This window comes from Rhinolophus ferrumequinum, chromosome 5 (genome assembly GCF_004115265.2).
Source record: "Rhinolophus ferrumequinum isolate MPI-CBG mRhiFer1 chromosome 5, mRhiFer1_v1.p, whole genome shotgun sequence".
Lineage (NCBI taxonomy): Eukaryota > Metazoa > Chordata > Mammalia > Chiroptera > Rhinolophidae > Rhinolophus > Rhinolophus ferrumequinum.
Genome location: NC_046288.1, coordinates 80,143,092 through 80,287,270, shown reverse-complemented (window position 1 = coordinate 80,287,270; position 144,179 = coordinate 80,143,092). Strand labels below are relative to the sequence as shown.

General features: G+C 44.7%; 2 protein-coding genes and 1 long non-coding RNA gene across 3 annotated transcripts; 1 reads left to right on the top strand and 2 right to left on the bottom strand.

The window, feature by feature from the left end:
* Positions 1 to 22,887: 22,887 nt before the first annotated feature.
* NKX3-2 (NK3 homeobox 2) lies at positions 22,888 to 28,239 on the bottom strand. The gene is made up of 2 exons (XM_033105414.1): positions 26,856 to 28,239; positions 22,888 to 25,410 (listed from the first exon to the last, which is right to left on the bottom strand). Exons 1-2 carry the CDS (start codon positions 27,319 to 27,321, stop codon positions 24,872 to 24,874), a joined length of 1,005 nt encoding a protein of 334 aa, XP_032961305.1. The 5' UTR covers positions 27,322 to 28,239; the 3' UTR covers positions 22,888 to 24,871.
* A 3,744-nt stretch (positions 28,240 to 31,983) lies between these two features.
* On the top strand, positions 31,984 to 36,728 carry LOC117022430 (uncharacterized). Its single transcript, XR_004423051.1, has 3 exons — positions 31,984 to 32,280; positions 32,853 to 32,926; positions 35,432 to 36,728. It is a non-coding gene; the product is annotated as an uncharacterized LOC117022430 (long non-coding RNA).
* Positions 36,729 to 41,440: 4,712 nt separating this feature from the next.
* On the bottom strand, positions 41,441 to 92,896 carry BOD1L1 (biorientation of chromosomes in cell division 1 like 1). The gene is made up of 26 exons (XM_033105421.1): positions 92,547 to 92,896; positions 86,923 to 87,047; positions 82,859 to 83,049; positions 81,738 to 82,352; positions 81,001 to 81,150; positions 78,766 to 78,932; positions 77,565 to 77,676; positions 76,750 to 76,888; positions 75,653 to 75,725; positions 67,846 to 73,825; positions 65,877 to 65,941; positions 64,432 to 64,516; positions 60,479 to 60,522; positions 58,927 to 58,987; positions 56,900 to 56,970; positions 56,200 to 56,272; positions 54,655 to 54,734; positions 52,962 to 53,046; positions 52,550 to 52,623; positions 51,449 to 51,524; positions 51,330 to 51,364; positions 50,284 to 50,329; positions 48,599 to 48,648; positions 48,415 to 48,499; positions 47,845 to 47,998; positions 41,441 to 42,724 (listed from the first exon to the last, which is right to left on the bottom strand). Exons 1-26 carry the CDS (start codon positions 92,778 to 92,780, stop codon positions 42,607 to 42,609), a joined length of 8,988 nt encoding a protein of 2,995 aa, XP_032961312.1. The 5' UTR covers positions 92,781 to 92,896; the 3' UTR covers positions 41,441 to 42,606.
* Between the last annotated feature and the right edge of the window lie 51,283 nt (positions 92,897 to 144,179).

Genomic DNA, 144,179 nt, shown 5'->3' with positions numbered 1-144,179 from the left:
ATATAAGTGAGGTCATACAGTATTTGTTTTTCTCTGTCTGACTTATTTCACTTGGCATAATGCCTTCAAGGTCCATCCATGTTGTCACAAATGATTGGATTTCCTCAGTTTTTATGGCTGAATACTATTCCATTGTGTGGAGTGGAGAGAAATTAGAAGGTGTTTGAAGGTATAAACTTCCAGTTATAAGATACATATATGTGATATATATATATCACAAATTCTTTATCCATTAATCCAACGGACACTTAGGTTGTTTCTAATATTTGTATTTTTATCTCTTTAACTTCTTTATTTCCTTTTAAATCTCTCTCTCTCTCTCTCTCTCTCTCTCTCTCTCTCTCTCTCTCTCTCTCTCTCTCTCTCTCTTTTTCCCCTAGGGTTGTAAGAGAAACATTTTGTGAACTGTGATACAAAGGTGATGGAAAATGCAGGCCTGTTAAGTGACATAACACATCCATTCTTGAATCCTGCAAAGGATATTATGCAAGCAAATGCACGCAGTGAAACCTGAAAAAAGGTTCCAGTTTTAAAACGCTGAATGCTTGAGAGCTCTGCTTTTACCTGCTGTGATTTAAAAGGCTAGAGGCCTCATTTTGAGCCACTAAAATTCAAAGTGACAGAAACCTACAAATTTTTATTGCTGTGCATTTAATAAAATTTACATTTACAAGCTGTCAGTTTGAAATGTGGAATAACTGGTACTTTCGCATTCAGACGAGCAGATTTTGGTTGTATTGGGGGTTCATTACTACCTACTTACACGTTCCTTAAATACTCAGAATAATCCTTCAATCCATGACTTTTGATATCTCTTAATTCAGCACTGCACAAAAACGCCATTGAGTTTGCAGTAAGGTCAACAAAAGGAATTTATTGTGCTCCCATAAAGCAAGGCGTAATTAAGAGCCCCCTTTCTGCTTGTTTTAATGTGCTAATACGAGAACATTAGAACCAAGGAACAGCCAATTGCTAGGTGTCTGCAGCAGCTGCCTAGGTTTTTGGTAATTTACTTACTCAATTATGTCGACTCTCTTAAATCCACAACACTGGTGGGTGGTAAGGTAGAGGGATAATAAAAAAACATAGAGTAGGAAACGCCTTTAATGCATGTTTTATGTGCATCTTGGGTAACATTTTCTTGTTTGTTTGCTTTTGAGAACAAGAATTAAAGATTGTAACTTTAGGAAACTCAGCACAGGAATAACCATGCATGGGTTTAAAACACCTCTAAAAATTATGAGATGTCTAATAATCCTATGATTATGTGGTCTGTTCTGAAAAAGAATATTAAACCAAATGTTTGACTCAGTATTACAAAAACAGATTATCTAATGGCTTCCAAGGGGGAAATATGAGAAGAACCGTTCATAAAGTTCCTTAATAGTAATAAATTATACACACTTCCTTATTCTCCACGTAAACGGAAAGACAAAGAGAAACTCTGAGACAGAGGATGTATTCTCAGAACTTAAGGGCCACACTTTAATAAAATCTCTTCAAATTGTTTGCTATCAACATGAACCCGACATTCTTTGCAAATGAGCACTAGAAAAATGCTCATTTCATTTGTAAAATACGTAATTTTTCTTCATATTCAAAGAAACTTTGAATGCCAACCTCAAAGTCTTAAATTTTAGGATGCACTTGTTTTGTATGCAAGTCAAAATACAAACTGGGGGGAAAGGCCCAAAGTGAAAAATGCATCCTTATTTACCATTTGCCATTATTCAAATAGGAAAAATTAAACTATTAAACAAAACACAAATTATTGACTTAACCCCGAAAATTTAAATTACCTCATTTCAAACTTCATTTAAATTATCTCTATAATTGTGACATTCATATAAAAGGGCACACAGTAAAACATTAATACAAGTTGAGACTTGGAGAAGAAAGAGGTTAAGTAATTTTCTTCAAATGTCAAAATTAATGTACGATTCATCATCCATTTTCTTTTCAATTTCAGTCCCACAAGTGTCTTTGATAAATCAAATAATCTCCATTTTGCAGCTCAAAATTTGCAAAATAATTTACAAACATCAACCTACTAGTTTTGATTACAAATTCAATATCCTTAAACTTTCCGTCTTGGAACTTTCTATCATCTCTTAGACTAAGTGACATAATTAAAAATAATAGAGAACAAAAAATACCCTACTTGGTATAATTACCTTTTAGTCATTGTGTTTGCAATCATTTTTAACTTTTGTCCCAAAGAGAAATTTTTTTCATTTTGGTTTCAAGGGAATTGAAGGTATAAAATATTATATTATACCCAATTAAGTTCTATGCAATGTTATGTTCAGTAATACAGGTCCCTTTCTAAGTTTTCAAAAGCAATTTATGCCTCATTTTTCTTTTTAGTTGCCAGAAGTGAATTAAATAGTTTGGAAGGGATCCTATGAAATTTTCTTTTTGAAATGAAAAGTGAAACCTGCAAATGGCTGAAAGTCTGCAAAATGACAGAAGAACCGTAAAAGTCACCTTTTCTTCTTTTTATTTTCTTAATAATGAAGTCACTGAGCTGGAGGGAACCTACTGAGCTTTCACTGCAAAGATTCTGAACTAGCCTCTCTATCTGAATTCTATACGTCCGTGACATTCAACTTGAGCTGTTTGACTCCGTGTTAGTAAGTGTATTCTGCAAGAGTATACCTTGCTCAGAAAATGCAGACAAAAAATAATATCTTTAACAGAGTAAAATAATTTCATCTCTCCAAAAACTGGCAACGTAATAACTTTATGGTAAACATAGTAGTGACATATCTAAGATAACATGTGCCAATGACTCATCTATTACAGTTTAGAATTTAAAAAGAGGATATTTTGCCCTCTTTCATCTGCTCAGAACAAGCTCAGGCTAAACATGGACACTTCCATGCTCACCCTTTCCCAAACACTTAGCTTGGATGTCTGTTTAAATGCTACGCTTATTGGTGTAATATATGCATTGAATACATCAGGACTACATTAATTGACTGCTTGCCTTCGAGATAACCAAACTCTAAGTAACTAAAATAACACCAATATTAATATAATTGTATTTACTAAGCTTTCGCTACACCCTCCTGCCTGACATTAAGTATTGGAATTACAAGTCAGCCAGGCCTGAACAGCAATCTTCAAGAAAATTGCTTTAAATTGGCCTTCATTAGTGCTCACAGCGCTGAAAAACAACTCCAAGTGCATGCCTTATGGAAGGTAAGCCAGTAGCAATAGCTGTCTATTAAAAAGGCAGCCCGTTAACCTGCTCCACATTCTATAAGTACTATTAAATCAAGAATCTTCAACCACGGAATAATCCTGTGATTTCAAAATATTGGGACTATTAGGACCAAATTTAAAATTCTACCTTTCAATGGCATGAACATTATTAATTCCAGTTTACTTTTTTTCAACTTTAGAGAATTGGAGACTGTAACTGAACATTTTAATTTCCTTTAAACAACGCTGTTCCTGGGATATAGATATATATATATATATATATATATAAATCAGTACCACACCGTAACAAAGAATATAGAAACTAAAACTGTCATTGGAAACTCAAACTTATTTAGATGCCAACACCTAGAAGAAAATATATTTCAAAGTGAGGAAAAAAATCCTTCTGTTTCATAGCTTTGCTTTGAAGAGCATGCTTTCTTGACATATGCATAGTAAAAGGGAGTTTAATTTCCTTGGTCAACTATCCTTTCTGAAAATTCTGCATTGGCAGACTTGGAAATGGAAGGAATTTTTCCCGGGGATTAATTCCCAGCTCTTCTTAACACTCAAAATGCTGAATACCCTCAGTACACAAGCCAGGGAATTTGCCCCTTGGAGTTATACTTTTTAGCAAACAAATGTTAAAGAAAAATATTTTCAACTGGAAAAGGCCACATGAAATCTATCAGACGGATGGAATTATCTGATATGAAATTGACGTAATATTAACTCACCCAATTGAGCTCCCTCCAGTTTACAGTTTGAACCAGTACCAGCATTTCATCCTTTATATTGGCATTTCCATTTCTGAACCTCACCACTGGTTTTGTTCCAAAATACAACATTTCAAAACAGAACAGTAAAGTAAAACATTTTAGGCCTACCAAGTAAGACCACCTTCTTGAAAGCCAGGTAATTTTTCTCAAAGTCTAAGTTCATAGCCAATTCTTCCATTTCAATCTGAACCATGTAATTTAGTAAACATTTTTTTTTTAAAATACAAGGTTCTGTGAATTCACGTCTGTTCAGTGAAACAAGGCTATTCATGTCAACAGAGGGTGCAGCTTAGAGTAGTGGATCTTACAGTCAATTGATCCTAGTCCCACTCCACTATTCACTATCTATATGACTGCAAGGAAGTGACTTATACTCTCGAAGTTTCCATCTTAGTGGAGATAACATCAAAGATTTTCATAAGGAGCAAGTGAAATCATGTTGGTACGAGATCCACCCTGGCACCTCAATAAGGGTAGCTGATATATCCATGTTTGATTTGACCATTTTTAAAAATTAAATGAAATAGTTTTAGACCAAAATGATCAGTCACATCTTTTAAAATATTTAGTTCAGATTTCAATTGATCCATCATAGACTGCCTATACCCACCACATAAAATGTGAAAACCTGGGTCATTCATAAAACAACCCCCCCCCCAAAAAAAAAGAAAAGCCAGATTTTTTCCTCCAAAATATCTGGATATCTGTTCCTGCAAGGGACCTAAAGTGACAAATGGCATTTTCCTTTTTCTTCAAAGTCCTTTCTTAAAAATAATTGTGGTATTCTCCTTCTTATGCCATTTGGTTTACATGCAAATACCGTAAGAAGGAGAATGTATTTTAAACATTTCTAGATTTACCTTGAAGCTGACTTTAACTTTTCTTTTCATAGTCCACTGTCAAGTGGAATGCTCAAGCCTTGTTCTTTACTCTAATTCCAGATTCAAACAAGCTAATTTTTTGCTAGATTATTAATCTAAAAAACAAAAACAAAAACAAAAACCTAAGGAAAAAATATATATGGAAGGTAGGGGTAGTTACAGGGTTTTTTCCCACTTCTCTTGAATACATAAGCAGTTTTTTTTCAATATAGATAATATAAATTAATTCTCTTATATTGCAACACCCATCAAGACCCAGGATTATTTATTTCTATGCCAATCTACCTATTTTTTACTGAGACACCCATTTCTAGGGATCTAATTATCCTATTAAAATTATTTTCAATTTTATGATTAAGAATAAAGGAGTACAGAAATTCAACATAAAAGGCTCATTGTGTGGGTGAGAGTGATTTCAAACTCATTTGCACTAAGGAAGAGAACTGGGTACTCTGTTAAGGAAGCAGGGAAGCTTTAATTTAGGTTTCATATTTGTAAGACAAAGTTGGGAAGACAGCCCAGGCAATCCAACAGCAAAATAAAATACCTCCAATGTAATGCTAGCCTTGCCATGTGGTCTCTGAAAAGACGACTGGTTGAAGAAAAGCAAGAGGAGTCAAGAGCTTCCTTCTATCCCGGGGCCAGGCCCACTGTGGGACGCAGTTAATGTTAGGCATATATGACAACCCAGATTTGGCCAGGTTACACTTAACTGTGCCATTTTCTGCTTGCCTCCCTCCGTCTATGGAGGTGGGGACTCTAGAAGTCAATGGGAGTTCAGGGCATGTGAGCATTTGTATAGCAAGCCCATACAGCCCAACTAGGCCCATAAAAGCCAGGAAATGAACAAGTTCAAGTTCTCATAGTGTGTTAATGTGCCCACAAATGTACCTACTTTATACATTTAACAGCTCATGTAGTAATGAAAAATGCCATGTAGAACATATAGCTGCATGTGCAGGGTGGGGTAATTAATATGGCTATATGTGCTGCTTAATTGTTTCATTCCCTGTATTTTTGGTTAATGTAAAACTCTGCAAACTTTTATATAAATAGTTTATATTTTATATGGAATTCCACATTAAAAAAAAAACCAAGTAGGAATGACGAATAAGGGAAAATTCCAACGGTATTCTTATTGAATTTCATTAGCTCAGCTCGACATCCCACCTTTTCTTTTCCTATAAACTGCCAATATATTGACACAAAACTTTCAGTCCTAACACAGTCACTCAGCAAGCCCATAGCTGGCTTAGTAAAAGAAAAGGGAGAGTTCCAAATCTGTCGGAATTAACATTTTACGTTTTCAGTCATTTCTCAGCCAAGCCATCTTTGTAAAACAGCCAGATATCAAGTTTGACATTTGGAAGTCCAAACATGCCTGAATTGTCAGTTTGAAAACTGGGGAAGTCTGGGATAAAGAGCTGAATTTTAAAGTTTTCACTATTACTAGTGAGGTCTGGGTTTGGGTTGTTTTTCTAGGAGAACCCAAAGGCCACTGAAGATGTTTTTCCATCAATTTTTCATACGCATTTAAGCTAATGCGAAAAAAAAAAGGTGGAAAGATGGGAGGACATGGTTTTCTTTGGGGGAAGGAAATGAGAAGTCACCGCAAATAATTCACCTAGATAGGTAAAAGCGAGCAAACACTGTTTGCTTGTGGATCCCTGACAACTTCATTGCCTTCTACCGGACGGAGGGACCAAGCCTCTAGCTCCCTCGCTCCCTTTCAGATCAGCAGGAAAAGGGCTTTGACATGGGACCTGGGGAAGAGCCCGTTCCAGGTGTGGATTCAGCTCGGCACTCGCCAGCGGCCTCCGCAGGTGGCTCTTCTTGGCAACGAGGCAGGGCGCGAACTCGCCTGCTTGGGAAGCCTGACTTGACCCCTCCGGGGCTGGCAGGAAGCGACGCCCCAGTTCTCCGCAGGAGAATGCGGCCTCTGCGAGTCGGCTGCAACGCCGCCCAGTTTGCTCCTATGCTTCAGGGCAAACCTCTTCAAGACCCGAGTTCGGAAAACTAATTCGACCCCCCACACTCTCCAGCTGCGGGACCGCCTCCCACCCACCCACACTCCCACTCCTAAGCTGGCAGAGGCCTCGTCGCCAGATTGGGTGTCTGCAAAAACGCTCGCCAAAGCGCTGGGAGCCCCAGCAAAGCCGCGGCGCGTGGCCGCTCTCTCCCCTGCGGGGACCTGGGGGCTCCAGGGCTGCTTGGGGCCCCGCACCCCGCACGGCGTGCAGCCGGAGACTCGACGGCGCGAAAGCTACTCGGAGGCCAAAAGGACCGGGGAATCAGGGCCCGAGGCGGCGCGCTGATGCTGCAGACTTCATCGGGGGACAGCCTCCCTGGAGGAAGTGGCTTACAGGCAGCCTTCTGGTCCCAGGCCTGACTCTCCACTGCCAAACTGTCTCCTCCCTAAGGGCAGGTCGTTGGCGGTCCCCGGATCCCCAGTGCCCCTCGCACAGTGGCTCCCAGGACAGACTGATCTAGACTCCACCACTCTCGCCTACCCGCCCCGCAGCTCTCAGCTTCTCCCTGTGAGGTCCCTGCACCACGTGCACCAGGACCACCTGAGGGGCAGAACGCGGATCCTGGGCCTCACCCTCACCCAGTGAAACCAAGCATACTCCCCACTTAATGTTAACGCGAGCTGAACTGGGAGACTTGCTGGGCCCTGACACCGACCAAAGCTTTTTCGTTTTGGAAGCGCCTTCGCCGCTCTTTAGCTTCACAACGCGGGAGACATGATCAGCTTATCTTACAGGAGAAGGACCTGAAGCACAAAGAGGGCTGGGGGTGCCCAAAGCCCCGTGCCTAAGCAGCCCTGCTTGCTTGGCTCGGGCTCTCCCCAAACAAGCGAAACGTCTCGCAGGGGGCAGCACTGCTAAGATTTGGGAGATTTTCCGCTCCAAGCCCCGCATACTTGAACCCACTCCCTCTCTACCTGCCCGCGAGCGCGCGCGCGCGCGCGCGCGCGCGCGCGTATACACACACACACACACACACACACACAGACACACACACACACACCCCTTGGTTGCTGGGGTTCCCGGGGCGGGGAGGGAGGGTGCAATGTAGAGGGCAAAAGCGGGTTACAGCCAGTTTCACCTTCGGCCTCTTCTGCCCGCAGGAAAGTAGGAGGGGAAGTAGAAGGGAGCACTGCCTGGCTGGTGCTTGAGCGTCTGGGCCAGTTGACCTCCGCAAGAACCTGGGCTGTACCCCGCAACCCAATTCCACCCAAAACATGCCTGTGGCCCCTTCCTTATTCTATCCCATCCGTGCGGGGCCTCCACCCACAGGCCGGGTCCGCTCCATTCCTGGCCAGCCTACGCCCCTCTCCCACTCACGCCACCTGCACCGGGTCCTCCAGCCACCACCCGGGACCGGAGTCCCAGCCTGATCCTTTCTGTCCACCGCGCTGGGGGGGAGGGGCGATGCCGACGCATCGGATACCTGCTGCCGCGGGGTACCACACCCCTGACTCGCGCACCTCCGCCTCCCGCACCCTGGATGGGCCCCTTGTTGAGGGTGGGGAGAGGGGGACGGAGTCAGTGGTGAGTAATGGGGTGGCCTCGCGACTGGAGCGCTCCGGAAATAAAACTAAGTCAGCGTCCTCTGTGCGCCACACAGCCCTAATTCATTGATCCTCATGCTCTGCTTGGGACCAAAGGACCCGGGTGCTGAAAGCGCGGTGTATCAGGCTAGTGGCCCTGTGCCACCGCGATAACCATCCCCGAGTCCACCTGGGTCGCAGGGGAGAAGACACAAGCCTCGGTCCCCTTCCCGGCTGGGATTGGCGCAGCAATTCTGTCCACTCTACATTGGTAACACCAGGATAACAGCACCTTCCTCTTTCCACAAATATTGAGCGAAACCTACCGGATGTCAGGCACCGTTCTGGGCCCCGGGGACACAGCAGGAAGCTGCACAGAGTCGGCGTGGTTAGGGACATGAGCTGTCAAGGTTCAAATCCAGGTTACATCGTTTGATAAACTGTAGGGTCTCAGAGAAATTCAGTTTTTGTACCCCAGTCCTCTTAACTGTAAAATGGGGATAATAACGATACGCCCCTTGTAAAACGGATGTGACAAATAATCCAATGGGCATAGCTTGTCATAGTAGCTGTCCTTCATGGAAAACTCATCAGAGCGCGAGCTGTCACTCTCATTACCCTGCCTCAGAGTGCAGCGCGATGTCCACCAGTCTTGCCAACAACTTTGCCATACGGATCAGAGGGGAGGGATGCAGACGTGGGGGACGCAGGGAGGACCCCGCGGGCTGGGTGCTCGGGTGGAGGCCAACCCTTGGCCCCCTGCCAACAGGAGCGGAGAGCCGAAAGCACAGAGCTCCCTCTCGCTCTCCCAGGCCTCGGGTCCTGGCTACTCACTGAGCCCATCCGGCAGCTCGCCACGCCCACGGTGCGCACCAGGTGCAGCAGAACTAACCGCGTGCGCAGACGCAGAGCGGCTGGATGCGGCCGCCGCACGGGTCTCCGCAGCCTTCCCGCACGCAGGCGCTGGGCACTGTGGAGCCGCGCAGCAAGCGCCCGGACTCCAGCCGCACCTCTTGAGAAGTGAACCCCCAGCCCAGCCTCATATCTGAGGGAAATTCCCGTAGAAAAGGTCTCTCGGCCTCAGGATCTTTCTGTCCTCTTTCCGTCAAATGGGCAGAAGTTGCACCACAGGCCTTTCAAAGGCTCTTCTGGGAAGGCTTACAAACACCCTGTGGGCCTGCTTGTGAATATGTTCCAGAAGGTCCTGCTTAGGCCCTTTTATTTCAGGCATTTATGATCTGACTTAGTAATAGGGACTCCCATTTTTCCAGTACTGTGTGCTAGGCACATTGCCAAGCATTTTATACGCTCTAATTCTAAATCTACAAAATAGGTGCGGTGGACCTTTTAGTGCCCCGCGGGTACACCGTGAGTGGTTCACAAGACGTCATAACCAGGACTTCTGATCAGTACTGTCTTCCCGAGAGGAGCCCCAGATAAATTCTGTTCTTCCACTGGCATTTTATGAAAGACTAAGTAGCCAGTGCCCCACTCAATCCAGACTGTCTGCCCCACCCACAGACCTGTGGAATTACAGTAGGGACAACAGCATGGCTTGTTGCCCTGTATGCGTGGGTTGGGCAGGCAGCAAAGGGCAGCGAAATCACCATGGCCTGCAGCCTCTCTTCCAGTGGACCACAAGAACACATCCAACTCAAGAGACTGTTTCTTCTGCCAGGACAACTTTCAGACAAACTTCCAGCTGCACCCCCTCCCCCCCATCCCAGAGCCCTTCCTGTGAGGAAACCCTGGAGTCCCTGCTGCTAAGTGGAAATTGTTGTCCTCCTTGGAGAGGTGGCAGCTGGCTCAAACCCAACTGTGAGTGATCATGTCAGTCTTGAACTCAGTCAGATCCTTCCCAAAAGGCCTTGTCCCTGAGCAATCACCCCGTTACCAGAGTATGTACCAATTTTATCATCTTCCTCTATCCTGGCAGTGTCTGTAAGGGCAGTTCATACTCTAAGAGGAAATAAAAGCTAAAAATATTGAACACTTACTGAGTGCTAGGCACTGAAATAAATGCTTTACATCTATCTTTTTAAAATCATTTACACAGGAAGAAACCGAGGCACAAACAGATTAAGTATCTATTGGTTTAAGGTCACCTGGCTTGCAAGTAGCAGAGCTGAAACTGACAACCAGGCGCCTGACTGGAGAGGCCACCCTCCAAACTGCCGTTCTGGGCAACACTTAAAAGCATCTCTTTGCAGAGCTCCGTCAGTCTGTGGCAGCCTCTATATTTTAAATCCAGGCAAAGACTGAGATTCCTTCCCAAGTGAGCCATGGGGTCTGTGAAAATAACTACCATTGTATTGATTGCTTATATGCCAGGCTCCAGTAATTGAGCACTTGTTATATGCTAGGGACGCTTTTAAGCCATTTACAATTTTCAACGTATTTAACGCCCAGCAAAACTCTGTGAGGTAGGTTCTATCGCCAACCCCAGTTTTCAGATGAGCGAACTGAGGCTTAATGCCACCCAACCAGTAAAAGGCAGAACTGGCTTTGACTCCCAGGCAGTCTGGCTATAAATGATTCTATACTGGATGGCAACTAGAAGACCCTTTGCTCAGAGGTCTCTGTGCCAATATCTGCCACCTCTTTTCCTCCCAATTTACTTATAGGGGTGTCCTGTCGGATGGAGTTTCTTTGCTGACCTAAAGCTTCAAGAAAAGAGGAGGGCCACTACCCCCAAGCGTGGCTCCAGTCTCCAAATCGGTAAAACATGTTCAGTCAGCATAACTCTTGTAGATTTGAGACTTGAGATCGTGCTCGGATCCTGAGTGACACGAAGGCCAAAAGGACACTTCAAAGCCTCTGTTCACACCCTTATAGGTATGGATGGGTCAACTACAGCCCACAGCTCTCTGCAAACTCTGCTGGTTCCAAAGGCCTTTCACAAATATCCTCCCATCTGCACCTTCCATTGAGGAAGGTGGTGGAGGGAATCCGTTATTCTTTGACTTAATAAGCAACCAAAACATAGAATCGTGGCTGACATGACCTAGTTAGGCTTAGGAGCCCGCCAAGAGCATGGGCCAAACATAATTGTCTTCAGCTGCCCTCCCTGGAAGCCTCCAACTTACTTGTGTCTGAAAAGTGGATTCCCAAATTTTTTTTTAATCAACAAAGCCTACTTGGGGGGTAGGGTGAGGTAGGTACGGACAGAGAAGCCAGCTGCTTTAGCATTTACGCTAGTTGGTGCACCTTGGCCGTATCCCTAGAGACGGGAAACAACAACAGAGGCTGTGGCAGTGACTGAGTTGGTCCCCAGCAGACCTTGGGTGGGTAGAAAAGGCTCCCGAGGTGGTGAGATCGGCACAGGACGGTGGGGCAGAGGCCACATGGGAGGTGCCGTGCAAAGCCCGGCAGACACGCAAGTGTCAGGGGATGGGCGTTGTGGGGCGGAGACCCTCGCCTGGCTTTCAGATCTTGGTGTGTGGTTTCTCTTCCAGATCTCAGTGTCCCGAGTGGGTGCCTGATCTCATTCACTCTACTAGGTCATCACTGTGGCTGCTCAAGAAGGAGCGCACTTAGACCCGAGCTGCGTCTGCAAACGCGGGTGCGCGTCTCAGAGCAGACTTCGCAGCAAGCGCCTGGGGCTGGTCCAGGACCACCTCCAAGCGCTTATGTCACCCACGCTCAGGGCTCCACATAACGTCTAGGGACTCACCCGCATCCTCTAGGGAAGATTGTGGCTTTCTTGCCTGATTGGGGTGCGTTCTTTAGCACCCGCAGCGCCACAACCGGAGTAGCACAGGGGATTCAAGGGATTGCCTGAGATGTAGTCCAAGCGAAGGTGCCTGCTTTCCAGTGCCTGGACCGGAGGCCTCTGCCAATCGCAACTATTTTCAGAGGGGGGCCTTTTCACCACCACCCCCTCTTACAGAGGATGAATCTGAAGTTCTGTGAGCGATTCCTAAGTCAGGGTTAGTGAATTCTGAGCAGCCACTCCTCCTGCCCGTGGACCTTCGTGCTTCCCAGAACAAAATGCGTCAGGCAATATTAGGACCTTCACAACTATGATGCCGGATTGTCGGATTGTGGCTGTGAACCCCCTGGTGGAGGGGTTATATCTCTTCACTTCTCTATCCCCAGAGCCTTGCCCAGACCCGTGTCTGAAGTGTGTGGTGGGGTGTGTGCAGAGGAAGTGACTCTTGAAGCAAGCTGGAGAATGTTAGCCAATAGTCAGGTTGGCTGGGTCCCCCCACCAAAAGTGGGTAAGATCTGGGACATGGACACAAGAGTGTTGGTTTTCTCTTTCTGCCTACTAGCCTCACACTTCACACCTAGAGTGAGGATAATAATCCACACCCAGCTGGTGTGAATGCTGAGCGGAGAGGTCAAGGTGAATTGCATCACTTTAGAAAGCTGTTACATTCACCGGTTCCGGGCCAGACTCTCGTCTGTACCAGCACTGTGATTCGGGGCAAATGACTTCACCTCTCTGTGCTTCAGCTTCTTCCTCTGCACTTAGTTAGCCCATGCATCTTGTCAATGTCCTAGAAAGCTTTGCTTCGTTGATGGTTTTGAAGTTTGCAGATAAAGGAACAAGCCAGATCTGCCTTTCCTGGGATGAGGAACACAATAGCCTCACTGCTGGGAACTCCAGGAATAGTTCTGAGAAAAGCTTACCCTCCAATTACCAGCTGTGAATCTCAGACAAGCTGCACTCCCCTCTGCCCTCTGTGGCCCCATCTGTAAAATGGGTCCCTGAAAATGCATCAGTCTCTGAGGCCCATTGCAAGCTCTGATTTTCATCTGAGGAGCCAGCCAAGTCAGGTCCATCCCTAGGGCCCTTCCTGGGTGGGAGCACCACGCGGCAGGATCACTTTGCCACTGCCTGCCTGCTGGGAGGGAGGATCGCAGGGCCCAGAGTTCCCGCTGCCACATATGGTCTGTGGATTTAGGTGTCAAAAACCGGAGAATTAGAAATGGTAATTTTCCGTCATTATGGCTGAAACGCGATCTGTCACAACAACTGGAACATGTCTCCGCGCTAGCGAAAATAATGTTCGTGATTAGGGATCATTACGCACGTCAAGCCGAGTCCATTAAGTTGTAGGGAGAAATTAGCCTTGACGGGCGGAATCAAACTACAAATATACAGGCCTCGCCTTCAGGAGGCCTAGCAGTGGCCCCAGGGAGGAGGTGGGCCAGAGCTCAGTGTTTTCTTAATACCAAACTGCCCAGAGAATCAATACCCCCTTCCTCACCCTCCCTGGGGTTCCTCTTCCTTTCCCCACCGCCAGACCCCACCCTAGGAGTGGGAGTGAGGCACGGAGGTGTCCCTGGCAGAAGCTGGAAGCTTTGAAGTCCTACAAGCCCAGGGCAATTTCCCTGCTCACCACTTGCAAGCTGTGTGACCCTGCCCTAGTCACTTGACCCTCCTGAACTTTGCTCCCTCATCTGTAAAGGCGAGATAATCCTATCCACTTCATGGGTTTCTCCTGAGAATTAAACGAGATCAAATATGGTCAGCACAGAGCACTAGAGGCTCTTGGAGCCTGTGAGACCCCTTTTCCCTTCTTGGAGCTCCCATCTCTACACTGAGGACCCAGGTGATGGGGTCTGCAGTACGTGTTTGGGGGTGGGGGGAGAGGAGGAAAGTGGGGTTCAATGGCCATAGCTGAGACACTCTTGCCAATCGCACCCTGAGAAAGGAAGCCAGAATCTCTGAAAATTGGGGAGAGGTGACCTCAGAGCAATGTGTGTGCCTTAGCTAGAATCTGTAGCCCTGCCCAATCACTCTAGGTAGGAAAAGGGCCAGGAAGCCCTCCAACCTGCTTCCCAGGGCTTGCCCCAGCCACCAGCCCACAAGACCCACGATGCCACCAGAAACTACACCATCAGTCACCAAGGACAGGTAAATGGTAAATGGAGTCGGATTAAGAAACCTTCCTTTACTGGCTGTTGCCTCAGTGCCCCCTAAAGAGGAAAAGGCAATTTTCTATCCCTTGATGGCTCCCCGGGAGGGCATTTGGGGGAAATTCTTCCCCTTCTGCAGAAAGGAAAGAAGGGGAAAGACAGAGGGTGAGAGTCTGGGAAGGCTGGTTCCTGCGCAGCCTTCTCCCCTTATCACCTCCTGAGAGCTTGCTGGGTGCCAAGCACCAACTCCAAAGGGCTCTGTCTCCATCATCTTTTATCTCCCAGCAAACCTACACCTCCATTCGTCCGCTGGGGAAACTGAGGGCTAGAGGTTGGGGAACTCACCCAAGAACCACGAAGCAAGGAAGAAGCAGAATTGGTAGCCAAGCCTGGCGGTCTCCAAAGCCTTAACATCTTGCTGCCATTTGGACCTGCACAGAGAAGGCCAACCAACCCTCCAGTATCTGATTCCTTTAGTCCTTCTCTGCTGGCACGAAAATTCCGCCTCTCGGAGAGGCTGTGAAAATGAAGTGAGCTTAGGAACGTAAACCAATTAGCTGGGTGCCTGACAGCTTACTCTCTCCGGCCTCATTTTTCTCCCATGTAAATGGGATCTCATCGCGGCGGCTCTGCGGTGGGGAACCCAACGGAAATGTGGCCAGCGTTGAGTAGTTTGGAGCCAGACAGTCTAGTTCGAACCCCAGCTCCGCCAGCAATAGCCAGCAGCATAGGGTCGATCCCCAAAGTGGGGTAATAGTAACTGAGCTGCCGGGAGGAATGAATGAAATGATTCAGGTGGAGCACGTAAGGAAACAGATTAAACGCTAAATTTGGCATTGGTTGCTAGGGTGGTGGTTGGTCCGCTCCTACCGAGAGGGTTGCCTGGAGGGAAAACAAGAAGTTGCCCCCGCCTCCCCGCCCCTTCCGGAAGCTTCTCCTTGTTTCTAGCAGCACCCAGCGCTAGTGATCGGGAACGAGGGTGCCTGCATCCTGGGGTTGCGCCTCTTAAATGCTCCTGCAGGCCTCCCTGAGATGGAGAGGTTGTTTAAAAGGGAGGCTGGCCAAGAGCAGCCGGCACTCAGAAACGTGGGCCTGGTCTTCGCCCCCACGCACACGCGGAGAGTAGGGAAGACTCGGAAAGGGACTGAAACGAAGGGACACAACGACATGAAGGCAGCCGGGAGATAAAGACCCTCTGATGGAGTCAAAGAGGCAGCAACATGGTCCTAGCGATCAGCACTCACTGAAAGCCTCTTACAAGCATGTGACGTCCCAGTGTCCTTCCATGACTGCCCCCACAAATAATACCCCGCACTCGGCCCCGTGCTAGCCTGCAGCCTGCTTTATTTTCCCTTTGGCACATTCATCCCTGTCTCCCACTAGACAATAAACTCCAGCAAGGCAGGGCATTTCTCCTCTTATCCCTGGCACAGAATAGGAGCCTAGTCAAGATTGTTGAATATTTGAACAAATAAATGAACGAACCAGGAAAGAAAAAAGGAAAGAGAGAAGGTCAGAAGGCCGTTCTACAACAAAGATTTTTCTCTTAAAAAAAAAAAAAACAAACTCCTAGGTTTACCATTCTTCTCCCAGCTCTCTTGAGGTCCTCCCCTGGTGAACACCTGTGAAGGGAAGGTCTTCTTGTGTACAGTGTGTCACTGGGGCTGTCTTCCCAAGTGTGTCCTAGGGTTGCATTCTCCTCAAAACTGGCCAGAAGGCAGGATACCAGCCTCCCACAAACAGGAGGACCAATGTGGTGGAGAATGCCTCACCTCAGAGAGCATTGTGTGGAGAACAGTTATTGTAAACCTAATAAATGATAGGCATTTTAGAAAAGAATTATTTAAAATAAACCTTAAAAGTCTACATATTGAATTTATTGTAAAGCACCAACTGCTGTTGCAAAGGATGCACAGAACCTGTTCCCTGGGAGGTTTCCAGTGGGGGTTGACTGTTTTCACTATTTCGGTTGTTTTTAGCATCGCTCAACACTCCCTGTCCATCCCTTACCATCCCCATAGATAATTTATTTTAAATAGTTAAGTGCTTTTGTTTAACTTTGCAAAACTTGTTATTAGTCAGCCTAGGAGCACTGCATAGTACCTACTGCTCAGAACTCGAGGTCCTTGGACTGTCCTATTTTTGCTGGGGTGCGGGGAGGATTATATTTTCAGCAGAGCAGCTCCAGCTAGGTCTTCAAGCGAATGGCCTGGAACCAAATCCGCGCTCTGTTCCCATGGGGTTTTTCTGAAGGAAGCTCTTACTGTCTGCCTGAAGAATCAAAGACGCTGGCATGGACACCTGGGTTCAGCTCTCCCAGCCGAGCATTCCTGAAGGAACCACCAGCGTCTACCGCTCCTGTGGCCTCTCGTGGAGCCAGAACTAACTGCTGTGAGATTCAACCGAAGTGGCCTGAAGAATCCATTCTTGAAATATAAAATGCTGCACAGTAGTAATCTGTTCTCCAAAAAACATTTGAGGGCTTACCCTGTGCCAGGACCTGAGCCGGGAATCCAGAGAGTTAGGGAGGCATAGAAAGCAGCTAACTCACTAGCAGCACTGCCTTTGCCTGTGATTCCAGCCCTGCACTGGGGCATGAGCCCAGGCTCACCCCAAGTCTCTGGGGCAGGTTGCTCTGCCCAGGGCAGCTGAGGCCCGGCCCACTAAAGGCAGTCCCGCCACTGGACACCTGCCAATACCTCTCCAAGGGTGTACCCGCTCCCCTCACTCCCGTCTCTGCACTCTGCTGGCCAGCTGGCTTTCTCGGGTCTGCCCAGTTTTGCAACTGGACCATTCTCCACACCCCCACCCCAACCCTCACCCCCACACAGGAATAAATCCAAAACAAAATGTTTTTTCAGCTCTCAGCTAGTCGGGTATTATATGCATTTTAATACAATCAAATATGAGATGATGAGATTGCTGGAGTTTGCCTGCAGCTAAACCAGCTGCTCAGGCACCAGAAAGAATCCTAAACCTGATGCAGGAAAATTGGACCCTAAACATGCCCAGCTCTCCCGCTCAGGCTTTCCCCCAGGACCCGCATGCAGTTGACTAGCCAGGAGAATGAGAACTTGGCGAGGTTGGGGAGAGCTCCGCTGGCTCTCCTGTCCTCTGCTAGCTTTACACCCGCCTATGGCCACACACTCAGGGCGGTAGAAGGAGGGTGCGGAGGGGATAGATGGCACAAAGCTGAAGGACCGTGGTCGGTATTCATGAGTCCTTCCAGTAGAATTGAAGGTCAAAGTGCAACAGGCTGTGCGCTAGGCACTGGGCCACCGCGGGGCCTGTCTTCCCAGAGGTCCCGAGGCCAACCAGTGCCAGAACAGGATCCTTATCAGCGCACCAAGTGACAAGGCCCAGGACTGTGGGCCAGACCCAGGAGGGAGTTTCCACTGAAACTCAGGGGAGACGCTTGACTCAGAGAAGGCCTGAGACCTGTAAGTCTTGAAGAAAGCCACTGAGGGCTTAGCCAGGTGAGGTCTTCCCTTCAGCCAGCTTTTTCTCTCACTTCCCCTGTGTCCTCGCGGGTCTCCTCTTTCTCACCACCTTGTAGGTGTGTCTCTAGCATACTTTTCCACGATCCAGAGGGGCCAAGAATGCACCGCTCAACTTCCCCCAAAAAGAGAAGGAGGGACAGCATCCTGGGTCTCCTTGGGGAGGAGGGATTCCCGGAAGTCACCTGCAAGGCCCAAGCCCAGATGCGGGCCCACGCTGGAGGAATAAGCACGACACCTGTGCAGGGAGGAATGTTCATTCCATTGACGTCCTTTGCAAAGACACAAGCAAACGTGGTAAAGCAGAACAAGCCCTCAGACCTGCGAGTCCTTCGAAACTGTGGGGACAATTCGGGGCCATATCTACGGTCACCCGAAGTCTTCGGCGACCTCTGACCCCACGCAGCCCTGTATCCTCCGATGGCCGCAGTCTCACAGACGGTGCGGACTAGGAGGTCCTGAGTAGATACTGTGGGCGCCACTCGGCCGTCCCTTCCCCTTCCCGTACCGAGGGCGGCAGTATCCGCACGCGTGGGTGTGCCTGTCGGGGCGTAAAAATCCCCGCCTCCCAGCTCTGTGGCCGCGCCACCGAGGGAGGCCTTGGCGCGCACAAGGGGAGCTATTCAAAAATGTTAATAAGCTTATTAAAATAAGCAGCTTTACTAGCTCTTGTTTTACAGCTTGCTGCCCACCCTTGCTTTCTGGTGGGCCACGGGAGAAAGCACTTGTAGCATTAGGAGTTTTTTTGTTTTTTTCTTAACACGTTTTCCATCCAAGGACAGGGGACTTTCCGGAGCCTCGCGAGGCCACAGACGCGGATTAGTCTCAGGTCTCCTCCCTCCCAAACGCGGTGGGTGGGGAGAAGTCGCCAAGGAAAAGCTGGACTTTCCAAGACAGCTGACCACCCAGAGAATACAGGAGAACCCAGAGATAATGACCTTGGGGAGGCCTGCGGGGTGACAACTTAGGGGACCCAAACCCTTTTAAAAGTAAAAACACCCCCTCACCAAGTAAAACCTGCTCACGAAGGGCATGACTCACTATTTAAAGTAGAAGGGCTTTGTCCTTCATCTCCACTCCAAGCCAGAGGTGGTGTGAATTCCAGACTTTATCCAGGAGCCTTAAGGAGCTGTCTCATAACTTTTTTAAAAATAAAGATGCAGAGAAGTTAATTGCCTAAGATTCATCAAATCAGTGGCAGAGTTTCCTGCACCTGGGGACTCCAGGCCCGAGGCAGAATCACTCTATGGATCTCTAAGGCCATTGAACTCGACCACTTACCACCCTCAGGTGTGTAGGATGGAGAGAGACGCTCTCACCTCGTGCATCCCATGTTTCCAGGGCCGCGACTTCCCTAAGCTCTGGGGCGCAGGCCCAAGCCGTAGGGAGCGCTGCTCGGCCTGGAGGCCTGAAGGTGGCGACCGGGAGGGCCCGGGCGGGGGATAAGGAGGACCCGCGGAGAAGCCCCCAGGCCTACACAGCCCGTGTGCTGAATGCTCACGCCAGAAGCTAAAATTGCAAGTGCAGAAACAGTGGAGTGATGCAGGCTCTCGCTGGAGACCTTGCGGCGGGTGGTGGAACACGTGCTCTTGATTCCGCAGGTGCACTAACTACACTCATGGCTCTGGAGCCGCACCTGGAACTGTGGGCGGGGGCACTGAGGGAGAAAACCTGGGTGCTTGTGGGAGGGAGAGTGGGTGAGAGCGCGGGCCTTAGGCCCGGGGAGCATGTCATTCCCGCACACTCACGAAAGCATGGAAGAAATGTTTGAGCCTTGGAGGGAGCTTACCTCGCCAGAGGCTGCAGGGAAGGTGACGCCTCCCCTCCTGGAGCAACGAGTATTCCCTTTGAACTTTGAACAAGGAGAACACAGAGGTGCTCTTCGCTTGCGCGGATGGGTTCAGAAGCGAGGCTCCTATCTTTTCCTGCCCGCCTTAGAGCAAAAAGCTGCCCTGGGCGGGGTGCGAGGTTGCAAGGCCATTTGCCCAGTTCTCACATTCTGGAATTGCCCCGCTCCAACTCTCCCAAAATGGATTTTTGACGTTTTCTTCATAGGAGGCACAACCTCATCTACACCCAACAGGTTTGAAAGTTCATCATTCAACATAACCCCCACCCCGGACCACCCTGGCTTGCAAGGCCCTGGGAATCAGTCTTTTATAAATGCTTTAATGATTTGAATAACCAATTTCTGTCGAATAAATTCTATGCGTGACTACAGAAAAATGTTAATTTATTACATGATGTAATCATTTACAATATAACACACTTTTTTTTTTGCAACCCTGCTTTGGCATTTCTTCATTTTTAAAAACATATTTTTCAGGCGAATCAATCGAAAACTGGCCGGAGGCCCAGGGTCTGTACACCTGAGGACCTGTCGCTAAGTACACCATAGGGCACCTGCAAACCTCTACGGGAGGCAGGAGTTTGAGGAAGATTGTTTCAGATCAGAGGACTCAGCGCTGCTCAGAAGCTCATCATCATCATCATCATCATCATCATGGCAACAACACTAGTAAGACCATTAGGTTTGTACAGTGCTTACTGGTTTTCAGAGCACACCCACACGTTTGTGATCCAGCCGCTAAATCTGGAAGAGGCCAGTTCTGAAGGATCATCCACCCTGTCCCCTCAAATTCTAGGCTGCTGTGCTCTGAACGACCTTGACTCGGCCTCTTCCCGGCCTTGGACTTCCAGCCAGTCACATCACCTCTTTGAACTTCAGTTTCCCCATCTCTAAAGTGGAGGTCTAGTGCCCTGGGCTAAGGTGGCCTTAGCGCACTGGTGCGGGCCAGGATTCAGGAAGCCCCAAACGAATAGAGTTAGCTATCGTTATTATTGCTGATGTTACTGTGGTGGTCATTATGTATTCTTTGGCTGTTCCTCCGGGCCTCCCTCGGATTAGGACCTCTGCTCCTGCTTCCTTCTTGGTTCTGGGCGCGGCTTTCACCAGCCAGCGGCGGCGGTGTCCTGGTGTCCGCAGTAGCCACAGGCCACCAGCGATGCAACTACCGGCCCCTAACCGCCCTCAGCGCTTTCCGACCGCCAAAGCTCTGTCAAACATTTGCTGCGTCCCGCAGTCCCCACGCAGCTCGGTGTGTTTCCCAATTAAGACTGTTAGCAGGGTGAGGTTGGTGGCCTTCAAGATTGAAGACCGGCGGCGCCTCCGTGGCGGCTTGGGCCTTAACGCGGCTCGGCCTCGCTTCCCTCCTCGTCCTAGCGGCCCAGAAGCTCCTCCTCCAGTTTTCGGATTTCGCAAAATGTCTAATTCTCTCCGCCGCTCAGGCTTTGTTGGCTGCAACTTTCCCCCAGGCAGGAGCCGTTGTGTAAAGCTTCAGGTGAACTCTAAGGACTTGTGGGAGGTCGGATTCTACCTTTTCCTGGCGAACACCGACGGAATGCAGGTGGAGTGTTGGGCTGGCAGGAACCAACTTCGGCGGCCAGTTGGAGAGTTAAGAGTCATAGGACCCCCGCCCCGCGGGACATCTGCAGGCCGTGGATGAGGTTCTGCCTTGGTGGGATGCTTGGTGGACACCGCCACGCCAGTTCCCCGCTCCCCAAAACGCCACCTCCATCCCACGCGACCTGACTACCACTGAACTGCCTGTCAGACGCTGGGGATATCGCATTTAAGCCCTCTTAGGCCTTCCCAAATGAAGTGATTCGCCGTTACCCTCTCCCCCTATGCTAGCGCAGCCCGAAAGCCTTTTTTTTTTTTTTTTTTCAGAAATGGAACCCATCCCCAAAATCCCCCTGTCGGACCAGCTCTTCCGCGATAGTCTCGGGGGTTCGCGAGCCCCTCAAATCTAGTTGTTGAGAATGAGGCGCACCTTGGGATCTCCAAGGCCAGTTGGGGGGGGCGGGTTGAGTTTTACACACACACACACACACACACACACACACACACACACCAGCGACATTTGGCCACCGATGGATCCCAAATTTGCTGCCCAGAGCAAGATTCGTGAACTGAGCCTGGACCCTTGGGACTGATTTAAGTGCGGGTCACAGCGTGTTATGCTCCCTTTCCCAGTCATTCCTCCCGCCTTAGTGTACCCATCTCCGCGTGTGAGTCGGACCCAACCATCCCTAAGGCCCGCTCTGAGATTTCGCTAAGGGCCGAAAGTGGCTGAGAAAGATGAAACGTTCAGAAGCCCACTGGGCTCAGGTTGCAGCTGCTCCATGCGACCTGACCCCGAAGTCTGAGAGGGCTCAGCGTAGCCTCGGGTGTAAGGATCCCCTGGGGCAGGGTGGGAGTGGAGAAGGAAAAGGAAATGAAAAATGTTATACCACCCACTTCCAACAGGAGGCCGCGTCTGCGGCGCTGGGCGGAGGTAAAAACACCCGTTTTGGGTCGCGTAACGCAGTGGGAAATCCTCCGAGGCCGCTGGATCCCGGGGCTACCTCCGGCTGCGGCACTCAGCTCTCAGGGCGCTCGCGCCAACGCCAGCCACGGGGCAGCTCAGAGTGAAACTGCAACAATCCGGGTCAGACTGCATTCGTTTGAGTCATTTTTTCCGGGCGTCTGGAGCCAGCCCAGCAGAACTGGCCCAGGCAGGGAGCCGGAGAGGGGGCGCCGCCAGGCCTACTGGGAAGAACCTCCCCAGGTCTCTGGACTCCAAATCTACAAGGATGGAGAACAAACTGCCCTCTTAGAGCGCAGACACAACCACCTACCATTTTCAGAAAGGGAAAAAGTCGCCCCTCCCGCAAAAAAACATCAGTAGTGGAGACCTCTGGAGAGAAGGGCGAAGATTCTAGCATTATCGGAAATGTTCTAACTTTCTACAAAAAAAAAAATGCATTCATGAGTATGAAATTAAAATGGAATTTTTAAACATGTCAAAAAGAAACAAAATGATTGCAGCAACCATTTGGAAGGCAGTGGACTTGGGTACCAGGATGTGTATATCCCGAGGGCCTTTGCCATTCCCTTAGCGTTTCGTTGTTTCCGGAAGGGGGACTTGTTTCATAAAGCGCTTATGGAGACTCGGATGTACCAAGGCCAGGGGTCGCGAGGCTGGGAGAGGTCGCGGGGCAGGGAGGAGGGTGAGTCGGCCTTTACGCTCCCGGTGAAATTGAAAGTAGCTGGGGGCCTGGGTTCTGCGTTTCCCAGCTCGGGCGGTGCACTGGGGGCCTCAGCGCCTGCAATGTGGCGTTTACCCTTCCTTTTTCTCCCGGTCCCAGCCGGCGTGAACCGAGTGTAGCGGAGAGCGTTTCACTCGGGTGTCTTGGCATTCTGGGAAATCTCGGAACAGCGGCGGGGCGTGTTCATCTGTAAAATGGGGTAATAACTAACCCTCGCCATGACCATCCTCTGCTCTCACCTTGGGCATCTGTGTGGATCAAATGACGCCAAGTCAAAGAGGAGTGAGAGCGCCATTTGCACCGGGCAGGAGTCAAGGCGCAGGTAACCCTCCCTGGGAAACACCTTGTTCTCGCCTCCTTCTCCCCTAAATCGTTTAAGAATTTCAGCGAGAGTTTTTGCTATCCTATACTCATAACGAAATTTAAAACGGAATACCTCGGAGAAACGCTCGGAAAATCGAAAGCATAGAGGAGGCGGGAGGTGGAGGGGTCAGCAGGTTAGGGTGAGGGAGTTGTCTGCGGGTTCAACTATGGACGCTTCCTAGGCTCTGAAACCAATGCCCACGAGAAAAACGGGAATCCAAGATATTCGCGCCTGATTTAGTGGGATTCATCTGTGGCTCCCGCAAAGGCCCCGAATGGCGATTCCCTGAGCTGCGCAGGTTTACACGCTTCCTACAGGGTGGGCTCCTCCCGGGAGGGGCGAGGCGTCCTGGGTTCAGGATTGAAAAGAGGCTGGGAAAATAAGCCCCCGATTTTTCCATGTTATTGGTTTCCCCAAAGCCGGACGGAGGGAGAGAGGCTCAGAGAAAAAGAAGGCGTCCAGGAGGGCATGTTAAACTAAAAGTTTATAAATTAAAAGGAGGGGAAAATACAGCGAATAGAGCTTCCAAACTTCACAAATCTTTTTAAAGTTAATACTCTAGTTGAGTGCACAGTGCCCTTAAGGAGGCGAAAAGCTGCGAGGTTGACATGAGGTTGACAGGATCACCTGTCTTAGGGGCAAGGACAGGGATGGAAGAGTCCTGGGTCAGGACGCAGGAGTCGCGGACAGTGGACAGAAGAGACGAAGGGCCGGCGGCCGAACTGCGGAGGACACCACGGAAAGGGTGGTCAGGCATATTCACATTGAATACAAAAATAACCGTCATTTGAATACAAACAACTGAAAAGTGCTACAAGTTTTAACCTCCTTTAAAAAATAAAAAGAAATAAAGGAAAATTTCTGCGGCGGGCTGCCGGGTTTGCTCTCTCCTGGTTGGGGGGCTCCCAGGGGCTCCCCAGTTGGTTGCCGTCCTGGACCTCAGAAAGGAAAGATGCGCGTGCGAAGGGGGGAGGGGTGCCCTGCACTCAGAGGCTCCTTTCCTTACATTCAGCACCTAGTAGGGCACCCCCACCCGAGCTCTGACAGCAGGGAGGGGTGGGACAGAGGGCCCAAAAACCAAACCCTTCACGGTTCAAATCAATCCCTGGCCTGGGGACTTTGGTCTGCCAGGGTTTCACACCCCTTTGTTACAAATGCAATTTCCCAAAATAATAGATATGTAGATACACATAGATTGGTAGCATGGATACCATGAACTAGTGTGGCCTAGCGCACGAAGCTCCCAGCAGGCCTGAAATTCTGGGGATTCAGGCTATGTGGTCTCCAGGAGTTCTCTCCACTCCGGGGAAACGCCATCCCCAGGCAGACACAATCCAAATCCAACGTTGTGGTGATAATAAATAATGGCTAAAGGCTTCCAGGCAGGTGAGGGGCGGCAGAGCCCCTAGGCCATAGAATGCCTCTGTTCAAATTAGAAAAAGGCGCCCCCTCCGGGCAGACTCAGTCCCGCAGCCAGGGCTCACGTCCTGGACCGCAGAGCCAGGGCTGGATTTCATCCTCCACTTGCTCCCTCGGCGGGGCGCCCCAGTACCGGACACAACCCGCACAGCCATCGGCGGCCGTCTGGAGCTGGGGCGCGGGGATCATTCGCTGCCTTGCCCCAGGCCTGCTCACTGGGTGCCCGCGGCGGCCGCGCAAGTGGAGAGTGCCCAGCCAGGGAGGCAGTAGTAAGGGTAATAGTAGGAGGGTTGCAGTGGAAGCAGTGAGGGAGGCCGCAGCACCTCGCCGGGCAGGTACTGTCTCTGGTCGTCGCGCACCAGCACCTTCACCGCCACTTTCTTGGCTGCGGGCGCGGAAGCCAGCAGGTCGGCGGCCATCTGCCGGCGCTTGGTTTTGTAGCGACGGTTCTGGAACCAGATCTTCACCTGCGTCTCGGTGAGCTTCAGCGACGCGGCCAGGTCGGCGCGCTCTGGCCCAGACAGGTAACGCTGGTGGTTGAAACGGCGCTCCAGCTCGAAGACCTGGGCGTGGGAGAAGGCCGCCCGCGAGCGCTTCTTGCGTGGCTTAGGCGCCACCGGCTCCTCCTCCTCTTCCTCCGCGCCGCCCGCCGGCCCGACGCCGCCGACGCTGCCGGCCCGGCTGCACAGTGCCGGCACGCGTGCGCCTGCTGGGCCAACGCCGTCGTCCTCCGCCCTCGGGCTGCGGTCTCCTGCGGACCCCAGTGGGAACAGAAACAAGAGAAGGTCAGCGCCGCAGAAGAGTGAGGTCAGGCTCAACTGCGGGCGTGGGGTTGGGGAAAGGAAATATCCTTGATCCCACCCGAGCAGAGGGGAGGGCCTAGAAGCCGGGGTTCCTGGAGACGAGTCTCAGAACCCTGTCCCACTCGTTTCCCGCATCTAGACTTGCCGGGTGCGGCCAACGGACTCAGCCAATGTTTCAGTTGCTCTCTCTGGGCCTCAGGCTCCCCTCAGTAACGGGGGGCCTGATTATCCTCGAAAGCCTTCTCAGCTCTCAGAGCTGAGCACTGGGGTTCTAGATGCATTTCGGTCTCCTTGGGTTCACTCGCCTCCCCACACTCATGCTCACTCAGACGGTACTTGCAGCATCCATGCGTCCGCTGCACGTAAAGGGAAGGTGCGGGGACGGATCCTGGACACAGAGGTATTCTGAGTCTTCTGCCTCCAACCACCCACCCCGGAATTGCTGCGAGGGCTGTGGCAATAGGCTGCGCCGAGGCCTTGGGTGGGCTTCTCTCTCTCTTCGCAAGGAAGTGAAACGAGGGACGAGAAGGGGGTGTCCCTGCCTCGAGTCCTTGGACCCTAATCTGACGCCAGCTCCTCGGCCTCTTCCCTGCTTTCCCCGCAGCACCCAGCAGAGTGGTCCAGTACGCTGGCCTCTGGCAGACACCCTTTGCCTGGGACCAGAATGAGGCCTACAGCAGTGCCCAACAGACCCAGGCAGGCACGGGGACTTTCTGACCAAATGACTTGCCAGCCCATAGCTAAGGAGGTCCCTCGCCCCTCTGGTCTGGAACGACCTAAATCCGTTCCTCTCCTTCAGCTGTCTGTTGGATTTCCCTCCAGCCCGTGGGTCCTCAACCCAGCAACAGCTTTCCAGGCCCAGGGGTCTGGGAAAGCAAAACAAACCTTTCTCCCAAAGCCGGGGCTCCGCAGATTCGCGGCTTCCGGCCCACTTGGAGGTGTCCCTCGCTACTAGTCCTTGAGCTGCGGGGCCGGGCCTTAGGTCATCCAGCCGGGAGCATCCCTGCTCTCTGGGCCAGGGCCAGGGAACTGGCTACCCAAGGTCTCTGGGCCCTTCCCCCTTAACTGCTTTGGGGATTTAGAAACAGACACGGCCGAAGGCATTGGCGATGAACTCAAATTCATGGTGCAGTGGTTCTCTCCCAGCCCCGCCTGGAGGACGTCTCAGGCCTCGCTCCAGGAAGCAGCGCTCGGAGGACTTTCTCGGTCTTCACTCAGGCTCAGTTACCGGAGGGTTACAGCAGCCCGCGCCAGCGCGCAGCGCTTCGGGTCTGGACCAGCCCCCCGGCCCCAGGGCGCAGGGTGCTCACAGCAGTCCCACCCCACTCGGCGAGGTTGCCCTCCTTGCCCAGCCCCTCAGCCCGGCCCCCTTCCCAGTGAAGCCTCAGCGAACCTGAGACGCTGGCGGACATCTCGCTGTCGCTCCGGCCTGCGGCTTCCTCCTCCAGGTCCTTGGCCGCGGGCAGCTCGCAGACCGGCTGGCCGTGGCCCAGGGTCCCCCCCGCACGGCTGGCCCCGCTGGCCCGCGGCGCGTCAGCGCAGCGCCGCCCGCCCTCGTTCTCCTCGCTCAGCACCGAGTCCGAATCCCAGCCGCCCGGGCTTTCCGCGGTCCGCCCGGCAGCCGTTCTGGTCCCAGCAGGCGACGCCAGCAGAGAGTCCTCGGCGCCCCCCAGCGCGCCCGCGTCTGTCTCCCCAAAGAGCCGCCAGCAGCAGACAGCGGGCGCCGCAGCCACTGCTACCGCTGTGCCCCCGGGTACCGGGCGCCCCTCCAGCGCGGGCAGCCCGCCGCGCTCCTCTTTCTTGTTGAGGATCGCCTGGATGGAGAAGGGCGTCAAGGTGTTGGTGCCGCGCACAGCCATCTGCGCCGCGGGCCGGAGCGGCCCGCCGGGCGGGCGGCTGGGGCGCGGGGCAGCTCGGAGCTGGACGGAGCGCGCGGGCCGCCGCAGCGTGATTGAGCCCCGCGCGTGAGGGTCCTGCAGCCCACTCCTGTGCGTCCAGTAGCCCCCGCCCCGCTCTGGCCCGGGATCAGCGCCGACCCTCACCCCCACTTCCGAGGCCCTTCCCGCCCGGAGACCCCCTCCCTCCCAATCCAGCGCCAGACGCTCTCGTTTCGCAGCTCAGCTGGATTATCTCATCGCCTCGCGCCCTGAGGGGCGGGCCGGGGTCTGCCCTCTCTGAGGACGTGGGGGGAGGACCGGCGGGGGCCCCTCCGCGTCCGCAGTCCCCTCTTAAGCGCCTCCGAGGCGCACGACCGGAGTCACTTTTTCTTTACGCCTCTCTTCCCCGCCTGCAAGATTTCGCTCCTGGCTAGTCTTCTCCCTTCCCTGCTGGGCCGGCTCTTCCGGAGCCCACCCCAGCTGCGGCGGCGGCGGCGGCGGCGGCGGCGACCGCTGGATTCCGAGAGGCGCGGGGCACCTTTTTACCCCCTGCCCTGGTTTTATCTGTTTCTTCTCTCTTTCCTTCCCCAGCGTTCCACCGTACCCCCCCTCCCTCTCGGGTGTCATTCCTCACCGCTGAGTGACAGCCTCAGGCCACGCCCCTTCACTGGGCCGTCCCGGGCCCTCCCGGCTGCCCATTGGCTGGCTCCTGCTGGGCGACGTTAACTTTAACAGACAAAACTGGGCACGTTGCGCGGAGAAAGTCAGGGTCTGACTTAACCCCTTTTCTCCCAAGCCTGGTCCTCGAAGCATCCTCCAGAGAAAAGAAGACCCACGCACAAAGACGCACTGCCGGAGAAACCACGGTTCTTAACCTCGGTGGATGTATCCACCTATTCCAGCGATTTTATGGAAAACCACACTTGAGCCACATTCGGGGGGTGGGGGGGTGGGGGAGCGGAATCCAAGATAACACAGTTCTATAAATCGCGCGTGTAATTTCTGTTTTCTAGGAAGGTTCATACATACGAAAAACAAAATGCTTCTTCTCCGCCCCTTAGAGTTTCGCGACTTCTTCACTGCTAATTCTCTTCACTAAAATAATCAGTTAATAAAAATCAGTTTAGATATTTCTTTCCTCGCCGTATTTTGATTCGACTTCTGTACAGGAATTAAAAAGATGATACAGTTAGAACTAAAGTCAGGCAAGAAATTGGAAAGCATCTTTGGGAGAGTTTCTGGAAATTGCGTGATCATTCCCTGGGCTGTCAATACTGAATTTAATTGGAGTTAGTTAAATTTTACACCAGAAGGAAAAAAGAAACCTTTCAGTTTGTTCTTTAAATATTGTTATTTGTGAGTTAAATAAAATTAAAAGATATATGTTTGTTTGAAGAATATCTAGGAATCACCATAGTAATGATCTTGAACTGACATTAAATGCTCTTTAAAAAATAAGTAATGCATTATTTTCTGTAAAAGAAGGAACCAAGCTAAGAAACAAATATTGTGGGTATATAAAAACACTTGTGACTTATTTATGTTGTTTATTTTTAAATAAAAGATTTGCTCCAGTAACATACTTTACTGTCTTCCATAAATTTTACCCAAGGTTTAACTTAACACCAAATACACAACGTGAGCCATTAAATAAGTTTAAAGAACTGTGATTTTAATTTAGTAAATTGTGGGGATTGGTGTTTTTGGTGTCACTGTGTCACTAAAATAAGTAACATTTCCCCTTGTTGCTTTCTTTTTGGTGGTGCTTGTTCTGCACCGCAGGATGGAATACACCCACTATTCACAGTTTTCAGGCTGTGGGGGGGAGGGGGGACTTTGCAGCATCTCTACTTTCCAGAATTTCAGCCACGTTATGCGTTTTGCATCCCAACTACACTACAGTGCAGATTCTGTAGTGTATTTGGGGGAGAAAACTCACACTTGAAGAGGTCATTGCCCTTTATAGCTCTTTATGATGACATCAGTTTTGCGGGAAAGGTGTTTAAATTTGGTGTCCGCATCTGGCAAGTGTAAGGAATGAACGGGACGCTCGCTCTTCAGGCCAGGAGGGGAACAGAACAAAATGCTTACAAGGTTTCAAAGGAAAGCGTGTCCTTTCCTTCCTCTCCCTGACCTTTAGTCTCTAAATCACCCCTCCCCCACCACTCTAAGCAATTTGTTATTCTCTGGGGTTAAGTCCAGGAGGAGGTTGACATAGGTCGCCCAGAAGGTGAGAGACGGGCAGGTGTGAACTGTGTGTCTCAGACAGCTATCCCTTCGTGGGGTTAGGGCTTGGTGTGGACAAATAATAGAGAGTCCGGACACACAGGCAGGCAGAGATGTTTGGGGGTTGAATAAGTATTAGAGTTAAATTTTGGTTCTATCCAAAGATTTACCTGAAAAAGAATAACTACCACTTAGTTGCCCCCCATTTTTAATGAACCCCAAATCAGAGTAGGGTGTACCCCTTGCCACAGGCTTGGACAGAGGTTTTCAAAGCATGAGGAACGATGAGGTTCGGTGATTTTTGAGTTGTCCGCTTTTTGTGTGCCGGGAGTGGAATAGCGTGGCCGCATTCGGAGTCTGCAGGAGGCGCACCGGCTGGGAGGCTCGTGTCATCTCGGAAACTGCAGGCGGGGGCAGTCGGTCTTAAAGTCTGGTGCATGGCTGCGGGCAGGGTCGGGAGCTGGGTGTTGGCGGAGCGTCAACACACGGGTCTGGAGCTACAACTAGAAGCTGCTCCTAATAAGGGGTTGGGTGGGGATGAAAAGGCTTTGGGGGCCAGTGAGCGGTGCACAGAGATTTCCTCCGGTACTTGCAGAGTCAAGGCCGGGAGGGCGTGTGTGTGACGAGGGCTCAGGTCAGCTCGTATCGCAGGGCCGAAGATCGGCGGGGACAGGGACGTCCGAGCGAGGATCCCGCTTCCAGCCCACGGAGGGCTATTTGCTCCGGCGTGGCCGTGAGTTCCTGGAACCCGCGGCTGCCGGACCACGTCTGGAGTTCGGTCGGCGCCGCGCTCCGGCCTGGGCTGGCCCTGGGAATCGGTGGAGCCCGGGAGCCAGGGCGGCCGGGCAGCCTTCGAGGAGTCGATCGGTGCCTTCCTTCCCTGCCCTTCGCCGTGTTCTTTCCTAATTTTCTCCCCCTCCTCTCTGCCTTTCTCCCTGCCATCTCCTCTCCCTTCTCAGCAGTTTGGTTCCTGCGCGCCCCCTACGTGCCCCCAGAACAACCTGGGTCCCAGGCGCTGCTGGACCGTGAGTCTTCCGCGGGCCGCTGGCGTAGCGTGGGATGGGGGTGGGAAAGCCCAGGGGGCGGGGAGGGGGAAACCCCGGCTCTCGGGAGCGCGCCACAAGCTGCTGCGCACGCGCTCCCGGGGATCCGAGTCCGCCCCGAGTTTCCCGTGAGGCCGCCGCACTAAGCGCCCCTGCCGCCCTCCACCTGCGACCTGGGCCATTCTAGGTCTTCCGGGGAGGAGACTTCCCTCTGTACCCAGGGCGGCCCAAGGGCACGCCAGGGGCTGCTCTGTAATGTAGGAGGCCACTTGGGACTCACCTCAAACGCCGATGACCTTAACCGAAGTTACCTGCCTTCTCTGGGCCACGGTTTGAGTCCTTTAAAACGAGAGCGTGTACCTGATGCCCTTCGAGGCTGCTGCTGAACTGCGCGAACTGGGCGCTCGCGCAGGCTCTCCGGAGCCAGGTCCAGGCAGAGGTCGCAGGTAGGACTGACCTTCTGACCCCATCCGCAGGCCCCCCAGGACGCTCCAAGCGATATGCCACTTTCCCGCCAGCAGACACCACCAGCTCCTGACTTCCTAAGTTGTCCATTTTCAGACGCCACCAGGTTTTTCACGCACGTGGTCCAGAGTATATCAGACTACAGAGAAAAGCATTATTATGAGCCAAAGTAATTTTATATTTAAACAAATGTTCATCGATAATGTGTCAGGGGCCGCAGCCTATTGTTTAATGTACACAACCCTGAGGGTATGGTGAGTAGACAACATTCCCATTTTACAGATGAGGGAGCTGAGATTCATGGAGTTTCAATGACTTGACCATCAGTAAGTGGCTAAATCAGGATTCAAATCTGACTTTGTCTAATGCCAATCCAGTTGGGTTTTCTACTCTTATCGTTTTTTTTCACAAACCCTCACGTTTATTCTCATTAAATGTTCCCCTTCTTCTTCCTTACCCTTTTAAATGTACTCATTCATCAGAAAGGGAGCTCTAAACTTAAGAAAATCAAAGAAGGAATTCAGTCAGGCAAATCTAACGATTTTTTTCTGTTTCGTGCATTTCAAAATAAAGGACATTAAGGCCTGCTGATCTGAACCTAACGCTTGTTATGTAGAAAGAAACACCATTATTATCATAAACACCAAACTTAAATCGGGTGTAGAGGGAGGCAGCCAGGTGATGGAAGTTTCGTTAAGTTCAGAAATATGGGGCCGCGGGCTTTGCTTGAGGCTCTGCAATGCAGCGATACAACCTCACGAAAGACACTTTCCCTTCGGAGTTTAATTTTCTTACCTGTGAGAAGCCAGGGTTGGAGATCACCTCTCAGGATTAAAAAGAAAGGTACGGTTTGGCGAACCCGCCTGGGTACAGTGGAGGACGAGCGCCACCTAGTGGGCACTCCTGCAGGATGTGTGGCGTACCGATCTGGTGAAGTACTAAAAAGAAAACGTTGGTTTCACGAAACGGAATGTTTTTTTTTTTTTTTTCCTCTCTTAGTTTTTTTTGTTTCCATAGTTTCACGTTGTGGAGGTGTTCCAGTTTAAAAATTCCTGCAGACACAGTCCGCACCCCCATTGAAGCCTCATCTCACCCTCGTGCAAGATTGGGACCTCGCAGGCACGAGGCGGTTGCAGTGGGGAGAGCCCAGAGACCTCCTGGCCTAACACCTCCTTGATTCCTCTATGCTGGCCTAACGGACTGCCTTGTGAGTACTGGACTCAGGCTCCCTCTGGATGGTAGCTTAGGGCACATGCAGTCTGTGTGCTTTATTGGAGCCAAAGGAAGATTTTTCAGTTTCTTCAGAAACTAATTTCTTCATGAGACTAATTGGGGTATTTCACCCTAAACATCAGGAAGTTCAGGCAATGCAAACAAGCCTTTCTTGTCCCTCGGGTTTTATTTTCTCACTTGGGTTGTCAATTAGACAGCGGATGATGGTGTGTGTGTGTGTGTGTGTGTGTGTGTGTAGGAGATTAAGAAGGAGGACAAGGTTTGAATGGATATTATGTGTAGTTGTTTGAATTGAGTTTAGGATGCTTTAAATGCAAAGAAAGGCTTCTGAATTTGTTACCTTTCTGAGTGTAACTATCCTGGGAGCTTTCAAGGTGTTATGCATGGCAGGTTCTCCTTGCAAAAATTTCCAACTAATTTCTCTTTCTGTAGTTTCCTTCTTTCATTCATTTAATATTCAACAAATATTTCCTGAGTGCCTACTATGTCTCAGGTGCTATTCTAAGCTCTGGGGTTCAAGTCCCCCTAAGGCGCTACTCTCCATAGGGCAGCAATCCAGTGGACGCATACCATCAAGAAACAAACAGTTAAATACAGCAATGGAGAAAACATCAGATGACGTAAGTGCCATGAAGAAAATTAAAATGGAGTGGTGCGACAGGGGTGCTTTGGGGCTGTTTTAGGTGGAGTGAAATTTCAAGCAGAAAGAGATACAGAGGAAGAGATTTTCAGACAGAGGGAGAAATTAGTGCAAAGAGCACATGGTGGGAACAACTATAGTGTGTTCAAAGACCCAACAGGATGGTCCTGTGGCTGGAGCACGGTGGGTACGGGGCAGTGTGGCAAGAGCTGGGGTCCAAGAGGTAAGCAGAGGCCGGACGGTGCAGGACTTCATCAGCTACAGTAAGGAGTGTGGACTTTGTTCTAAGTTTGATGAGGAGCTACAGGAAGATATGAAGCCAAGAGTTAACTGAATATGATTTACATCTGAAAAAAGATTACTTTGGCTGTAGTGCAACAAAAAAAATTGTGGGAGTGGCAAAAGGAGAATCAGGGAGACCTGCTAGAAACTTATGAGTCCAAGCCGGAGATAATGGTGGTTTCTGTTAGGTGAAGCTGGAGATGTAGGGGATGGCCAGGGGTGGCATCAATTTTGGTAATGTTCTTTTAAAAAAAAATCATTAAAAAAAACCTGTGGTAAAATATACAGAACATAAAATTTACCCCATTTACCAAGTGTACAGTTTAGTGGCATTAAGTACAATCACATTGTGCAGCCATCACAACCATCCATCTCCAGGACTACTTCTTACAAAACTGAAACTCATGAAACTGTGCCCATAAAACAACAGCAACACTTGCAGGAGTATGAGCCTGAGTATTAGGGATACTAGTTGGAAGGAGAAATGGCCCCTGTGCCTAGAATGAGCCTGGAACAGGACAGACTGTTAGCAAATATTTATTAATGGATGGTCGCATTTTATCCTCATACAACCCTCTGAGATCAGTGGGACAGGTACCCAAATTCCTATTGACAGAGGAGGAACCCGAGATGTAGAGAGGCCAAATGATTTATTCAAGGTCACGCAGAGCGCATGCTTGCTCAAAGCCTGGTCTGTAAAATGTGCAGCTCACCATCATCCTCAGGTACACGGCTCTTCCCTTAGCCTTTTAGCACAAATAACATATTTCAGTTTCTTTTGTGGTTGTTAAATCATCTTGGAGATGTTTATTTCCATTATGGGATATTTTGGACTGGGTTTTGAAAGCGAAAGGGCCAGAAGGTTGTGCTTTCAGAGAAAGAGGCTTAGGATAGGGGGAGAAAGCTCACTGGAGAGATTTATGTCCAGGAATTACAGCGAACTGTCATTATGTCTGAGTAAGTGTGGCTAGAAACAGGAAGGTGGAAAACAGGATATCGTGGTCGCACACGGGCTTAATGGAATGTCAAGTGAACAGATGGGACCGAGCTGTCCTGGGAACTGTCAAAGGAAGAAGGTTGAGGAGGCTTCGGAGAATTCTCTACACAAATGCAGGTGAGTTGGAGCCGGCACATGTACTTCCTGTGGATTCAAAAAGTGTTCTTAGTGAAGTGTCAAAAGGAAGAGCAAAGACACCTTCTGTCCAAGTCGTTTCTCTAGAATCAATCCCTATTCGGGTTGGAAGGAAGTGGAGATCCTGAGGGGCGGATCCCCCCAGACGGATTTCACTGAAAGGTTGCGTTGGCTTTTTAATTTTTAAGAATCGGAAGTGACCAATTATATCCATTTAAACCCCCAGAATGTTTACTGGAGAAGGACTCTTTTTGAAAGACCAGAGGTCTTTCAAAATGACAGGGATGAAATTAACAACAGTATTTGAGGGTAAACAGAGACACGTGAGCCCAAAATAGGAAAAGGCAAGTTCTTGTTGAATAGTTCCTTTTGGTTGGAAAAAATGTGAGTTTGACTATTTCAAGTAAGAGGCGCTGAAGACTGACAAATTGGTTTCCGCAAATAAAAATAACTGTGAGCTTTGGTGATAAACTCATTTTGAAAAGATGACATTAAAAAAAAAAAAAAAAAAAAACATGGACCAGATTCTGCTAGTGGTCATAGAGAACACACTTATAAAAGCTAACGGAGAGGCTGGTCCTGCAGGAGATGTAAACTGAGGCAATGAGGACGCATGATTTCTGCAGAGGATTTGAATGTATGTGGAGTTTCCACTTTAGAAAGTACAGCATCTTAGGTATTTGTCAAGCTCTACTGCAGCAAAACACCCCGACGCTAAATTAATTACACTCCCGAATAGTATATTCAAAGTGAATTGCTGAGTTGACTAGGGAATAAGGGAAACCCTCAACCAGTTGTTCTTATAGAGAAATTTAAGTGCGTACAGAAGGTGGGATGGACGGGAGTGGGCAAAAGGGTGGCTTGCGTTGATCATTAAGCTATCTATTGTCTCTTCACTCCAAACCATCCATCTCTATTCTGCTCTGTGGTGCTGGATCAGGGCTCTGCAACTCAATTTCTCCTTAGCCAGCTGGCCTTCCAAGTTCTGTCAAGTAGAGGTACTGAAAAGAAACTAGAAGGCTAACGTTTGAGAAGGGACTTGCTTTTTCTTCTTTGGTCCCTCTTTTTTAGTATCCTCCCAGCAATGGTTCTTCACCCCAGCAAGTGGCAGCTGATTGCAGTCAAAATTGGTGCCAGGTTCCCCACTGTCCGAGGACACGCCAAATGGGCAGCACACCTTCCAGAGGTCTGAGTCCCAGCTCTGCAGGGCTTCTCCAGTCGCCTCCTGTCCTCGATCTTTTCTTCTTGGTCCCCAAGCCCAGCGGTGGTGATGGTGCTGTCTGAAAATACTCTGTGTTGGCTCAGTGTCCTCCTGTTGCTTTTTAGTCCTTTAATAGCTGTCGAAGCCAATTCCCGACATTCGATTATGTGTTAAAATAACTGATGTGGGTCCTAATAGTTGCCTAGATGGTGACTAAATGAAGGTCTAGAATCATTTCCTATAATGTAGTAGGAAGAAGATGGTTTGCATCAGGCCTCCAATCCAATACTCAGGATGCCTCTGGCAAGAAATAAAGTGACCTGGAGGTGAACATTCTTGTACCTTTGCCTCCAGACAAACAGCTAATGGTGTTGGCTGGAGGAAGAGTTGGTACTCATGGAAGGCCTTTAGGTCTCTCCAGGATTACTATGCACCTCGTCTCTCCAGGATTGCTATGGCAACCACACAACACATGAAAAAACAAGAAAGAGAAAACAAAGAAACAACACCTTGGAATGTATCGATTAATGGGGCAGGGCTCCCTGGAAAACATCACACAAGCTGTGTAACCACCTGAGTAGCGGTCCATGACTGACCTGGCTTCTGTCTCTGTGTGGAACTGCAGGTATTTTTAAAACTTAGTGTGTCATTCTGGGCATATGTGTGTCCTGATGAGAAAGAGCCAGGCAGTAGGTTGGCTGTTCCTCTGTGTGTCACTGTGCCCAGCAACTACTTGTATCCTTGAAATGATTAGCAAAGCTTGATGCAGGGTATGATCTGTCGTTCATGTGAACCTTTGTTATTGAGAGATCATCTCTCAGAATGCCCTCAGTGCGTCCTCAGAATATGGGGGCAGACAAGCAAGAGGAAGACGTGGGACACAGGTCTTAAGGGATCCAAAAGGTGAGAGACATGAAGGGCACCCTCAAGACAGTGGATAAGGGAGACCCCGGGCTGCGATGGCAGCCCATCCAGGCTGCAGCAAGAAACCGATAGGTGGAGAGCTGTTTTCAGCAAGAAGCCTTCTGGCCTTGGATCGTCTTTTAAAATCTAGTGGTGCCTAGATTTTAAATCTAGTGGAGAGTTCTGCCTAGATTCTTTTGTAGACTTGGCTTGCCTGGGTAATGTGCTCATAGAGCTCTTGCTTTCCTCTCATTGCCTTAAGCACAAAAGACAAAACATCAAAGCTTTTAGGAGAAGATCTATTTGATCTTGAGCCAAGACACATGAGCTAACCACAAAATGAAATGTATACTCAGTTGCATTAAAATGAAAAACTGTTCACCGAAAAGTACCATAATGGAAGTGAAAAGATAAACCACACGTTCCACATGTGTGTGTGTGTGTGTGTACAGGGGAGCGGGGGATTGCGACACACATACACACAAGGTTATTATCCTGAATATGTCAAGATATATACTTACATCTTTCCATCAAAAACATAAAGAACTCCTCCGCTAGTCAATACGAAAAACACAAAGAACCAACTGGAAAAATGGACAAAAGACAGGCATTTCACAGACGAGGAAACAGGAATGGAAAATAAACCCATGAAAAGATGTTCAACCCCCCTTGTAACTAATGCAAATGAAGACCACCTGAGACATTTTCCACTTATGAGATAGGCAAAAATTAAGACGTTTTATACTACAAAATGTCAAGGAAGAGAAGTGCACTGCTGGTAGGATACAATGGGGTACGAGCATTTGGGAAACAATTTGGCAAATGAGCTTTGGCAAGAGCAGCTGTAACCTGGAGCAGAAAGCTGGCTGTGTCTTGGTGTCAGGATGGGGCTGTGTTAACCACCGAGCCTTCCAAGGGGCTGGGTGGCCTGGTCCTCTGGTCCACAGGCTAGTGGTCTCCTCAGGCAGCAATCAGCCTTGTCCTTCCACTTCCCTCGATGTGTCTACAAATACCATTTTCTATATGTATGACGATATTAGTAAGTTTGGGAAGGTCTGCCCACAAAATATTCATAGAAGCATTATTTAACCTGGAAGCAACCCAAAGACCAGTAATAGGCAAATAAATATCTTAGTAAATTGTGATAGAGGCTTTCAATGGAATACTATACAGCAGTGAAAATGAACTGGAACTACATACATTACCTGACGAATTTCACAGCACAGTATAAAAGCAAGTCAAATGAACTTTAAAACATAATTCCATTTATATAAAGTGCAGAAACACTCAAAACTTAAAATATTGTTTAGGGATGTATCATTTACATATGCAGTAAGATGATAAACCTTTATTTAGAATGGTTGTAACCTTGGGGGCATGCTGGAAGCTTCCAAGGCATTGTGGGTAAATAGAATCTTTAAAAACAATTCTTTATATCACAATTATCTATGAACATTATATTTATATATACATTATATACACATATATATCTTTGTCCTTTTGATTTTAAGCAATATTTCATAAATTTTTATTTTTTCAAAAAGTATGAGAGGGCAGGTATGTGAAATCTCATTTTGTAAAAAAAAAAAAGTCTGTCTACATATTTCATGAATTCAAAGGCACACTTTTTCCCCAATTTTAACATCTCTGAAATTAAGAAGTATCTTAAAATTGCTACGGAACAAGTGGCAGTTATGCCATAGTTGTCATGTGTGAACTTGTTCATCATTATTCATAATCTTGTCACTTTTACTGAGTTATGTGCACCATGACTCCATGCACTTCCATTTTAAACACCATTTAAGATGTCTTTTTAAAGATTGCATTATGATTTGACATCAAAACAGGGTTACTGTGTACTCAGGAAGTCACAGAAACCCAGCAGCAAGGAATACATTTTATATCAGTGAGGCAAATAGTCTGGGAGAAATACCTGTGATTTTATCTTTTTTTTGCAAAGCAATAACCAAGTGCTTTCTGAGACCTAAGGAAGAGAGCTAGATATATTCCCGAGTAGATGATGCTGCTGCGTTTTCTCCTGAGGATTATGTACTCGACGCACAGTCACACAGCTACAGGAGGGAGGGATCCCCAAGTCTCTTGGAATTGAGGAAAGATATTTCAAAGCTTAACAAGTGGATATAACGAATTATTTCCTTCCTGTCATAGTGTTATTTTTTTCTTTCTTAGCAGTATATAAAGAAATGATGATACATTTTATCGTCAGTAACTGTGCTCTGTGATTTTTACATATGTGTAAGGAGAAGAAAATCCTGTGGAATTGTGCATCAAAGAGATGATATATCTGATTTGTGGGGTTACAAGTCACTTCCCACCCTTTGCTTACTGTTACCTTCGATTTTTCTACAATCAAGACATTACTTGTATGACAAAAATATCATTACTTAGAAAAATTGAGATTTTGTAACGTTTGTTAAAAAAAAAAAAAGCATACTGCTAAGAGAATATTGAGGGAAATTGTCACCCCTCCCGGCCACAGGTGACATGGATCCTGCCATTGTAGGCGCTGGCAAGGCCACTCCTGTGAACCTCAGGGCCAAGGACGGAAAACCCTAATGAGACTCAGGGACCATGGTTCCAGCCCTAGCCATGCTAACACGTGGGTGTCCTTGAGCTTACATATAAGCTCTCTGAGCTCCAGTTCTTCCAACTGTAAAATGGGGAGTCTGATATGCCTTCCCAGGGCTGCTAGCAAACTGAGTGAAGGGTTTTCGAAGTTTTGTGCGACATCAATTTCTATGGCTGTTCATTTTTTAAGTGTGTGTGTGTGTGTGTGTGTGTGTGTGTGTGTGTGTGTGTTGGGGGAGGAAGCAGGCATTTTAAGGTTTGATAACTTGGAAAAGTCTGGGTTAAACAAAGTTAACCAGATTTCTTGGAAATTTATGTGTTCTAACGTTTCCAATAAATCTCCAAGAAGGGATGCAGTGCGAGGAGCACCTCTGGGAGCTCGTGTTTCTGTGACGCAGAGCTGTAAGTTATTCTCTGCGTGGGTTGCCTCCAGGAAGCGTCTGAAAGGTTGACTTGGCAGCACCCATCATTGCCTGCAGTCCTCCCTGCACCTCAGCTTCCAAGATTCTCTCTTCCCTAGGTTCTGACCTTGCTTGAAACCCCATTTTGTACTTTAAAAAAGCACAAACTCCAAACCCTTCCTCTTGTCTGCCAGGAGTTAGTCCTTCGCGAGTCTTCCCTCAGGAAGGTAGTTTTCCGTCCGCTGCTGTGTCCTGGAACTGGACACCAGTCTCAGTGCAGCTCAGCTATTTGCTTCACGTTGTCACCCTCTGTCTCTCTCGAGACGGGTCCATCCTTGCATTCCTGGTACTGGGCATGCCCAGGAGGCCCAACCACTGAGTACTTGCCCAGAGTAGCAGTTCGGTGGAAAATGCTGCTGTACAACTCTTTTTCTTACCCTGACAAAAGTGTCTCGGTCAGTGTATTATGAAAAACTTCTAGATCTCGATTTAATCACACAGATAGCTAAGCGACAATTTTAGGAAATGTACTCCTGCACATAGGATCATCAATAAATAAAAACAAAAATCAAAGTGAAGCAAATAAACAAAAGAGGAAAGCAACACTTTCCAGTCTTTCTTTTGAGCTTGAATCACGCCCCACCCTACTCAGTCACTAGGTTGATGGGTTGCGGACATGCTTGGGGAAAACCTTCACTGTACTATGGTCCCAAGGTCAGTAACCAGGCAGTGGAGGTAGAAATACAAATTCTCCCTCCCCTGGGAGTTAGCAGAAAGAACCCTGGCCTGGCGGTTTGAAGACAATTCAGTCCCGTTTGTCACCAACTCACCATGGGATCTCACAGGGAAGAGTGCCACCTGATGGTCATACCTGGGGTGGGTAAGGTGAGTCAGTTAGGTTCTAGCCTTTCAGGAGGGTAGCTGGTGGGTCACGTGGCATACCCGAGGAGAGGCCTGAAGTGGTAGGAAAAGGGCTGTGTGGGTTACCCGACACGCCACTCGACACAGGGACGAGCCCCGTCAGTGTCTTGTCTTAAATGATCGCAGCCTCGTCTCTGCTCTGGATGGAAAAACAGATGTGCTGTGCCGTTCGGGTTGGTCATGAACGGAGAAGTGAAGCGGTGGCAGGAGTCCCTGAGCTGTGGCCTACCAGTTTCTCAGCAGGTCTGTGGAGGAAGCTACTGGCATTTGGGGGTATTTCTAGTGCTAGAAATGGAGTCGGGGACTGTCCTGTGCATTGTAGGATGTTTAGCATTCCCGACCTCCTCCCTCCTAACACGAGTACCAAATCATCGTGACCAAGAACTGCTCTCATGGGCTTCCAGTGTGCCCCCGAGGGTCTTTCCTCTCCACCAGGTTTCAGACTCACTGAAGCTTTCTCACCAGAAATTCCATATGCAGTTTCAATATTTAGCTCCAACTTTATGAGAGGGATTTCCTCACAAGCCAACTACTTAGTCCTATGATGTGACGCCCAGGGCAGGCATTCCTGAGCTGAGGGAGTCACAGTGGTCCACACTGACAATCCATTTGCAGGTAGGCACTTCAGGTGACCAACACAAACTAAGTGCCAAGATCGGTAGGGAATTTGGAGCCTGGGAACCCAGTCTTGACTAACTTGAAGACAAATCCCTTTAGGTTTTGGAGCTTTGGTTAAACTCATCCACATAAATGAAAAGGAGGCGTTCTCGTGTTCCTCGTCCTCAAGGTCAGGTCCCTTCCAGATCCCAAGGTAGAATCTGACGGCCGATTCTACCCACAGAGATGCCATCAATGACTCATATATGCATGTAAAAATGGAACAATGTATCGAAGACCAATTATTTAAAGCGAAGAAATGGTTTTCACAGGGAGAAATTTTAAAGTTCAGAAAAAAAAACTCTTACCACGAAGTTTTGGGAAACATTTTATAATTTATATATAAAACCTCAGTAAGAAACCATGTAAAATGACAGAAATATCCACTTTACATTGAATCCCTCCCGCCCCCCAAATATTCACACACTGAATGTAAATTTTAATTACAAAACAAGAATATGAATAAAACATTTTAAAATAATCTCAATTATTTGGCAACTCATCACATCATTGCTAGAGACAAATTTGATCTTAAGAAAAGTTTAACCTTATGAAAAACTTAAGTTGGACAGTTTGCTCACATGGGAGTTAAAAGATGTTTAAAAAAGAATCTAGCAGTAAAGCCAGTTTCTATCCTGAAATAATTATGTATAAAACAACATAAAATCCTGAAGCATGACAGGAGTGAACTAATCGACAATGCATTTCTCTTCACCGAGAAGACGACATGGGAAGGATATGGGTGTAGCCTCGGAACAGCCGCGGGGAGGAACGAACACAAGGGCTTCTTGCTGCCGGGGACAGGCTTTTAAGCTGACCTGAACCAGAATCTCTTAGGCCAGTGAGGCTGGCAGTAAAGCCACAGATGCCAGTATCATCTAAAAACAAGTTACATTCTTAAAAGAGTCACAACGGTGAACAGAAAAGCAATGGAGACCCTTGAACTAAACTACGTTACTCGAATACATGCAAGAAGATTCTGTATTTCCTGCCACTTCATATTCAGATAGTTACAGGGCAGGCAGAGTCCTAAAACATTTCTACTAATGACTGCATAGCATTTAAAACCTTTTTATTAAAAAGAAAATAATAAAATAAAATAAACAGATATATAGTAAAGTTCACAGATAAGTTTTCTCTGTAAAATAAATAAAGTGTTCATTGATTAGCATCATACACAGAGTAAAATACAACCTATTTTTACATGTTTATATACTGTACACAGGTGACCAGCAGGCAGCCTGGTGTCTCAGGGGCCGGGAGGGTTTGCATTAGTGATGCGTCACATCGGGAAATCCCAATTTTGAATGTTAAAATATACAACTACTTTGAGTTCAGATACAAAGTAAACTTATTTTCATTTATCTGAAATAAATGTACATAGTATCTTCTATGAACAATAGTTTATAAAGCTGTTTAAAACATAACAAGAAAAAGCTTGCACCTAGGAACTTAGAGCACATGCATGTCCTTTCCCTGGTTAAAAAAAAAGCCTACGGCCCGAGGCTCGAGGCGCGAGGACTGGCTCGGCCCCGCTCCCCACTGCCCCCACCAGCCGGGGCAGCGCAGCACGATTATCGCTTTGTCTTCTTCACTGGGGCTTCCTCCACTCTCTGCTGGCCTCGCGTGCGTGCCCCAGGGGGGCTGGCCTCTCTCTTGCGCTTGGTGGAAGGGGAGAGTTGGGCCTTTGATCTGCAATAAACAAGTCAAGGCAGTGGCGAGAGTTAAAAGGAGCTGCTTCAAATAATTGGGGAGTTTTTTTTTAAAAAAAGGGAAGATTTTTGAACTTGAGAGCCAAGGAGAGAAAGCCCCGGAAACGCTGATACAGGAAAAGGAGCCTGCAGAAGAGCTCGTGCTAAGAGGTCACTTGCTGACCCCTCACAGCCACACAGGGCACTGGAGGCCCAGGCGCGGGCCTGTGCGCTGGTCCAGCTCTGCTTGGCACACTCGAGGTGTTGCCCTTGGTCAAACCAACTTGCTTCTCTGGGACCCAGCTCTTCTATCCGTAAAATAATCCACAGCCAGTCCCACGCACACTGTCCCAAGTGGAAACAACTGGAAGAACACAGTAGGATTGCAGCCTATGTCTGAGCATGTGTACCATCGTGCTGCACAGTGCGGGGTCACAGATGACAGCCGGCACTGTAAGAACAGGCACAGGGATTTGGGAAGAGTTCTCTGGACACTTTCCCTGCCAGCGGCCTCCAACCCACCACAAGAATCGTTTGTTCTCCAATCCGCCACGAGAACTACTTGTTGGAAACCTCAATTAATCATGTCACTGTTCCATTTACCTGTATCTACACCTATCTGTACAGCTGTGGTTACGTCTGTATCTCTTGGCTCTCTGATGCTTTCAGGACAAAGTCACCCAGAGCATCACACACACAGTCCTTGATTGTTTACCCTTGACTGTCACACCACCCTGGCTACAGTCCTGCCGGAGTGTCCCCATCCCCAGACACACGACGTTCTTTTACATTCTCATGCTCCGGCATGTGACTTTTGTTTTTTGGAATCACCCCACACCTCCCATCTGGTAAACCTCATTTTAAGCCTCAGTTCAAAAGCAACTGCTTTTGGGAAGCCCTGTCACTTTGCAAGAGCAAGTGGCGCTGGGAAGTCCCCGGCCCTTTTATCTTCACCACAGCACTTACCATGTAACTTCTGGGTTTTTTTCAAACTGCAGTTTACAGCCTTTATTTTACAACAACGTATTAATAGAACACAATAGAAAATACCCCTGGTGTTACATCTATTAAGTCATAAAACTTTTGTTTCAGTTACAACAGCAGTACTACGAAATATATACTTATTGTGGATTGCTGTCAAAAAAGTTTGCAAGTCACACACACATGCCTCCCCTCAGACCGCTGCTGAGTTTTCTTCGTTCCCCATCTGCAGTGCCCAGTACCAAGCCCGGCACGTCTGCCAGCAGATGTCATGTCAGTGATGAAAGGACCTGGAACACGAAAACTGCACGAGATGGAGAAATTGGACTTCACCAACAGGAAGACATATTTTCCTTATTGTTCCCTTGACAGCAGAGGTAAACAAACTCAAACGGAGTCAAATATTGTTGCACATGACGTGGTTTCAGCACGTTACCTACTCGTGCCGGGAGAATGGACCATTATAAACAGTGTCCAGGAGAAGCCATCAGCCACTAAACAACACCTGCCTACTGAACAGACGTGTCCAGAGCCGCTCCATGCCACAGAGCAGAGAACAGGAGCATGGAGTCGGCACGCTTCTTTCTCGCTGCGTGACCCTGGTGGGTCACCCAGGGCCTTTCCTTCCACCCAGAGTGTGGTCTGTGACCAGCGGTACTGGCAGCACCTGGGAGCTTGTTAGAGACGCAGGCTCCCCGTGACTGGTCTGCACGTTCAATACTGAGAAGTAATGGAACCGAGTCTTCTCCTCACGTATAAAACAAGGGTAAGTATGACTCCTCCTTTAATGAGGACTAACGGGAGGATCTATGTGCGAGCTGCCCCGCATTTCGGATCACTTCCCTTATAACATGGAGAAGAGAATGCAGACATCCAAGTCTGCTGTGCAGACCAGATGTGATACGAGATGTCAAACAGTTTGTATACTGCGGAGAGTCTTGTATTTTTTGATGCTGTCATGCAATGGACAGCGAGTAAGAGAAGTCTGATCACAAGGACAAAGCTGACAGCTCCGAGGGCGAAACAAAGCTAAGATACCGGAAGCAACGGCACATACCACTGTCAACTGCACCGGAAGGCAGCAGGAAGGAGACAGGAGGATGGGTGAAGCAGGTGGGAGGTGTCCTAAAGAGGGGGGTGTGAAGGACGGAAGGCCCTGGCTTACGGGGGGCTGGCGGTGAGGGCACTGAAGGAAGAAGTAGCACAGGAAGGGCAGGGGGCAGGGGGCAGGACTCAGGACAACCTGGGAGGCCGTCAGGTGAGCAGACTGCAGCGTGCAGAGCTGGCGAATGCCTCTGCCACAAGTAGCTGCCCTCCTGTCACCTCATCGCCCCTCCGACGCTCTGGATAAAATGGAAACGATTCTGGGCTGTCGCCTGCCTGACTGTGTGCTGTGCTGATTTAACTGAGCGTTCGGATCTGTGACCACTGAGGAGGAGACACGCCTCGCCTTGGGTCCTGGTGGCCAGGAGTCGGCGCGTAAGGCTCACAGGGGCCGAGGACAAGCCTGTGCAGGAGGCCGTGGGGGGAGGCCAGATGGCGGGGCAACCGAGACCCCCTGCACCCTTCCTATTCCTTTTTGAGTAGGTTTCCATCTGGGAAACTCGTGATCCCCAAAGACAGGTATCTGGCAAGACAAAATCTTCAAGGAACTTAGGAAGAAAGTTTTACTGTACGAAAAATAGTCTCTGGGGTTAAAAATGACTTGAAGTGTAAGCAGGGACTTACCTTCCTAATGGGGGAGATTTACTAACTTTTTCGCTGGTAGGTAACTTCTCTTTTGCTAATTTTTGGCGATTTCTAGAAGAAACTGTGTCTGGGCTGCCAAGTTTGGATGCTGCACGTGCAGATGGCTCGCTATGGTGCTTTCTGAAACAGATTACAGAAACACTGGGCAGTGGCAGCACTGAACACTCGGGCCCTGGCACGCTTAGCAAGGACGGGGGTCCTCGGGGTGAGTCCGAGAACGGGGAGCAAAGGCAGGAGAAGGGCTGGTCTTCTGGACTTTGCTGACATGCAGATCTCCACGTCATCTGAGACTAAGTCTGCTTGACTTGTACTGTGCAAGACCGTGTCCAGCGATTCAGAGACAGATGACTCGGATACACAGAAAATACACTGGCTGACAAGAGAAAGCTCCCCAACGTGCTCGCCGGAACAAGGGGCCAGGATTCAAGAAAGTACAATCCACAAAGCTAAACGTGAAGGCCCGTAACCAGGTGTAAATGGTCAACTGCACAAGCAAACACCGCATGGGGGAGGTCTGACTCAGCAGCGGAAACGCTAAGCACAAAGACTTGCTGAGTGGGAGCAGTCCACGCTGAGGGGACTCCCGATGGCTCGGCGCGACTCGGTGCGCTGAAGCCGAGTCTAGCACACGAGGGGGGCAGCCCCTCCACAGCCACTCGTCAGCCCGCACCTGGTGTAGAACGTTGCTTCTCAAAGAGGAGACAGACCCGCGGAGGAGGACGGGGATGAGGGAGGCTCAGAACAAGAAGAGAGGCCGGCTGCCTTCCAGAGTTTCAGGGGCAGGGAGCGGGAGGGCCAGCTTCCAGCGAACGCAAGGAAGACTGTGCCAGGAGGGGGCTCTCCTGCCAGGAGGCACGTGCAGGAGCAGGAAGACCTTTTCGGAGCAGCTGCGGGCCAAGGCGCTGGGGGGTCAGCAGTACCGGCCTGCCGAGACCCCACCAACCCCGAGAATCTGAGATTATGAAGATGCCAGGGACCTGGAACCAATCCCGCAATGCCAAGGAATCAGAACTAAAGAGATAAGAACCCATCTGTAAATCCAAAGGTTTAACGTCACTAAGGAAGGGTTCTGAAGAATGCATTTTCAAAGGCAAACCTGAGAGCTCCTTTAAGCCACTCACTTGACTTGACGATGCTTAGAAGGCCTGTGGAACTTTCTCTGAGGCGGGCGATCTTCCCACGACTATTTACGAGGAGGTGGTGGTGCAGGTGGGGTGTTCTGTACCCGAATGCTGGGATTCTGCGCTCCAGCACCCCCACCCTCTCCTGTCGGCTGAATCTGGATTCTGTGACTTCTATTTATCTGAGCAGCCCCTCCTGAAGAACAAATACGAGTCCACCACCTTCCTTTTAGCCATATGAGCGCCTTAAGTCTTTCAGCTTGAAAATCGGATTCTTTGAAAAATGAAACCATTGCATGAATGGCTAATAATATGCGAGTTTGGAGGGATCAGAAATAGGTTGACTGTAAGTCTTTATGTAAATACAAGACACTATTACTATTACACTAGTGACAGGTGTTAGTAAAGTCATACTCTTGAAGAAAACGTTCCTGAACTTTTTGATTAATCTTGGATAAGGAAATTATAGAAGATGATACCAAGATTAATAGCCCGTGAATCCATTAAAAATGGAAACTGTTCTTGCTCCAGAAAGTTATTAACTGTAGAGTGATGCAACATTTCTCAAAATGTGCCGTGGGGAAAGAAACACTGCCTGACGTTAACAGGTCTCATGACATGGGTGGGGGTGGTTATGATGTTTGCTTAGACAAAGAGTAACAGGTTCCTTTCCTTGAGGGCTCTGCCAAGCCCTTAACACTGTACCTAACCCTGTGACTTAGGGAGAGAGAGCTCACCGCATTCCCCAAACTCACCTGACCCCGGTACTCTTTTTTTCCAGAGGATCCTGGCTACACTAGGGTTTGGGAAACATAAAATTACCAGTTATGTAAGTTAACAATGGTCACCTGTGGGTAATTTCAAGCGACCACCCTCTTACAGGGCGCTGCTCAGACATGCCTTCCAACAGGGCCGGCTGGGCCTGCTGTTTCTCTTTCGGGAGTGAGGCACGGAGCTCACAGGGACCCACGTGCTCAGCACACAGTGTCAGAGACGTCTACTCATGCTTCATCACATTTGTAAAGGAACTGAACAGGTTCCACCAAACAGGTATCTACAGCCCAGCAAAGATTCTGACGTGACCTTCCATAATGGTTTAAGATGGAAAACAGGTTCTCCAAGAACCGAAATGTCAAGAGGGCTGAGAGCACGTGCTCTCTGCTGAAGATAAAATGAGAAGAAACAGCTCCTACCGAGGCACGAGTGAGGCATGAACAGAGTCCCGTGAAACCCGAAGCTGTCTGCTGTGGGGAGTCGGCGAGCCCATTACCTCTGAGCCTCCGATCTGCTGGCAGACCGTGTCGTGGCCCCTGAGGGCTCATCCTCTTCCTCCTCATCCTCGTCCTCATCAGACTCCTGCTCCTTCTTGTCTTCAGTTGTTTCAGAAATGGATTTCTGGCGTTTTCTTTCTGGTTCTGAGGATTCTGTTCAAATAGAAGGGTAACACCTGGATTGTACAATTCCCAAGATACTTCCAAAGGCAAGAGTCGTGGAGTTTGGAACGTAGGGTCTTAGGGACTTGGAGGCAGAAGAAGTGGTTTTCCATTTCCTCCTCCTTTCTGCACTTGCAATTCACAACTGTTTAACTTAATCTCAAACACATTTGGGAGAGTTTACTTAGGCAGTTCACAGCCAGCATTCATGAAAAATTCACATGGACTCAGAAAAGCATCTGGGACGTACCACTTCTGACACGGGATTAGAGCCATTTCACACGTATTTATGTGATATTAATACTAGTTGTACCCCACTGAATTCTTCCTCATCCAAAGAAAAAACTCTTAAAAGGGTGATTTTGAAATGACCAAGTCCTGTAATCAAGCACCTGCTAAGAACTTACCAGCATCATCGGACAGAGCGAGCGAACGCTTGGGCTTCCTTCCTCTCCGACGCACACTTGCCACTGCTTTTTCTTCCCCATCATCCTAGAAGCAATAAAATTAAGTTTGAAAAGGCTGCCCCCTGAGTACTGACTGAGTTTATATCTAAAGGACATATTTCTCGATAAGAAAATTAACACTTACATTGCTTACACTTCTTTCTTGCAGGGTACTTGCTTCTTTACTGGATTCATCTTTAAGAAAACGGAAATGTCTGCATTACTACTTTCTTAGTGTCAAATTAAGTGTCAACAGTCTGGCCTGTTGCTTATGACTGAATGTACCAGTGCCAGTTAGTGCACTGTTGCACAACTCATTGTTCTCAACCCAGAAAGGGAGGAGAAAGGGGACATTGCGGGAGCCCCCGTGATGCACCAGGAGCGTCAGGTCAGGACTGCAGACTTCACTGAAATCTCCACGTAGCTCTGCAAATATTTCAGTCCCATTTTTCAGTTAGGAAAAATGAGACTCCAGTAACTTGATTTAAGCAATTTGTTCAGTCACATAACTCAGAAGTTCTTTTGACTCCAAATATTTCTGCTAGCATAACTAAAAAAGTACGTATGATCAGCCTGTGTTGCGTAGTGTATGCCTATTCTTCATGTATTTGCTTTCTGTAGAGGTTAGACTTTTCTGAGAACATATCTTGGTAAGAAAATGAGGTTTAGTTCCATGCACTCCTTTCAAAGAGCTCAAGTTATGGGGATGCTTGTAAGACACCCAACAACCCAAAGGTACTTCTTCTTAGTGATCAGACTGTAGCTGTTGCCCTTTTCTTCAAGTTCAATATACAACGTAGACTGAAAGGCTGAACCAAGAAAACGGCCGAAAAACAAGAAGCTGTCTTAAACTGGTTAAAGACAGGTCATCATTCCCAGGTTCGGGAAACTACTGCTAAACAACAACCCGAAGCATAATCACATAGTTTAGAGTCTTTAAAGGGCATTCAAGTTGCAAAAATTCTGGTTGTGTGGATTTAAAATATAATATTGGGAATAATAACTGGTTAAAAACCAAACATAAGCAGAATCTTCTCCTATGAAACCAAACAAACCTCAATCTTACAAGAGGTAAGAAAAAGTGAGGTATGATCACAAGATCACAGATAGTTAAATGTGGAGAAATTGTTAAATTCTACATTTGCTTGACCTTGGTGATCAGAATACGTCCTTTCCTGATCTGACCATGCTATTTATTTGATCCAAAAAGCTGTCACATTCATCTTTTTGCCTATGTCAATCCTTCAAAACCCACCAATGGCTCTTCTTGATTTTATGTAAAAGTTTTTAAACTGTGAAATAAATATACACACACTGCAAAAACTCTGAAAAATGAAGGCAATGGTAACAAGTAACAAGGAATACTTCCGTTATCCTACCATCCAGAGCTAATCTTTATCAACATTTTGCAATGAGGACAACATCCTTGAAACAATTTTCTCTCTTGCATCATGGCTTTGTATGCTACACAGGCTGCTTTCAAAATCCTTCTTCTCCTGAGAACAATGGGGTTTTGAGCTGAATTCCTGTCTTCTTGATAAGAGCCCGGTTCCCAGGCTGACCTATTTCTCCCTCACACATACCCAGTAAATTAGGGTTTGTACAGGGCAAAGTGCCTATTTTGCTTTTTCTTGCCTTCACCCTCCTCTCGGGAGGCTTCCCTGACTTCTAAAACCAAGAGTGGCTAGGATGACAGGAAAAGCTCAGACACGGCCTCTGGTGGCCACGAGGACAACTGTTCTTACCAAGGGGGCCGCCCACTTCAGCGAGCAACAGTGACTGTAAAAGTACCCCGCAGCAGCCTCCCTGCCCTTCCTTAGTCACACACACCTGTCTGCACGACTTGCAGCTTGCCACCAGGTGGAGACTGTTCTACCTAAATTTAAACAAATGAACAAAAAATTGAAGTCAGCAGTTTGTCATCATCACACAGAAAGTCAGTCCATACTGCACACAAGGATTAGGACCTTTATTTATTATGTAGGCAGCATGTTTGGATCCTGTTTTCTGCAGTGGATTACTGATGCCTATGCTTCCACTGGGGTAACCACAGCCCCTCCCTCCACTGTGCTGCCAGGCCGGGAGCCCTGGGGGTTGAGATGCAGCACAGCCCAGTGCTGAAGTTCTCCAAGCCCAGCAAACCCGCTGCCACATGTGCTGCTTCGGGTTTGGTGTCTTACAATGGTTCTATGGGATAAGCACTGCAGGTATTGTTATACCATTTTGTACCCAAGGAAATGGAGTCTCAGGGGAGTCATGTGATAGGCCCAGTGTGACAGATCCGGGAGTAGGGAGTAGGTGGCAGAGTGGAGGCTTCAATTTCATTTGCTTTTGTGAGGTCAGTGGACCTATGTCTGTCCCTCTCACAATGCTGTCATTGAAACCCATGCAATGAAGTCTTGGTACAACGATTTTGTGGGGTATATGCTTCAGGGTCAAAAAAAAGAATGTTTAAAAAGATAAAGTATCACTGAGGACTTTCCTGCACTGCAATCAGGGCAAAGTTTATTACAAATGGAATGTCACAGAAAGTAGTAAGATGGTGAGACACATTAGGAGCTTCCATGAAGAAGTCACTATCTAAAAACCATGTAACACAGCAAATTTCATTATTTTCATTGAGGGTGACCGCAAGAAGGTAAGTCCCTAGAAACTTCTAAGTGAGGAAGGAATCAGAATGAAGAACACACAACTAACATAATTATGCCTACATGAAGGTATTAGTAATCGAGATATTATTTGAAAGGTTTTAAGAAAGTCTTCTAAAGCTTTGTAAATACTTAAAGAAATAAAATTCAAAATACTAGATATTGCAGTGTACACTCCCAGATCAAGAGCAAATATCTGAAGAGCTGTCATCGTTTGTAATTACTTACAGTGCTAATGCCAGTATCTGTTTTGCAGTCTTCTTCTAAAAAAAGCAAAAATAAACCTCTTTTAGAAAATCAGTTGAAAAATTCCTTGTGTGTGAACTGAAAACACACCAAATACCTACTCGTTTTTAATGGTGTTTCTACAGGATGTTTACGAGGTCTTCCTCTTTTCCTTTTAATAATTACCGGCTGATCTTCCTAAGGAGGAAAGTTTAAAAAAAGCAGCAATGAAAAAGTTTTATCTTCTATTATACAAAGGTTATCTCATTGTCTCAAAATGAGACTTAAAGTTCCGTCCTAAGAGGTCTCAAGTCCCAGCTTTGTCCCTTGACAGATATATGTATGGCCCTGGGCGTAGTGCTGCATTTCCCTCAGTACAGTGCCCTCACCTCAAATACTGACAACAACAGGATGAATTCAGAGTCGCGCAGATTCTGGGATAACGAGGTGATGCAAGTAAGCGCTCAGCAAGTGTGAGCTTTCAATGCTGTAATAAACACGTGTGCCCATTTAAATGTAGGTTCAGTCTAAGTCACCTGTCACCAAGCATTATCCCTTGTAAAGAATAAAGAGGGCCTCTGAGTATGAGAGAGTAGAAAGAACTATTGAAAAGTTGTATCAAGACCGGTAAACTTGGCAATGGTTTCCTAGAAGATCTTTATGGGCCTATCGCAGGCCACTGTAATTCTGTGCCCCCTGGGTTCTCTGCAAAGATGAATGGGCCAACAGCAGGCAGGTTGGGGGTCCACCTTTTTCCTGCCACCTCCCAGGAACCCTGCCTGTGCCTCACGAAACTGGGTCCCCGGTGGCACTCCGTGCAGGCCCTCTGCAGGCCCGACTGCGGCCCATTTCATTCTGTCCAGACTCCGGGGTGCAGCACCCCACCTCACACTCCCATATCTGAACTGAACTGGTACCTGGCTTGTCTGTGCTAAGGTGCCGGGTCAGAAACCTGGGGTGGCCACAAAGGTATAGCTCTGGCCGAGACAGATGGAGGTCTCATACAAATGTTTGGATGAAATGAAGATGAAGAGAACAAAATTAACTAGAACTAGACTAATAAAATGCCCTGTATGAAATGGCATCCACTGCACTTAAAAAAAAAGAGCTCCTTCAATGCTTTCAAAAGTACTTAAGAAAAACTTGAGGGAATGGCATTTAACACATTTTCTTTGCTTTTAGTCCTTAAATAAATCTGAACAAATATGAGAGACTTTCCTTACCTCCTGAGATTTGATGTTGTCGTCGTCATTCTGCTCTGTCTTCTCGCCAGCAGCTTCACTGCTGCTATAATCATCTGCAGAAACGCAGAGCTCTGTCACTGCCTCACGCTGGGACACCCCCAAGGTGACCTACGCACACACACACACACACACTCCACTCTCAGGCCTATGCCACCGAGTCAAGGAGCTGGAGTCTGGTAAACTGGCAAGCAGCACACTTTGGGTAGCCTACGATCCAAATGAGAAATGACACCCAAACCCTACGAATATTAAGCACATGAGTGGCTGTGTCATGAAGGGAAATCAAGGGGGGAAATGCAGCTTTAGTTGGTGAGGGCTGGCGAGAGACGCCGGCCGTGTGAAGGATTAGTGTACCCTCAAAACAATTTACCTCAGCAGATGCAGCACTCACCTTTGTCCTCCAGGGCCCTGGAAGCAGTGCTATTTGTGTTAGGACTTGTTTTAGAGAATTCTTCCAAATCTCCAAAGTTCTCTTCCTATAGGGAAGTTGAACAAGATAAGCCGCCTCTTTTTCAAACTGTCTCCATTTATCCTTCCAGAGCTGTCCTTTCTATTTCAAAAACAATTTCCCAGTGGTCTCTTAGAATAGTCTGTTGGAAACTGTTTTAACAAAGTAACTATTGCTGCTGCTGGTAAGAGTATAAAAAAGATAAACTCTGAAGGCAGAGAAGCATGAGATAAGGTCCAACTACAAAGCAACAAGACCATTCTTTTTCCCCCACTAAAAATTGGAAATCATTCTTCTCTCTCACCCTGGACTTTGTCTTTTCGTGAGAAACCTCAAAGGAAGAGAGGAACTTGCAACAGATTATTTCCTTTGTTGGGTGGTGTAGGAGAACTGGGGGAAGGGATAAAGCGAACTGCTAAAGAGAATTTCTGGGTATCCGGCTGGGCTGATTCACAGCAACGATCCCCCAATGGTCAAATTATTCACCTTGGTTGCAAAAAAGTTTTGAGCTTGAAATGCTAAAATGTTTACACTATAATACTAACATAATATGCAGACATAAACGTACTGTTTTAAAATACTGAAAATATTATCTATGTATGTGATTTTTTACTGAACATTATTATTAAGATAGTTTATGTAAATTTAACATTAAAAAAACTTATACAAAATTGAAGGGGAAATAAAAAGATGCCCTCCCATAAGCTGCTTCTCTCCAAACCGAGGAGCACAATCTCAGGACGGGGCAGGGGGTACGGCCTTAAAATTGAGAAGCCCGCCTCTTTCTTCGGCTACAACCGACTGAAATTCATGACCATATGTGACTTTCCCTCTTTGGTTGTTAAAATTCTTTTACTACTTTTTATTTATTTTATCACTTATTAGGAGAAAAAGAGACTTTGAATTGGTTTTAATGAGCTGGAAGTCAGCTGCATATAGTTTTATAAGCCGACTTAAATACTTTTGGAACAAGGTGGAAAAAAATAAATTAGGGAAAGAGAAAACAAGGCGATGGAGCTAGTTGGGAATAGACAATGAGAAGTACTGAGTCTGAGAAATGGAAGAACATCCAAGAAGAGGTATCTACCAGCAACCGGAGAAAGTCGGGCCTAGAACAGGAGAAGGTAGGGGCAGAAATAAAAATCTATAAGCCACTTCCCCGAGTCTTAAGATGGAAGTAAATCATAGGAGAGAAAGGTAATGTATAAGGTCCATCCCTGGACTATACATATTTTTAGGGGTAGGAGGTAAGGCAGAGAGATGGCGGAATATTAACATTTTGAAATAATATGTGTCACTGTATTTCCCTGTTGTGGTGGTAAGTGTATCGGTAATACAGCATACTACACTTTGGAAGAAAGCACCTAGAAACCTAAAGAAGTCAGTATTATGTTTGAATAAAAAGCTAAGCACTGATTATATCTAAACTGTGATAAAATATAATCTTATAGTATAAAATTATAAAGTACAATATTTAGGTTTTTTTTGAGGCCTAAAAAATATACAACTTTTATAATACAGGGATTATTATAAGAGATACATAAAATAAAAGGGATACTGAAACAATATTATTAGTATTCACAATGATATAATCAGGTTACCTACTGAATTTAAAATTAATATGTGGAAAGAATACCTTTGTATCTTGTGGCTCAGCTTCAGAACACGGCCTCTGTGCGGTTTCTATTTTGGAATCCAGGACATCTGGATTATCATCTGTAAATCAGTTTGGACAGAACCACAAAGGAATAAAAGTTAAATGAAAAATGAAATGCACAGTTCTATTTTAAGACAGTTTGAGACTTCTTTCTTAGGTTTGTGATACAGTGAAGCCAAAGTTATTCTAAATGTATTTATAATGGCATGTGATTTGAGCCTTGGCCCTGACAAAGCCTAAAATATATATATGTATATGTATATGTATATTTACATATATATACATGTATACATATATATATAATACACAAATATGTATAAAAAATATATACATACATATAATATAAAAAATACACAAATACTCAAGTGACATCAACTAAACAGCTGGTTCTATGGAAAGGGCAGGGTCCCCAGAGACACACTAACTTCCTGAACCAGTAACGTAAGGGTACAGCTTAGTGATTAAGACCATGGGCTTGGCTAGGATTCAGATATACTTGGTGGAGATAAAGTCACAATCTCTCAGAATCCCATTTTCTTTTAAAATGGTGATAATACCTAACTCACATAGTTATTGTGAATGGGTATAAAGTACCATGGATAATACCTAGGCACAGTATAAACTCAATAATTATAAAATAATTACATGTTCCTCAACCAAAAAAGAAAAGTATCTATTCTTTCTCACATGCTATTTAATAAGTATTGAATTTGTGCTTTGTCTCAGGTATTCAAGTATAAAAGTCTCTGCACTGCCCAATATGGTAGCCACTAACCACATGTGGCTACTGAAATTTAAACTAAAATTAAATACAATGAAAAATTCAGTCTTTCATTTACACTGACCACATTCAAGTGCTCAACTGTCACACCTGGCTAGCAGCGACTGGACGAGAGCTTTTCCATCGCTGCGGCACATTCGACTGGATGGCATTGTACAGACCGCAGGGAAGTGAACAATGAAGCACAGAGGGGCTATTAAATGCCCCTTTCCTACAGTGCTTCACTAGCCCTGCCGACCATTTGTTTATTATGATCTCAAATAAGGAACTTGGTGGCACCTGGCTGGATCCCAAGCCCAGGTGACAGAGGGAGCTTGGGTTTGTGTGAGTTTCAGGCATTGGGTCTTCCCCAAGAAACAACCTACTTTTAGGTCAAGTCCAGAAAAGGCCCTGGAGGTGTCAAGTCAGTCTGGAAACAAACTAGACTCTAGAGCTGCAAAGCAAACAATTACAATTGACTCCTGAACAACGTGGGCTTGATTTTTTAAAATCTGCATGTAAGCAGACCTGTGCAGTTCAAACACTCATTGTTCAAGGGTCAACTGTGGTTTTGATCCTCAGTTGGGAATTGGTGTGTGTAGGGCCGATTTAAATTACACTAGAATTTCTGACTGTGCAGGTGATCATGTTGATCATCGGTCAACTGTACTACCCTCTAGAATTTTCTGTTATTGGCCCACTATATGTGAAAATAATGTGTTTCCCAAAGGTGGCTGAAACAGAAAGATAAATACTCTAAATACCCAGTTCATCATCTGAAGAGGGATAATGCTTCTTTCTTTTTCTTTTAGGCATATGTCTTTCTTCCTCTTCAACCTGGAATTAAGAATGACTGTGTGTTAAAGGCAATAGAATTTGGATCCAAATCTACTGAAACGAGGGCACATTATATTAGCTTCTAGCCTTTGGAATAAATTTTTATATACATTTTTAAAAATTCTAGAATACTACTTTTGGTATCTAGATTTCAATTAGACTCATTTTCTTGGCTTGAGTCTTTTTGGGGGGGGGATTTGAATGTAAACGCATAGAAAATATGCAAATCTGTTTCTGGTACATACTATATTTTAACAATTCTAAAATATGTTTTTTAAAAAAATATTTCTCGTTTTACCATCTCTGAAGTCAACCTGTGTCTTACAATTGATGGCATGTCACAAATAAACTGGTGGTTTTTCTCCTCTCTTAATGGCCCATTAAAGGGTTGATGAAAGGCAGTACATGAAAAAACATTCTTGACTGTACAACATGGACATGTCCAAATAATCCTGGGAACTGTCAAATTACCTAAACATTACAGGAGCATAAACAGATAAAAGTGACATGGAGAACTCTGAACAATTCCATTTTATTTTTAATATATACAAAGAAGTAAAGCCTTTGTGTGCAGGTAAAAACACTATCTATAAAATATGAAATCTTGATTTTCTTATGAAAACCCACCTCCTTAGGATTTGCTTCAACACTGTGACCTCTGACAGCTTCTGTGTTGTCTTTTCTACCATTGGAGATCTCTGAGTAATAAATAACAAAAAGGAAAAAAAAAAAACCTTAAATATTTATTCATTCCAATACTTATTTGAAGGGTGTGTGTAGCGGGGAAAGAACACTTTACAAATGATGGTGACGGGACCCTCATGACAGTGATGTCAGGTAAGTCTCAGGAATTCCATTTCTAGACGTGAGTAACTGGGCTCAAGGAGCAAGAGGGTCGGTGGACTTAACACGGCAGACTTGGCAGCCGTGTTACCACCCAGCTCGTGTAGCAGCACAGTAACAAGTATGAAACAGTCAATACCATAGACAAATATGGGAGAAGGCATGGAGTGACAACTGGTACACCAACTGGGGACAATCTGGCACGTTCAGTAAAGTTGAAGAGGTGCCTATCAACCCAGCACTTGCACACCTGGAGTTACCGGTACACCACATATGCACTGGGAAGTAGGTACAAGATCACACGTGTCAACATTCTTTGTAAGCGGGGAAAGTTGCAAAAAACTGAAATGTCCATCAACAAAATAAACAAGAATAACTGGTATATTCACACAATGGAATACTAAATGGCAATTGAAATAAAGTAACTAGAGTTGTACAGCATCAACATGACACAATTTGGGAATGAAATGCTGAATAAACAAATATGTAACGTGACGCACACAACATAATGCCACATATTGTTTATATAGACATATACAGCAAATGCAGAATAGTGGTTCCCTTTGGAGTAGATAAAAGGAAGAGAGACTGGGATTAAGGAAGGGGATAACGGGGATTCAACTGTATCTGTAGCACTTTAAAAAAAGCATCTGAAGCAAGTATACTAAATTTTAAAATATGACAAAACCAGGTATGGCGTCACACATTATAAAACTAACTCTACAGGTGATTAAGACCTAGTTCCCCATTCTTGGAATAGGGAATCAAAAAATCAGTAGGAATAAACACAATTCTATTCTCTATGTGAGCAGACAATTATTCCCCGGGCGTTGGCAGCCTCCAGGGTTGCAAGGAATGAGGCCTGACCCCTGGGAAAACACCTACATACTGTATTCTGCTGTGTATAATGTGCACTTCTTTTGCCCAAATTTGTGAAGGAAAAAAAAGGATGCGCATTATACCTGGGTAGTACTAATTCCACATCTATATAAATGTTTTTAATTATTTTATTTATAGTTGTGAGTTAAAAGTGTAACTCTAGAAATCAATTAACAATATTCATATGCAAAATACCTTGGAATATGATAATCGATTTTGTTGAACTTACCAGGAACTTGCAACGAGGAAGAGTTCTTGGCCTTCTATGATGCCTAAATATTGTAAATTTGTTACCGGTGCATAAAATTTCTTCTACCTTGTATCTGTTCTTGTGTTTTGTAATTATTTGTTACATAAAATTTCTTGTACCATGTTAAAAAATAAATACTAATCTTCCTTTACAATACAAAATACAAGCACCTAAATATAAACAAATAAAAATTTGAATTAAAAAATTTAAATGATCTTTTTCACCTGAAAGTTTGGGCCAAAACCATGGGTGTGCATTAATACACGGGAGCACATTATACACAGCAAAATATGGTAATTGTGGTGTCTCTGAGGTGTATCAAATTGAAACTTCCTGTCAAAAGTTAGCACAGAACGCCTATGGTACAAACACAGGGGACTAAACATTTTGTATTCACACTGGATTGAGCCCACTGTGAGGTTACTGGCAAAGTTCTAGTAGCTATTTAAGGCAAGGCACCACTTATAAGCTGCATGGCCCTGAACAAGCTACCGGGCCTCTCCACAGCCTGCCCTTCCTCAACTACAGATGTCATGCTGCTAACACTCGCATTACGGATCACATTAATTAAACGAGAGAAAATGTGGAAGTAATTAGCACAGGGCCTGGCACATAGAAGGCACTGAACGAATGGTAATTATAATTACTATGAAAATTACTGCTATGAAATTCATTAACTTACCTTCTTTGTCATGAGATTTGCTGTGAATGTCTTCATTTGCTCTTGAGCCTGAATTTTCGACCTAAACATACAATAAAAAAGGTTGTTTATGGATAATCTGCCAAGTCTTGAAGGCAGAAAGGAAAAAAGAAAGGTAATTTCCATCATCTGGCCGTTTGTGGGAATGCTGAAGGAGCTGGAATACGTGTTCTTTTCTATTTCACCCAGAAGCTTAAGAGCATAGAGCATCTTCCTTCTGAAGAAGTTTTGGTTTAACAAATTATCCCACTGTGCTTATTCTCGTCTTTAAAATGTTTATGGCAAGAGAGTAAGAAATCAGAGAGAAAATATTTCTGAATTCTATGAATTCTCTTCCCATCCAACAATCCCTCACGATTTTTTACTTAAAAATGCTAAAGGATTCTGTCATAAGATTTCCCCTTGGCAAATCTTGTCAATTGTCCTTTTTTTCTTTTTTTACTGAGGTGAAGTCTCAGAATGTCCTACAATGTTCTAAATCCAAGCTACAGAATGTCATGTGTATTTCGGAAGGATGGTTGTGCCTGGATGGGGAAAGGCAGCTGCTGGGGTTCAGGGGTTCCGGGGACCTGGGAAGTAGGATGGAGCCATGCTGGGGGACCTTACAATTGCCTCACTGGCTCTGGAGGGTAAACCTGAATCAAACCAAGTGGGCTTTTCTCCTCCTCCTTATTCAGCAGACTGTGTACGTGTGTCTAGCTATTAGGTTGGTGCAAAAGTAATTGCAGTTTAAAAGGTTAAAAACAATTGCAAAAACCGCATTTACTTCTGCACCCACCTAATAGAAATGGGATGCTTTGGCATTGAGGACTCTGACGTCACAGCTGTCGGGTAGTAAGACCTCTAGGGGCACTGGAAAGAATGTGGCTGCCCGCGATTTGCAAGCCTTTTACAAAATGTTCACTCTTGGTATGATATCAGGTCCCCTATAAATGCATTCAGAAATAAGAAAAAAATGTCCTTTCAAGCACAAAAGGGATTATGAGAGCCACATGTGGGGGGAAAAATGCATATATCGCAATTATAGTTTAGTATCTTTAGAAAGAAAAGCTTTCCAAAAACATAAAGTGAACTTTAGTTTTCAAAATAAAATCTGTCTACATCACCCTAACAAATTAACATCACGGTCCAATTTGCAATGTCATTGTAATAATAACGAACAATCGAAAGTTCATAGTTCTTTGAAGAATTTCGTTAGCACCCATGTACCAGGTGAGTTTTCTAGTCTGAGCGATCTGGGCCTCTTCTATTTCCTTTGTTCTATTTCATGACATTGGCCTAAATTCAGTGGGGCTGAATTCAGAGTGAGTTTTACTTTTTTAAGAAAACAACTACATTTCATGACATCTGTGGATACAGTTGAATGTGGAAAAGAACAAGTAAAAACTCTCATCAGTATGCTGAACTCCAGTGGACAGCATGCTACCAAAAGCCTCCTGTCTCCTAAAAAAATGCAGACACCCCTCCCCAATCACTCTCAAAACACCAAAACAACCCCAACAATGACAACAAACCAACCACTACAGTGACTTACACTCAGTGATTCATTCACCAACAAAGGCTCCCTCTGTACTTCAGCTGTTCAAAAACAAAAAATGAGAAATAAGGAAACGGAATATTGTTTCTGAACCAGAGAAAAAAATTTAGAGCGTTTTAGGGCAGTTAGGTAGGACTATGTTGCTAAGTGGCCTAGTTGCCTCTATGAATTATGAAGTTCTGACCAATTATTTTCTACAGTCCATGTTCTGTCACACTACCAGAAAAACAACAGAAGTTAATGCCACCTGACTTTTTACAATGGCAGTGGTGCACTACATAGTACTGATTTACCTATGCTGATCGTCTGACGCTCAGAAGGTGGAGACCTGTACCGTGAAGCCACAGTGCTACACTGGTTCATTTAAAAATAATGCCATCGAGTGAAAAGTTAGCTCTTATCCCTTCCAACAGCAAAGGTCTATTTATATTCTTTGGAAACTTGAAGTGCAAGGTACTGTTTCTACTCAACAATGACAGGACACACATTTTTCTTCTAAAGCACTTCCTTTTACGTAAGTAGATCTCTTATTGAACCATACCCAAACACAGTAATCTGAAATATAACTGTGGGAACAAAGGACTCCAGCACTCCCCAAATGTTACCTTTTTGACAATTAACAAATGGGATGTTAATTATTTCTACTATAACACATGCGGACACATTTTAACTAATGCATCTATCTCAGTTTTGGAGAGATCAGTCATCGTTAGGGCTTTAACATGCCAGCACGAAGGGCTTACCAGGTCTTGGGGTGGTCTTCTGGGACTGCCTGATAGACACTTCAGCTTATTAGGCTGGCAGGTCACAAATTGTGAAGGCTGCCCTTTCTGGTGGCTTTGACCACTGCAGGTGGTCCCGGGTGAGGGTTCAGACACACTGCTTACACACTGCCTTTCTCTTAGCTTTTTCCACTAATACACACCTACTCATCCTTCAATATTTGGCTCCAAAATGGAGAGCGGGGGTGGTGACAAGTGCTTATCAAAATTCAGAATATATGTATTCACTTTTATGGAAATACTTGGGGAAACAGTTACATGCATATGGAAATTAATTGAGGCTTTATTTATAATAGTAAAAACTACAAAACTGGAGATTACTATAAGACCTAACAAACAGGAAAATTCATTGTAGGTTACTGTCCAAGCTGTTGAGCTAACAGATGAAGTCAATCTGTACACAGCGACAATTGAGGATGCCCACAATATATGGCTCAGTAAAAAAAAGGAATTGTAGCACTGTGTAAATATTATGACCTCACTTTTGTTTAAATACACAACTGTACTCACGAGGAGGGGGGACTTTATTGTGCACGTCTATGTAGCTTACTTTCTATAACTGAAGGGCAGGGAGAGCTTGGGTCAGCTAAAACGGAGGCCGTCCCCAAAGCCCTGCCCAGCTGAGGGAAGCCCAGAAGACATGAATGGATCTTTGTTACAGGCAGCACCTCCTCACGCGCCTGGCCATTTCGGCGAACCCCCGAGGGCAGGACTGCATTTGCCATCCTGATTTTCCCAGTACTTTCACTGGCTCACTAATGTTTATCGTCCCCGTGAGTAAGTTAGCGCTGGGACGACTGCAGGAGACGCTGTAGCGCTCTGTCCTTCCTCAGAGCCCGGACTGGCCCAGGGCAGTGTGCTCCCAGAGACATCAACTCCACTCTTGCCCTGGGGACAGAGCACTTGCCTTAATTTAAGTCAACCAGAAAGTTATAGTCACTAGTCACAGCAATTCTTTGAGGGGGGACACAGCTACTTAATCCGAATTCGAGTAAGTCTTCGGATTTTGGCCAAGAACCACAGGACAAAGATGTTTTTCCAGAGGCCATGAACAAGAAAGCAATGACCTCTGTTGGGGCCCAAGGAAGAAGAAATTGGGCCTTTTCAAGATGTGTCTCTGGGGATATAACCGCGCTCTCAGATCACCTTGCCTTTCCTTTTCAGCTTTGTGGATGCTATGGACCGGATGCTTGTGGCCCTCAAATTCACGTATCAAAACCCTAATCCCCCATGTATTTATTTGGAGGTGGGGCCTTGGGAGGTGACCAGGTTTAGATGAGATTGTAGGGTGGGGTTCCCAGGATAGGGTTAGTGTCCTTATGAGAAGAAGAGACATGAGATCTCTCTCTCTCCCTCCCTCTCTCTACATGCACCATGGAAGGGCATGTGTGGCCATAACCAGGAAGAGACCCTTCACCAGGAACATGATCAATGATCAGGCTGGCACCCTGAACTCGCACTTCCCAGTCTCTACCACCACTTGAGAGAAATACTTGTTGAAAGGAACACTTGTTGTTTAAGCCACTCAACCTATGGAATTCTGCTACAGCAGCCTGAACTAAGACAAGCTAATACATTTCCTTTACAGGGTTTTCTGTTACTTGCAACCAGAATCACCCTGATACTTCCATCGGATTTGCACTGACATGTCAACATTGTAAAAAAAAAAAAAAAAGAGAGAATTTGCTTTTAAATTTGGTCTAATACTCTAAGGTTCTTATTACTATTTTTCCTAGTGAATGTGTGAATCAGAAGAAAGTGTAAAATAATGACTAGAGTACAAACCATAAACAAATCTCTATTGGCACAATTCTCATTTCCATTTTCCTAACCCACTGGTTCTCAAAGTGTGGTCCAGGGATCCCTAGGAGGTCCCGAGACTTTCCATTAAGAGGTCCAAACTGTTGTCACAATATTACTAAGATGTTATTCACCTTTTAAACGCATGAGTACACAAAGGAGTTTTCCAGAGGCCACACGATGCACCTACGATTATCTGAAGAGACTAGTAAAATCCAGCCATGCACGGTACGTGTGGTGCTGGACTCTCTCCATATACTTCAACCAGGACAACAAATAGCAGCACATCGAATACAGAAACAGACATGAGAAACCAGCTATTTTCTATCAACCGAGAATTAAGAGAGATTTGCAAAAATGTAAACCAATGTCACATTTTTTTATGTTAACTTAGAGTGAGTTCATTATAATGAGTTTAATACGTATTTTACAGCTTGCTCAATTTTAATTTTTTGTTTGATAAATGGCAACATGTATAATCCGTATGACAAAAGCTCTCTGGGGTCCTCAATCATTTTTAAGGGCGTAAAATGGTCCCGAGACCAGAGTTTGAGAGTTGCTGCCCTGATCCTTTCTGACACTGAGGCTCTCCCCTAAAAAGTCTGCAGTGGACCCTAAAACTGTGGCACATACTGAATGTCAACTGTAACTGATACATTTAAAAAGGAGGGGAAAGGGAATAAGAGGTTCAAATTTCTAGGTATAAAATAAACAAGTCACAGGATGTGTGTGACATACAGCATGGAAAATATAGTCAATAATATTGTGACAGTGTGGTATTATATCAGACGGTTGTTGGACTTATCGTGGTGATCACTTCTTTAGGTATATAAAAGCTGAATAACTATGCTGTACCCCCGAAACTAATATAAGATTGTATGTTAGCTATACTTTTAATATAAACCAAAAAAAATTAATAAAATAGAATTAAAAAAGACTGGCACTGAGAGACTGAGAAGAGGCTATGCAAACTTGCAGTGGATTTGGTGTAGTCACTGGGGGAACGGCCAGAGTCCACAGGCCAAGAGTGGCGGAGTTAGAGAAGCAGGCCCAGCCCACGTGCTACAGACCTGCCTTTGGAAACGAGCTGCAGTGAAAGCGCCTGCAAGTGCAGGAAGGGAGACACAACACTTGAGGAAGAGTTGGCTCAAAGAACTTTCTTTTTGCCACAAGGACTAGGAGATACCAGATTTAAACAACTACCTTATATAAAATTGATTGCCGCTTCGTAACAAAAGGTATGATATGTTAAATTCATATGGCCTGTCAGCTTATTATTATGAAGCAGCTATTGATCTTAAGCTGCAATGAAAGGTAAAATCACATGCAAGGAAAAAATAATGTGAACAATGGCTAAAAAGAGCTTACCCATTCCAACCAGCTTTCTCCCACATGGACTTTCTGATGGGGCTAGAATTTCATGATCTTTCTCTTCCTCTGATGGTACAAACATCTAAAAAGTCCAAAGCACCATAAAAAACAAGTTAACTGAGGTTTTTATAACAAGAATGCAAGGCTAACCTCACATGAATTAAACCAAAACACCCAGCATCTTGTAACAATATAAAGTCTGCTTTTATATTGCCAGCCTTTAAAAATAAAACAAAACAAAAAATCAAGCTAATCTCACGCATCAATGGCTGTCCTATTGCTTTAAATTAAGACTCCAACTTAGTACTGCACACAAGGCCCTTCCTGGTCAGGTGCTGGTCCTTTCCAGGCGTACGTTATACCACAGCCTACCTGGAACCACTGCAGTGTCTGGGACTCACCATCAGCCCGGCCCTTTCCTCTCTGTCTAGAATACGCTTCTTTGCCTGGAAGGCTTTCTTTTCTTTCTCCTCTGGTAAACTACTACTACTCTACAGTGGTACCTCGGTTTTCGAACGTAACCTGTTCCAGAAGACTGTTCGAGTTCCGAAACGTTGAAAACAGCCGACAGCTAGGCCTCAGGATCTTGTACTCAGCAGAAGTCGCGTGACATGTTCGACTTCTGAGGTGTGTTCGAAAATTGAAGCATTTATTTCTGGGTTTATGGTGTTTGTAAACCGAAATGTTCATCAACAGAGACGCTGGAAAACCGAGGTACTACTGTACTTACAAAATTTCACTCTGTGTCCTCCTTGCAAGCCCTCCCATCTGCATACCCATTGCTCCTGCTGGGTAAGTTGAGCCCCCATGCCCTGTTCACGGCCCCCTGCTTACCACTATCCTGTCATGTATACTTGGCGGGAGCCACGGGATCAGGCTGGAAAGGGAGCATGAAGACTAAATTATGTAAACCACATTGGCCATGATTAAAAACTAGATTTTATTCAAAGTATGATGAGAAGCCACTGGAAATTTCAAGCAGAGTAATGACGTGACCTATTTATGTTTTTCAGGGTAACTCTCAGGGCTGTGCGAATCACAGATTGAAGGAGGGACCTGAGAAGAAGGAAGTCCAAGGGGGACACACCTGATGTAGTGGCTTAGACTACGGTGGAAACTATAGAAACAGAAACAGATGGACTCACGTTATATTTTGGAAATGGAACCTGTAAGAACTGACAACGGATTACATCTGGGGTGACAGGGAGAAACTGAGGGTGACTCTTAGGTTTCTGGTTTGAGTAAATGGAATTGATAATGGCACTATTTACTGAGATTATTGAAGTTCTTTGCTCCCCCCACAGGATGTGACAACAGTAATACTTAAGCGTCTTTAGTACAATGAAAATAAGAGCTATATACTACTGAAATGGACATATACCTATATGGGGAAAGGTCCTTACACCATTCACAGCTCAGCGTAACTGAATTTTCAGCCATACCTCAGTTTTCAAGTCGGCTTTCAGTTCCAATCCTCCCAAAACATCCAATGGAGACTCTTCATTGCCTAATGAAATTCAAACCATTAAACCAATTTAAGAATTTGCCTACAAAATACATCCCGAATCAAAAGGTAATAAAATGTTCACATCTAGCACACCATGCTCCTTTTCCTGTTTTATTTGGCTTCAGTAAAAAATGATAAAAAGGAATATATATGAAAAATCTCAGAGGAAAGGCAGGGATCATTTACTTTTTTTTGCCGGGTGTGGGGTGTTGAAATTGTTTCTTGCTGTTAAGGTGGCTGACCAGAAAGAACGATACAGTATTATTTGTGGAGAAATCTTATTTCCAAGTGTTTCTCTACAGTGATCTGTATAAAGTTTGTCCCTAAAACAAAATGTTCTGGGCCACTGAGGAATATTCTTGATAAAGAAGGGGATTTATGAATAGACTCACTTCACTTGATTTATGCTGACACGGTGAAATCAAACATAAAGTTAAACAACTGTGAGGCAGACAAAAAGAAAATGGAATTTTCTCTGGTGGAGACTCAAGCTTGTCCCTGTCTTGGACCGTTCTTTCTTTCACTCCCCTATCCTGCGACTTGTGGCTTCCAGTTTGTCTCACATGCCCACACATAAGCCTCCAAAGAAAATCCTTCCTTTCTCCAAGAGGCTGCAGGCCTTTCCTTGTTAAAGTGCTCCTGTTTTTGCTGCTCCTCCTTTGGGGAAAACAAAGGAAGGAGGAAGGAGTGACAGATTGCAACAATCAAGTAAAACTTGCAGAACATTTAACTTACCCCAGCCTAAATTGAACGGAAAATTTTAAACTTACTTATTTCAACCCTTGCAACATTTCTTACTGTCTCCTATTTAAGTCCCTATAATGAACAGGACTGTACCTAGTGGCCTCAGCTTTCTGAGGCTGCATTACAGGATATTTAAGGTCTGTTCCAGTTTCGAAGCCCAGGATGCTACAATTTGTACAGGCAGAGTGGGCGGGAAAGAAATCAAGTCCCTGACCCCCCTCAAGACCAGCCCACGTCCCTTTGGGTCCCCACAGGATCCCGTGCTTAACTCACTTCTAAGAACCTGTCACACTAGTGTCACTGCCTGCCTCCCTGCACTGCTGGACGCGCAGCTATCTTCCCACCTCGACTATCTAACTTTGTGTCCCCATAGCCTAGCACAGTAGCAGCTGGTATAAAGTGTCCCAAGTTGGACGGAATAGTCAGTGACTGAGCTCAAAGCTTACACCTTCAAAGTTACCAACCATTTCTAACAAGACCCGCACTCTCTGAAACCTGTCAGGAGAGAACATGTTTCATTTCCCTTTCAACCAAGTTCTAAACCAAAAGCTAACTCATTTTACCTGAACAATAAACTCAGTTATAAAAACAAAAGCTCCCTTGATTAAAGGAACCAGCTGGATTGAACTGCCACGTGCTACAAATCTCTTCAGTCAGATGAGAGTTGAAATGATATTTTGTGCTATTACCCCCATTCCATACAAAAGAAAACTGAAGTTCAGAAGTAACTGTTTTCTAAAAGACACCCAAGTATCATGCAAGTTACTTAAATTCTGTGAACCTATTTTCTCATTTGTAAAATGAGGGTGACGAAAAAATACTTATTTCACAGCGTTGTTGTAAGGTATTCATTTTGACTGACGAGAAACCTGAAGGTCAAAGAGTTCAGTAACTTGCAGCTGTCAGTCACGCACATGACACATGGGGCCAGCGGGCTATCCATTCCTCAGCTTCCTGCCTGTCTTCCTCGCCCATGAGAAATGGGTTTAGTTTTAAGCTTTCAAACACAAGTTTGTTTTAGAGAGCTTGACCTGCAAGTTCGATTAGTTATGTTGTGACATTCTGGAACCAAAACCATCTTTTGGAAGGTTGTTTTAAATGTACTCTACATATATTCATCTCTGTAAAATGCTAAAATGTACCATTAGAGAGATTCTCACCTATGTCACCCAAATCTTCTTCAGAAGAAACAGTGACCTTGAGGTCTCCTTCCTTCTGGAATGATTTTGTCATGCCATCTTCTGTTTTCTCGGCGGACGCCTGAGCAGTCCATTTGCCTCTGGGCTCACTCCTTCTGGTCAAGTCCTGCTCGCCCGTAGGAGCTGGCAGGGCTACACTGTGGGCAGCTGAACGGGCTGAGCGGGAAGGCGCGCTCTCTGCTTCTCCACCATTAACACATTTGGCGGTGGTGGTTTTCCAGTCGCCCTCAGGCTGCCGCCGGGCAGGAGGCAGAGAGGACGGCTGTGTGGCAGCGTCTCCGACACGTGGCATGTCATTAGCTACGTTAGCACCTGTGCTCACGGCTGTCAAAGAGCGAATGCTGACAGAGGAGTCCTCAGTCGTCTGCCCCGATGTGGGCTCTGGTCCCCGCTGGGGGACAGGTGCGTCAGCAGTCCTGGCCGAGCCCCTCCCCGCCAAACAGCTCGCTGTGGTGCTGTCCCTGCCCGTCCCTGCCTCAGGGCTTCCATCTCCTATCGGAACAGAGCTCACGGACACATCCTTGTTTGCTGGCGGGCCACCCTCTGCGGGGAGCACACTGACGGACGCCCTGTGGCACCCTTCCTCAGTACGCACTTCTTTCCTGCCTGTGACTGGCCCGGGACACCGACAGGTGTTCTCAGCCATTAGGCTGGGCATAGGGACTTCACACTTGCTCTCTTTTGCAGAGGACAGGTCATCTTTTCCTTCTGGGATGCTGGCAGTCAGCTGATTCTCCTCGTGCCTGTGTCGGCCGCTGGCGATGAGCACGCATTCGGCCGTGCTGGTGGAGATGACGGCAGCATCACTCGGGTCCTCCAGTCTTGCGGCAGGGGGCTGGTCTGCATCCTGTGGGGCAGTGCCCCTCATGACGGCTTCACGCCCCTCAGAGGTGCTTGTGGAGATCACGGTGGTGTCGCTTACCTCTTCAGCGGGTGTGAGCAAGAGATGGACCTCTTCCTGAGGGACGGCACTAGACACTGGGCCCTCACAGTCTTCTCCTGAGCTTGTTGAGATGACAGCACTGCCATCTTTTTCTTCCATGGCTGCAGCAGACCGCTCGTTTGCACTCTCCGCACCCACGCCAGAAACAGAGGCCTCGCATTCCTCTGCTATGCTGGTGGAAATGAGCGCATCGTCTCTGTCCTCCTTGCTGGTGGAGGCATGAGGACGGGCAGCTTCTGTGGGTGCGCTGGGCATAGGCTCCTCGGACTCGTCGGTGCTGAGCGAGACCAGGCCTTGCGCTCGGCCGTCCACGACTGCAGCCGGCTGCTGACTTCCGGCCCGGGGGACGGTGGCTGCGCTGGACACGGGCACTTCCAGCTCCTCCTCGATGCTTGTGGAAATCATGGCGCACTCGTCTTTGTCTTCGTTTCTCGTAGCAGTGGGCTGGCTGTCTTCTCCCGAAACTGCACTGGGCATGGGGGCCTCGAAGTCTTCTGTATGCACACGGGTGCCTTCCAGCCCTTCCTCCGTTCTCGGAGCCCCTGAACCACTTTCTTGCACATCCACAATCGTGTCTGACTGCGTGGTGTCACCATTTGTCGTGCTGGTGGAAATCATCAAGCCTGTGCCTGGACTTTTGCTTCCAGCCAAACAAGCCTGGTTGGTGACATTGTCACTGGCCGTAGAAGCCATGAGGCCGTCACACTCCTCGTTTTCCACAGAGGTGATGACACCTTCCTCCGCTTTCTCACCGGGCGATGTGTGATGGACCTCATATTCTGGGATCGCCCCGGACACAACTGCCTCATGGCTGCCCCCAACCAGGCCGGTGGAAGTGGTGGTGTCTCCAGCATTTTCTTTCCCGGTGAGCGGACTGTCACTTTGACCTGAAGCTGCACTAGTCATGGGACCCTCACCACCTTCAGGCTCGGGCGCCGCTTCAGCCTTTCTGCCCACGGCGCTGGTCACACTGCTTTCAACAATCTCTTTTGCACTGGAGCAGATCTCGGTATCTTTACCTTCCTTCTCGGCACCACTCCTGCTATCGACGTCACTTTCATGTGCGTTTACGATGGCAGCTCCGGCCTCAGCTGCCACATGCCCCTCTGCAGTCCCAATCGGACTGTCTCCCTCTTCTGCACTTTCACAGACGGAGACGCCTTCGCTTTCTTCCATCCCCGTGCAGGCTGAAGCGTGCCCGACTTCATTTCCTCGTCCAGTACTAGTGACAACACCCTCACCTTCATCCTCCTCCTCTTTGGCACCCGTGCTGGTGACAATGCCTTCGTCATCACAGGGACCAGCGGCGACCGACGGTACATTAGTCACTTCTTTGGCTACTGTGCTGTCCATTGTACTCTCTCCATTTTCTTCAGATTCAGAACTTAGCGCAAAGCCTTCGCCGCTCTCCTCGGAACCGCTGCAGCTTGCAGGGCCCTCTCCATCCTCCTCTGTGATCCCTGTGCTGGTGACCGCACTTTCACCCTCCGTGCCGTCATTCACAGAACCATCTCCTTCTTGGGTGGCACTTGTTCCTGGTGGCGTGTCATCGTCTCCCAGGACCACGGCTGCACCTGTAACCATGCGCTCCTCCTGTGGCCCTGCCCCAGTTCCTGAGCACATAACAAAGTGGTCACTTCTCCTTTCTGCTCCTGTACATGTCACAGTTCCCTCAGTTTCTTTCTTGGGACCCAACCTCGTCACTGTCCTCTGGAATCCATCTAGCTCTTCACTGCTTAATGAGCCCTCTCGTATTTCGGTCCCAGCACTCGTTACGGCTCCATCGCTTTCAATTTCACTGATGAAGGTAACAGTTCCTTCGACTATTTCTGAGTGTCTACTGGAAGAGCCGTCACATTTTTCTTCAGAGCCGGCACTGGTCACAGCATCATCCTTCTCTTCTGTCACAGCACTGTTGACACTGTCTTCAACTGGAGCTGCCTGAGGCACGGGGTCTGCTGCTCGCCCTTCAGCTCCGGCCACAGCACACTCTCCACTTTCTCCTTCCTTGGTGCTGGTGAGGAAAGTTTCGCTTTCGGCGAATCCCTCCGTGACCACGCCCCCGCCCTCTTCGGCTGCCGCAAAAACAGTGCCTTCGCTGGCTTCTGCCCCAACCCGGAGAGGATTGTTTCTGCAGCACGCGCCTGTTATGAGTCCTTCGTCGGCCTCGATGCTTGTGCAAGGCACAGCCACCTGCCCTGCGCCAGCTTCTGAAGACGTGGTGGTGGCATTCCCGGCTTTCCCCGGGTCTCCGGTAATGCCGCTGTCCTTTCCTTCAGTACTAGTGGCCACAGAAGCCTTTTCTGCGCGAGCAGACCAAGCCGCATTCTCAGTCTGTCCACTCCTTTGGTGTAAAGCAGATGCTGCAGCGTTCCTTCCAGCACTGGTGTCCACCTCACTGCTCTCATGCCTGAAAACAGCCGGCGTGTTTTCTATGTCATCTGGGCCTCCACTGTGCTTCAGTTCAACAGTTTCAGCATCTTTTTCAGTGCTCACACCTGCAGCAATGCCATCCTTCTTGCCATTTACGACCGCAGTTCTCACTGCCTGCTTTGAAGTGGGCTCCGTACTTAAGCCACTTTCTTTCCTGGCCATGGCCACCAAGCCACCGTCTTTGTTAACACTCTCATGTTCCGTAATTGTGCCTGTTAACTCGCTACCAAAAGGCATGCTTACTTCCCCTGGCTTCCTGTGCAGTATGGTGGCCTGGTAACCTGCTGGAATGTGCCTTTTGCTATCTGTACTTGCTTTTGCTGCGTTATCAGCTGTGGAAATCCTACCGCCTACTTTGCTGTCACTTGTCCTAGGGACCTCTGATTCGCCAACAGTCAGACTTTGGTTAGGGGAACCAGTGTGGTTTGCAGGGGAGGTGCTGGCTGGGCCACCTTCTAACACAGTTCTTTTGTCACCGACAGGAATTACATCTGAATCATGAGGTTGTTTCTGAGGCACAACAGTCCCTGAACTTAAGGATGGTGAGGGGTTTAAATCTGTGGAATGTTCAAGAACAGCGTTTCCCTGAACACGCTCTTCAGTGGGTCTTGTGTTTTTCAAATTCTTTTGCGCCCCGTCACTTTCTGATGGGGCTCGAGGTAACATCCTCTGACTCGTTTCAGAGTCTACATTCATTTCACGAGTTCCTTGTTGAGTGGGTTCTTTCTCCCTGGGACTTAGTTTGGACACAGCACTTTGGACATGCACTTTCCTGGTCAGGATGCTTTTATGGTCAGCGTGCTTTTCAGAATTACTAGCAACTGTTCCACGTCCCGATTTACACATTGGAGCTGCTGTCTTTGCGTCTACTGTGGAAGTTCTTAAATCATCCTTTAGAACTGTGGCTGTAGTTTTTTGTTTCATCACATTTTCAGAGTCCATATCTTGCTGAGAACTATTACTGCTGCTCTCCTGGGTTTTAGATACTTCAGATACATTTTCAACAGCAGGCTCAGAATCAGTTTCCATTGGCTCTTGTTCAGGGATCAATGTGGTATCGCCACTTTTTCTTGGTCTCTGAAGGGAGGAACAACTGGGAGTTCCCAAAGTGTTTGCTGCAAGTTTTTCTTCCCCTTTGGTCATTTCTTGGGATAAGCTTCCTCTTCGATTTTCACACAATCTTCTACTTAATTTCCTTTCCATGGCTGAACTAATCCCTCTGGCCTTGTCATGATTACTGTCAACTTCTTTACCATCATCTGATTTATTTTCTTCCTTCTTTTTCACGTCCTTACTGCTATGCTTTAAGCTTCTGCTTTTGTGCCCATCTGATAACTTCCTCTCAAGTCTGGAGGAGCTTGTATCTTTGTCACCCTTATACTTCTCCTTCGCTAATGATGGCTTAGCTCTGTGACTGGTGTCCTTCTGCGTACCGTGTGCTGAACAAGCAGCACTCTCTAATACAGGTTCAACACCAGTTTCCTCAGAAGATTTGTCCTCAACTTTAGACTTTCGCTGTCTATCTGGGTCATTTTCTTCTGTGTACTTTTCCTTCTCTGGTTTTGGAGTGGCCGTCTGTTTTGTGACACCTTCTTGTAATTCTGTTTCAATGACTTTCAACTGTTTGCCTTGACTTTTGGATTTCGACTTTAACCCAAGTTTCTCTTCTAACAAGCTCTTTGTTCTTCGCTTCTCCTTGTGGACAACCTCTTCTGGTTTTGAATTACCATCTACGTTGGTCGAGTCCATTTCACACTTATCTTCTGAATAACTTTCACTTCTTCTCTGTAATGTGATTCCATGTTGCTTGGAACTCAGAGAATCTTTCTGAATTTTGGAATCACTTGATCTTCTTGATTTATGCTCTGCCTTAGTTTTTTCAGTTGACAGGTGTCTTTCTTTTTTGTTGTTTTCTTTACGAACATTCTCATCTGTTTTTATAATATATTCAGAAACTGGCTTTCCATCTTTGCCTAACACTGATAATTTCCTTTCATTCCTATGTTTACTTTTTCGTTCAGCTTTATCATCTAAAGAGAGTTTAGTCTGTTGACTTTGCTTCTGAATACTTTCATCTACTTTTAAACCTTTTTCAGAAGAGTGAAGCTCAGTGTCATCACCTGTTTTATGTACACTGTCCCCTTTATGTTTATGTTTCGTGGATAATTTGTCTTCTGACAGAATTTTTTCTTTTTCAGGCTTCTCCTTAGAGGATTTTGCCTCTTTCTTTAGTACGTTTTTCACATGTGGTGTTTCAGAATCATCTTTCTTTAGATGCTTTTCATTTTTAAGTGTGCTTTTCTGTTTCTGGGGTTCTTCTGTGCCCATTTCTGAGCGTTCCAATTGCCTTTTTCCATCTCGCGTGTCAGTCTCTTCCTGTGCCCCTTCCATCACAACAGGGGTAGATGTCCGTCTTTTATGTTCTCTTTCGATTTTGGATTCATTTTTGTTTTCATCAGCTGAATGTAAAGACTCCGAGAGTCTCCGGGTAGGTTTACTTGGTTCACTTTTTGCATGAACATGCTTGGAATCTTTTGAAGAAGACACCTTTTCCTTTTCACAATGCTGTGAAGAAAATAAAGGTTAAAATATAAGAAAGTCAATTTTTACACTCAAATTTAACATCTGGGTGCATTTAATATGTTGAATGCTATCACATGTTTTACACCTTGCTTAATCTTTGCAAGCAGCCTGTAGTAGCGATTATGAACTTAATTTTATGCACCAGGAAAGTGAAACTCAGCGCGATTCAATAACTTGACAAATTTAGATGATCTCATTACAAGTCTAGTGCTCTTCCTGCTACACTGCAGGCATCATTATAGAGACTTGTTATTTCTCCGGATATTTGTCCGTGCATTTAGGCCTTCTTTAACTCTCCATCATATACCCTATGGTTGTTAATAAACATAAACAGAATGAATGACAATCCAAGTGCTTTTCAGGCCAAAAGCACACCTAATGTTGAAGGCAATTTAAAATTTTATACTGAAATAAAGGTTTCCTATATTTTAATTTAGAAACCAGATTTATGAGGACCTCATGAATTTAGCTACTTGGTAGACACGCCAGTTAGGAAGTTTCAAATGCACACAATAACTCTCAGTAATACGAACCATGCTCCATAAAATGTATGTGTATGGTCATGTAGCCAAGGAAAGATACTGAGAGGTCATCTCATCTGAACCTACTCCTAGGCCCCAAAGGATGGCCCGGAGTAGATTCTTAATGTTAATGAGTGGATGCTGACTAAACACACTTAATAAAGACTCACTGACTACTAGGTATAATTATTCTTATTCACAGAATGGTTTAAAGTCCTCAGAAAAACCTCTGTGTCTCTGGGTCAGCTTACCACTGCATCTCCTTACAATTTAACACAAAGATGAATGTACTTTTACTAAGATTGGGATCAGGATGTAATAAGACCTTTAAAAATACTTTAAAATTAAATTCCTCAAAGAAAGAACTAAAAGGGATTTCATCAGTCTAATTTTGCAGTAAGTTCTAACCAATTAATGTGAATAAAATTTTGATATCATTTGTCAAAGAAATGTATCATCTAATAAAGTTAAATATTTAAAAATATGCCATTAAAATATCGGGACATACTGAATTATGCCTCAAACTTCTGAATAAAGAAATCAAGAATATTTACTGGCTATGAATAGTCACTACATTATTAGTTTTCTTCCTTGTAAGTATTAAGACAGCCATAGAATTTCATGTTTGGCATTATAAATAAGGATTTAAAAACCAATGAAAGCAAAGTTTATCCCAACAAGATAATCCAAAAAGGGAAACAAATGTATTCATTGCACATATTTTTACTATTTAAAAGGATCAAATTTTGGAAACGATCTAAGTGCCCAACTAAAGATAATGCCTATATTATGGTATATCCATTTTATATAACATGATGCAATTATTAAATATAATAATCAGGAAGCTTACAGATAACATGAGATGAGTAAGAGTGAATGTTACTAACATTTTGCAAGATCACATTCACTCAATAAAATTATGTACATATGTGGATAAGGAATAAAGGAGAATGAAACAGATGATTTGTTATGGCGGAGGGATTTTAGTCAGCCACCCCCCCTTTACTTTTTCATTATTATTACTGGCAATTTTGTTACTGCCAATATAAGAAGGGGGGGCAGGGAGCAGAAACGTGGCTACTGTCTAGATAAATGACCACATGCATTGACTTGCCAAAACGAGGAATTCAGATCGTAACAGGATGAGGGTTCAACAATACTGAATGTAAGGGATTTTTATTTAACTTGGAAAAGTGCAAATTGCATTCTAACTTTTACTCCAAAGAGCCAAATGGCCTATATCTAACAAAAGAGCATTTAAAATGGGCATTTATTAATTAAGACACACCTCATTCATTCTGAGGCTTTCTTTGGAATCTTCTTCAGCTTGCTGTTTCTTTTTAGAATTCTCTTCAACATTCCTATGTGGGGGAAAAAGTCAAATATGAACTTGGAATCAAATGTAAGAAATTTTCAGGAAGGTCAAAAACAGGAAAAGCTTAGCTTTTCGTTTTCTATAAACACTTGACCCATAAATAGAGACTTGTTACATTTCAACTGAAATCCTATTCTTAGTCAACAGAGAACAGAATCCCAAATGTGACATGGAGTACTGTTGGTGTTAAAGAAAAATATCCTTGAAATAAAAATTCCTGAATTGTTGTTCTAAACGAAACAGTTTATGAGCTATGATTATATTTTGAAAGTCTTACCATCGTTGAGTAAACAGGGTAGTCTTATTTATTCAGACCAATAGGAAAGAGGTAGAATAAGGAAACTGAGAGCTAACTCCTCTCACTGAGTTCTGCAAATTACTGATTCAGCGACCTTGAAGTCTGATAAATTTACATAATTGCAGCTTAATGGAATAGCAAACTGTATGTAGCCGATAGCTCACGTGACTTCATAGCCCCTCTGTATCTTCAGCTTTCTAATTCTTACAGCATTAACTATAATAATGCAGTGTTAAAAAGAATTTGGTATAGCACTCTGGTTTATGGGGAGAAGCATGGGATACTGGTGAAGACAATTGCCTGGAAAGACGAAAATGGACACAATCACTGTAAATAAGGGGTTACTGAATGACCAGAATGGGGATACTTCCTGAGTAAGTCTAGAGGGTCCATAAACCCTCTGAAACTCTAGGAACAGCTGTCTGTTTATGCACACGCTTTTTTTTCTGAGGAGAGACTCCAAAGCTCCCATCAGACTATCAAAAAGGTCTGGGACATCCCGAAAAAGATTAAGTATTAAGATAACACTTTGAAATGTTATAGATAGTAACACAATGAATTATAACTAAAAACAAAACGCTAAGGTCTTTAATAAACATGCAACAACATACACATTCGAGGTCTGGCTCTTTCCTGTCGTTTTCAATGGCTCTCTTTGGAAAGCATGCCGGGAGAATGTTACAATGGGCAAGTTGCCAGATAAAATATGTACCTTGAATCTTTTTTTCTTTTTTTGCTTAGGGCTACTTTTTTCTCTAGAACTTTCCGTTCTTTAAGGACTTCTTTAATTCTGGGGGCTTTAGGTTCCAAACTCTTTGCTGATGATTCTTCTAAGTCCACACTGTTTTTGCCTAGGAAAGAAGCAATCAATAAACAAACTGTATTTCAGAACAGAGTTTTCTAAACAGTATAATATTTATTTATTTTTCATTAAGATTTTTCTAATCACTGTAAAAATGCAAAATGGCTTTAACATCCTTACACTGTGCTGGAATAATGTTTTAGATAGAGAAGTCTTATCTTTTATTTCAAATGCTCATATACGAGTATATGTATATATTTGTATATTACACAGGATCAGTATGCAGAGGAAGTTCAAGTTTGTTCAATGAAATATTGCAAAAACGTGTTTGACATTTGAGTTAACATAAAGCAGAGATTAATTCCATTAATATAACTAGTAAGGCTCAATAACTCATGAGTTAACAATCCATTCTGCAGTGATAACTCATTTCACAGCGACTGGAAAGTAAACTGCTAAGACGTGAGTTGTATAAGCTCGTACCTGTTTAATTGAGATACAGTAATATAATTAAAAAAACACATAATTAAAACTAAACACATCAAATTAAAAAGGAAAGCTTCCACACCTGAAAATAGATCATTTAAAAAAAATATAACAACTTTACTGAGATATAATTCAGATCATTTTACTTTACAATCCTATCTCGTAAGTAACATAAACATCTAGAAAATAATGGAGGATGTAAGACAGTTTAAAAACATTAAAGTTAACATCTCCTATACCTTGACTCTTAGCTTTTGAAGACTTTGTCTTTTCTGCTTTCTGTTTTCGTTTTTCTTCTAGTTTCTCTCTATTAATTTGCCTTCTTAAAAGCCTCTCTTCTTTTTCTTTAGCCTAAAACCACAAAATAGTCACAATAATTCTGATTATCAGGCAAAAGCAAAACACTCAAAAAAATACGTTGGCCCTTCAAATGTTCTTACAAATTAATAGGATCTGCAAAATCTGGAAGCTACACAATTTGGAAGGTAACAGAATAACAACAGAGTGAAAATTTTCTGTTATTCTTTTAGAATGCCATGAATTTAAAGAATGGGAAAAGTATCGTTTTGAGGAATGGTGGTTTAATAAACTGGTTACTTGAATTAAAAGGAAAAATGTGAACATATCGATGAGCACCCAGTGAACATAGGTAGGTCTCCATAATTTTTTCATTATTCTTAAAAGAGCACGTTGAAATGCAGATCCAAGCGACAGGCCCTACCACAAATGTGACATGCTGGTTATACTCTCAGGACCCTTTCCGGATGTGGGACTTGCTGTTGTGGAATCCAGGGAGAATCCAGTGATTGTGTTACTCCCACTGACCCTTTCAGGCTCACAACTATCTCAAAGTGCCCAAGGCATAACTTCTGATCAAGCTAGCTTTTCGTGAGTAAAGCCACTATTAGCACTGGGTGCACTCCATTCAAATCGTTTTTCTGTGAAATAACATTTCCTAACATGTGCAACTTTTCTAACGTGCAGCTTTTCATATTTTAATGTTTCTGAAAAGACATCTTAAAACCGATGTACACGTATGATGAGGTAAGTTTTTTCCTGTAAAAAGCTATTGTTAATTCAACGACATATTTCTGAAGTACTTTCAAATCCAGTAAATATGTAGGCTGTATTTCCTTCTTAACATTACGTGAATGGCTGCACATCATATGCTTGTATGGCTCGGTTCATACTTGATTCAAACATTTCCACACCATGAAACCCTTAGGTTCTTACCAGTTTTCACTACTATTTATCACGATGACGTGAACCCCTGTGTCCCATGTTTATGTCTATTCTGCCTGGGTACACGACAAGGGTCCTGAAGGAAGAACCTGTACGTCACTATTTCATATGCTCACCAGTACCCTGTACTCAAAAGACTAGTCAAGTTTGTCAACCTGATTTAAATGTGGAAATAATAACAGACCACAAATGACTCACAATCGACTGGCGCCGTTGTTCTACAGTAAGTTCGTCATCAGAATCACTGTAATACTTGGAGTACAGGTACGGCTTGTGAACATAAGCATGCCGCACACTTTTTGCTTTTCCTTCACTGGGATCACTAGTTTGAGTTTTTGTTTTATTCTGCTTGTTCTTTTCTTCATCTGGAAGAAAGTCAATAGAAAGGGGATTTAGCTGATCAACATCAAGCAGCAACAGCAGTACAACGTATTTCAAGTTTATCTGTCCAACAGGGGAAATACCAGTGTGAGAAAATTCAAATGGACATCTTTAAAGGCTATAATCTGCATCTTAATTTATTTCTTAACCATCAGCTCCTCACACATAAAGGAAGATGGTACAGAACCTTATAGTTATTTATGTTTTCCTGGCAAATCTCATTTGTATGTCAGTGGACTCTGACGTGAACGCTTTACCACTGTTAAAGGCAGCAAACTCACTTGAAGCCCTACTTGAGGGAGATTTTCATGACCACCCATGAGTCTCTCATTTGCGGAAGCGGCAAGAATCAGTAACGGGCCCTACACGAAGGATACACTAAACCCCCTCCAGCTTAAGGAGACGATTTGCTTCCTTGTGACAGAGAGAGGAAGGAAACTCTGTAAACAAGGTTTTCATTTCCTACCATTTGGTCCTCTCAAAATAGCCTTCTTAGGTTGTGAATCCTACACATACAAAATCTAGCCCGATCCAGGAAAACACTTGAAGAGACCCCCCCAAAGCACCTAGAATTAGAATTTCGTTAGGCTGGCACCAGAGGCGTGCGCACGCTGAGCAGCACCCTTCCTACATAGGTGCGTAGATCTGAACAGTCGGGGGGGCTGCTGCTGCGTTTTTGGGTTGGTGACTTCGTTTTCTCATAGCTACTAAGAAAAGAATGAAAACTGAGGGACTCTGAGAAATCCATCTGTAGTATTAAATGCTTCTAGTTTTTCCCCTCTAAAATTTTCTAAGTATTGTATCCAAAAGCCAGCATCAAATTTACAAGATGCTATTTACAGGCAATTGCAAATAACATTCAATATTTTGGATTTTTAAAACAGGTCAGAAACAGAATTTCATCATGTAGTAAAGAGCTGCCTAAGGTGCTGGTTAAGCCCAGACTCAGGTCTGACATTGGCACTGGTGCTCGCTCATTAGCCACGTGACCCTGGACAAGACATCTTCCCTCGGGGACTTTATTTGTCCACCTGGACCTACTTCCCTGGGTTGTTGTGAAGGTTATGGCTGTTATTACACAGAATAGTGTACTAAGTTATTAGCACAGTGCCTGGAACACAGGATGCGCTTCATAAGGGTTAGCGAAAAATCCCACTGTAAAGTGAGGTCTGGGCTTTGTTCTTGGCTTCTGGGAGGTTCTCTCTAAGCCTTTGGAAGGCCAGGCCTGACACAAGTGTTTCTGCTAGCTGAGGGGTCTTGCGTCAAGCCAAAGCATCTGACAGTGTGATTTGGGGTGGGGGCTTTGGGTCATGGAGTACCAGCCTGACTTCCAGAGGCACTGGAGACTGAGAGTAGACACATGGGTGGTCAACTATGACACGATGGAGCCCCAATAAAAACACTGCACATCGAAGCTCGGGTGCGCTTCCCTGGTTGGCAATCCGTATGCACTGTCAGACACGGATGCCGGGAAAGAGACCCTGTCCACGGCTCCGCAGGTAAGTGACAATCTGACGCTGTGTGTGTGGAACATTCCTGGACTCTGGCCTATGCACCTCTTCCCTTGGCTGATTTTAATTGGTGTCCTTTAGCTGTAATAAACTGTTTACAGTGAGTTTAACAGATTTCACTGAGTTCTGGGAGTCTTTCTAGCAAATTATCAAACCTAAGAGTGGTCTTGTAAACCCGAAACTTACAATTAGTGTCAGAAGTGAGGGGAGTTTTGTGGACTGTGCTCCCTCAAATCACACACACACACACACACACACACACACACACCCCACCTTCATGTACATCACCTCATCTAAATCTTATAATAGCCCCAGGGAACAGAGTTAAGTGATGGAGAACCAAGGCTTGCTGAGGTTTAGTAACTTACCAGGCTTGCTCAGACAGAAAACCTCGGAGCTGGGACTCACAAACAAATCTTGCAACTACAAAGTCCCACGCTTGTGCCTCTCTTACACTGTCTCTCACGATACACTCATGTCCGTGTATAAAACATGCCCGTCGGGCAGCCTCCCAGAGGCATTACTAAGTAAAATACCTTACCGTCTGACGTAATCTCCCCTTCTTCCATACTGTCAGACATGACCACTTCCTCTTCGGTGTCTTCTTCAAAAGATGATAGGTCGCTGGTGTGGACAGAGCTGACTGTGATGTCTGTCAGCCCGTCGACGTCAGAGTCCAGCACTGAGCAATCTTCATGAAGACAAGAAAACACAGCGGACAGATCACCTTGGCATAGTGACATACTCAGAACCCACTTCCTAAGTTACATTTAGGATTTTCTGCCTTAAACACATTAAAGAACTTCATCTTTACAAATAAAAATCTCTCATTAGCAACCAATAACCAACAGGGTAGCGGTGTTTCCAGAAAATACAAAGGCAAATTATTGTCCTGTAAAAATAACGAAACTTGATTTATGATGGAAATGATAGAAATAAAAGCAAATTTTAAGTAACTGAAATGTTTACCACTTAATATTGTAAAGATTAGGATATATAACTATGAATTAAGTTGCTTGGAATAATGTATGACAATAAATTTTAAGAGTTAAATTATAAGGTTTACAGTTTCTCTGCTCATATACTTTGTGAATTAGTGCACTAGTATAGTAAAGAAATATGCAGTGCTCATTTTTTCAGCATAGGTGATATAAGTTCTCAGGCTTTTGAAATACTAGCATCAAATTTATTAAAATTTGAAGGCAAATTTGATGCCCCTCCCAACCCAATGGATATTGATCGTTCTTTAAACTGCTGTAGATTTTTGGAAGTTTTTACCTTCTTTTGTCCCTTCAATGGTTTTAGCTTTGTTACTGTTCTTTTCTGATGGAACTTTTGAACACTCTACTTCTTTATCCTTCACTTGTTTTTCATCTTTTACTTTTTGTATATCTTCACTTCTTTTTGAGTGATCAAATTTCTTTTCCGTCTTTTCCTTCTTTTCTTTCTTTCTTTCTCCTTTTTCATTGCTGTCTGGTTTCTTTTCACCTTTGTCCGTTGATTTATTTCTTTGGTCACTGCTTTCCTGTTGAACATCCTTATTTATGAGAACTAAACTATTACTCTCTTTTGTGTGATTTTTAATTTCTTCAACCGGACAAGGGAGGTCACTAAATTCTTCAGACTTAGGGGCTGTTTCCTGTCCTTCCCCTCCAGAGTCAGGTGGAGGCTTTTCTTTATCAGCCACGTCCTCTGAGGTTCTCTCTTTTTCAGGACCGGTGTCAGTACTTGGCTGAGATGGGAGTTTTTTGGATACTCTCTCACTGGTCTTAGCATTTGACGTTTCTGTCGAAGCCCTGGCAGCACTAGCTTCCTGGTTAAGAGAAGTTATAGTTTCTAAGATTGACATGGCATCACTGGCCACGTTAGCGCTGGGCCCAGGAGCAGGAACACCTTCGCGGGAAAGACAAGTTCTAGAATAAATTTATGAAGGTTAACCCCTCAGCTGAATCCACGCTACATCCCACTGTCAACTTTACATGAAACATAGGATGTGCATACCATTCACATGCCTTCTGACCTTCCGGCGCCACTGCTCGTTCTCAGCACGCTCTAAATTCTCTACCTCACTCATTCAGTGTCTTAGAAAGAACCACACAAACCTGAGAATAGTCTAGCTCCCAGAAAAACAACATCTTCTCTAATTATTTTAATTATTCCCTCTGTTGAAATACACACCCCCCCCCACTCCCCCAGTACATTACTGAAATGCCTATTATTCTGTATTGACATAAAAAAAATGTTATGCCAGTTAAGGAATTTGAGTGCTATTTCAAATAAATACAATTTTACTACAGTGGCCAACTAGAGAAATGTTTAAAAAAAAACCAGTATTCCTAACTCGACACTCAGTTCAAGAAGGAAAGCAATGGAACTGACCAAGAGGAAAAGCAAAGCACCTTGTGTGACGACGGAGGCGTCGGGCCGCTCCTCGTCAGGAGCCGAGCTGCCACCTGCCTCCTCCTTGGGGTTTAGTGTGGCCAAAAACTCATGCACGGCTTTCTCCACCTGAGGTCTGAATGTGTGATTGATCTTTGGATCCACAACCTGAGAAATAATTCGGTCGATACCAGACTCCAACATTCCTGATCTGAAATAGGGTCATTTAGAGAAAGGTTAAAAAAAAAACCAAAACCATATTGTTTGCAGTAGTTACTGTTAAATAAAACTGTATCGATTACATAAATGTTCAGCCTTAATTTTTTGCCTCAATCCATTCATCTGGACATAGAAAGAATAGGCAACAAAAAACAAGTTTCACATGACAGTGGCATTTAGACACACTGTACTGCAAAAAGTCTGTAAGCTTTTCATCACTGTGTCACTAATGGAAATACTAAAGCAGACAAAACAAAAACAAAAACAAAACAGCCTCCAAACTAGACACAGTACACTATCTAGAGCCTGGGCTTACAGGTGATGCTTATCTTACCCCAGTCCTGCCGTGACATATAGGAATAAATGATCACCGAAGCTGAGTTCTGGGAATAAAATAAATCAGTGGACTTTGCACCTTTATTTTTAAACAAAAAAACGTTAAGCCTTTTATAAGGATTAGAGTCTCCAGGAAAACTGAAGACTACACATGAAGTGTAATTTCATCAAATTTACAAAAAAACAAAAAGGAAATAAAGAACAAAAAAGAAAACTTTAGCACAGAAATAAAACTTAAAGACTTTTCTGGCTTTCTTTTTATTATCTATTCGCTATAAAAAAAGCTGGGTAATTTATTCCTTCAACAATTATGTTAGGAGTGTCTGCTACGTTAGCAGGTTCCCTGCTGCTCGCCACCGCTACAATCAGACTCAGTCGCCGCTGCGGAGAGGGAAACACACAAACAACTACAACACAAGATGACAGGCGCCGGACACACTGGGAAAAGGGCGGAGTAAGAACTGTTAGGCAGTTCGGAGGTAATTTGGGAATGCTTCACACAGGACAAGACATCGGAGCCGAGTGTTGTATTCCACAGAAGAGAAGAAAAATCTTCAAGAAATACGCCACCCGAGAGACAGGGGAGCGAGCAGGGCAACTAAGCCCCAAATGTGCAGAACATCACAAAGGCATCGGGGCAAAAAAAAAAACAAAGGACGTGCATTTATTTTAAGAAATGCATTTAAACCTTGTTTCTCCCTAAAAGAGCTGGAGAAGTTCCCGGACAGTGCCGGAGAGCGGGGTGCTGAGCCTTTCCAGCTCCTAGGCCTCAGGCTCCCTCTGCAGAAGGGGTGAAGCGTCGCCCCCTACCCCATAATCCATCATGGCTGTTTGAGTGCAGCTGTCTGGAGGGGAGGATGAATCTCACTGCCACTTCCTGAGGCCCCTTGCAGCCTTGTGATCCGATCATTCTACTTATGTGGGCCATAGAGAAAAATGACTGCACAAAGTAGGTAACCTGCTTTTTAAAGTTCCAAGATTAAAAAAAAAAAAATGCAAATCCTGCAAACATTGTTACATCTTAGAAGTGTCTTTAAAATGTAGCGGATGGAAAAGAAACAAGAATAACCAATCCTAAAAATGTTTTGATTTAAGGCACAAGCATAAAGGTGTAAAATAAACAAAACCCACTCACTCCAAATTACTGCTTCAGTCTCTGTTTGCCTTTATTCTGGCCCCTCTACTTCTGTCCATTCTCACCGTGGTCGGTCAGCTCTGACCGTGAGTAAAACTGGAGGCCAGTGCTAATGACCACACTGCTCTTACTGGGTGCTCTCTTGAGGCATGGCCATAGCGGCCTCACACAGGAGAAGGCACACTCTAGGTTCAAGGGCAAAGCCCAAATGCCAGCAGCTGGCACGGTCCTGGTTAAAGTTATTCTCTTGTCTTCCTTTTAAATCCTTTCATTAAGATCATTCTTTCTGAGGTATCTAGCATTTTTAGATCCTGTTGTACAAATTAATATAGAAACAGAATAAAATTCTCCCCCTATTGAGTTTGCAGTTTAAGTCAAACCATCCAAAACTGCTGCTGTTAAGACTATTTCTGTTCTATAAAAATGGCAGTGGTAGGTGGCTCGACGTAACAGAGTCAGCTGTTTGTCAAGGCAGAAGGAGAAACTGCCTGGAGCTGTATTTATAGGGGCCAGGACACCCCTATACCGTTAAGTTAGACACAACTACACAGTCTCTTTAAGGAAGCTTTGAAGTATTATCAGTAACATAAAACTTTACTAATGGAACTTAAACAGGAGAATAGTTCATTTAAAACCAAACAGCACAGCTAGAAGAAAATTTACACGTGTCCCAGGAAGAGCGCTGACTAAATTATCCAATTATTCTAAATGTCTCCTTCCAGCAGAGGCGTTCGTCACCCACAGGCAGAGCGTGCCAGGATGAATGGCACAAGAACCCCTCACCAAACACCAACTCTGTGAAAACAGGGTCTTATACTGACTGCTCCACCGACGACTTTAAGTGCCTGATTTTACATGGGCAAGACTCAGTTTAGTTCCCTTAAAAGAACAGAATAAATGACTGCTCCCCTACTTCATAGGTTTTGTATGCTAAGGAGCAAAAGCAGTTCCAGGAACTCTGCCTTCCACTTAGTCTCTCAACAGGAAGAAAAGAAAGCAAACATGGTTTTGAAGCAACATAATCATTTGTGAAAAGGGAGGCAGCTATGCAAATTGTTGAGTGAAAGCACTCAGTAATGGGGTAGAAGTGGGCGGTGACAGTGCGGGAAAGCTAGCCGCTCCCGCCCCACCTCCGTTTTTGTTACTGTTCTAAAGGCCTGGAAATGAGTAACCTTCCAGGCGTGTCCACCCACAGTCTCCACTTTTTCAGGAAAGGCTCTGGCTTTTTCCCTACAGGTATTATTGTGCAGCCCTCTAATGGCATCTTTTGATCTCACTGGACTCTTTACAGATTCCTCAAACATCCTTTAAAATGCAGACAACACAGTTATTGTTAAATTTCCCTCTTCTTCAAAAGCAGACACAGTCTGAGCCCCCAGGCTCCTGGTTTCTAGTATTACCTGCAGCTAAATGGGTCTTTGAGTCAGTGTGAAGTGTGATTTGTGGGACTTCCTGTGGGTCAGAACTATCAGTGCAGTGGCACACCAGGTAGGCTTGCAAGGTTCCCGTGGGACAGGAGGCAATTAAGAGGTGGCCGGCATAAAACACATTTGTTTAAATGCTGAAAAGCCACATCTCTTCTCAAAGATGGGCTTGAACATAAATATCTGTCAAGGCAGGAAGACTGGGGGGGGGGTCTTTAAATAACTCAGTCACCTTTCTGGGTGCTGAAGCAGGAACAGAAGGTCCAAGTTTTCTTGTCTTGGAAAATATTTACGATCAAGAACAAAATAATATTGTAAATCTGCTTTTCTGACAATAAATATGATTCTTTTTTTTGGTCCCTCTAAATATTCCAGCTCTTCTCATTCTCTTTATTTACATTCATCCAAAAAATGGCTCTGATAGATCCAAATGCACTTTTCTTCTTTTATTGGGTATATCATTACTAAAAAGCCAGAGTTAAAAATCACAATAAAATGCAGAAGAAAAATAGGTTGGTGGGCTGTATTAGAAGAAAGAAGACATGGCCTCAAAAATCAGGGGAACACTTTGATTTCAATGGTGCTTAGTATCTTTATTTGTACAATAATAATCAAGCCGACTCTTTTAAGGCCAAGAAAATACTGCTGAATGTAAATTATCGGATATTCCAGCATTTACCATCTATTTATATTATATCTAGTTTGCTTTTTGCTTTTTGAGTCACGCTGTCATTCCCTTCCTTCAGTACTTCCAAAGGTCTACAGAGAAACCAGACTGTTATTTGTGGGGGAAATGTGAAGCACTAGAGCCTACTGTAAAATCACACTGCATCACAATACGAAGTAGCCACACCAAACTTGAGGAAATTAGCAGCAGGTGAATAAACTTCCGATTAATGCCTCTGCTTTGAGGCAAAGTAGGTTGTGACTGTCCAGGCCCACCCAGGAATTCTGTGGTTCTGAGACTTACTTGAGCACTTGTTGTCTGATGTTGTTTCTGAGCTGGTTCTTATTGAGATGGGGACTCCAAGTATGAGTTGCTAAGTGGTTTGCAACAAAGTTATCAACACGTTGTCTCAGATTCTGGTAGGCAGGCTAGGAAGGAAAAAAAAGACACAAATGTTGAAAATCTCCAATGTTATACTGCAACAATACTGAAGGCCGCAAGATCTGAGCATCTCTTTAACAGTATCAACATTAACATTTCTTAGATCAGCATATCAACATGGAAACAAAGTTTCACAGTTTATAAAAGTCCTGCTTTAGGCCTTCAAACACTGCTAACTGTGTCTAAGACAAGATGTTTGCAGATACACGAGGAGGAAGAAGAAAGATATACCTCTCATTTGTAGTTAAGGGACTAGAAAATAGGACACCAATAAGTGTGCTGTTAGATGATTTGGAGCAAAGGGAGAGCAGCAGAGAAATCAAGCCTTCGCTGAGACGTGGCATTTAAGCTAGACCTTCAAGGTGCAGCCTGGATTCCGAAAGGCTGCCTTGCGGGTACAGCCAACAATATAACATAAGAGCAAGTGGATGAGAAAACGTGGGGTGGGGAACACTGGGGGGAAGGGGTCCAGAATGTCAAGTCCAATTTGGCTGGAGAAGAGAACACAAAACAGCTGAGAAATGAGATTGGAGATATAGCTTGGGGCCGGGGGCTGGAAGGGCCCAGGCAGCTATACAAGAAGCTTGGAATTATGGGGCACAGAGTGGTAACCCACTGCACCATGAGCAGGGTGATATGTGACATCTGAGCTTTCTGATGATTAATCTTCCTACAGTGAAAGAGTAAACAACACAAAATATTCTTAGGAAAAGATGCAATAACCAGCGTGATAAAGGTCTGTACTGGGGTGGCAGAAATAGGCTGAAAGGCAAGGATCCAAGAGAAACTATGGAAGGACAACCACTGAAACTAGGCATTATAGTTGGTGTAAAGCAGCGGCTCTTAAGTGGGAGCGATGCCCCCCTGCCCCCCCCGGGGATATTTAGCAAAGTCTGGAGACAAGTGAAGGGAGCTGGTCCTGGCATTCTGTGGGTAGAGGCTAGGATGGCACTGACCATCCTACAGCACACAGAGGAATCCACCCCCCAACAAAGAACCTTCCACAGAGCCCAAAATGTCAACAGTGCTGAGCCTGACAACCCCTGATGCGAGGGAAGCAGGCGAGAGGACCCACATTACGTCTGTCACCTCTACTTAAAAGGACACTACGCAGAAGGAATGCTTGGCCACTCAATCAGGACTGCACACTCTGTTCCCCATTGTCCCCCAATAGTCATAGGCTTTATAGCTTCTTTCATGTGGCTTGTCACATAGATAAGTGAGTGATCCCAAATGATTTCAAACAACACTGTCTCGCTGCGTCTTCTGCCCTTCGTTCCCTTAGGCTTCAGTTCATACTCCAGCAGCAAGCTCTCATGCCGCTGACCTTCTGCACCTCCCATTCCCTCTGCTCGTCCATCTGGCCAACTTCTCACCTTCAGAGCTCCCCCTAACCTATGCAGTCATCCTGACACCCAAGGTAGTAGGCTCACGGCATCTTTGTCCTATGTGCCTTCTGTCTTCCACACATACTGTCATCCCAGCAGCTCTTGCATTGCTTTGTATCGGGGGCCGGGGGAGAGCCTTTGTTTTCAGGAAGTTCAGCACACGGCTCGGCAGACAAGCAGGGAAACGTACCTGGCAGATGACTGGGCAACTATCTCCAACATGGAGGTCGAAGGTTTTATCCCTTCGTGATATCCTTTCATCCCTTCCAGTTTCCAGACTTTTGCTGATCCCTATTTTCAACTCTACAAGAAACAGTCTCGTGATCATTTCTCTCCATTTATCCAAAACCAATGCAAACTAAAACGAATCCTTTTGCCTGAAGATTCTCAGCAAAACAGTAAAACGTGTTTTCTTCTTGCCAGTATTCCTAAATTTCAGAAACATTAGGCTCACACATCACAATGCATTCAGCACTCGTCCCCCTATGTAACAAGCGAAATTTGAAGGACAACGGGTAATTTTCCTTGTTTCCAAGTTCTTTCAGTAAAAAGCCTGACGACTGGGGAAATACAGATCCCATTATTCTTCTGGGAATCTGCCTGTCTCTCTCTCTCCCTCCTTTTGCAGGGCTTGGGTCAAAAGCCTTGGAGTCATTCTTGACTCCTCCCCTTCTCTTCCACCCGACATCCAAACCATTAGCAAATCCTGTGGGCACTAGAACCCGACCACCTCCCACTACCTTTCCTGCTACCAGCCTGGTCCAAGGTATCCTCGTCTCCTGTCTACATGATGGTAACTCATCTCCCTGCTTCCATCCTTGCCCCCCTGAAGTCTGTTTTCCATATAGCAGCTAGTGTAAATCTTCTAAAATTAGGGCCACCACATAATTTCTTGTCCACACCAGATCCTGACTACATGTGAGGAGGACACCATTAATAATTACCACGGTCAATGCATCTAAAATGGAAGTCAGAGCATGTCCTTCTGCACAACACTTGCCAATGGCTTCTCAGCTCAGTAAAAGCCAAATTCTTACCATGGCTTCCAAGGCCTTCCAGAGCTCTGCAGGGAGAAGAGGCCAGTCCCACCTTACCATCTTCCACTTTCTCCTCAGCAGTTTCTGCCACAGCTTCATGCACTTGCTGTGGCCTCTACTTGGTGTACCGAGCCCCCGAAACCTGCACAGCAACTTCAGTTCCCCCAGCAATGGCTCAAATAGCATCTCACCGAAATCTTCCCTGAACTCACTCAAAACCAACTGGCAATCCTTTCCACCCTCGTCCTGCTTTATTTCTTCCATAGGACCTGTCACGCATTATTTATTGTCTGTTTTGCTCGGCTGGGATGTAAGCCCTGTAACAGCAGGAACTTTTAGTTCCCTGCTGTACTCCTGGCATCTAATAGTGCCAGGTACATCATAAATATTTGTTGGGTGAATAAATTTGTATACTCCTGTCTTTGATATTCCTTTCAAATCTAAAAAGAAAATTATTGCCTGGGGACAGAGGTGCCATAGTTACCTGTTCGGTGAGCTCCCTGCCTGGGACAGAGTGATGGGCCACTCGACCTTCCCTCCCCACACTCTCCAGGTGCTAATTGGTGCAAAGGGGTCAGGATGGCTTTGTAACCTGTCAGCTTGCTCCAGGGGTCTGGGAACGGGAGCCTGCAGCACAGCAGCCTGCGGCACTGGTTAGATTCTGGGGCTGCCCCAGGTTCCAATTCTATGGGTAGAAGGGCTGATTTGGTCTGCTCTCGTTGGATCTCTCTCCCGGGGCACTTTGAGGGGTCCTATGGTCTGCTGGAGTGGCAGCAGACTCTGGTCCTTCTCACTCTGCTTTACCACACTGGGCAGGATGACGGTGCTGCTCTTGGAGAGTGTCTGGTGGGTGTCAGATGTCTTAATTCTTAACTATGCATGTGACTGACAATCCAGTTCCCGCTACAACCCGACACACTACATAACACAGGTCAGTCTTCAGGGTTCAATATCAAAGGCATACACAAGCAGTCTAAACTCTGAGGTGTTCTTAACAGATGAGACCCAAGGATTCCATTCAAGTGATGCTTCTTTGCACGAATAGGGACTCTTATTTCTACTCTGGCCCATGCATCACACTGATAGAAACGTTAAGCTCATATCAAAGACAACTTGGGCTTTGATGTTTTTTGAGACATTCAAACTTACTTTTATTGAGCGAGAACATGAGACCATACCCAGGAGTCCCACTCTGTTGGGGAGGGGGTGATCATTTCACTTCTCTTCTAGCTTCGAACATTAAAAAAGGGGACCTTACTCTGTGTTCCCTGAAACTATTCATTAGGTTGATCCACATCAAATTGCTGACAGCCGACCGTTTCTGAATTATAAAAACAGCATGTTTAATATACGTATGTGCACTTTTCTTGAGAGAAGGTCCTGGTTTTCATTACACAGTCAAAGAAACTGTGTTCCCTCCTCCCCAAAAGCTGAGCCTTATAATTGTATAAATTTTCAATTTATATACATTAACACACAGACTCGTAGATTCATGAGACTAGTAAAGTGAAACATGTACTTGCAGGATACAAATAACCAGCTTTATCTGGATAACATTTAGCTGGCCATGTCTAATCCTCTCCCATTAAAAAAACGCAATCAGCATTATTTTCAAAAAAGCGTGGCTGTGCATACTCCCTAAAACAAAGTGAGAAAACTGTATACTTCCTGTGGAGATAAATATCCCAAGTAAACTGAATTCTTTCTGGTGCAAAAACTCCAATGCTTTGAAAAGGCCATTGTACTTCTGGTGTACCTGGGTGGGGGGTGAGTCCTAATAAGGAAACATGTCCCTAGATTTTCATGGAGGTTTTCCCAGAGGACGCAGCAGAATTTTACGCAGTTCACTCAAAGCCTGGTGAACAGAGTCACAGGGAAGAACTGGTGGACAATGCAAACATCCCAATCTCTAAGAAACGAGGATCCTCACAACGGTCAAACATGCTATGAGAAAACCCTCACCCATCAAAACTCCCACCCAATGGACCCAACCAGATCTAAGCCAAAACAACGCACCTCCCCAACCCAAACAAACAAAAAGCCCCAACAATTTCCCAAGTGTTTCCAACTGAAGCTTCCTGCCTCACTTGCTTCCAGAATTCCAGGCTCCATTGGTTTTCCATCCATCTCACCAAGACTGCTCCTTTTTGGTGTCCTCTGCTCATCCTTTGCCCAACCAGCTAGAGTGACCTGGTTCCTGCTGACACCCCTTTTACCCTGACATTTGGTGCTAAGTCCCTCCTCTTTCCCAGCCCCTAACTCTTTTGTACAGGGAACCACTTTGCAGACCTTTGTCCTTTCCTCTTTCCCCTCCTGAACTCCTCTTTTCCTGTCCTTCGTCCACTGTGTCATCTGCTGTCACCTCTCCTCCGTCCTTTCCCCACTGCATGGCTAGGTTCCGGCTCTCTGTCCCCCGCCCCACTCCCTTCTCCCTTTAGAGAACTGACTTGGTCTAAGTTACCTAAATCAGACGGTCACTGGGAGAAACAGAAGTCCCGATCTCCCCAACCCACCTTCTCGCGCGCGGTCCAACTCTACCTCCTTATCTTTTGCAACGACTCCCCCCCGCGCCCCCAATCCAGCAACGCACACTGCGAACACTTTGATTCGATGACCACTTAATAATTCTCCAAAGGACAAAGGTATGACGCTTACCGCACAGAAATCTTCAAGAGAGGAGCGTGGAAACAGAGTACACCGCGGGGGGGAAAAACACAAAAAAACCCAGAACCAGACGTGAACGCACCGGTAAGTGTGTGCAGACGCGTCTCCGTGAGAACAAACGGCTCGGTCTTGCTCACCCGGACGCTCCCAGCGCCCGCGGGGCCGGGCACTCGGCGGCCACCGCGGGGAAGGACGGGGAACGCCGGCGCGCGCCGCGCCGACCCCGCACGCGGCACAGAGCGGCAGCTCGGAGGGCACGCGGCGGCTCAGGGGCGGCCCCGGCCGGGGAGGCCGCGGCGCAGCGGGCCCTTCCTCGGACGCGGGAGACTGCCGGAGGCGGCGGCCCGGGCCGTCCTCCCCTCGCCCCGCACCCCCGCACCCCGCGCGCGCCCCGCACCTTGGTGTCCACGTCGGCCAGGCAGTCCCTGCGGAACTGGTCGAAGAGCCCCTGGCTCTTGAGGTGGTTCACGATCATGGCCACGAGCTGCGGGTCCCCGGCGCCGGCCCCCGTGCCGCCCGCCCCGCCCGCGCCCGGGCCAGCCCCGGGGCCCGGCGGCGGCGGCGGCGGCTGCGGCTGCGGCGGGGGAGGCGGCGGCGCCGGAGGCGGCTTCGGCTGCGGGTTGGTGGCCATGGCGGCCTGGGCCGGGAAGGGCGCGGGCCCGGCCGGCGGGCGCTCCTGGGAGGCGGCGGCTGCACCGGTCCCGCCGCCCGAGGGAGGCCAACGGGATGTTGTTACGGAACCAGCGGATCCAGAGCAACCCCGGAAGTGAAAGGGAACCGGGGGAAAGAAGGAAGGAAGAGGCGGCGACAATAGCCACGAAAGTCCGACGACGGAAGCCGCGAGGGGCCAGTTCCGCCTGCCGCCTGCGCGGGCGCCCTCGAGAGGCCGGGTTGCGTCGGGAGCGGCGGCGGGGAGGCCGAGCGGGCGGTGGCTCGCGGGGTCTGGGCCGGGGGCCGGCGTCTGGAGTGCACCGCGGTCGGGCGTTCGACCGGCGCGACTCCCCGGGCCCGAGGGCCGCCTGGGCGCCGGCTCGGAGCCGGCCCGCGCGGGGCAGCGACACGCTGGCCCGGGTCCATCGTCAGTGGCGTTTAGGCCTGTTGCTCCTTTCACAGAGCAGTCGACAGCCATAGACATTTATAATGCGTACGTGAAACTGCGTGTTCTAAACTCTCCCAACCCTCTTTGTTCTCCTGTGATCCTGTACGGTGTTCCTGCGAATAGGTAGCTCCAACGGCCCACAGTCTCTTCCCCATTTGTCCTTGGCGCATCCCTTGTCCCTGTCCGAGCACCTTCCCGCCGGCCCAGACAAACCCACGGGCTTTTAGGTCTAAGGCTTTTGCAGTTGGTTACTGTGATAATAGGCCGTGCTTGTATAGCACGCACTGTGCGCCAGGCATGGTGTTAAGACCTTTTACATGCGTTTACTCATCCAGGCTTTGCAACAAGACTGCTAAGTCCTGCTACTAGCCCCAATTTGCAGAGCCGGACACTGAAGCCCGGAGAGATTAAGTAAATTGCTGAAGGCTACACAGAAAGCAAATCACCTGATTCTGGACTGAGTTACCTTTAAAGCATTATTGGTACACGATCAAAGCAAAATAAATGTTACAGATTTTCATAATTATTAAGTAGATGTAAAATTGATTGGAAATGCATCTCAGTGAAGTGGATATTACTGCTTTTTAAAATTCATGTCTGTAGATGAGTATGTCTTCTTATTGCTAGAAGGAGAAGGGTTGTACATCAGTTTATTCCTCTTTCTAGTTTTTATAGCTGAATGCCCCTAGAAACCCTGTGCTTATAAGCATGTATTGTACCTGGCAATATAGTTTTATCGTAGCAATGTCACTCAATTCTTGACCTCAAAAAATTAGATTTGATGATCTGTGAGCTGGCTATTCAATTAGGCCCTCCAATTTTGTTGAAAGTGAAGAGTTGAAAACCATCTGACTTGCCAAAGGATTTGTTTACCTAGTCATATTCTTTCATTTTTTCAGTTTCTGGGAAATATACTAAATAGGTTTTATCAAGACATCAAATGACTATGATTTAGACTTTTTTTTCCCAATGAGCTGTACCACGTTAAACCTGATATACTCACACTTTGGGGGAATCTAAACATTCTTTCTTGATTTTCATAAATAGTTTTGGATAAATTGCTTTTTGTTGTTAGCTGGTTCATTTTTGTTTTTGCCAAAACTTTGCAGCTCATTCAGTGTGAAACTGTCAAGTATGAAAAATGTTTTTCATATAACCTAATTAACAGAGTGCGTGTTCATCATCAAACTAGCCAAATTGGATATTATTTTCCCTCAGAAACAGTTTGACTTCCTTGTTTCAATTCAAATAAAGCATCATGCATTTTGAGGGAATATAATGAAAACTGCAGAAAGTCAAAGTCAGGGAATGAATCTTAAAAGATTTATTACTAAAGCAATCAAGATTAAAATGGTGTAAGATATAATTGTTTTATTCATTTTAAAAATTAGTTATGAAAACAATGTGAGAATATGACATGTTGCCTTTACCTAATTACCAACAACATAATACAATATTTTGCTAAATGTATGTTATTTATTAAGTGTAGTATAAAGAGCATGGTATTTTTTCAGTGCATATAGATGTATCTGATTTGGCTTTTTGGGAATAACTAAATAAGAATCTTCCATAAAAATTCAGCAAAACTCCACAAATTTAATTAGGTGTAATGATCAAACTTAAAAAATAATGAAACAATAAGGTATTGCTGCTAAAAATTAATTGGTTCAGTGACTGGAAAATAATTTTATGTGTGTGAACAGCATACAGAAAATAGTAAATATTTTCTAAAATGTAATAAGGTGAGAATTGATTATAACTTATTCACAATTTATTTTATAAAATGTACTTTAACTGCCTTATTGAATAACAACCTAAAAGAAATGACATATTTGTGTTTATGAGTCCAAGTTACACTGGGTATACATATACTGGATATAGTGTAACTTGAACAATTTACTACCCTTAGAAAACACTCTGGTTGCATTGAAAAGAACCAGGGTCACCGATCTTTACTGCTGTGGCTGTTCAAAGGTGCTTTTCTTTATACCTGAAGACAGGTACTAAGGATGAGTATTGTGAATACCTGGGCAGGGGGAATAGAATACATTTAAACCTTAAAAAAAAAAAAGCTATTAAGCAGTCATCGTTTCCTACCAGTGACATCTTTGCTTTGTTCTCTCTGTTTCTTTAGAAAGAGTAATATAATTGACAATAGTGAGGGTATGGAAGAGATGAGTTCTCCAAAAACAATTACCATTGCTCCCCTGCCCGACTGTATGTATGTCTGACTTCAGAACATCCTAACAAGGATCAAATACCTTCTTCCTGAATGTGATCAAGCTCTCATTTTATTTCCTAAATCTGATGCTAAGGTGACAGTTAAACAAACTTTACGAACACTTTGGGAATGAGTGGAACAGTGGTGAGTAATTATGGCAATCACTGTGGTAGCCATTTGTATCCTTGGGCAACAGATTCCTGCCAAGTATCTGGCTCCTGTGATTTCCTTTTTTTTCTACAGTCCAGCCCCCCCACCCCCCATCCAATCCAAACCCTGTTCCTGACGGCTAATCCAGTGAAAGTCAAACATTGGTTTACAGTATGATGCTCTCCTAACCCCAGAGATCCCATCTGCGTGTTAGGCACACTTGTTTGTTTCCTTTCCCTCACATTCCAAGACCTCCCACTCCAGGGCATCCCTAGCCAAACCAGGCCATAGGCCCAGCCTTTCATAATCAAGACTGACGAGTATCATTTTCTAAAGGACTCTTCATCAATCCAAAGCCCAGTTAAACTTTGGAAGTTCACTCTTCTATAACAAAACACACTCTTAGGTGGGGTTCAAAGCACTGTAAGAGGAAGGGGAGAGGACAAAATGTGTTATTACCTTTCCAAAGCAAACTTCATGGTCTCAGCTTTTCTATTTCTACTGTAGAATAAAATAGCCGAAGACGGTGGAGTTGGTGGTTGGGCAGACCATTATAGAATATTAATGTGGGAAAGGGATTGCTTTTTTTCCCCTGCAAGAACTTGAAAGAATTGTCACTCATTCTGGGGTCAGGACATGGGGATGAGGGTAGCACAGGGAAATGGTAGGGTGGAGAGGGAGAGGGTTGGTTCTGTAGCATTTGGCAGAGACTGGAAGCCCCCTCATCCCTGCCAGTGCCCAAGAGTAGGGGTGCTTTGGAAGTGGTAGCTGTGCGAGCATGTTACCTGGAGGTGCTGCGGAATTCGAGAGGGCAGCCGAGACTTAGCTGGTGGGACGCGGAAGCTGGGTTTGGGGCAGCAAGGTAGCAGAAATGGCAACAGAGTACTAGGACTGGGTTGCATAAGCCCCCAGGATATTAGAGCAGGAACTCCAGAGCAGGAGAGAGAGCATGACGGGGGAAGAAGATGGGTGAGGAAGGCTTTCTAATGAAGTGGGACATATCAATTACCGTCGTAGTTCATACTTTATATAATAGGAGAGTCCAATGTGGGCAATCAGGAAGGCTAGCAGTGGTTCCCAAACTTGAGCACGCAGCGGACTCTCCCAGAGGGCTTGTTAAAACAGTGCTGGCCCCATCCTCAAGTTTCTGACTGGCAGGTGTGGGGCAGGGCCTGAGACTTCAGATTTTTAACAAATGCTGATGGATCACCATTTGGAAAACATTGGACTAGACTAAACTGCACCCTCCAGGCCTAATCTGCTTTACCTATTTTTAATAAATAAAGTTTTATTGGAACATAGACACATTTATTGGGTTTGTTTAGTTTCCAGTCAGTCTATGGCTGCTTTTGCTGCAAGGACAGAGTTGGGACAGACTGTATAGCTTGCAACGCTGAGAGTATTTACTGTGTGGCCCTTTAGAGAAAACGTTTGCCTTCTTGAACTGAAAGGAGGCAGCAAAGGTGGGGTTGTGAGACTCTGAAGTTGGGCAGCCTATATTTGAGAACTTCTGTCTTTCACGAAATCACAAGTTCCTTCTCTGCTAAATGCCTAATTCACATGGTTGCTGTAAGGCCTAAGCCAGGTCATGTAAATGACAGTGGTTTATCATATGCCGTGCAGATGAAAGGAAGTATTAAGAATGAGTGGAGTTTGGACAAAGAGAGAGAGGGGAAGCTCTGCAGGATGAGGACAGAGCAGGTGAAAGGAAAAGGGCCAGAGTTTGCTTTTCTTATAGTCTAGTCATGCTGTGAATCGAGGCAGAAAACCAGATCTCTAGTATGTGCTGGGTGCACACCATGTGTTCAGTAAATACTCATTCAGTTCAATAAACGATGAGCTCAGTAAGTGCTCATATGCTTATTTTATTTCTGTTAGAAATATTCTGTGATGCAGCCCATTAATATTAAACTGTTAACACACTTGCAGATTTGCTACTTTGTGAAGAAATTGCTTTTGGTTTTGGGAGAAGTGGTGGGTATGCTGAGATAGAATTCTACAATAAAATATGAATTTTCTCATCAATGTTTGGGGAACCCACATGGTCATTTATGGTTCCCTTAAGTGATTGACTGCCTTTTTGTCATATTTTTATTCCATGCTTTCCAGTTTGAACATTTTTTTTTTCCAGAAAAAGATACTCCTTTTATGCAGGTAACATTACTTTTTTCATATTTCTTGCTTTTAAGAGTTAATCTTCTGGTAGTGATAGCAATCAGATTTACAAAAGTAAGCTTTATTATGTAACTAAGTAGCTAATAGTTATTAATGTTCCTGAATTGCTGGCTATTTTGATGATTGGCAGATGGCTTAAAATAAAAGATACTCCTTTGTATGCTTATAAAGATGGAAAAAAATGTGGAATTTCGAAGAGTCTTTAAGAACATTGTTTTTATTTAAAAAATAGCCTTAGTGTGTGTGTATGTGTTTCTTGAATATTTTAGATGGTACATGGTGCCCTGTAAACTAGAAATCACACCTCCCACAATGAAACTAGGAAAAGCAGAAATGAAAGCAAGGTCTGTGGAAATGATGTAATATTACCTGAATACCCCAAATCCAATCCAGGTCATCTGGGTAGAAATTCTGAAAAGGATGGGAACATAGTGATTATAACCAGGAAATTGTATACCTAAGTAATGAGTCTATTCTACCTCAGAATAAGTAATCTTTTTAGAGAGGAGGTGGCTGGCATAGCATCTATGAAAGGGAGGGATCCAGAGTGTCTACAATGGGAATTGTGTCTGTGGAGAGCATGCATTTGCTATTAGGTGCCAGCTGTGAAGATCATCTAATTCGTCTTCGGACTCTGTGATCATTGGGCCACCTGTGGGTCGTATTTGGCTTCACATTTGGATTTGTCTATAGGAAATAAAGTGCTGTTCAGCAAATAGAGGAAGTTCTCCCTTTGGTGGTTACCTCTCTCCTCATGAATGTTTTTTACACGTAAGGCTTCAAGAGCTTGGTTAACTGGAAACCACCTGGGATTCACATTCATCTTCATGTAAGAAAGTCACCTGCTGACCTTGCAAGACTGACCTTGCCCCACACTGTGGTGAACAATTGAAATTTTGCTGTGGGGACGAATCTGGGCTGCCATCTGGGCCATCTCAGGTAACATCCAATTTTATTGGCTTAAATTGAATTGTTTAAAAATGTTGTTTTTAATTCAGGTGGCAATGATTATTGTGGGGACAGAGTCCCAGAGAGCGGTTTCCAGGCTCTTGGCCTCATGTGGAAAGGTGCTGGCTCGGGTAGTAGATGGCCGTCAGCTGTGACTAATTGACCATCAGCTGTAGCCAATCACACAATTAGCCACTGATATAACTGCCACGGCTGCGCTGGTTGGAAAGTTGAGTCAGAGAGTCGAGAGTCGAGTGGGTCGGTTGGCAGGCAGAGAAGCGGACAGCAGGTTGCAGGTCGTGTGACTCCAGCCTCCAGTGAGACTATAGCAGTATGACTCCCCTACCTATGGCTCCGTGGGTGTTCCTTTTTGGCCTAGCCATATCCTGCGTTCTTGTGTGGGGGGCGGGACCAGAGACCCCGCAGGCCGCCTCCCATGACAATTATACTGGTAACTCAACTAACTTCCTTGTAGAAAACTAGGAACATACAGAAGTCTATTGACAACAGCAAATAGCCTAGAGCAGGGGTGTCCAAACTGCTGCCGGGATCCATTTTTTATTGGCCCACAGCAAATTCCAAAAATAGTTTACTTAAATAAACCAGGCGAGGCAATACGTACTTCACCTCGAGTGAGTGGCCCGGCTGTTTGTGTATTTTACCGCATACGGCCCTTGGTGAAAAACATTGAAAAAAGTTTGGACTCCCCTGGCCTGGAGATATGCCCCTGATCCAGGTTGCACCGATTAGAACCATCCTTGGGAATGTGGAAGGCAATTGGTTTCCCTCTCTGGCGGCAACACTGTGAGCAGATGTCTGGAGGAAGTAGTCAACCACCAGAGCCTGTGCCATGCGAATGGAGCCAGTCGGGTGGTGGGGGGAGGTAAGTCCGCCAACCCCCAGTGAAGCATGGACGAGAGATGGGTAACACAGCCTCTGTGCTCTCCACATCTTCCTGAGACGCGCCTATGCGTGTTCTCACCCATCACTGATTATGTGAAACATTCCAAGAAACACCCTAACAAAAGTCCTATTGTACAGCAGGGAATGTGCCTAGTGATGGTGACGGGAGGATTCTAACATGGGAAAAGGCTATGAAAAGTGGTACAGTGTGCATGGGAGCCTAATGAATATCAACAGTCACCAGTGTTTGTCCCTTTGTAAACAAGCTGAACATTGGCTTGACACTTCTCTGGGGACAGAGCCAGGAGTGCAGTTTCCAGGCCCTCGGCCTCACGTGGAAAGGTGCTCACTCGGGTAGTAAATGGCCATCAGCTGTGATTGAATGGCCATCAGCTGTGGCTAGTTGGCCGTCAGCTGTAACCAGTGAGCCATTGGCCACTAATATAACTGCTGTGGCTACGCTGGCAGCAAATGGGAGCTAGCAAGAGTGGATTGCGGAGTGTGGCGAGTGTGGATTGCGGATTCTGTGGCTCCTGCTTCCTGTGTCTCCAACCCAGCTGCCAGCGAGAGTATAGTGGTATGACTCCCCTAGCTATGGCTCCATGGGTGTTCCTTTTTGGCCTCACCATGTCCTGCGTTCTTATATGAGGAGCAGGACCAGAGACCCTGCCTGACGCCCTGCGTGACAACTTCCTACAATCGATGCCAGCATGTGTCAAGACGTCAATACAAATCTGATATTCTTCTAGTCAGATGGGTCACTCTTTCCATATTAGTGCCTCCGTTTCTCCAGCGAGGCCATGGACCGATTGGGAACAACGCTTTAAAAGCAAGAACATTCTTGCTAGATAGATTTGATTCAAGAGTGGTTTCCATGGAGTTAAACCATAATATTCGAGAGATATCAGAGTTAGTTGGAAAAAGAGAAAATATGCTCACTTCTTGAAAGAAAATTGAATTAAAATCTTCATCACTAATTATTTTAGACAATGAATACTAAAGTGACAATTGTACATTTCTGGATTTAAGTACAGAGGTTGTGTTTAAATGTTTTTTTCTGTGACAAGAATATGGGACCATGATTAAAAGCGAGATTCAGATAATCATTAAAACAAAATAATAAAAGGCTGAGTAAAGGCCAAGATTTTTTTGATTAAATATAAATTTGAATTTCTACTATTTTAGGTTATATTAGAAGTACCCCGAAGAGAGAAATACATTGAACAACTTATAATGGTGGTTCAACTGTGTTTCACAATAAGGAAAGCATTTGTGTTGTTCCCCCACTTAAGAACCTTCAACAAGGAATGAAGAGAAAAAGAAACGCACTTTTATTTGCACAGTCACATTTTCTGCTCTTAGGCGACTACACAGGTGTTCTGTACCGTCTTGTTGGTCGTCTGCAGATTTGCCCAGGAAAGGAAGCCCAGTGGGCATGAGACCCCGTCTCAGGGAGCCGACATGCTGATTGCAAAGACGAAACATGCTTGTTAAGCACACACAGTACATATAAAGTAAGAGTAGTTGGATAATGTAGAAATGAGGGCAAAGTGGAAAACAATGATGTGTAATATGTGGAAGGGTGTTGGGACGGGCTGAATTAATGAAGCACTCTGCAGGAATCTGGCCTGGAACGTGGTTTTCACAGAGATGATAGACACTCGATGGTCAGAGCGACTTGTTAAGTAGCTTAATTTTCAAGGTCAGCCATAGAAAAGATATATTCATATAATTACAGGCATATTCACTCCTGCAGTGGGCATTTTTCATAATTTTGATTTACATAAAACAGTAGATGGATAGCTCTTTGACTAATGAATGTCACAGTAACTAATTTAAATTTAAGGCGAAAGCAAAGGCAGATTTATTTTCATTTCCTAGACTGAATGTGTAATCTATAAAAGAGGAAGGGTGGTGGTGAAGACGCTTAGTTTTATAATGTTGAAGGGGTAGTAGGGCCATCCCTGGTTTACATTTCAGCTTTGCTGTTTTCTAGCTTGATGGCCATGGGTAAATTGCTCAACCTCTCTGTGCCTTGTTTTCTTATTTGTGAAATAGAATAACAGACCTACCATAGGGTTTTGGGGAAGATGGACTGAGATCATGTATTCATTCCACAACTATGTTTAGGGCTCCTGCTATGTACCCAAAGCGAGTGGGAGAGAAAGCAGGTGAGCAAGACAGACAAACCCTTGCCCTACCAGTGCTTGCATTCTAGTGGAGTTCCTTGGACAACAAACAAGTGCATGAATAAAATACAAGGCAGAGATAAGTACTCCGCAGAAGGTTAAGTAGGGTGAGACGATAGAGGGCAACTGGGTAGCATTTGCAGGTTGGGGGAGGTCTTTCTCAGATCTGAGTGTCACAATGAAGCCAGCCAGGGGAAAATGAAGAGGAGCAGCCCTGGCAGGCAGAGCAGCTAGTGTAAGGACCTGGGGCAGGAATCAACTTGACATGTTTGAGGAGCAGAAATAAGGCCACTGCAGATGAAAGCCACTGACAAGAGGTAGAGTAGTGGCAGATGGAATCAGGCCAGGTAGGGCTTTGACCACGAGGATAGGGAATGTGCAATGAAAAGCCTCTAGAGAATTTGAAACTGGTGAATGACGATTCCATGGGATGTGAAGTGCTCGCCACCGGTGCAGGCCCAGGATAAACACTCAGCACATGTCCCTGCGGTTACCGTTTCACGTGATCCTCACACCAGCCTTATGTGATGCTGACTCTAAAAGGGCATCATTCCAAACCTGATCTGGGGCAGCAATCTGTGGGTTGATTGGATGTTCAGCCCCTTTGGGAAGGACCTAGCACTGCTGATAAAGCACGGGAGTATTTTTCTGGACTTCATGCAGTTCAGAGGCCTTCTGGAAAGTTAGATTGACTCCACTTGGCTAACTCTGGCTCTTCAGATACGTCCAGTGGCCTTTAAGTGGCTGCCAAGGTGCAACCCTCTAAGCCCGATGCCATCCTAATAGTCTTTAAACCAGACATTCCTCTTTTAAAGCTAGTCGAGTAGTGTTGGTTAAGTTATACTTGTTTTCCTCCCTGAACAAGCTCTGAACTAGTATGTGTGTGTGTGTGTGTGTGTGCGCGCGCGCGCGTGTGTGTGTGTGGTCTTTTCCCTTCCCAACAAGCTTGAAATAAAATATGGATAAATGTTCACACTCAATTCATCGCAGCAACTGCTTTGACTGTATCATTAATATCACCATTCTACAGACAAGGAAACTGAGGCTTAGAAACGTGAAGTAACTCTATCAAATCCACAGATTTCCACCAAAGTCTATGCATTTAAGTACTCCATTGTCCTTTCCCCCAGGAAGACCAAACTCAACCCAGTGTTTGAAGAAGCCAAGCAAATCTGAATTTGAGGGAAGGAGGACTTCCCAGTTATCATACGCCTCCTTTGCTTATTGCAATCCCACTATTATTTGTTTTATTTTATGTTGATTTTAAAGACTGGTATTCTGTGATTCATTGTGACCTCCCCCCGCCCCCAACCCAAGATATATGTGTGGAGCTCATCTTCATTCCCACTCTGCTTTGTGGTTTTTAAGAGTTCCAATTTGTTCTTTCACTAATTGAACTCAATCCTTACTAGGATGGAGCTTTTCTCCAGTTTGTCAGTACCCATGAAATCTATTCTTCTGGTCTAGGATGTCACTTGAAGAATCTTCAGTTTATCAAGCTCAGAGCTTTCATTCATTAGCATATGTGACTCCTGCCAATCATGCAACCAGACACTGTGGGTCTGCTGAGCAGAAGTAAATTATCCTTGCAAGAAAAAACCTGAATGAGATCACTGAGGGATGCTAAAACACTGGATTATTTTGGACTTTGGGGTGGGGGATGTTCCTCCTTCTAACTAACAAGCATTATTTTCTTAGAATAAAATTGATTTATAGGTGTACTGGAGCCAGTTCACACAAGTTCAGGTTACATTTTCAGGAAATTTGTGAAATAGTTGATGCCAAGTTGGTAGTTTGAAAATGGCTGTAATGGGAATATTTACACCACAGAAATTGGCAAGTGCCACAAATCAGGGCTTCCTTTCACCCATAGAGCCATTTGTATTTATTTATTTATTTTTTACAATAAAATATATAAAATACATTTTAGGACAAAAAATAGAAATTATAATCATAATGAAGGACAATTCTTTACATTGACATTTAAAAAAAAAACTATGACTCCATTAGTGCATTGGCCTCATTTCACTGCTCCATGGTCACAATGCCTGTATGGCAGGCAACGGCCGATACATAGGCACCGGGGAACCTCTTCAGTGTATTATCAGTACACACTTTTGCCAAGAACCTTTCTATTTCCACTTGTCTCCTTTTACCTAAGATGGATTTTTAACATGCCCGGAAAATCTGTACACATCAAAAGGGCTTTCTTTGTTCCTTGGGGAAATAAGAACATGACCATTTCACCAGCTGACCTGCATTTCAGGGTATCTAGCCCCGAAGCCAGAGGCTTAGAGAATTAGACTAGGATAAAATCCTCGTGAGTTCAGATCCAAGAAGGTATTTTTCAGTGCCCACAGGGATCAAAGGCGAGGATAAAGCGATTCTTTATAACTGGCTAATACAAATTGATGGTAGCGTGAATAATTAGCTGTGTTTGAGGCTGAGTTAAAACATGAGTAGCTCTTGAAGGTACAGGTTCAATTTTAGCTGCTCTTTGGCTGCAGATTCAGTACTGATTCAGTTTCAGTACTTAATTATTTCTTTATGTGTGTGGGTGCAACACAAAATTTTTAATGGATTTGTTTATATATTTTAGTTTCATGTGTACAAAACAACAATCAGACATTTACACACGTCACAAAGTGATAGTTTCAACAGGTCTGGTACCCATTTGATACCATACATAGTTTTAGCAACATTATTGACTATATTCCCCATACTGTATTTCATATCCCTGTGACTATTTTTTGACTACCAATTTGTACTTCCTAATCCCTTCACCTTTCTCACTCATCCCCTTAACCCCCTCCCATTTGACAACCATCAAAATGTTTTCTGTATCTGTGCATTTGTTTCTGTTTTGTTTGTTTATTTTGTTCTTTAGATTTCCACATACAAGCAAAATCACATTTCATGTCTTCTCTGTCTGATACTCCACTCAGCAAAATGCCCTCCAGGTCTATCCATGCCACCACAGATGGCAAGAACCCATTCCCTTCCCTGGCCAAGCAATATTCCATTGTATATATGTACCCGTTACTCTTTACCCATTCTTCCATCGACAGACACCCAGGCCAAGTAGGGCTGCCTCCTCATCCTAATCATTGTAAACAATCCTGCAATGAACATATGGAGGCACATGTCCCCTTGAAGTAGTGTTTTGGGTTTCTTTGGATAAATATCCAGAAATGGGATTATTGAGTCCTTCTTTGTCTCTTGATATAACCTTTGTTTTAAAGTATATTTTGTCTGGTATATGTTTTGCTACCCCAGTTTTGTTTTTGTTTTTTTTCATAAACTATCTTTTTCCATCCCTTTACTTTCAGTCTGTCTGTCTTTCAATCTGAAGTGAGTCTCTTGTTGGCAGCATATGTAAGGATTTTGTTTTCTTATCCATTCAGTCCTCCATTGTCTTTTGATTGGAGCATTTAATCCATTTGCATTGAAAGTAATTGTTGATAGATATGTAGCGATTGCCATTTTATTCATAATTTTGACCTCCCCCTCCACCCCCCGCCCCCCGCCCATCTTAAATAAATCCCTCTAAGATTCCTTGTAATACTGATTTGGTGGTGATGAACTCCTTTAGTTCTTTCTTGTCTGGGAAGCTCTTTATCTGTCCTTTGATTTTAAATGAAAGCCTTGCTGGGTAGAGTGACCTTGGTTGTATGCCTGTTAGGAGAGCCTCTGGGGTAGGGCCAGGTCACCCACTGCCTATGACCAGCCGGGGACTACCTGGTAGGAGCTATAAAGTGATCTGCAGTTGTTCACTGCCTGTGCTAAACCTGGAGGCATGTGGGAGAGGCCATGCTGAGAACTGAGGAAATCTGCCACCAGTACCAGGCCTGGGGTAGCTCCGCAAAAAGCCAGGACACCCCTAGGCCTGCTGCCACCTGCCAGCTCCCTTAAGGTTCTGCCACTGATCAAGCCTCATATGGTATGTAAGTTGAGTGAAGCAGGGTCTCAGGGATTCACTAGAGTGGGAAGAGTTGTGGTCACCAAGTTAATACAGATTCTGGTTTGGTGCCAGTGCTGAGCCTGGAGCTGTTCAGCAAAAGTCTCAGAGCACACCGAGGCCAGCCCACCTGGGGCCTGTGGATTTTGATAGTTTCCCAAGAAAGAGTGTAGTGTGGGTGGTGCTGGCTGCTCACCAACAAAGTGCATCCAGGGATGGGGGAGTTGGGGAGGGCGGGTTTTGAGTGAGTCAGCAGGGTGGAGCAATAGAGCTCACCAGGCCAATCAGATTCAAATTTGGCCTGTGGGGGAGGGCTTAACATAGAAAAGATGGCGTCCACCTGCCGGCTGCACTGCAAAGGAGGAGGCCCCCTCACAGAGAAAATGGCGACTATCCTCCAGCCCTTGACTCCAGGCCACACACCTCAGTCTGCCCCCACATGCCTCTGACGGCCCGGGAGCCACCGTCCCTCCACCAGAACCCAGGGTGAGTGCCTTCGAGTCTGTGTGCAGGCCCCTTAAGAGGATGTCTGGGTTTTCCCCAGCCTTCCCTCCCACACAGATGGTTGGAATCCCCACTGTTTTTCACAGACTGATGTTGTGGTGGCTCCTCTTTCTGGCACCAGTACTCCGAGCTGGGGAGCCTGGTGTGGGGCTGTTGTCCCTTGCTTTTCTGGGGGGACCCTCTGTGGCTGAGATATCCCTCCTGATACTCAACTGCCACACAGAGGTTTGGGGTCAGCCTATTTCGCGTCTCTGCCCCTCCTATCAATCTCAACATGACTGCTTTATATTCTTAGTTATAAAACTTCTGTTTAGCTAGAATTCAGATGATTCTACAGGTTGATTGTTCTGTAATTTAGTTGTAATTTTAACGTGTTTATGGAAAGAAGCAGGTACAGTGTTTATTTACTTTGCCATTTTGGGTCTCTCCCCCTGCAAATGGTAATATCACATTATTATTATTTTTTTTATGGCAGAGTAATAGTCCATTGTATAAATGTACCACAATTTCTTTATCCCATTGTCTATTAATGGGGATTTTTGTTGTTTCCATAACTAGGCTATTGTGAATAGCATTGCAATAAACATAGGGGTGCATATATATTTTTTGAATTAGTTTTTTTGATTTCTTTGGATAAATACCCAGGAGTGGGTCATAAGGTAGTTCTATTTTTAATTTTTTGAGGAACCTCCATAGTGGCTGCACTAATTTGCAATTCTAACAACAGTGCATGACGGTTCCCTTTTCTTCATATCCTCTCTTATGCTTGTTTGTTGATTTATTAATAATAGCCATTCTGACAGGAGAGAGGTTGTATCTCTTTGTGATTTTTATTTGCATTTCTCTGATGATTAGTGACACTGAGCATCTTTTCATATGTTTATAGGCCATCTGTATTTCCTCAGGAGAAATGTCTATTCAGGCCCTCTGCCCATTTTTAAATTGGATTATTTGTTTTTTTGGTGTTCAGTTATGTGAATTTTTGTAAATTTTGGGTATTAACCCCTTATGAGATGTATCATTGGCAAATGTCTTCTCCCATTCAGTAGAATATCTTCATTTTGCTGATGGTTTCCTTTGCTGTGAAAAAACGTTTTAGTTTGATGTAGTCCTATTTGTTTAATTTTTCTCTTGTTTCCCTTGCCTGAGGAGATATATCAGTAAAAATATTACGAAGGGTAATGCCTGAGAGCTTACTTCCTATATTTCCTTATAGTATTTTTATGGTTTTGGGTTTTACATGTAAGTCTTTAATCCATTTTAAGTTTATTCTCATATATGGCTTGAGAAAGTGGTCCAGTTTCATTTTTTTTCATGCATCTGTCTAGTTTTCCCAGCGCTATTTATTGAATAGACTGTTTTTACCCCTATGTAAATTCTTGCTTTCTTTGTCATAAATTAAATGACCATATAGGCATGGGTTTATTTCTGGGCTCTCTATTCTGTTCCATTGACCTATGTGTCTGTTTTATGCCAATACCATACTGTTTTCATTACTATGAACTTGTAGTATAATTTGATATCAGGTAACATGATAACTCCAGCTTTGTTCTTCTTTCTCAGGATTTTCATGATTATTATGGGTCTTTATGGTTTCATATAAATTTTAAGATTATTTGTTCTAGTTCTATGAAAAATGCCATTGGTATTTTGATAGTGATTGCATTGAATCTATATATTGCTTTGGGTAGTATGGACATTTAAACTATGTTAATTCTTCCTACCCATGAGTATGGTATTTGTTTCCACTTATTTGTATCTTCTTTAATTTCTCTCTTCAATGTCTCATAATTTTCTGAGTACAGGTCTTTTACTTCCTTTGTTAAATTTATTCCTAAGTATTGTATTTTATTTTTTTGTTGCAATTGTAAATGGGATTGTTTTCTTAATTTCTCTTTCTGATAGTTTGTTATTGGTGTATAAAAATGCAACTGATTCCTGAATATTAATTTCGTATCCTGCTACTTTACTAAATTTATCAGTTCTGATATTTTTTTTGTGTGGAATCTTTGGGGTTCTCTCTATGTAGTATCTTGTCATCTGCACATAATGACAGTTTTACTTCTTCCTTTGCCATTTGGATGTCTTTTATTTCTTTTTTTTGTCTGATTGCTGTGGGTATGACTTCCAGAACTATTTTGAATAAAAGTGGTGAAAGCGGGCATCCTTGTCTTGTTCCTGAACTTAAGGAGAATGCTTTTAGCTTTTCCCCATGGAGTATGATGTTAGCTGTGGGTTTGTCATATATGGCTTTTATTATGTTGAGATATGTTCCCTCTATTACCACTTTGCTGAATTTTTATCATAAATGGATGCTGGATTTTGTCAAATGCTTTTTCTGCATCTATTGATATGATCATATGATTTTTATTTTTCATTTTGTTAATATGGTGTATCATGTTAATTGATTTGTGGATATTGAAACAACCTTGCATACCAGGAATGAATCCACTTGATCGTGGTGTATGAACATTGTCATGTATTGCTGAATTTGAGTTTGCTAATATCTTGTTGAGGATTTTTGCATCTATGTTCATTAGGTTTATCAGCCTATAGTTTTCTCTTTTTTGGCATGTTTTTGTCTGGTTTGGGAATCAGGGTAATGGTGGCCTTGTAAAATGAGTTTGGGAACATTCCCTCTTCTTAAATTTTTTGGAATAGTTTAATATGAATAGGTGTTAATTCTTTTTTTGAATGTTTGGTAAAATTCACCTGTGAAGCCATCTGGTCCAGGACTTTTGTTCGTTGGGAGCTTGCTGATTACTGATTCGATTTCATTAGTAGTAATCAGTCTGTTCAGATTTTCTGTTTCTTCTTGTTTCAGTTGGAAGGTAGTATGCTTCTAGGAATTTATCCATTTCTTCCAGATAGTCTGTTTTTTTTTTTTTTTTTTTTTTCATATTGTTGCTCATAGTATTTTCTGAAAATTTTTTATATTTCTGTGGTATCTGTTGTCACCTCTGTTTCATTTCTGATTTTATTTATTTGGATTCTCTCTCTCTTTTTTTTGATGACTGTGGTTAAAGGTTTGTCAATTTTGTTTATCTTTTCAAAAAACCAGCTCTTCGTATTATTGACCTTTTGTATTTTTGTGTGTGTGTCTCTATTTCTTTTATTTCTGCTCTGATCTTTACTGTTTCCTTCCTTATACTCACTTTGGGCTTATTTTGATGTTCTTTTTCCAGTTTCCATAGGTGTAAAGTTAGACTGTTTATTTGAGATTTTTCTTGTTTCTTTAGGTAGGCCTGAATTGCTATGCATTTTTCTCTTAGGATTGCTTTCACTGTGTCCCACAGATTTTGGGTCATAGTGTTTTCATTTTTGTTTGTCTCAAGGTATCTTTTGATTTCTTCCTTGATCTCATTGTGAACTTATTCATTATGTAGTAGTATGTTATTTAGCCTCCATGTGTTTGTCAGTTTTTTTCCTTGTAATTGATTTCTAGTTTCATAGCACTGTGGTGAGAGAAGACACTCGATATGATTTCAAGCTCCTCAAATTTATTGAGACTTGTTTTGTGGACTAACATGTGGTCTATCTTGGAAAATGTTCCATGAGCAGTTGAAAAGAATGTATATTCTGCTGTTTTGGGGCAAAATGCTCTAAAAATATCAATTTAATTGATCCGGTCTAGTGTGTCATTTAAGGTCACTGTTTCCGTGTTGATTTTCTGTCTGGAAGATCTATCCGTTGGTGTCAGTGGGGTGTTAAAGTCCCCTACTACGATTGTGTTACTGTCGATCTCTGCCTTTATGTTGGTCAATATCTGTTTTATATATTTAGGTGCTCCTATGTTGCATGCATATGGATTTACTAGAGTTATGTCCTCTTGTTGGATTGGTCCCTTTATTATTATATCATGTCCTTCTTTGTCTCTTATTATAATCTGCATTTTAAAGTCTATTTTGTCTGATATAAGTATTGCTACTCCTGTTTTTACTTATTTCCTTTTGTGTGAAATATTTTTTTTCATCCCTTTATTTTCAGTCTACGTATGTATCTCTTTCAATCTGAGATGGGTCTCTTGTAGACAGCATATGTATGGGTCTTGTTTTCTTATCCATTCAGCTACCCTATACCTTTTGATTGGAACATTTAATCCATTTATGTTTAAGGTAATTATTGATAGGTACACAGTTATTGTCATTTTATTAGTCATATTTTTGATCTTTGTTTGTTTTCTCCCTTCTTCTGCCTAAATAAGTCCTTTTAACATTTCTTGTAATACTTGCTTGGTAGTAATGAATTCATTTGGCTTTTTCTTATCTGAGAAGCTCTTTATCTCTCCTTCAATTTTAAATGCTAGCCTTGCTGGGTAGAGTAGTCTTGGTTGTAGTTCCTGGCTATTCATGTCTTTGAATATTTCCTGCTCCTCCCTTCTGGCCTGCAAAGTTTCTGTTGAGAAATCAGCTGATAGTTTATGGGAGCCCCCTTGTAAGTAATTAGTTGTCTTTCTCTTTCTGCTTTTAGGATTCTCTTTTTGTCTTTTACCTTTGCCATTCTAATTATAATGTGTCTTAGTATGGGACTGTTTGGGCTCATCTTGTTTGGGACTCTCTGTACTTCCTGGGCTTGTACATCTATTTCCTTTGCCAGGTTAGACAAGTTTTCAATCATTATTTCTTCAAATAGGTTCTCGATCCCTTGATCCCTCTCTTCTCCTTCTGGAACTCTTATGATAAGAATGTTGTTATGCTTGATGTCCCAGAGGTCCCTTAAATTATCTTCATTTTTTAAATTCTTTTTTCTTTTTGTTTTTCCAGTTGGGTTTTTCTGCTACCCTGTTTTCTAAATTGTTGATTTGCTCCTGTACTTCATCTAATCTGCTGTTGATTCCTTCTAGTGTACTTTTCATTTCAGTTATTGTATTCTTTATTTCTGACTGGTTTTTCTTATGGTTTCTATGTCCTTTATGTTTACTATCTCTTGAAATTCTCACTAAGTTCCTTAAGCGTTCTTATAACCAGTGTTTTAAACTCTGTCTTTTGTAGGTTAGGGCCTCCATTCATTTAGTTCTTTTTCTGGAGGTTTCTCTTTTTCTTTGATTTGGGACACATTTTTTTGTTTCCTCATTCTGGCTACCACTCTGTTTTGCTACTGTGTATTAGGCAGATCTCCTATGCCTCTCAGTCTTTGCTGGGTGGCCTTATGTAGTCTATATCCTGGGGGGTCCCATGGCACGGTCTCCCCTACTCCTGTGTGTGTGTTCCAGGAGTGTTCCTTGTGTGCTGTGTGTGTGTTCCTGTTGTAGTTCAGCTTTGATTGCTTTTGGTGTGTTACTGGGTGGGGTTGACTTGCAGGCTGACTGACAGTGAGGACTGGCTATGCCTACAGTGTATGGCTGCTGTGTGGGTGCTGACCCCTCAGAGGATGATTCACCCCTTGGGCCCTTGTGCCTGTTGAGACCACCCTTTGGGTGTGCCACTTTTGGGGCTAACCAGGTTGTACTCTGGTGTGGTCTGAAACTCCCCCCTGGGTGTGTTGTTTCTGGTGTCTCTTGGGAGAGGCTCCCACACATGCCAATTAAAGCCTTGTCTGTGACTGGCCCAGGAGTATCTGGTAGGAGTTGCAAAGCTATATGTGGTCAGTTGCTGCCTGTGCTGGACCTGGAGGCATGTGGGGGTGGCCTTGCTGTGAACCAAGGCAGTTGCTACCAGTATTGGGCCTGAGGAAGCTTAGCAAAAGGCCCAGGTCCCCGAGGACTGTTGCCATCTGCTGACTGCCCATAAAGCTCAGCCATTGAAAGATCCTCCTTCAGTGCGTGGGCCAGGTGGGTTGACCCGGTGTTGAGAGTGCCTCTGGTTATGCAGCACTAGCTGGGCTAGTTACCCAGAGAGTTACAAGAAGTGGCTAGTGGATTTTACAAGGTCAATGCAGATTCAGTTCTTGCACGGGGGCCTGGCCTTTCACCACTTCGCAAAATGCCTTGGGGACTCTGCAGTCAACCACCGCTTGCCTCAGGCCTGCAGATCCCCAAGGGTCATTTAAGAGAGGCTGCAGTGCATGTTGTGGCTCACTGCCCATTACCAAAAGTTACCCATGCCACTGTGGGCTGGCCACGCAGTAGCTGAGGGTACCCTGGGTGATGTAGCACTAGCTGTGCAGGGCGGGAACCCAGGGCTTCACCAACGTGGTGTGCATTCCTGGATTTTACCAGACCAGTGTGGCCTCAGATTTGGCTCTTTGGGGGGAGGTTCAACATAGGAAAAATGGTGCCCTCCTATAGACTACATGTGAGGCAGCCTCCACAGAGGGATAATGGCCCTTGCCCCACAGCCACACAACGCAGTCTTTCCCTGTATGACTGTGGCACCTCTCGAGTTGCTGTCCCTCCACTGGAGACCAGGTGAATATTTGCAAGTGAGTGAGTCTGTGTGAGAGCCCTTTAACAGGGTGTCTGCGTTTCCAGCCACCTTACATTTCACCGGGATGGACAGACAGAGTCCTCGTTGAGTTTTACTGCCAGATGTTGTGGAAACTCCTCTTCTTGGCACAGGACCCCTAGGTTGGGGAGCCCGGTGTGGGGCTGGGACCTCTCCCTCTTCTGGGGGGACCTCTGCCACTGAGGTGTCCCTCCTGCTGTTCAACCACTATCTGTGCGTTGGGATCAGCTCATTTCACATCTTCGCCCCTCCTACCAGTCTCGATGAAGCCTCTTCTTTATATCCTTAGTTATAGGGGTTCCGTTCAGCTAGTTTTTAGATGGTTCTTGAGGTTGATTTTTCTGTAATTTATTTGTAATTTTGGTGTGGTCCTCGGAGGCAGTAGGCATAGCATTTACCTAGTCCTCCATCTTGGACCTACTCTCCCCATAGAGACAATTTTAAACACTTAGCAGTATACCATTGCAAGTGCCCCTCAGGTTCGCCCTTTTTTTCTGCCTAGTTACAGAACCAGCTGAGGACATGGGAAGACAGTAAGACGGTTGCCAGGAGAAGTTTTGGCTGGCATTTCCTGCCTGCATTCTTCCCTGTCACATACTCTGCCAAGAGTTCTGTAGTCCAACAGATCCCACATTCCTGGCAGCAAATCAGGATCACTATAATTGCGCCCCCCGTCCCCCCCGCTCCCAGGGTTGAATCCCAGCTCTATCAGTACTTGCTCTGTGACTTGGGCTGGTGAATTATCCACGATTCTAGACCTGTTTCCTCATTCCTATAACAAGGAGAATATTGCCAACTTCAGTGTGTGTGCGTGTGTGTGTCTGCGCGTGCCTGGGAGGAGGGTGCCCATGGAAAGCTTTGCTTAGGATTTGGTGCGTTGTAAACTTTCAGTAAACTTTGTAATTGAGATTGTGTTATTTACTAGATATTCACAGACACTCAGAGGTCTCCTGTCCTCAAGTCACTTTTAAGGTGCTGGTTCCAGGAGACCACATCTCTGGTGAAGTCTGAACCCCAGGAACCAGTCTGGCTAGCACCATCTCCCCCACAAGGTGGCGCTCTTTCTCTCTCTCTGTCTGTGCTGGATGCGGCTGGGAGCCCCGGCACAGGTGTGATTCCCTTGTATTCTAAGGCACACCAACTTGTCATTCAGTGCTTGCCTCCCAGTGATACCAGAAATGTATCGAGCTTGACACCATTTTCAGCTAGAAAGAAGTGGGGAGAAGAAACCTTTCTTGAAATATGTTGATTTGGCCTGGATCTCTTTTTATTGGTATGCAGGAGGAGTACTTTGTGTGTCTTTGCAATAGCTCCCTTTTAATCACTGCAAGAATGTTTTTAACAGGTAGTCTTTCTGTTCTCTTTTGCCTGTCTTGGTTCCTTTTTGCTCGTCCTCCAGAATCCTCCCAGCAACACGATAAAGTAAAATTAACATGGAGTCAGCAATCAGATAGAACTGGATGTGACATATGATTCTGCTACTTACCAGCTGAATGACCTTGGGCTACTCATTCAGATTTCCAACCCTCACCTTCCTAATCCATAAAATGGGGGCATCTATCTGCCATCTATCTATCTATCTATCTATCTATCTATCTATCTATCTATCTATCTATCTATCTATCTGTCATCTATATTGGGTTAGTCCTGTACTTCACAGCCTGGTTGCACATTAGATTCAAAAATAGTTGATTCCTTGGCCCCACTCAAAAAGACTGATTCAGTTGGACTGGGTTTCAGGCCCAGCTTCCGTCTGTTTTAGGAGCTCCCTGGTCATGTGCAGGGAGGGTTAAGAACTGCTGAGATCTCCTTATTAAGCCTCCATAAGCCTCCATACGCTCATACCTGGGAAGTCCCGAGGCCTAACAGCTCCTCTAAATACAGAATGAGTCCCCTTTGCTGACAGCCACTTTGCGACTCAGGCCCCCATCTGCTCAGATTCACAGGCAGTGCAGTGCACACCCCTTTTCCTCAGGGGTCTTTCCTGAGATGCCCAAGCACTCCCATTGGTGCCCTGCGGGTGAGAAGAAGATGTCCCCCTGGGGAAGCTGAGAGTCAGAAGAAATGCCAGTCCTTGCGGTAGTTCCTCAGAACAGTGGATGCAGGTCTTTCTCAGGGGTTTCTTCTCTGGTACTCCTCTCCAGCGGGCCTGGGTCGCCAGGGCCATGGTCCATCAGATGTCAGCTCTTCTACTTCATACGAGAGCAACTGTATTTCCTCAGACACAGCCCACACGCAGTGACCAGTGTCAGGAGTTATAGCGTCATCTCCTCCCTTCCCAGACCAGCAGTCTGCTCCAGCAACCCAGTCCACACTCCTCCCTCCTCAGGAATCTCCTCTTGAAGCTTCTTCTTTTCCTTCCCACCATCTGGCCTAAGATTCATCAGCACAAATGATTGCAATTTGTGTGTGTGTGTGTGTGTGTGTGTGTGTGTGTGTGTGTGTGTGATGAAATCGTGTTAGATCTACTCTCTTTAGTAACTTTCAAATATACAGCACAATATTACTAATTGTAGTCACCATGCTTCATGATATATCCCCAAGACTTATTTATTTTATAACTGGAAAATTGTACCTTTTGACCACCTTAACATGCAGTCTTTATTTTTCTTTCTCTGACTTATTTCACTTAGCATAATACCCTCAAAGTCCATCCATGTTGTTGCAAATGGCCAAATTTTGTTCTTTTTCATGGCTGAATAATATTCACACACACACACACAGATACACACACACACACAAATATAATTTATTTTATCCATTCATCCACTGATGGACACTTAGGTTGTTTCCATGTCTTAGTCATTATAAATAATGCTGCAATGAACAGGGGGGTACAGATTTTTTGAGTTAGTGTTTTTGTTTCTTTTGGAGAAATATCCAGAAGTGGGATTGCTGGATCATAGGGTATTCTGTTTTTAATGTTTTTGAGGAACCTCCATACTGTTCCATAGAGGCTGCATCAATTCACTATCCCACCAACTGTGTATGAGGGTTCCTTTTTCTCCACATCCTCGCCAACACTTGTTACTTTTGTCTTTTTGATAATAGCCATTCTGACAGGTGTGAGGTGATATCTCATTGTGGTTTCGGATGAATATTTTCAATTTCTGTAGTTACCATATTTGTTTTAATATCTAAGGAAAAACATAACTAGTACATCCAGTATATGATTTCATTGATTTACTGCTGAGGATGAGGCTAAATGTAGTTACATAAGTGGCCTTATTTATAAAAAGAGAGTAAGTCAGATGGTATGGGCATATAGTGAACATGATTGACATTTGGGAAAATGGGCAAAATGGCCTCTGCAGGCCCTCCTGGCTCTGGCATTTTTCCGCCTCCCCAGTTTGTCTTCTGTGCCCTCTCCGTCCTCAGGAGAGAGGGCATTACAATGCGTATTTTCAGATTCAAAACAGTGGCCCTGACAGGCACGGGGTCTGTGCTCACTGGCTCCTCTCAGTCCTCCCCAGCAGGGAGCTCTGTTTTGTCAGGGTGCAGCTCTGTTTTCTCAGTTCTGGTCTCTGAAACCAACACGAAAGCAGACCAAACTGAAAGCACGACAAACAGGCTGGGCTCTGCAGAGAGTGTGTCCGCCGCACTTCACTTGGGGTTGGCCAGGGTGTTCTCTGCTCCATCAGCAGAGTTCCTAATGTGCTCATGTTTGAAAAAGCAAATCTGCAGACTTAGCAGCCGATGAACGGTTAGTCTTGCAGACTGTTGATTCTGTCTTGCTCCTTTTTAACCATTAGACCTCACTTATTTTTATTTGCTTCTTGGCATAAAATCATTTCCTATATTCTCTTTTTAACTCACTGCTAATGGGATAATGCATGTCTATTTTCCTTGTTCTGGATTCTGGGTGATTTGTCCGTAGGTGTCTACTATCAAATGTTGGATATGCATTGGATATCCGTAGTTGATGAAGCATGGCATGTCATGGTGGACAGACCTAGATCTGAAGCTGGCTTAGCCTACCTATGATCTGTGGACTGGTGTTCATAGCTTAAATACGCTTTGGTAACATTTCTGTGACTATTCAGCAAGCATTATGCTTCTCTAACAGGAATATTGTGAGGGTTTTGGAGGTATTCAACCCTAGCCCAAGTGTGTTATGTATTAGATGCTAAATAAATATCAGTTCTTTCATCATTTTGCACAAGCTCCAGAAATCTTTGTACTACTAGATGCTACAGACAAGGCAAAGATGAATTTGATATAGGTCAGGATGGCTCATAGGTTTTATTTCATGTGCCAGCTCTCACGGAGTGTGCAGCTTCAGGGAGAACTGTGTGGAAATGGATTTTAAGGGGCAGCAGAGAAGCGTGTCATAGTTGATTCGCCATGTCCTCAGGCTTAGGAGAGGCCAGTGGGGACACTGTCCCACATTTGCCTTCACTGACACAAGCCCTGCTTTGCGGAAGTCAAAGCTAATGGACTGTGAAATTCCTGGAGAAGAAACGAATAGCTATTGAGCATAAGGAGAGTGGTAGGCACTTTTACATGTGTTATGTCTCTACTCCTCTCAGCAAATGGAGAGGAATGAATTATAAAGGAGGAAGTGAAGGCTCAGACAGACTAAGTTTCTGAAGGTCTTACAAAGTGGGAAGTGGTAGAAATGAGATTTGAACCCAGATTTGTCTGATTTCAGAGGACTTTTGTTTGCAATTCCTAATTTTTTTAAACTGGAGCCCCTTTTTAAAGAGCCCCTTTTAAAAAAATATTAGGTATAGTTAAGTACTTTAGAATTTGTCACAGTGCACTCATCTTAAGTGTTCAGCATGATAAACTTTGAATTATATCTGGGTAATTTAAAAACACCTGTGTAGCCATCACTTAGACTGAGATACAGAATTTTCTCACCTTTCAAGAAGGTTCCTTTGTGAACTTTCCTAATCAAGAACCTCTCCGCCAGGAGATAACTACTATTCTGATACTTAACACCACTGATAAACTTTGTTCTTTAACTTCATATAAATGGCATTATATAGGCATTTCACTTTTGTGTCTTGCTTCTTTGTTCAATATAATGTCTGTGAGATTCATCCATGTTGTTGTATTAGTAGTTTGTCCTTTAAAAAAATCCATTGTATAAATATACCACAATTTATTTATCTATTCTCCTCTTGGCAGATATTTAGAATGTTTGCAGTTTTGGATTATTATGAATAAAGCTGCTATCAACATTCTTGCAATGTCTCTGGATGGACATATGCCCTTATTCTCTTGGGTCTATATCTAGTAGGAGGATTGCTGGGCCATAGGTGAGGTGAATATTAAATCCAATAGATAAGAGCCTTTGCTTTTTCCAGTGGAAGCTCCACTGGGTCAGGGGCTCAGGTCTCCTCAGTCTTTGCTGCACTCCCTTTGCTGCACCCCCTTTGCTGCACCCCCAGCTGTGTCTGGCTCAGCATCAGTGCTAATGACGAACTTCTGAGTAGATGAAAATATTTGCATATTGTGCACCATGGTTCTTGGCGTTGGATCAGGGCTGTCATGTTTCAGTGAACAGTGAGGACAGAGCCTCACTCCCTGTGCCCAGAGTCACTTTTTAAAGCAAATATTTTATAATGCCTCCTTAAATACCTTGAAGTGAAGTTCACAGGTAATACAACTTGTATTTTCTTTTTAATCCATGTGGTGTCTCAACTATTCTAGACAGGAAAAAATAAAAAGAAAATAATTTACTATCAGGTAATCAATCTACAAATGCTTGGTGACAACCTTTCTTAGAAGACCTGATGAAATACACAGATAACTTGCAACTGTCCATTCGATCAGTACACACGCAGAGTGGGACAAGAGAGCTGTGATGTTTTGCTGCCTTCTGTCCTGAGTTGCGTTGTTGCTGGACATATGGTTTTCCAAATGATGACCCACTCTTGGTAAAATTTCTCATACAAGAAAGTACAAAATTCCCTCAGTTGGTTCTGGAAAGTTCATTGTATATTAAAACTGTAGAGGAATGCTTTCTTTTTATATGTAAAATGGAGTTTGGCTCTAGGTGCCAATAACTTATTCAACTACAGGAATGTTCTGTGGGATATATGTGGCATGAAGCATATTTCTCATTAGACAGAACTGTCCCAAGCATCACAAATGGCGTCTGTTCTTCTTGGACTTCAGCCATGAAATGCCAGTAAATATCTTCTTATCACAGTGCTGACCATCCCCACAAATTTCTAAATATCCTTGGGGGTGGGACCATCCCCATGAGAACTATGGTTCTAACTCAATTCCATCATTTTACAGATGAAGGAATCAATCATTCCCTTGGGAAAGGAAGAACTTCTTTCTGGATCACACAGGGATTTAGAGTTTAAGCGTGGACCACAATCTCCTCACACTTTGCTCTGAATCAGGATTCTGTCCACCATAGCAGTTGGAGCTGGGGCTTTGAGTCAAGTAAACTTGGATTCAAATCCTGGCTCTCACTATAGGCAAACTATTCTTTCTGAATCTCTGTTTCATTATTTGCAAAATTGAGATTAAAAATAGCATTTGTGTTAAATATTTGTGAGGATTAATTAAGCCAGATTTTGACCATAAATTCCTGGCACATAGTGAGATCTCAAAACATAGTAGCTATAATTATACCCCTTTAAAGGTCATTTATTTAAGTGCCAACAGAAATTGATGTATCATTGCTGGAGAAATTCTCCCTGAACTTTTCTTTGCAGAGAAGCACTTGTTTATCTTTTGTTTCCAATACTTCAAACAGTTGATTCCCAGGTAAAAGTGTCCTTCTGACCCTTTTCCCACCAAAGCTGTCTTGAGCCACATTCCATGACAAAGTGTCTTGGGCTGAGTAGCTCAGAGCACCCTGATACTAAGACAAAAAACCTTGGGGCTGCAATTTGGTTTGAAAAGGAGGGAAAAAGAAAGATGATGACATTTTGGAGCATTTATATTGTACCAGGTGCATTGCAAATGGTTTTTCTTGTGTGTCATTCTCTTAACACCTTGTGAAGTGGGCATTGTTTACTATTACCTCCATTTTACAGATGAGAAAATGGGGACTCTGAGCTATGACAGCCCTTCCTTGAGGTCACATAGAGTCCAAGATTGAAATCTCAAGAGAATAGACATTCTCTTGATTTGGGTTCTTTCAAAAGCAGGCCCTGAGATGAAGATTTGGGTACAAGTAGTTTATTTGGGAGGAGTATTTATTATCAATTTATTGCCTCCCTGCTGTGATGCATCCTTGAATATATGCTCTGTGATAAAGGAATTCCTTTAAATAGTTCTCCTTTCACGTGAGCAGGATGTTAAGCTTTCTCAGTAGAAAGCGCTGGAGGGAGATTGCAGGAGGAGGAAGATCTCCCGCCATTTCTGTGCCAAGATGGGTGTCAGGACATTCACTGGAGCCTGCCCTAGCCATGGGCCAAATCGTGGTCCTCCTGCAACTTTGCAGCGTCAGCGTGGTGGTAACCTTTGTGCAGCCCCCTCAACATGGAAACCAGAGTTTTCAGCACTGCCCACACTCTCCAAAGGACACCTCCTCTGTCGGCTCCCGACTCCGCACCCCAAGACCCATTGCTGGTTGACTGCTCTCTCACATGCACTCTGGAGGGTGGCCTCTTGTGTTTGCAACACCTTCAGACCAGCTCCAGCCTGCCTGGCCAAAGCAGTAGACTTGCCTGCTATTGATGGGCGGGACCACATCTTCTCCACAGGTGTCTGGATCCCTCCCAAGTTTGTCCTTCCATGGGTACTCACCCTGAGCCGTACGGTGCCTTATAGCCTTTCCTTGTATCTTACAGTTACTGTGTATCGTAATTAATGATTCTTTGTATTAAACTTCCTCTGCTTAAATTACCATGTGGTTTCTGTCACCTGACTAGGAGGTGATCCTAAGAAGAACACGAGAGTGGAGAAGGGAAAAAAGCCAGTAAGGAATGGGTCAATGAGTGGGTCACTCTGTGAGCACCTGGGTCTCATCACACTGGGGTGCCTCTAAGAGTCTGGGTGACACACACTTGCCCTGGCAAGAGGCAGGAGGACTGGATATTTATCTACCGATTCCCATCCCTCATGGGTTGAGGGCTCCTCTTCGGGACCTTAACTTCTCGGCACTTCTGTCCTGCCTTGTACGCCTGGACTGTCCAGGGCATCCTTTTGTAGCCAGAAAAGTCCTCAGGTAGAGAGAAGCAGGTCCTTGATGGTAAGGTCTCTGCGTGCCTGGGCACTCCTACTGAAACAGTGGGTGACCTGTAGGCTGAACCAAGGGGATGTGAGTGGGCACTGATGTATTTACTACAGACAAGTTGCAGGTTGCTGGGCGACAGAAGGAAGTTGGTAGCTGGATGCTGATGAGTGGCTGAATTCGAAGGTGAATTGTCTGGAAAAGCCAGTTGCAGATCAAATGTTTTCTTAACTGGCATAATTTAATTGTATGGCCAGTGTTTGCTATGGATAATTGGATTTTTCTGTGACCTTGACAGCCTCACTGGCTTGCTGGCTACACTGGAAGACACCGGTTTTTAAACTCTTTTTCATACATTAAGCCAAACCTAGCTTCCATGTAGAGCTGGCAGCCCTGCCATTTTCAGGAGGAGCTGATGGCTGCGGTATCCACCCAGAAAAAGGCAGCGGAGTTTGTATTTTCCATATTGCCCTTTACAAGAATATTTCAGCTGAAGCAAAAGGCTTCTTCCATCACCCTGGGTGTTTTAATAGAAATCATAGTGGCATTAAGCCCTTTTAATTCCGAGCACCATCTTCTAAAGTTCAGTGACAACAAAGCTCTGTGCTGGCAGGGAATACAGTGGATACCAAGGCAAGAGATTTTAATCAGCAGCACACCAGAATGAAAATAGAGACAGGGCACAAGTTTATTACAAAAGGACAGACAGGGACAGTGTTTGTGGATCTTGTGGGCTGAAGAAGCTTATTTCTACATTACAAATTTTAAATCATTTATCTCGCAATAATTTTTTTTTAATTAAAATTTATTGGGGTGTCAGTGGTTACTAAAATTACATGGGTTTCAAGTGTACAATTCTGTAATACAGATGATAACCATTCTAGTCGGTGTGAGGTGACATCTCATTGTGGTTTTTATTTGCATTTCTCTGATGATTAGTGATGTTGAGCATCTTTTCATATGTCTATTTGTCATCTGTATGTCCTCTTTGGAGAAATGTCCATTCAGGTTCTCTGCCCATTTTTCAATTGGGTTGTTTGTTTTGTTGTTGTTGAATTGTATGAGTTCCTTACATATTTTGGATATTAGCCCCTTATCAGAGGCGTCGTTTGCAAATATCTTCTCCCATTCGGTTGGACCTCTTGCAATAATTTAACCAACTTACATGGTTTCCCAACTGGTGATGTGTTCTTTCCACATTTAAAATGCTCCATGACGAAAGAACAAGAGAGCCTATTCTGTCCTGAAATGGGAGGATGTCCAAACTAGGATGTTCAGTGACAAAAGCAGTATGTAGAACAGGGTTGAATAGCTAACTATTGTATAAGAAGGAAGGCAAAGGGAAGAGAATATAGTCACAGTTGCTTGTGTCTACATAAAAATCTAACGACAGTGTCTGAGTATGGGTAAGGAGGACAGAAACAGAAACAAGGAGTGAGATTTTTCAATTTACAACTTTGACATCGTTTTGATTTTACAATCATGTCACTGTATTTCCTGCTCAAATAAAGATACAGCAAATTGCCCCATGAAGAGTAATTATTGGAGAGCAAATCTCTGTTCTACGCTCACTTTTACAACCTGGGATGGTAGCTCCAGATGGAAACGCATTCCACAAAATTTGAGTATCTGCACGTAGTGAACCCTTTGCAAACCTTTATTTAGGGTGTGAGTATTTTTGGTCCTATTTTACGTCTGTGCTGCTATTTACCAGCCAGGCGGCAGGGGGAAGTGTTTCTCTGCTGTTCTTTGTGTCACACCCCACCTCCCCAACTTCTCATGCAAAACCATCCAGGATTTCTCTAATTCAAATCTATGCACAAAATTCACCACATTTTCTAAATTCATGTTGTTGCTCTCTCGTCCCCAAAAGATCTTGGGGACTTGAAGCTTCCAGCAGGCTACTTAATGATTATTCAAAAGTGGCTGCTTATTGGGTTTGCTGGTATAAAGTCTTCCTCCCTTCTTCTCTCTGCCCACTTCTGGTCGTTCTACTCAGCTCCCATGCATCACTTTCCATAATCAAGTCATAGAAAAAACACTGACATTATGAAAATTCACAGCTTTCTCTCTCTCTCTCTCTCTCTCTCTCACTTTGCAGATGAGACTCAGGTTTTGGAAGGCAAAACAAACAAACAAACAAATAACACGGTAGATTTTGGCCCTCTATGAATGGTGCCAAAAAAAAGCTAAGAGGGGGAAAGAAAGAATGAGTGTTTGGTGTTTATCTGTGTGCTTTCTGGCTGGTGCTGTACCTGCCATAACGGCTTACATCTTCATGACACAGAGAAGTATGTGTCACTAGAGCCATTTTGTGAAGGCAGAGATGAGCAAGTCACCTAAGTTTATGTTGCTGCAAAATGATGGACGTGGAATTGGATGCCAGACTACATCCAAAGCTGAAACATTTAAAGATTGCCCCCTATGCTGCACTAAATAAACGGAAGGTGGTACCTCCCCTGCAGTTCTCTTTCTTGTCTCCCCAGCCACCTGCCCCAGTCTCTGTGTCTGGTCTGTCATGCGTGCACCACTCTCACTACTCTGCACTGTGTCTACAAAGAGAGGAAAGGGGAGTCACCTCAGTGGCTCCCCAAATGTCCAGTGGAAGCTGGTCTTCTTAGAAAAGGGAGTAATGTTGAAGACGCCCGGGGTTGGAGATTCCTAGAGAGGTGGACTTGGGAAGTGCCCAGGAAGGCACTGCGCTGTTTACAGAATTCTTCTGGAGCAGTGTATGTGTGTCTGTCTGAGTGTTCCTGTTCCTGGCATCCTAGCTTCCTGGCAATGCCCACAGGTGAAGGTGATGGTGAGATGCAGAAATAGACAATTTGAAGCTTTGAATGGACTAATGGCAAGAGTGAACAAAGGCCAGTAGCCATTGTGCCCAGAGTGGAGTTTTGGGAGTTAGTTATCTTGGGTAGCGTCCAGCCTCTGTATTAAAGAACATCAACCCCCTTGGAAGAGAGTTGTGGCCCTTTTCAATGCTGAGTAGGGCAAGGAGAATATGTCCTTTGGTGTAGCATTTTAACACTTGCTATGTTGCCGAGCTGCAGGCTAGGTTCCTTGGGTGGGCAATAGCAGCCAGCTAGAATTTTCTTAGGTGGTTTTATTTTCCTCTAGTTATGATTCCATTTGTGGTAAATGGTTTTCTGTTTGTGGTAGTGATAAAGAGTTCCTTTTAAATGCATGCATTTAAGTCAAAAAATCAATTTAAATAAAAATAGGTGAGTAAATAACAGGATCCGTGGTATGTAGATGTGGCCAAAATGATGAAGTGGCACTCAAATGACTGAAATATGGGGACATTGTAGTGAGTTATTTCTAGACGTGTCTTCCATCTCAGGCAATTTATGACTTGAACTCCAGAATGGTGGAAAATTAGAATTGTGCAGTTTCAGAACAGAAAGGACTAACCTAGTCCAACGTCCTCATTTTACAGTTGATGAAATGGAGGCTTAGAGGGCTGTGACTGGCCCAAGGTCACACACAGTGTTCTGTTGGCTAATGTGTGTGTGTGTGTGTGTGTGTGTGTGTGTGTCCGTGTGTGCGTGTACTGGTGGGGTGGGGTGAGCAGGATCAAAGCCTAGGTAGAGAGCTGGATAGAGAGCTGCTGTAGGCCATTCGTGTCGTCTTGGCACCATGGAGAGAAAGAGGGAAGAGAGAGAAGACAATCCTTGATGAAAACGAAAACTCCTAGATAACACGGGGGAAAACATTCTCAAAATCTAAGTTTCTTTTGCTGCTGCAGCACCAAGGACAAGAGCTGGCTGCTCCCCCCACCAAACGCAGCCGTAGCTTCTTGCTGGGATTGTGGCATTGAATACAATAGATCAGCATTAAGCTTGTATAAAATGTGATGACTGATTAGAAAATGAACTAAGTCACGGACTGCAAGTCCTGATTGTGGGTGATGCTTATCAACACCCCCCACCTCCCCTACCCCCACTGGAACAAACAAGAGCTGCCAAGCTGTGCTTGCAGGCTAACAAAACTGAACCCAAATGTCCTTGTCCTGGGGACAATTTAATTCTGGCTATGACAGTCATCTGTGAGGAAATCAGTGTCACAGGGAGAAGAGACTCAATGGTGCTCCAGGAGCTTTAGTACCTGCTGTGAAGGGGGTGTGGGAGGGTGGGGTCGTGGCCCCTGCCTTCTCCTCATTGTGAGGTCAGCTCTGGTGGGCTCTGCATTTTGCTGTCCTATGGGTAGACTGCGTTTATAAAAGTGGGATGGAATCCAGGATTAAAGAGAGCTCCCCATTGTAAATGGGGCTGGGGAGCCCAGGGCACTGTCCAGAGCAGGAACTCACCATGTATTTGTGGAATGAATGAGCAGAAAGGTGAATAAATCCATCAATGATCAGTGGTGCCGGCATAGAGCCAGCCTACCGCTCACCCACATTCCTGTGTGGACCAGTCCCTCAATTATTTCTGTGTCACTATTTCTTCATGCCTAAGTTTTAGGTAAGAAACCATGTCCTATAAATATGTTGTTGGGGTATGAGAGAGATAAGTCTAATGAGTGTGGATGCCTTTTCACTCATTCACTCACTGAAACACTCATTCATTAACCAACTGATATGAAGCATTTAGTAGGGAGATAACCCAGGTCTCTCCTGAGAGAGGTTAAGATCTAGTGGGGAAGTCAGATAACAATTTCATAAATAAGTAGATAAGTAAGATAATGCTTTCAGAATATCACACATGCTAGGATGAAACAGTGATTAGATAAAAATAGTAGTAACAATATTGATAAAAGCTAACATTTATTAAATATCTACTATGTGCCACACTTGTGTTTACCTGTATGATGCATTTAATCCTTACCACCATCCTAAAAGATGTATAATTGTTATCTTTCATTTTATAAAGGGAAGCTGAGACGCAGAACTAGATAATAATGGAGAGGTAGGATATTTTAGACAGCATGGTCAAGAAAGACTTCATGGGGCACGAATTTAAGTAGGGGCCAGAGTGTACTTTTCTTGTGTGTCTAAAATTTCCTTTTTACTCACCCCACCCCTGTCCCACTGTTGTTTGGTGAAACCTACCATGTCACTCATTGCCATTGCAACTACCTTCTAACTAGACTGGCCCTCCTTGCAGCCAGAATGGTGTGACAGTGACTGGAGGTGACAGACAGACTGCTAAATGCATTTGGCCCACTTACCACTTTGTTGACCTTTCTAGGGAGTCCTCTGAATTTGAAGTTTACACGGCTTAGTGCTTTGGGATGACATAGCATGGAGTAACAGCTTGCCACCGAGTACTTGCCCAAAGGGGTAGGGCAGGGTATATTTCTCCTCTTCTCTGAAACATTAAATCATGGCCATTTACTGTGGGAATGGGGGAAGGAAATAACCCAGTGATGTGGGGAGTAATCAGTAGTGTCACCCGCCACACACAGTACAATAAAGTCCACAGCCTTTCAGCTCCAAGATGCCACTTGGGTCTCCCAATGACCTTGGGGAACAGAGATTGTTATGCGTGTTTGGAAGATCAGAGAAGTGAAGGCTGAGATGCTTCAAAAATTTAGCCAAGGTCTTACAGCTGGTGGGGAACAAAACTAGTGCTTGAACTTCCTGATAAATAAAAAAATCTATTAATCCATCAGGCCACAGGCTGTAAAAATAACACCGTTTTTTAATACCAACCTTCACATATTGTTATACATGCTTACCTTGTGCTGGATTCTAAAGAGTTTCCTATGCATTGACCCATGTAATCCTGTTGCATACCACAGGGAAAGCATTTGGCACAGTGTCTAGCACACAGTAAGAACTCAATTAATGTCAACTTACATGAGTGTAGTTTTGAATAAGGAGAAACCGAGGTCCAGAAAGGTTGAGTAACTTGTCCAGAGTGGCCTTGACAACAGTCAACAGTGGGGCTGAGATGCAAATGCAGGCCGTGTGGTTACGAGGTCTGTCTCTCATCCACGGTGCATGGTACCTGCTTCACGGTTGGGTCCCCAGTGCCTCAGTGTGTGTTGTGGGCCGTGCACGTGAACTTCAGACTTTTGCAACTTGTCTCTGGCAACCCTTAGAGTTTCTTCAGTTGTTCCTTTGAATTACTGTTCAAAGCCATTTCAGCCTTGGGTCTTTAGCCCTACACAGATAATTGGGGTTGTGGCCCCTCTGTGGTTCTCTGGAACCAATTCACGTTCCCTTCACTCAGGAAAGGCGGAGAACCTGAGGTCCTAGAGGAAGAGGGCTTTCCCCCATTGTGCTTGAGGAGTATGTGTTTCTTGGAGGGACTGGTAGAATTCCATCCCTATGAATACAGTTGGATTTGGAATTCAAGTTGTAAGGGTTTCCTGCTTTGTAGTTTACCACATTTTCAAACGTAAGTAGACAATGTCTTGGCATTCCCCCATCTCAACACTAGACTGCAGCTTTCTGTTCATTTTGCTTCATTCTGAAAAAAATTGATTTGGGGGCCATGTACACAGAGAAGGCAAATTGAGGGGATCCAGTCTCTGGGATGTGGCAGAGTAAGGGCAGATGACTCCCAGCAGAAGCTTTCATCCAGGAGCTAGAATTTTAGCCAAGCTTTGAAATACATTTGGATTTTGATAGATGGAGGAGGAAGGCCAGCACAGTGAACCACACATCTGATAAGGGGTTAATAGCCAAACTATATATGGAACTCAAACAATTAATAGCAAAAAAGTGAATACCCTCATTAAAAAATGGTTGGAAGATCGGAATAGACGTTTCTCCAAAGAAGACATACAAATGGCCAACATGTATATGCAGAGGTGCTCAGTGTGACTGATCACCAGGGAGATGCAAATCAGAACCACAATGGCACATCACCGCACACCTGTTGCAATGGCCATTATCAGAAAGACCGAAGATAATAAATGCTGGCAAGGATGTGGAGAAATTGGAACCTTGTACACTGTTGGTGGGAGTGTAAATTGGTGCAGGCACTATGGAAAACAGTATAGAGGTTCCTCAAGAAATTAAAACTAGAGCTGCCGTATAATTTCACTTCTAGGTGTATGTGAAAATATATCCAAAGAAAATGAAATCAGTATCCTGAGGAGACATCTGCACCTCCATGCCCGTTGCAGCATTATTTACAATAGCCAAACCATGGAAACCATCTGTCTATTGCAGGATAAATGGACAAAGAAAATGTGGTACATACATACAATGGAATATTATTCAGCCTTAAAAAAGAAGGAAATCTTGCCTTTAGTGTGGATGAACCCGGAGGATATTATACTAAGTGAAATATGCCAGACAGAGAAAGATAAATACTATGTGATTTCACTGAGAGGAAGGATCTGAAAATATCAAAGTCATAGAAGCAGAGAATAGAATAGTGATTGCCAGGTTCTGGGGGTGGGGGAGTGGGGGAAATGGGGAGTTTCAGTAATGTGGAATGAATAAATTCTAGAGACCTAATGTGCAGCATTAGGTGACTATCGTTAATGATACTGTATGGTATACATGAAATTTGCTCGGGGAGTAGATATTAAGTAGCCTCACGACACACACAAATGGTAACTAGGGGAGGCGATGCATACGTTTAGTAACTTGATTGTGGTGATCACTTCACAATGTACCCGTATCCATATATCAAAATACCACATTGTACACTTTAAATACACACAACTTTTATTTGTCAATAAAGCTGGAAGGGAAAAATATCTGAAGTACCATAGACTGAGTGGCTTAAATAACAGACATTTATTTTCTCCCAGTTCTGGAGGCTGGAAGTCCAAGACCAGGGTGTCGGCGGATTTGGTCCTGGTTTGCAGGTGCTCATCTTCTCGCTGCATTTCCACAAGGCCTTTTCTTTGCGTGCATGCGTCCTAGGTGTCTATCTGTGCCTCCAGATTTCCCCTTCTTATTGGATTGGATTAGGGCCCACCCTAACAGCCTCGTTTGATTAGGTGGGTGCAAAAGTAACTGTGGTTTTTGCCATTATTTTTAATCTTTTATACGGCAACTACTTTTGCACCAACCTAATAACTTAGTCACCTCTTTAAAGGCCTTATCTCCAAACACAGTCACATCCTGAGGTACTGGGGGTTAATGCTTCAACATATGACTTTGGGGGGACACGATTCAGCCCACAACAGACATCCAGCTAAACAGTTTATGTAATTGTTCCTGACGTTCATACTAATCCCAATGACTAGTACTACTAGTAACTTCATTTTCCTGAGGCAAAAAGAGCTTAAGTATCTTGTTCACAGTCGCACGGCTGGTAAACGGCAGAGCCAGGATTTATCTATAGCCAGCTCTGCAGATGAGAGTCTTCACTCTTACCCCCCAATCTGGCCAAATGGAACATGGCTGTCTTCCTGCGGGGGATGACCAAGGCCCGGCTGCACTTTGTTATAATCATGAGTGGAAGAACAGCACCATTTTTGGGTAATCTCCAGAAAGGTGGGTTTTCATTGTTTCCTCTGAGACACATTGTAATCTTAGAAGAGCGTGCAGATAGGGTTGAATTATGGGAATGGTATCCTGAGCTAAGGGGGCGGCGGGAATGGCTGCTTGGGCTGGCTGGTTCCATCCCTGAGACTGAAGAACCGGTGATTTGTTCTCCAGTCCAGCTGACTGAAACACAGTGGTCACACGTGAGCACAAATGGTATTGAAGGTTGAAGTGTGTCTCCTCCAAAAGGGATGTGGGCATCTAACTCTGGTACCTGCGAAGGTGACTTTATTTGGAAATAGAGTCTCTGTGGATGTACTAGTTAAGATGAGGCCATACTGAGCTAGGGTGGCCCTAAATCCAGTGACTGCTGTCCTTGTAAACGGTCATGCGAAGGCGGAGAGACGCAGAGGGAGAAGATGGCTATGTGAAGATGGAGGCAGAGATTGGGGTGCTGCCTGTGCAAACCAAGGAGAACCACGGCTTGCTGGCAGCCACCAGGAGCTCGGAGAGAGGCGCAGGACAGGCTGTCCTTCGTGGCCTGCAGAAAGAAACAACCTTGTAGCATCTGGATTTTGTCCTTCTAGCCTCCAGAAATGCGAGACAATACCGTTCTGTCACTTAAAGCTACCAGGTCTGTGGGAGTTTCTTAAGCCAGCCCTAGGAAACTAATACAGATAAGAAGGGAGAAACATTCCAGAAAATAATTGCTTTGGATGATAACAAATGTGACTCAGAGAGAAGAATGGAACTGCAGAATGTGTTTGGGGACTTATAGGAAACTGCAATTTTAAAGGCGGATGGGAATTAGGGTCTCAGAATCTCCATACAAAATAAAGGAAATTAAGGACAAAGGTGGTAGATACGATATTTTAAAATGAGTGAGCCTTGGGATGGACTTCATTATTCACACGTGCCAAAAGGAAGGCAATGCACCTATTATGGGGAGAGGTAATTTGTAATAAAAGAAAATAAAGAAAAGACATACTCATGGGAATTAGAGGGCTTGAGAGGGGAAACTGACCAGAGTAGAGCATAGGGTGAGGATGTAAATAAAGATGTAGGAAGAGCCTTGTGAGTCTTCCAATGAAGTGGCCCAATGTCTTTCTTGCCCAGGTCACACACTGGCTCAGAGGGAGGGCATTGCAGCCCTGGGAGTGCAAGTCCCCTCTCCAGATGCTTGCTGCAAGCTTTATCTGGCTGAAAGTGGGAAAGCTTGACACGTTTTTGCCTTGCTTTCCTGATAATTTCATCTCACAGGGGGCAAGGACTGAGGAATTTCCACTCCGGACTTAATTATAAATTGCTAATTGGCTGGTGAAATGTAAGTGAGAGAATCATCAGATAAAGCCAGATGGGATTTCTCCTTCTGGGGTGGCCATGGCCTCAGAGAGTTCATGAGCTCTAGTCGGAAGAAAAGACAAGCATAGTCAGCATTGTACCTTAGACTTTGAGAGGAAAGATTAAAATATATATATATATATATATATATATATATATATATCGGAGAATATCCTTTCTTCAGTTTTTATTGGTGGAGAATGCAAAATTCCATAGTTTTTCCCTCCCGCCCGCCTTTCATTTCCACTACGGAATGCCACGTATTTCTACCTTTTATCTGAGTCACTCAGGGACATTGGATTTTAGCCTTTAGAAACGGAAACGAGCCAGTATGGAGTTTGTGGGAAGCTGGAGTTGGTGCGGAGCAAGTCAGGTGCGGCCCCACAGAGCTCCCAAGCATGGTTGCAGCCAGGCCGTCTGCACTCCCGCCCTGTTCTGGGAGGACGGTTAGTTATTATGTATCATCAGGACCGTCTGTTGGTTGTGCTTCTTCTCAGGCTGCTCTTCATACTTGTTAAATATAAACAGCAGCTTGTTTTGTTTCATCATTATTCATTTAGATTGTCATACATTATTAGATGAACCTTACAGCGTTTTGTTGGGCCGCTTGTGGGAAATGAAAATATTTGCAGCACTTGTACTTCGAAACTATAGTTCTCTAATAACTGTAGCCGAAGATGTGTATTTCTGTGGATTCTAATGTGAAATAGCAACGTGTTGTTTAAAGCAGGGGTGTACATCATCTTTATCACCCCTAAATGTTGTACATTTTGGTGCTACCACTAGAGTCAGACTGACTAGTTGGAGTCATGGTCTCACCTAAGCTGTTTAAGCCTCACTTTCTTTACCTATAAAATGAAAATAGTAGGACCTACTGCAGTGAGGACTAGATGACATCATGCATGTGCACTCTCTAGACAGTACTCAGTGCCATGGGAACTAATAAGTACCAATTTTTAAAGAGTGCTTACACTTTATATTAGGTACCATATGAAGTGCTTTACCTCTATCCACTGATGAATCCCCAGAAAGCTCCATGTGTAAGTGTTACTATTGTCCTTGCTTTACAGAGAAGAAAAAGCCAAGGCACAGGGCCTTTAGGTCACAGTCAAGGTCACAGAATTAGTAAGTGGCTGGCAAAGTAGGGATCGGAACCCAGGAAGCCTGGTTCTAGACTTACTGCTGGTGACTACCATATTGCTTCTGATAATAGCATGAGCACACCAGTTCTTTTCCAAATGGGTCATGCAAGGAGAGCAAGGCCAAGTGAATGGTCCCCAGTCATTTGCAAACTTCCTCCCTCACTTGCCACGGGCATCTGGAGGGGCTGTGTCTTACTTAACCCTAACTCCTCAGAATTTAGCTCAGCCCTTGCTCTGTGAATGACTAAGTCAAGGCCTCCCCGTCACTGACCTTTTCAAACATCCTAGTTTTTGCTGACGATGCTAACAAAAAATTGTTCTGTCTGGGAATACCACCTGGATAGGTCTTCCTAGATTCGACTTTGAATCCAGTGCTCCCTGAGTGTAACTTGTTGAAATTTCATAAGCTTAGGCTTCCTCCAGGGTGGAAGCCATCCCAAAGAGCATTTGCAAAAGTGTCATTTCCCACTAGTTCTTAAAATTCATGGAGCTCACTGATGATAGCCATTTAGTCTTGAAATGAACCTTAGTGATAGCCTACAGGAGAAGAAATAGGGATGTTATTTTCTGGAGCTTACTCAGACAGTGAGGGATAGATTCCAGATTGGAAGCCAGGACTCCTGACACTGTTCACGGTACCTTTCAACTAACATTTAGAAGGAGGATCTGGAATGTTACGGATTTTACAATATGGGCTTTGCTTTTATATGTCACATAACATTTGGATTAAAGCTAAATATACCCAAACAAATAGGCATATGTTGCTTTTTTAATTAATGGAAACTATAGCTTTAAAAGGCCATTTTAACAATGAACATGTTTAGGATTTACATAAAGACATTTGTCGAATGCTCATGGACAATAAAACTGTGATAGTATTACTTAAGGCACTCAGTGAGAGCTCAGTCACAATTATGTACAATTAGTGTTTTGTTTTGCACAACGTGAGTCAAGTAAGTGGTACTACAAAAGATTAAAGAACATTCAAAACATTCAAAAGTGTATCATTTGTGGAAATGGCTAAACATCCATGAAGCAAACTAGGCAGTGCATTGGACAAACTCAAATGATTCCACTAATGGAAACTTTAGAAAAGAGGGTTTGAATCAAGATCCATTAAGATATTATTTTAACAAATGAGCCATTTGTGAAATTGGATTTTCAAACAAATGACTACTCCATATTTTGAAATGAGTGGTTTACGGTTTTGCTGGGAAAAGAAGACATTTGTGAATTCCGGGGAAATATATTTTCCTAGTGACTATATTAACAGCGGCCAAAGATAACAAAGATTATCAGTTAATCAGTACACGGGCATGTACTAGACGTAGGAGCCAGATCCTATGTGTCGCTCCTTCCTCAGAGCTGCCTCGGTCCTTCGCACAGGCTTCTGGTATGGCAATAATCTCACCCTTAAACTGTATGTTGACTGTGAGTTCCTATGGGCAGAAACCCTGCCTCTTTGTTTTTTTCTAAATAGGTGAGTTGAGTTACTCAATATCCCGTGTGGAATGAGTGGCAGATCCAGGATTAGGACTCAGATTCTTTGAATCCAAATTCAGTGACAATAAACAGAGATCAATTAAGTAAGAAAAGCAAAAGCTATTTTTTCTGAATTTGATACAGGAAAGGAGTCAGCCACCATCCCTTGTGTTTTGAGAGACTCAAGGTCAGGCAGGGGAGTGGGAAAGCTTTTCTGTGGAAAAAGGGTAGGCTTGAGGTGTGCCTTGACTGGAAGCTGTTGGAATCAGGAAGTTGTAGGTGGGATAACTAAAAGTGGGGTATCCTCAGTGATTGCTTAGGGTGCATAGTGGACTTACTCTGGTGGGTCCTAAGTTGGAAATGGGGACAAAAAAGACACACTGTAATGTTTTTATTTGACAGAAGTTGCCATACAAGAAGCAATGTGTGACACAGAGCCTTTCCGCTGTGATAAAAAAACTATGGTGAATGCTGCTGCCGACGCCATCCAACAGAAAGGCAGGGATCTTTAATACAGGAAACAGCATGTCAAACCTTAGTAACAGTGTGTGACAAGTTTCAACTTGTTGGTACAGTCAGTCGGGTGTGAGCTACGGTTGAGAGAAGGTGTGTTTTAAAGTGTGCCGTAAATCTTCCTCCATCATGACAACGCTCCACATCACATATTGCTTCTGGTACAGCAATTTCTGTCAAGTAAAAACATTACAGGTGTCCTCATCCACGTTATTTACCGGATCTTGCACCATGTGACTTCTGGTTCTTCCTTAAAGTCAAAATGATTCAGGACACCGAGGCAGCCATGACAGTGCAACTGAAGACACTCATGAAAGGACTTCCAGAACTGCTTCGGAAAGTGGCAAGAATGATGGAATAAGTGTATTCACAGTGAGAGGGAGTAATTTGAGGGGGATTAATGGCAATGAGTCTTTTACTGTAATATATATATTTTTAATTTAAACATTCATTGTATTGTTTGATCACACCTCGTATGTAAATAAGCAGAGCTGGCCATCTTCTAACGAAACTTTATTTACAAAAACAGACAGCAGGCTTGATTTGGCCCTAGGGCTTAGTTTGCTGACTCCTGTTGTAGAGTGAAGAGTTTGCACAAAATTAACAAATATGCAAATAACAGCTGTCTCCTGTGTCATGACTCATTTCTTTTAGGCCATTTTCATGCTATTGAAACTAAGGTCTAGTTTCTGATGGTTTCATATTCAAGAAGGATAGTTCAACAATTAAAAAAAAATTAATTCCGTTGTTTTTTCCTTCCTCTAAAAGGACATTTATTTGGCACCCATTTAATAACTAAAGTGAGCCTTCTTGAATTATTGTTTCCCTTCTGTCCCATCCCCCCATGGCCCATACTTTATTTTCAGAAGCTCTTATTTGTCAAAACCCCCAAAGAAACCCCACTGTCATGCACAGTGAATCAGCACAGTGAACCGTCCTCCTCTCAAGAGGTCATATGTCAGACAAAGTAGGTGAGAGTAACAGTGTTTTTCTTTTTCATTTTTCTTAGCTTCAGGTGTACAAAACAACATAATGATTAGATACTTACACCCCTCGCAAAGTGCCAACCTCCCTCCCAGTCTACTACCCCTCCGACATCATATATAGCTATTACTATATCATTAACCTTATTCCCTATGCTGTGCTTTACATCCCGTGATCTTCGATATTATTCTGCGTCAGCTTCAGGTGTACAATCAATGTACAACACAGTGGTCAGGCACCTACGTAATCTGTGGAGTGATCCTCCCGATAAGTCCAGTACCATCTGGAATCCTACATGAGCTGTACAACATTATTGGTTATATTCCCCACACAGCCTAGTGACTATTTTGTGACTACCGATTTGTACTTTCTAATCCCTTCACCTTCTCCCCCATCCCCCAAACCCCTTCCAATCTAACAACGATCAGAGTTTTCTCTGTATCTCTGAGTCTATTTCTGTATTCTTTCCTCATTTATTCTGTTCTTTAGATTCCACATATAAGTGAGATCATATGGTATTTGTCTTTCTCAGTCTGACTTAGTTTACTTAGCATCATGTTCTCTAGGTCCATCCATATCATTGCAAATGGTAAGATTTCATTCTTTTTTATGGTAGAGTAATACTCCATTGTATAAATGCACCACAATTTCTTTATCCAGTCGTCTACTGATGGACATTTCACTTGTTTCCATATCCTGGCTATTGTGAATAATGCTGCAATAAACATAGGGATGCATATATTTTTTCGAATTAGTGTTTTGGATTCATTTGGATAATACCCAGGAATGGAATTGCTGGATCATAAGGTAGTTCCATTTTTAATTTTTTAAGTAACCTTGATACTGTTTTCCATAGTGGCTGTACCAATTTGCAATCCCACCAACAGTGCACGATGGTTCCCTTTTCTCCACATCCTCGCTAACATTTGTTGTGTTTTGTTTATTGATGATAGCCATCCTGACAGGAGGAGGTGGTATCTGTCGGGACAGAGCCCCAAAAAGCAGTTTCCAGGCTCTCGGCCTCACATAGATAGGTGCTGGCTCAGGTAGTAAATGGCCATCAACTGTGATCAAATGGCCATCAGCTGTGGCTAGTTGGCCGTCAGCTGTAACCAGTGAGCCATTGGGCACTAATTTAACTGCCGTGGCTAGGCTAGCAAACAAAGGGGAGCTAGCAAGAAGACGGTGGCTGAGCCTGCAAGCGGCACAGTGAGAGTTGAGAATTGTGTGGCTCCTGGTTCCTGTGTCTCCAACCCAGCTGCCAGTGACAGCATAGTGGTGTGACTCCCCTACCTATGGCTCCGTGGGTGTTCCTTTTTGGCCTCACCATGTCCTGAGTTCTTGTGCGGGAAGTGGGACCAGAGACCCCGCCTGACACCCTGCACGACAGTATCTTACTATGGTTTTTATTTGCATTTCTCTGATGATCAGTGATGTTGAACTTCTTTTCAGATGTCTATTGGCCATCTGTATGTCCTCTTTGAAAAAATGTCTCTTCATGTCCCCTGCCCATTTTTAAATTGGTTTGTTTGTATTTTGGTGTTGAATTGTATGAGTTTTTTTTTTCTCTCTTTTTTTTTTTAATAAATTTTTGATATTAACAACTTATCAGATGCATCATTGGCAAATATCTTCTCCCATTTGGTAGGGTAGGATATCTTTCTATTTTGTTGATGGTTTCCTTTCTTGTGAAAAAACTTTTTAGTTTGATATAGTCCCATTTGTTTATTTTTCTTTTGCTTCCCTTCCCCAAGGGGATATATCAGTAAAAGCATTACTAAGGATAATGTCTGAGAGTTTACTTCCTATATTTTCTTCTTGGAGTTTTATGGCTTTGGGTCATTTAAATCTTTAATCCAATTTGAGTTTATTGTATGTGGCATAAGATGGTGGTCCGGTTTCATATATGTGTGTGTGTGTGTGTATATATATATATATATATATATATTTTTTTTTTGCATGTATCGGTTTAGTTTTCCAAACACCATTTATTAAATAGACTATCTTTACCCCAGTGTAAATTCTTGTTTCCTTTGTCATAGATTAAATGACCATATAGGCATGGGTTTATTTCTGGGCTCTCTATTCAGTTCCATTGATCTATGTGTCTGTTTTATGCCAATACCATGCTGTTTAGATTACTATAGCCTCGTAGTATAAGTTGATATCAGGTAGCATGATAACTCCTGCTTTGTTCTTATTTCTCAGGATTGCTGTGATTATTCAGGGTCTTTTATGGTTCCATATAAATTTTAGGATTATTTGTTTTAGTTCTGTGAAAAATGCCATTGGTATTTTGATAGGGATTATATTGAATCTATATATTGCTTTGGGTAATGTAGACATTTAAGCTATATTAATTGTTCCTATCCATGAACATGGTATATGTTTCCATTTATTTGTGTCTTCTTTAATTTCTCTTTTCAATATCTTATAATTTTCTGAGTAGAGGTCTTTTACTACCTTGGTTAAATTTATTCCTAAGTATTTTACTTTATTTTTTGCAAATGTAAATAGCATTGTTTCCTTAATTTCTCTTTCTGATACTTCATTATTGGTGTATAAAAATGCAACTGATTTCTGAATATTAATTTTGTATCCTGCTACTTTACTAAATTCGTTTATGAGTTTTAATAGTTTTGGTGGAATATTTGGTGGAATCTAATGACAATTTTACTTCCTCCTTTCCCATTTGGATGCATTTTATTTCTTTTCCTTGTTTGATTGCTGTGGCTAGAACTTCCAGAACTATGTTGAACAAAGGTGGTAAAGGTGGGTATCCTTATCTTGTTCCTGATCTTAAGGAGAATGCTTTTAGCTTTTCTCCATTGAGTATGATGTTAGCTGTGGGTTTTTCATATATGGCCTTTATTATGTTGAGATATGATCCCTCTATTCCCACTTTTCTAAGAGGTTTTATTATAAATGGATACTGGATTTTTGTCAAATATTTTTTCTGCATCTACTGATTTGACCATATGATTTTTATTGTGGACCTGAGGCAGCTCAGCAAAAGGCCCAGCGTCCCCTAGGCCCATTGCCACCCACCAGCTGCTTGTAAGGCCCAGCCATTGAAAGAGGCTTGTTAGGTGCACGTGCTGGGCTGGTTGACCTGGTATTAAGAGTGTCCTCTATGATACAGCATTAGCAGGGAAGGGTGGAGTTCAAGGAAGTCATGAGATGTGGCCGGTGGTTTTTACAAGATTAATGCACATTCAGTTCTTACTCCAGTGCCCAGCTTGTGACCACCTTGCCCAGTGTCTGGAGAACACTGCAGACTGCCACCACCTCAGGCTCACAAATTCTTGAGAGCTGCCCCCAGTGGCTGTGGTGTAGTTTTTGGGTCACTATCCACCACCAAAATCTCCTTGGGCCACTGTGGATTGTCAGCTGCTGTAAAAAACCTCCTCTGCAGCTTGTGGGGGTGGGGCCAGGTCCCCAGAGTGCCGCTGGCAGTGCAGCTCTAGGTGGGTGGGGCAGGGCTCCAGGGAGCTAAGGGGTGTGGTTGGTGGTTACTACAAATTCAGAGCAGTACTTCTGCACTGGTGCTGGGTCCAGGACCACCCCACAAAAATGCCCCGAGAATACTATGGCCAGCCATCACCCATCTCAGGACTGCCATGCCACCTCCTGTCTATGCTGTAGCTCAGGTCTTGGCTTATCACCCTCCAACAAATGTTTCCAAGGTACCATAGGCCCTCTGTCTGCTTTAATTCATAGCCTGTGGGGCGGGGCCAGCAGTCTGGCAGTCAAGAGTTTCCAGGGCAAGGCAGCACCGGGACCCAGGGCGTTACCAAGGCAGTGTAGCAAACTAACCAAACCAATGCTGTCCCAGATTTGGCCTTTTGGGGGAGGGCTTAACCCTAAAAAGTTGCCCCCCCCCCCAGTAAGCCACATATATGCAGGCTCCACACAGGCTCAACAATGGCTCTCATCCGTCCAGTTCCCACGCTAAAGGCACTCAGTTGAGTCCTTCCCTGCATGTCTCCGGGCCTCTTGAGCTGCCACCTTCTCTGTTAGAGACCAGGTGAGTGCCCGCCAGTGAGCGAGTCCATGTGCTAGCTCTCTTATAGGGTGTCTGGGATTTCAGCCACCTTCCGCTCCACCAGGAAGGGCAGACAGCGTCCTTACTGATTTTCACTGCCGGGTGCCATGGGAACTCCTCTTCCTGGCACAAGAACCCTGGGCTGGGGAGCCTGGCGTGGGGCTGGGGTCCCCTCCCTCTCCAGGGGGGACCTCTGCCACTGAGATGACCCTCCCAGCATTCAACCTCTCTTTGTGGGTTTGGGGTCAGCCTCTTTCGCATCTCTTCCCCTTCAACCAGTCTTGATGTAGCCTCTTCTTTATATCCTTAGATATAGTGGTTCTGTTTTGCTAATGTTCAGATGATTCTTAAGGTTGATTGTTCTATAATTCATTTGCAATTTTGGTGTGATCCTAGAACGCAGCAGGCACAGCATTTACTTAACCCACCATCTTCCTTTGGGGCTTTTAATACCCTTCGCAACAGTGTTAAATTGGTAAAGATGCTCTGTTCTTAGCCTGGTCCCCTCATGTTTGCAACATGGCTGCCACAGTTCCAGACATCACAAATAGAAAAATAGCCAGAAGACGTAGAGGCCAGTTCTTCCTTGTATCACCTTAAGAGTGAGGAACCTTCTTCCAGAAGCTTTCTAGAGACTCTTCCCCATGTCTCATTGGCTCAATGGCATTACATGCTCATGCCTAAGTCCATATTGGGGAATGACCACCATGACTGCCTTAGATTAAGCAGTAGTCAGCTGCTGAAGTTGGGGGTTCATCCTGCTTTTTCTGATGCACCTGGTCTTACAGAGGAGGGTGGATGTGAATGAGTGAAGTTGAAATTCTGTAGGAAGGAGAAGGGAGAGGGGGTCAATTCTGAGAAGCCAACTAGCTGTATCTTCAGCAAGAGGCAAAGGGGCAGGAAGAGAAACAACCATAGAGAAAAGGCAGCAGAAGGAAATAGAGGATCTATGAGTAATCCTTCGCTAGGTTTTCAGCACTCCTCAGAGTAGGAACAGTCAGGGATGCCTTTTTGTGTCAAACTAAGTGCTTTAATTTGTTGATAAAGGGTTATCTCCCATCTTTTCCCAAACACATCACATATCAGGCAAGAATAGCTAACAACAACATTGTCAAATTGGCAAAGATAGTCTCTCCTCTCTCCAGCTTGATGTCTGCTTTCACTCTTTGCACAAGTCTCACTCTCTTGTTCTTTGAGTACCTTGCACACTTCACCATGAATGCTTTGAGCAGAGGAAACCCTGGATATGGAGATGGAAATGCCTGGGTACGAAAACCAGCTCTGCCACTTACTAGCCCATGAGCCTGGGCAAGCTACTTAACGTCAATGGATATTAGTTGCCCTATCTGTAATAAGGGAAGACGTCTGCCTTCCTTGCTCATATGGTTGTTGTGAGGATTAAATGAAACAATTTTTCAGTGCCTATGGCACATAGGCATTAAGTAAATATAGATACATTTTTTTTTTGATGAACCAAACCTGTATACTCATTGTTCATTGAAATCAATTACTTGTTTTTTGACTTTCTATCTTCACATGTAGCTCATGCCATTTCTTCTTATTCTTCTATCCCCATCCACTGGCAATGCCTTTCCCTATCCTCTCTACCTTGCATCTTATCTGATGTCTAAAGTCTGACTTGACTTCACATTGATGTGAAGCCCTCTTCTTCCTTCCAGACCCAGGGTACCATTCTCTGAGGGGACCATTGTGAGCCTGTAGGATTGAGTGCATCACTGGGGGAAGCCCTCATGGCAGCAGGTAGGACCCCAGAAGGTCAGTATTACCCAGGAGATAAGTGATCCTTAGGATCCTTTGAGTAGTCAGTGGAACCAGGAGGCTGCCAGCTCTGGGATCAGGGGTTACATGAAAAAATGGAATAGAATCACACTAAACAGAGAGAGAAATTATACTGGGAGCCTTTGGCTGAAGTCCTGGTTCCTCCATGTGTCATTTTCCTTTTTATGCATATGTTACATATATTATCTGAGCATCAGTTTTCTCATCTTCAAATTGGAGTATATACCTCTGTCTTCTTTCCTCCTACTCTCCCTAAGAATGTAAACTGCAAAGAGTCAAGGACTCTGTTTTATTTCGGATTTACCAATCACATTCAGCTCATAGTATATACTATCTGACCCTTAGTATACACAATACATATAAATGTGTTGAGAAATGAAATGAGAGTAAAATCAGAAAGCATAGATGGAAATGTCTGTAAACTTAAGGTATGATACAAATGTAATGTACTTTGTTCTCACCACCTCCAAGGGTTTACATAGATCTCTACACCGAGTAGTCATGCAGTTTATGTCAGTGTGTAGGCCACATGTCCCATGTGGGATGTGGAGCAGTCTGTGAGGGTGTTTTAATCAATCTTTTAGACGAGGGGAATGCCTGCGTTGTGTCACACCATCACCTGTAAATCTTGCCTTCACGTTGTCTAACGTGTAATGGCAGGTAGGTAACCTGCATGCTTCTGTCTGCCTCCTCCATACTCAGGGAAGAAGTTGCTAATTGACCATGACATTTCCCCACTGGACATGGCCTCCACATTCTTTTAAAACCATCTTTACAGGCAGGCGCTACCAAATGATCAGAATTGATAAGAATTCAGTTGACTTGAAACTTGTTATTCCTGGTCTTAATTCAAGAATACATTCTTTTTGCCTGTTAGTTTATTGTCCTGAAGATCTCCATTGTTGAAATAGCCACTGTCTCCTTTTGTGGATCATTTCTTTGTTTTCTTCGTTAGCCTTCAGAAAGTTCTCATATCCAAATATAATCTCCTACTGTAAAAATAAGACTGTCCTTATCCTTCAACCCAAACAAATATCTCAAAGAAATATGATTTGGTTTTGCTTCGAAGAAATAAAAGGAATATCAAAGGGGAAATTAATCAATCTGCTTCAGTAGGGTTACTGTGAAATTTATTAGAAACAAGCCCCCATGCATGTGGAGGTCACATCTAGAACACCAGATTCACTTTGAAGTGCAATGGCCTGTTTTTATAATGTGCTGCACTTACCACACTTTTTATCTTTTAAAGCACTGTACAAACATTTCCTAATTGATTTATTGCCCGGGAACTAGTATAGAACATAGCAGCAAGAGTGATTAAAAGGCTAGAAGAACTGATTTATGATGAAAGATTAAGAATGGAATATGATCTGAAACTTGACCAAACAAAGATCCACAGGCAGACATCTCAGCCACCTATAATTACTTGGCAGAGTAAGAATGCCAAGGCGAGAGACAAATCATTTCACTTGGCCATTAGAGGTTTCAAAAGAGAAAGCTGATTTTTTTTTTTAAACGAAGGAAAAATTCAGTCAGACAGATTGATTCTCTAGGGCCATGGGCTGTCCCAGAAAGCAGTAGACTCAAGGTTGCTGTAGGACCAAGGTCAAAAACAGAGAATGATATTCTTCTACATTTCAGAAAATACGACCCAAGCCTTCTTCTATCCACCATTCCAATCCTCCTCCTCCCCTGGTCCATCTGCTGTTAAAATATGATTTTAGGAGACTGTACTGTCTTTGTGTCTTTGGGAATCAACTGAAAATCTGCAGCACTCAACCTAAGGAAAACTATAATGTGATCCACTGGAGAGGGTGATCCCTGTCAAGAAGATTGCCTATTGGTTATAGGTACCAAAATGGGCGTTTATGTAATTCATTCTTCCAGGTTTTTGATAAACAACTCTTCTCAGGTTTGCAGAAAAGATACACTAATAAAATCAAGAAAATAGCCCACACATTTTTTATGTTTCAAAAAGGTTTTTGGTTTAATTTTTGCTTATTATTTTAAGAATGGATGTTTCTCAGTTAAAGATAACCAACGTTTCTTAGCTTCAAATTATTCATTCATCTATAAATGCATTCACGTAAAAAGCATTAAATGAGTATTTATTTTGCACACCTTATGATTTAGCCAATTTGGGATGAGAGAAAAGTTTTAAAGAAATAGAAGGCATAAAAACTGTCTGCAAGGAGTTAATTCTGATTAAAGAGGTGAGGGATCCCAAACTCTTTCTGAGTAACTACTGTGTGGCTGAATTCTTCTGGTCTGTGCACTGAGTCCTGGGACTCTGGCCAAGGTGGAGTTTTGGGAATTGCATTGTGTGGGGAATGGTGCTGCCTATCCGTGTCAGATGTGGCTCCATCAGAAATCAATGATACTGACCCAGGATAAGGTGAACTTGAGAACTATAGGAAAAATGAACACTTTCAAATCCCAAAGCTTAGAGTCTGCAAAAGAGGTTAGTTTGATGGAGTACATAGGTTCAAAAGGATGCACAGATCTGGGAGAGAACCTGAAGGCCTATAGGCAGAGGAGGGAGCCTGTGAAAATGAGTTGTGGTGACAGCTGTAAGAGGGAGGTTTGCTCTGGGAGATGTGGGAGTTGGGGTGGGAGACAGAGAGGCAAATGAATTGGGGGACACAGAGCACGACAGAGGCTTTGACAGAGGGTTATAGGGTGCAGAGGAAGAGCCATGAGCTTTTCAGAAGTGTTTGTGAAGAGTTTCAGAGGAGGTGACATCTAAGTGAATCCATGATGATGCAGAATTAACAAGAGAGAGAGGAAGAAAAAGCAGCTGCAAATGTAGGGGAGTCTGGGCAAATGTGAGTTGTGCTGGGCATGGCCTGCAGATGGCAAAAGGGAATACTTGAGTGTATAAGTAGGAGTGGCACAGAGGAGGCCAGGAGAAGTAAACTGCTCTATGGAAATCCTTGAACAGCATGCTGGAGTGCCAACGTCATTCTGCAGGCATGGGGAAGCCATAGCAGAATTCCATAGGAAGCCATTTGATCAGAGGATGACAAAGAAAGATCACATTGTCAAGGGAACAGAGGATGGAGGGGGGTGAGAATGGTGGCAGGGGACCAGTTAAGAAGCTGTTGAAATAATTCAGACAAGAAGCAATGAGGGTCTGAAAAATGCCACCATGGTGGGTGGCAAAGCAGCAGAGACAGGGCCACCCGCTCTTTCCTTCACGTTTTTGCCCATGTCTGTCTCCTTTCACATGAATCGGGTTGGATGTCTTTCACATTTACGCTGTTGAGGTCACTACTGGCTGATACATGGAAATACCTGGAAATGTTTTATTTGTATCTAGCTCGGACACAGAGATTGACAAATACCTAGAACAACAGAACATGGCATGTCCTTTATCATCTGGCACAATGACTCTGCCTTATTAATAGTGGGAGCCAGTTCATAACTCTTTGTCGCATTTCTAACAAACATTTCTCCTTTTCCTGGGGTTGATGAATTTGATAAAAAGTTCGAGTGGTATGAAAAGGTTACATGCCGCATACCACGTATCCCACAGGTTGAGAAGCAGGTGGATTTTAAGACACAGACTCTAATAATGTATGATATTACAGGGAACGAGACACAAGAAATATGACAGCAGGTCCCAAGCACTATACCTACCACAATCTTCTGAGTT

Coding starts and splice junctions, on each gene's coding strand:
- NKX3-2 (XM_033105414.1), bottom strand. CDS start 27,321: ATGGCTGTGCGCGGCACCAACACCTTGACGCCCTTCTCCATCCAGGCG. Junction 25,411..26,855: donor GATGTCCGCCAGCGTCTCAG/GTTCGCTGAGGC, acceptor TGGGGTCCGCAG/GAGACCGCAGCCCGAGGGCG.
- BOD1L1 (XM_033105421.1), bottom strand. CDS start 92,780: ATGGCCACCAACCCGCAGCCGAAGCCGCCTCCGGCGCCGCCGCCTCCC. Junction 58,988..60,478: donor TGGTGAATGAATCACTGAGT/GTAAGTCACTGT, acceptor TTGTATGTTTAG/GTCGAAAATTCAGGCTCAAG. Junction 54,735..56,199: donor CTCTTCAGATGATGAACTGG/GTATTTAGAGTA, acceptor ACTGATTTACAG/ATGATAATCCAGATGTCCTG.